The sequence below is a fragment of the Oryctolagus cuniculus genome, chromosome 14, assembly GCF_964237555.1.
Source record: "Oryctolagus cuniculus chromosome 14, mOryCun1.1, whole genome shotgun sequence".
NCBI classification, from domain to species: Eukaryota; Metazoa; Chordata; class Mammalia; order Lagomorpha; family Leporidae; genus Oryctolagus; species Oryctolagus cuniculus.
This window is the reverse complement of record NC_091445.1, coordinates 65941794-66068258: the sequence shown is the minus strand read 5'-3', so window position 1 is coordinate 66068258 and position 126465 is coordinate 65941794. Positions and strand designations below refer to the sequence as shown.

At 40.9% G+C, this 126465-nt stretch overlaps 2 protein-coding genes and 1 pseudogene across 13 annotated transcripts; all 3 read left to right on the top strand.

Annotated features, from left to right (window-relative positions):
* The first annotated feature begins 9641 nt into the window (after positions 1 to 9641).
* On the top strand, positions 9642 to 41674 carry PRKAA1 (protein kinase AMP-activated catalytic subunit alpha 1). Of its 6 annotated transcripts, XM_070056673.1 has the most exons (10): positions 9642 to 9796; positions 24838 to 24979; positions 27267 to 27360; positions 27797 to 27838; positions 31126 to 31270; positions 31814 to 31901; positions 35313 to 35537; positions 35995 to 36481; positions 36587 to 36713; positions 37997 to 41674. In XM_070056673.1, the coding sequence occupies exons 1-10, from the start codon at positions 9697 to 9699 to the stop codon at positions 38239 to 38241; spliced, it is 1695 nt and encodes a 564-aa protein (XP_069912774.1). In that variant the 5' UTR covers positions 9642 to 9696; the 3' UTR covers positions 38242 to 41674. The 6 variants fall into 6 exon arrangements, with proteins under 6 accessions (XP_069912774.1, XP_069912775.1, XP_051709741.1 ...); XM_070056674.1 differs by lacking the exon at positions 27797 to 27838; XM_051853781.2 differs by lacking the exons at positions 27267 to 27360; positions 27797 to 27838 and having other exon boundaries at positions 9664 to 9796.
* LOC138845186 (small ribosomal subunit protein uS8 pseudogene) lies at positions 19442 to 20079 on the top strand (annotated as a pseudogene).
* Positions 41675 to 44771: 3097 nt separating the features above from the next.
* TTC33 (tetratricopeptide repeat domain 33) lies at positions 44772 to 119996 on the top strand. 7 transcript variants are annotated; one of them, XM_051853785.2, is made up of 5 exons: positions 44772 to 44881; positions 51517 to 51738; positions 87692 to 87773; positions 89157 to 89288; positions 118938 to 119996. In XM_051853785.2, exons 2-5 carry the CDS (start codon positions 51518 to 51520, stop codon positions 119289 to 119291), a joined length of 789 nt encoding a protein of 262 aa, XP_051709745.1. In that variant the 5' UTR covers positions 44772 to 44881; position 51517; the 3' UTR covers positions 119292 to 119996. The 7 variants fall into 7 exon arrangements, with proteins under 7 accessions (XP_051709745.1, XP_008260371.1, XP_008260368.1 ...); XM_008262149.4 differs by lacking the exon at positions 44772 to 44881 and adding an exon at positions 44882 to 45060; XM_008262146.4 differs by lacking the exon at positions 44772 to 44881 and adding an exon at positions 44892 to 45187.
* Positions 119997 to 126465: the final 6469 nt, after the last annotated feature.

Sequence of the window (126465 nt, the reverse complement as noted above, 5' to 3'; positions counted from 1 at the left end):
TTACACACAGAGAGAAAGAGAGGCAGAGAGAGGTCTTCCATCTGCTGGTTCACTGCCCAATTGACCACAACGGGCAGAGCTGTGCCGATCCGAAACCAGGAGCCAGGAGCTTCTTCTGGGTTTTCCACGTAGGTGCAGGGGCCCAAAGACTTGGGCCATCTTCCACTGCTTTCCCAGGCCATAACAGAGAGCTGGATCAAAGGTGGAGTAGCCGGGTTTCGAACCTGCAACCATATGGGATGCCGGCGCTTCAGGCCAGGGTGTTAACCCGCTGAGCCACAGCACTGGCCCCTCCTAATTTATTTTTTATTGAAACCACTAAAGGTATGTAACTGCTCAGTTCTTCATAGAATTTTCTCATGAAACATACATTTAATGTAACTTTAAAAAAAAAAAAAACCATTTATTTATTTACTTGCAAGTCAGAGTTACACAGAGAGAGGAGAGGCAGAGAAGGAGAGGCACGGATCCGAAGCCAGGAGGCAGGAGCCTCTTCTGGGTCTCCCACGCAGGTGCAGGGGCCCAAGGACTTGGGCCATCTTCTACTGCTTTCCCAGGCCATAGCAGAGAGCCGGGTCAGAAGTGAAGCAGCCAGGACGGGACTCAAAGTGGCATCCATCTAGGATGCAGGCACTGCAGGTGGTGCCTTTACCAGCTATGCCACAGGGCCAGCCCCTTAACGTAACTTTTAATAAAGCTATTCCATTGTAATACAGCTTTAGGAAGTATAAAATATTTCTAAATATTTGAGAAAATATATTAGGGACCAATATTCCTCAATCTTTCAAATATTTCTTTTTTTTGTTTGTTTGAAATGCATTTAAATATGACAGAAAAGGTATGATTGGACATTATATACATACATGTTGTTAATGATAAGAACCCAGTTTGAGACTATGATTCCAATTATATAACACGCTGAAAAAGGCAAAACTACAGACAGGAAAACAAGAACATGTCAAGCACAGATTTTTTAGGGTAGTGAAGCTATGTTCTGTGGTACCTAATAATAGTGCATACATGACATTATACCATAGTGTTACATACATGTAAAAACCTACAGAACTTCGAATACAAAGAGTGAGTGAATCTTTTAAATTTTATTTAAGTTATACATGTTTCATTTATTTCATACATACAGATTTAAGAACACAGTGACACTTCCTCCCTACCCTTCCTCCCGCCCACACTCCAACCCTTCCTTCTCCTCCCTCTCACATTCCCATTCTTAATTTTTACAAAGATCAATTTTCAGTTTACTTATGATTGAGTACATCTTACGGAATGCAAATTTTAAAAAATCAATTTGGAGGATTTGGTGTGAGGCTCAAAATCAGCCCCAATATTACATGTTACTTTGACATCATAAAATTGAAAGGGCCCTGAATGGCCTAACCATATGTTTCCCCCAACTTTGCTCCCTTGTATAACTTTTTTTTTAGCCACATAACCCTCCTTATCAAAGGAACTATGCATAGTTGTGAAATCATTCAACCAACCAACCACATTCTCTATAGGAACGGGGGGCACCCAATACTGTTGATACCGTAGAGGCTGCCTTCTGCAGCCTCTAGTTTTTCATTCTATTTCTGTGTGCCATGGGTGGCCCTAAGTGGCACACAATGTGCTCCTTTCTCAGGCTGTGAGTCTGTGACTAACAGACTACCATTGATATCACTTGTCCTGTGTTACCCTAGGGCAGCGATGCTTCCCTCTCCAACAGGAAGAACAGGAAGTGATTAAAACACAAATTGAGGGATCTCAGGATGGGGTGCAGATTGTAGTAACATAATCTGTCAGTATTACACATGCAACAAACAACTTCACTGAAAAGAGTGGAGGGAAAAGGTGCTAAGGGAAAGTAGAATCCAAGGTCACCACTTGGAAATGACTACAATCTGTGAGATTAAAGGCAAATGGAGGCCGGCGCCGCGGCTCACTAGGCTAATCCTCCACCTAGCGGCGCCGGCACACCGGGTTCTAGTCCCGGTTGGGGCACCGGATTCTGTCCCGGTTGCCCCTCTTCCAGGCCAGCTCTCTGCTGTGGCCAGGGAGTGCAGTGGAGGATGGCCCAGGTGCTTGGGCCCTGCACCCCATGGGAGACCAGGAAAAGCACCTGGCTCCTGGCTCCTGCCATCGGATCAGCGCAGTGCGCCGGCCGCGGCGGCCATTGGAGGGTGAACCAACGGCAAAGGAAGACCTTTCTCTCTGTCTCTCTCACTGTTCACTCTGCCTGTCAAAAAAAAAAAAAAAAAAAAAAAAAAAAAAAAGGCAAATGGAGTTTCATAAAAGCACAGAACCATAGTTTATAAAATTGTTAACCACAAGTGTAAGAGTTAACACTTCCTACACTTCTTTTTCTTCTTCTTCTTTTTTTAAGATTCATTTATTGGGGCTGGTGCTGTGGCGCAGCAGGGTTAACACCCTGGCCTGCAGCACCAGCATCCCATATGGGCACAGGTTCAAGACCCGGCTGCTCCAATTCCAATGCAGATTCATGGGGCTGGTGCCATGGCTCACTTGGTTAATCCTCCGCCTGTGGCGCTGGCATCCCGTATGGGCACTGAGTTCTAGTCCCAGTTGCTCCTCTTACAGTTCAGCTCTCTGCTGTGGCCCGGGAGGGCAGTGGAGGATGGCCCAAGTGTTTGGGCCCCTGCACCCTCCTGGGAGACCAGAAGGAAGCACCTGACTCCTGGCTTTGGATCGACATAGCACTGGCCATAGCAGCCATTTGGGGGGTGAACCAATGGAAGGAAGACCTTTCTCTCTATCTCTCTCTCTCACTGTCTGTCAAATAAAAAAAAAAAAAGATTCATTCATTTATTTGAAAGGCAGAATTACAGAGAGGCAGAATTACAGAGAGGCAGATGCAGAGGCAGAGAAAAATCTTCCATCTGCTGTTTCACTCCCCAACAGCAGCAACATCCGGAGCTGAGCCAATTGGAAGACAGGAGTCAGGAGCTTCTTCTGGGTCTCTCATGTGGGCACAGGGACCCAAACTCTTGGGCCATCTCCTGCTGCTCTCCTAGGCACATTTGCAGGGAGCTGGATTGCAAGTGGAGCAGCCAGGACTCACACTGGTGCCAATATGGGATGCTGGTGCTGCAGGCTGTGGCTTTAATCCACTGCACCACAGTGCCAGCCTGTATGTGAAATTTTAAAAACCATCTTTTCCCCCTGTCTTATTTAGCTGCTAAAAAACCATGGATTTCATGGCTTATAAACAACAAAAATTTATTTCCTACAGTCCTGGAGGCTGGAAGTCTGAGATTAGCTTAAAGTATATGTGTGTTTATCATCTCTTCATATTACTAAAGTATAACTCAATAAATGCAATTCTGGATTGTTAAATTGTCTCTCTCTTTCTCTGATGGTCTCAAATGATCCAAGGATGCAATTTAAACTATCAACATATACTTTAGGTAACTATCTGAAGATGTTATTTGTCTTAACTGATAAAAAGAGGGTATCAAAGAATTTGGACTACTTGTTTTGGCAAATGAACATACTTTGTGCAGCTGATTGTGGACAGACCCAAATGCCTGATACTCAACTAGTCAATTAAGAGGTGGGAAGGGTTGATATCATTAACACTAAATAACACAGGACTGACCAACTCCATGCACTTTAAGTTGGCCAAAGGAGTCCTTGCAAACAGTCCCAACATTTTCCCTAGGAAATAGGTCTAAGCCTTTTTCTACAAGGGCAATTGAAGCTTAAACTTCATCATCATGAAGTGGTTGCAAATATCTTAACCTAAAATGATTTCAAACAAGGAAGTAGAAATAATTTACATTAGCTAAGAAGTGACAATTATCCAGAAACTAATTTCAACCACTCTAAATTCTTGGGGAGCTTCTAGTATAAACAGCTGCTGTTTGGTATTTCCCACAGGTTTGTATTGTTTCAATTTCTTCTTCAATTAATTGATGTAACTGGTCTGTACCTTGATCCCTTACAAACTGGGGAGGCCTTATCTATAATCATTGGCTGCTTCATCTGCCATCTGTTTGGTGAAGACAGCCAATCTGTATCCCTAGACTGACTTTTCTTTGGAATTATAGACCTGCATTGCTACTATCATCATGGATATCTTTACCTAAATATCTCTGAGATGCTTTAATGTGACAAAGAGGTTTGATTATTTCATTAAACTTCCATCCCTCCACAATCCCACTAGAAACCTAAGAGATAATTAAAATTCTTTCTTTTCCCTCTCTTTCCACAACCATCTCTATGCTTAATAACTCCACCTCCTCAACAGGTCTTGGGTTTTTCCTTCCTATGCATGCTGCCTGCCTCAGCTTCTTCACTAAGTGATTACAAGTCTCTTGTTTTACAACTGCTTCGGTGTTGCTCTTCTTCAATCTTTCCTCCAAACAAAAGTCCATTTTTATTTTTATTTATTTATTTTTAAAAGATTTATTTATTTGATTGATTGATTCATTAATTTATTTTTGGACAGGCAGAGTTAGAGAGACAGAGACAGAGACAAAGGTCTTCAATATCTGTTTGTTCACCTCCCAAGTGGCCGCTACGGCTGGTGTGCTGCGCTGATCCGAAGCCAGGAGCCAGGTGCTTCCTCCTGGTCTACCATGTGGGTGCAGGGCCCAAGCACTTGGGCAATCCTCCACTGCCTTCCTGGGCCACAGCAAAGAGCTGGACTGGAAGAGGAGCAACCGGGACAGAATCCGGTGCCACAACCGGAACTAGAACCCGGGGTGCCAGCTCCGCAGGCAGAGGATTAGCCAAGTGAGCCGTGGTGCCGGCCTAAAAAGATTTATTTATTTGAAAGTCAGAGTTAAAGAGAGTGAGAGGGAGAGACAGAGAGAGAAACCTGCTCTCCTCTGGTTCACTCCCCCAATGGCCACAACTGCCTGGACTGGACCAGGCCAAAACCAGAAGCCTGGAGCTTCTTCTAGGTCTCCCACTGGGTGCAGGGAGAACTTAGGCCATCCTCCTCTGCTTTCCCAGGCACATTATCAGGGAGCTAGATTGGAAATGGGGCAGCTTTATCTACTACATCGCAACACCAGCCCCAGATTCCAGCTTTTTGTTGATGTGAGGCAGTGTGTGATGGCTCAAGTGGCTGACTCCCTGTGACCCACATGGAAGACCCACATTGAGTTGCCAGCTCACCTCTATGCCTGGCCCACCCTGGGCTGCTGTGGGTATGGGGTAGGGATGGAGCAGCAGATGGAAAATCTGTGTTTTTGTGTCTCTGCCTTAAAAAAAATTACACAGGGATGTACAGGGAAATGTCTGTCCCTTGCACTTGACTCTTAGTCACAAGGTTTCCTTTCCAAAGCCACCCATTGATACCAATTTCTTGGGAAAAGAATGTATTTCTAAAAAGCATTTACTTCATATCTTTTCATGGCTTATCAGTCTCTACAAGATAAAAGACCAAACTGAAAAGCACCTATGGGGCCTTTCAGCATTTTGTTCCTGTTTGTCTCCCATTTTTTAACAAGCCCCTCTGGGCCAACACTCTGGTGCAACAGTTTAAGCTACTGTCTGCAGTGCTGGCATCTTGTATGGGCACCAGTCTGGGTCTTGATATATACCTCTCTGTCTCTCCTTTTTAAAAATTTTTAAAAAATTTTAAAAGATTTATTTATTTGAAAGGCAGAGTGACAGAGAGGCAGAGGCAGAGAGAGAGTGAGAGGTCTTCTATCCACTGGTTCACTCCCTAGTTGGCTGCAATGGCAGGAGCTGTGTCCATCTGAAGCCAGGAGCTTCTTCCCACGTGGGTGCTGAAGCCCAAGGACTTGGGCCATCTTCCATTGCTTTCCCAGGCCATAGCAGAGAGCTGGATCAGAAGTGGAGCAGCTAGGACTTGAATTGGCACCCATATGGGATGCACTGCAGACAGCGGCTACCCACTACTCCACAGCTCACTAGGCTAATCCTCCGCCTTGCGGTGCTGGCACACTGGGTTCTAGTCCCGGTCGGGGCGCCGGATTCTGTCCCGGTTGCTCCTCTTCCAGGTCAGCTCTCTGCTGTGGCCAGGGAGTGCAGTGGAGGATGGCCCAAGTGCTTGGGCCCTGCACCCCATGGGAGACCAGGATAAGTACCTGACTCCTGCCATCGGATCAGTGCGGTGCGCTGGCCGCAGCGCGTCAGCTGTGGCGGCCATTGGAGCGTGAACCAACGGCAAGAAAGAAGACCTTTCTCTCTGTCTCTCCTCACTATCCCACTATCCACTCTGCCTGTCCAAAAACAAACAAGCAAACAAACAAACAAAAACAGGTCCCTATACATCTAGAATCCATCCTCTGTAACCATTAGCTCTTCCCCAACCCAAGTAAGATTTACTTCTCCTGTGGTTTTTTCATATTCTCTTCTTCTACCTGGGATACCTTTCCCCATTTCTGCCTATTTCCCACACCACCCTTTTGCTTAAGTAGAAAATCTCTCTTAATATTCCTTTATTAACACACTCAAATCAAAGCCTTCACAGACCTCTACAGAGAAAGGTTACACCCTCCTCTCATGATGCTTTTTAGGACCATATATATATTTTTATTATAGCACCTGTTATATTGCTTTGTTTGCCACTGGAAGGCAGACACTGTGTTCCTTTGTTTAAGTCCCCAGTGTTTAGCAAGCTGTCTGATATATAGCTATTGTTTAATAAAGATAGATGTTAGTTATAAAGTAACTACAACTAGGCTAAGGAAATGTTAGGTTATATTAAGAACAGTATAATATACAGAATTTTTAGCCCTGGACATCATATGTAGAGACTGACATTGACAAAGTTTAATATCCACTTGATAGTCTAGAGTCTAATAACATTGTGATGACCCTGAGAAGAAAAGACCAACAGGAGAACATGCACTACAGAGCTAGAAAGGAGAGAGCTGACAATTAACTACCTTGTCCTCCACGAGACCAGAGGTTCCTAATCTTAGCGCTGAGTCACCCGGGTATGTCTTCATCAGGGCCGAGAGGTCCCATCACTTATCTGTACTAAAAAAAACTCACCCCCTAAAGGTGGTAAACAATTTACTTTTTTTTCCTTCTCTTAAACTAGAGTGGATTCAGGTTACTTCTATAATGTCACCCCTGCCCACCTATATTCCAATATACTATGGTGAGACAGAGATAGAATTACCACTGATAGGCTCAGAAACTGTGTGTAAGCCCCAGTTTACCTTATCTTTGCTCCCATCCTGGTTGGTTGAGAGGGTGGCTATTTAAAGAACGGTCACTAAAGACCCTGGCTTTTCACTTTTTTTAAAAAATGGAACTTGCCACAGTGTCTGATAGTAAACAAAACTGTGAAAGAAGAGAGAAGGTTTGGGGATGAATTCATGGGGGAAAATGAAAGGAAGAGACCAAAATTTAAAAAAGGAATGAAGGAAAAAAAAAAGCAAAGGAATACAGGAGACTTATTATTTTAGAAACTGTTAATTGGATTAAACATAAAAACAACAAAACCCCAAAATATCAGGCAGTTAATGCTGCTTAAACTGAGACTAAAGGAACTGGATAAGATGACCTCTAAAATTCCTACCCAATATTTGAATCTATGATTTGAGGCTTTTTATTTCCCCATCAATGCTTTTAAGTGGAAATGACATCTAATCACTATTTGTTAAATTGCATTATAATCTACAATAACATAAAGTAGAAACAAACTGATGTCCCTGCTTAAAAAAAATGTTTCCTTTTTGAATCTTCATGGTTTCACAAGGAGATTGGCAAACAGATTTGCCAGACTCAGGGTCAGTTTCCTCCTTTTCAAGAAGTTTAGTGGCTTAACTGACACAGAGCTGAGGTATCTTGTGATCTTTTTCTTTCATGTTAAATGAAATAGTAGAACTCTGCTGGGCTAAATTCTAGACATGATGCAAATTTAATGTAACTTAAGGTGTTATTACAGGGGCTGGCATTGTGGCAAAACAGGGTAAGTCACAACCTGTGATGCCAGCATCCCACATGAATGGTAATTTGAGTCCTGACTCTCCACTTCCAATCTATCTCCTGACTAATGTGCTTGGGAAACCAGGGGAAGGTGATCAAAGTGCTTGGACCCCTGCCACCCACATGAGACCCAGATGGAGTTCCAGGATCCTGGCTTTGGCCTGGGCAAGCTGTTGCCAGGGTTTGGGGAGTGAATCAGTAGATGGAAGATCTTCCTCTCTTTCCAGGTCTGCTAAGCTTAAAGGCAGGGATTTTCATTTCCCTTGCAATAGGATCTTTCGAACAAAACAGTCCTTAATACGTGCTACTTTGGTTTCTTAACAAAAAGAGGAGACAATCAGGACAGTTGGGTAACTTTCAGCTCATAACACTATTATTTAATTTCTCAATGAATTGATATACTGTCAGTAGGGCTAGTTTCTACCAAGAGAGTGACAATTACACTGCTTACAGACTCTCTACCCCAGCTTCAAAAGTGAAGAAAGTGCAGAGGGAAGCAGCAAGAGACAGTCCTGGCCCAAGGTCAACAGGCTAAACTTGGTGATGGCCTTCTTGCTGGCAGCATCTAGAGGCAGCCTGCACATATATTTTGGGAGCCAGAGAGAAAGCAAGTGGGAGATGGGAGAGTTTTAGAGGTAATTTATTTTTGTTGGAAAGGAAAATGATGACATTTCTTAGTTTTATACTTTCTTATACTCTTTTCATGAAGAGTCCAACTTTTTACCCATTGACACTGGTCCAAATGCTATGACACGGCAAAACCGAGAGCATATAAACTTTTTTTCTTTCTTTTTTGGATGACACATTTGACTTTGCCTACTGTTGGAGGCATGTGATAATTCTCCGTGGAATTCAGTAACAAACTTACTGAAAAATTATATTACAAATAAGCACACTTTACTTTCTCTGTGACATAGTATGGTTTCATCTACACAGACAATAAAGTTTTATTCCTTGCACATACAATAAATGGTCGATGTAACTGTAAACGTTATCGTCAGTCCCGTGATAGTGTGCATTTTACTGATAATCTAAACATAGTAATTCCTGTACAGCGAAAGGGCAGGGTAGCATCGCTTTCTGCCTGATAAGCATACAACCCCACAGGTGCCCAGCCTCCCTCTTCCTTAAGGAAAGCATCCAGGAGAAAACACCGACAAGCCTGCTTGAACTGCCCAATGGTAACTTATGGCTCACAGCGAAGTAAGAGCGATGCAGGGGAAAGTCCGAGAGGCAAATGAACACTCCCTGTGGCACCTGGACCCCGTCTGGGAAGGAAAGGTGATAATCAGGGAGGAGCCCCCTGCCATGGTTCAGTTCACGCTGCACAAGTAAAAGAGCCACGATCTGCACCACCCCAGAGGGCTTCCCAGGGCCCATCGCCCCTCCCCGGAATCTCAAGGAGAACGGCGCCCCCGCCCCGCACAGAAGCGGTTATCAGTGGCGCCCACTGCCCGAGAAAGGGCGGAGGGGCTACCGCCCTCCTGGACTACCCGGGAAGCTGGGCGGGTGCCGAGCCCGAAAGGATGCGGGGCGACCAAGGGGACTGGGGGGCCCCTGCCAGCGACCGCAGCCCGCCCCGCCCGGGGGAGCGGCGGCTCCAGGTGGCCAGGCCCGGGCGGCGCGCGCGGGGCGGCGGCTCGGCCCCGCAGCTGCTCGCCCGCGTCCCCACCCCCTCGCCGCCCGCCCGCCCCCGGCGCGGCCCTGCCCGCCCCCTCCGCCCCCTCCCGCGGCGCCGTGCGCAGACTCAGTGTCTGGAGGAAGATGGCGACAGCCGAGAAGCAGAAACACGACGGGCGGGTGAAGATCGGCCACTACATCCTGGGGGACACGCTGGGGGTCGGCACCTTCGGCAAAGTGAAGGGTGAGGACCCCAGGGGAAGGGTTTGGCCCCGGCCCGGGAGCCGCGGGACTCCCGCGTTTCGCACCTCTTCCTCCTCCCGGTCCTCCCTGTCCCTAGATTCCCGGGCTCGGCAGACCCTCTCCGGGCTCTGTTCGGAGCCGTGCCCGAAGCTACCGAGCGAAGTGGGCGCTGCTCCCTTTGCGGGTGGGAGTAGGGTGGGGACCAGTCGCCATGGCGACGGCGCTGCGGTCGGTGCGAGGGAGGAGATGCCGAGGTGCGAACTTTCCCAGGTGGCGGCGTCCGGAGCTGCCCCGCGCGCTAGGTCTGCAGCGTGGGGTCCCGGGGGTCTCGGCCAGGAGGCGGGGGAGGCGGCCTCCTGTCCGGCTGGTTGTGCTCTTGGCTCCACGCCAGCCCATCGCTTTCCTGGCGGTCCTCCGCCTTGTCCGTATTTCCGTCTTCAGCAGGCTAGGGAAAGCATAACGGCCCCTGCTGTTTCCTGAGCATGAGAGATGTTCTCCCAGTTGAGGTTGCTTTGAGTATAGCCTGAATAATTTTTTTTTTAAATCCATTTCGTCCGAAAAGATGACTGACCTTGTGTAAAGCAGTTAAGGGGAGCTGGTGCGACCCTTGGTTTACCTTACAAATGCAGACTCCCGACCTTCAGTGTTTCTGAATTACCGGTTTTGCAGTATCTGCATGCTGAACCTGGTAGGCTACTGTAGATGTTGCCTCTAGATAATATTTATTAATTAGTAGAGTTCGTTTCCTTTTATTTTGGGAAGATATTTATTTTTAATGTTTAGAAATTGATTTTTATTTACTTGGAAGACAGAGACAGACACATAGGTCTTCCATCTGGTGGTTCACGCTGCAAATACCCAAAATAGCTGAGGCTGGGGCCGGGCCAGGCAGAAGACAGGAGCTGGGAACTCAAGCAGGGTTTCCCTCTTGTGTGGCAAGGACCCAAATACCTGGGCCATCAGTTGCTGCCTCCCAGGGTGCACATGCACAGGAAACTGGAGTTGGAATTGGAACAAGAGACAAACCTAGAGACCTGGTGAGATGCAGGTGTTCTAAGTAGTGTCTTAACAAAACCCTGTCCACAATATATTTACATTTAATAAACAGATTAGTGCACACTGTTTAAACTTTTTTGTTAAGTGTGGAACTTAGTATCTCTCTCTTTTAAAGATTTATTTATTTATTTCAAAGAGTTACAGAGAGAGGTCTTTCATTCCCTGGTTAACTCCCCAATTGGCTGCAACGACCCGGGCTGTGCTGATCTGAAGCCAGGAGGCAGGAGCTTCTTCTGGGTCTCCCATGTGGGTGCAGAGGCCCAAGCACTTGGGCCATCTTGGACTGCTTTCCCAGGCCACAGCAGAGAGCTGCATTGGAAGTGGAGCAGCCGGGTCTCAAACCGGCACCCATGTGGGATGCTGGTGCTGCAGGCCAGAGTGTTAACCCCGCTGTGCCACAGTGCCAGCCCTGGAACTTCTTACCTTTATGAAAAGCATGAATATTCTGCAAGTAATAAACTTGCTCTCTAATCCAATCCTGATATAAAAAGTTTAAATTGCAAATTTTGTGAGGCATACATTCTTTTTCCTTACAAATATGACTTTGTTATTAGGGATGTGGAGGAAGTTTGGAACTGATAAGAATAATTATTGCATTGGCATTGGATAAATAAGAAGCCTTTGACTAGTATATACTAAGTTTTTGGTAAATATTTGATCTGGAAGAAAAGGTTTATGAAAGAGTATACAGTAAATTAACTGAGCCTTGTTCTGCCAGAGCTAAGTTAACATCCTCCCGGCCCCCCCTCCCCAATTTATTTATTTTCATTTTTTGAAAGTGAAAGATCTTGATCATCCATCCAATGATTCACTCCCTGAATGGCTACGACAGCCATGTCTGGGCCAAGCTGAAGCCAGGTGCCATAACTTAGTCTTTGTCTTCCATGTGAATAGCAGGGACCTGATATTTAGATCCATTACATGCTGCTTCCCAGGGTGTGCATTAGCCTGAGCTGGAATTGGAAAGGCAGCTGGGACTCAAACCAAGGCACTTGACATGGATGTGGGGCATCCCAAATAACGTCTTAGCTGATGAGCCAAGTGCGTGCCTCTGTTGCCGATTCTGAGCCATAGGTGTGGAATATTGTTGTATAACCCATGGGGATGGGCATTAACCAACAAGGTCAGTAGTATAATAAAGTAAGGAGCAAACTCCAATATGGAGTAGTAACAGCCATTAAGGTGGGTCTACATTAGGACAGTAACATGTTTCTGTTTTCTTGAAGTTTGTTTTTTTTTTTTTTCTGTGCTGTTTCTTGTTAGTGATTATAAACAGGTTTTTAGTTTGCCAGTAGTTGTAAGAAATGCTCAGTAATGTCTCTGAAATAGTGAAAGAGACTTTGTTGATGTCCTCACCCCTTTCTCAAAATTCTTTTTTGATTGGGATGTTCATCATTCTGCTAAAAAAGACCTGAACAGAGTCAAGTCTGTTTTCCTATTTGTTAATTGGCTTTTGGCACAGTAGATGGAGAAGGAATAGACATCTTCTGTTTTCTGGAGTTGATCTTTTGTGATGTGGCTGTGATGTGAATCTCTTCAGTGACTCTGCTGTTCCTTAAACTTCTCCCTGCAAATGTGCCTCTCATGAAGTGCCATAGTCTGTCCAATATAACAACCTCCCCAAATATAGAAGGACCAAAATGATAGCAAAAAGATCACAGATTTCATGGATATGGCTAAATATTTTTATAAGCATGTTAGTTGAGGGGCTGGCACTGTGACGTAGCTGGTTAAGCCACTGCCTGCAGTGTCAGCATCTCACATGGGTGCCAGTTTGAGCTGCTCTACTTCCAATCCAGTTCCCTGCTAATGCATCTGGGAAAACAAGAGGAAGATGGCCCAAGTGTTTGGGTCCCTTGCACCCATGTAGGAGACCCGGAAGTCTGGCCCAGCTCTAGCCTATGAGGCCATTTGGGGAGTGAACCAGTGGATAAAAGATCTCTCTTTCTCTGCCTCTCCCTCTCAGTTACTCTGCTTTTCAAATAAATAAATAAATCTTTTGAAAAAAGTTAGTTTATATATGTCATGATCTTTACCTAGTTAGTTTTTTTTAAGATATTAAACACTTGGGATACTTTTTGTCACAAGGAATAGAAAAATCCAACTCAGAGTAAGCACAACTATCTCTGGTTCTCTCAGAGCAAGGAAGGCTTGTGTACCTCTCTTGCTGGTTGGTCAGTGATACTATGTGCCATTTGACTTAGGCTTGTGTTCTTAAGCAGGCACTAGAAAGGGAGATAACATTACCTTTGGAAGATGATGGCCAACCCTTGGATGTGTATGTGTGTCATCTTCCAAAATACTTTTTTAGTGTAGGGGGGCAGGCAGGATAGGCACCTACACAGCAATAAGTATTGTTAGAGTTAAGATCAGAGAAAATTGGGATATAGATGCTTTATGAGTAGGCAAAACAGCCTGATTTTGACAAAAATTCTTTGCTATAACAGGATTAGCAATATAGTTAAGTCAAGACAATTTGGAATAGGTAGTTTTGAAATTAGTTATATTCATTGGTAAACTCAACATAGAAAAGGAATCTCATGGAATACGTAATATTGATAGGCAGAAAAACTCCCAGTATGATATTCCATGCTGATAGGAAATTTAATTTGGGAGAGAAGGTTGCTATAAATTCATAGTGATTTATTTTGTTTTCTGTTGCAAGCTAAAATATTTATTTGGTTGTTTGATGATAGCATTTTGGGAGGAAAGTTTAAACAAAAAACTATTAATTTGAGATTATACTTGAATTATGTTTTAAAAAAGATTTATTTAGGGGCCGGAATGGTGGTGCAGCATGTTAAACTGCTGCCTGCAATGCCAGCATCCTATATGGGCTACAATTCTAGTCCCAGTTGCTCTACTTCTGTTCCAGCTCCTGGCTAATGTGCCTGCGAAAGTAGTGGAGGATTGCCTCGAGGGCCACTTGTCATGCAGCTCGACAAGGCTAATGTGAAGTGTCAGAGGAATTCCACAGAACCATGATAGTCTTTTTAATATAATTTTTTGTTCGGTATCACTCAACATATATATTCAGTGCACACATTTAAGGGTCAGTACCACTCAATATATATATCATTAGTCCACAGATCATAACACATCTAGGAGTAAGACGATCTCTAAAAATATCCAGCAATAGTAATAAGTATGAAGCATAAAAAGCATAATCAATCTAAACACTCATGGCTAAGGGTGTATATGAATGCTGCATTCAGAGTCCAGAGTCCAAAGTCTTCGTTACCACTTGGAGAGCTGGATCTCAGAAGTCACTTACGGGCAGTGGTCGTGGAATGACTGGCACTCTGGGCAGTAGGCTCAGAGTTCCAAGTCGGATGGTGAGGTGAAGGGTTGGAGAGGTCACCGATGAGAAGTCCAGTCCGGTTCCAATGTCAGCTTCAGCAGCGGCTGGAACGTCCAGGCGAGGTTGGATCCAGTGGAGTAGTGAGCAGAGTTTCAGCCAGCAAAGACACAGGCAAAGTTTCAGCAGGATGTGGTGGATCTACTTGATCATCACTCGCATTGAGCCATGGTCCCTGAAGGGAAGCAGAGCAGTGGTGAGGCTAGCCTCTTTAGCCTCCTTCTAGAGTAGGTGGGCCGTGAGTGTGCTCTGGGGTGTCACCAATCACCGGCTCATCCTTTTTAGGTGTCACCAACCAGATGTTGGTGTTAGGGTGTGACCAATGGTGTGTTAAGTGTCTTCTGGGTGTGGCCAATCATGGTGCAGTAGTGTCGGTGAAGTAATGTTGTAGCCAGCTTTTATTTTATTTATTTATTTGACAGATTTAGACAGTGAGAGAGAGAGACAGAGAGAAAGGTCTTCCTTCCAGTGGTTCACCCCTGAAATGGCCACTATGGCCGGAGCTACGCCAATCCTAAGCCAGGAGCCACGTGCTTCCTCCTGGTCTCCCATGTGGATGCAGGGGCCCAAGCACTTGGGCCATCCTCCACTGCCCTCCCGGGCCACAGCAGAGAGCTGGACTGGAAGAGGAGCAACCGGGACTGGAACCCGGCGCCCATATGGATGCCTGTACCGAAGGCAGAGGATTAACCAAGTGAGCCATGGCGCCGGCTCCGGTTGGCTGCTTCTTATGATGTAATGTCCTCCTGTCCATATCAGGCTTCACCACCTGTGTCTGTTTCTGACAGATGGTCTGGGCAGTTCCTGGTGCTTAGTGGCCTTAGCTTAAGTAACTCCGTTTTTGTTCTGCTTAGTAGCATTAACTTAAGTAACTCCATTTTGGTTTTGCTTTTTCTCTTTCTTTTTGGGTTAGAGGTGCTCTGTAACTCTTGTGGGACTCCAGTGTGATTACCCACAACGATCACCCAGGTACTTGAGCCCCTGCAACCATGTGGGAGACCTGGAAGAAGCTCCTGGCTCCTGGCTTTGGCTTGGCCTGGCCCCAGCTATTTAGGGAATGAATCAGAAGATGGAAGACCAGGCACTGTATCTCTCCCTCTCTCTATATGTAGTTCTGCCTTTCAGATAAATAAATCTTAAAAGATTTTTTTATCTTAAAAGATTTATTTATCTGAAAGGCAGAGTTACAGGGAGCAAGAGAGAAAGATCTTCCTTCTGCTGGCTCACTCCCCAAAGGGCCACAACAACTGGGGCCAGGCCAGGCAGAAGCCAGGAGCCTGGAACTCCATCTGGATCTCCTATATGGGTGGCAGGAGCCCAAGCATTTGGGCCATCTTCTGCTGCTTTCCCAGGCACATTAAGGAGCTGGAGTGAACCAGATGAAAGAAGCTTTGAATATCCTCTCTGTCTCTCCTTCCTCTCTCTGTCACTCTGCCTTTCAAATACATATATAGATTGATACACAAATATTTCTTTCTTTTTTTTTTTTTTTTTTGACAGGCAGAGTGGACAGTGAGAGAGAGAGACAGAGAGAGAAAGGTCTTCCTTTGCCGTTGGTTCACCCTCCAATGGCCGCCGCTGCAGCCGGCGCACCGCGTTGATCCGATGGCAGGAGCCAGGATCCAGGTGCTTTTCCTGGTCTCCCATGGGGTGCAGGGCCCAAGCACCTGGGCCATCCTCCACTGCACTCCCTGGCCATAGCAGAGAGCTGGCCTGGAAGAGGGGCAACCGGGACAGAATCCGGCGCCCCGACCGGGACTAGAACCCGGTGTGCCGGCGCCGCAAGGTGGAGGATTAGCCTATTGAGCCACGGCGCCGGCCATACACAAATATTTCTTTAAAAAGGGGAAGAGGCAATTAAGTGTCCAAGTGTGAGTGCATATATATGTGGAGTGTGTGTCTCTTTAGAGGTTTACACAAACCTGCTTTAGTAGTTGTTCAGGGAAAAGTAGCAGGGAGACATTACACTGAATATCCTTTTTTGTTCTTGTTTGAGAGTCAGACAGGGTTCTTGTCTACAGGTTCACTCCCTAAATGACTGCCATAGTTGGGGCTGAGCTGGGTCCAAAGCTCAGAGCTGAAACACAATTCAGATCTCTTGTCTGGATGGCAGGAACCCATTTACTTGAGCCATCAATGCTGCATCCTAGTGACTGCATTGGTTGGAAGCTGGAACCAGAGCTAGGGCCTGAAATTACATCCATGTATTCCTGTGTGGTATATAGACATCTTAACCACTGGGCTAAACACATACTCCTCATATATTCTTTTGTACTTTTGTGTATTTGGTACATGCATTACGTATTCAAAATACCTAAAATTAAATCTGCAAAAAAAATCACATGAACATCATTATTACTGTATTATTTATGGGTTCTTATTTGTGTAGTAAAATCTATAGTGTGGGAAGCAAATTCCAAATTCAGGGTAGTGGTTACCTTTAGGGAGAGATGAAGAAGGAAGAAGGCGTCTATGTGTATCTGTAATGTTTTATTTCTTAAGCCGGTGGAAGTAATTGAGTGTTTGGTGGATGTTTTGGTATGTCTGACATGTTTTCTTTGAAAAAAAGTAGTTTAAATTTCCATCTGTAGCCTTTAAAACTATTCCTCTCCAGGATTAAGGTGTTTCCCTAATACTTTCAGCAGTGAAAGTTTTATTCTTGTAATTTAATAGTTAGGCCATTAGAATAACTTCAGTAGATATTTCTGTCTTTCTAGTATCTCTATCCTATTACAATCCTCTTTTTAAAAAGAAAAAAAAAGATCTATTTTATTTATTTGAAAGACAGAGTTAGAGGTAGAGCGAGAGAGAGAGAGAGAGGTCTTCCATCTGCTGGTTCACTCCCAAAATGACCACAAGAGCCAGAGCTGAGCTGATTTGAAGCCAGGATCCTGGAGCTTCTTTCGGGTCTCATGGGGTTGCAGGGGCTCATGGACTTGCGCCATCTTCTACTGCTTTCCCAGGCCATAGCACAAAACTGGATTGGAAGTAGAGCACCTGAGGCTCGAACCAGTGCCCACATGAGATACAGGTTCTGCAGGCAGGGGCTTTAACCCATTGTGCCACAGCACAGGCCCCTAAAATCCTCTCTTTCAAAGTCTAATATTGTTTCACTTCAGGATTATGTCTGAATAGAAGAGCATTTGTTACAATGTGTTATTATTAGATAAAGTTTCCTTTAGATTATAGTAGCATTTTTGTTAGTTAATACTTAGTTGACTAATATGCTATTTTTGTGGGACAGACATTGTGAATGCTTGTAATCACTGCTGTGTGTAGCCAGTAAGTCTTCCTTGGCCAAAATACCTTTTTCCATTTCATTCAAAAGCAACATATCAGTGCTGTTTTTTTTTTGTGTGTGTGTGTGTGTGTGTGAAATAGTAGCAGTGTGATGAGTGAAGTTTTTTTAAAAAGATTTTATTTATTTATTTGAGAGGTAGGGTTATAGACAGTGAGAGGAAAAGATGGAGAGAAAGGTCTTCCAACTACTGGTTCACTCCTCAAATGGCTGCAATGGCTGGAGGTGGGCCAATCTGAAGCAGGGAGCCACAAGCTTCTTTCAGGTCTCTCACCCTGGTGCAGGGGTGCAAGGACTTGGGCCATCTTTTACTGCTTTCCCAGGCCATGGCAGAAAACTGGATTGGAAGAGGAGCAGCTGGAACTAAAACCGGTGCCCATATGGGATGCCATTGTTGCAGGTGGACGTTTAGCCTACTAAGTAAAGTTTTGAACTTTGCAAAAGATTGAAATCCCTTAGTAATCTGTATTTCTTTTACTACATTCGTTAACTGTGGAAGTAGCAATGAGTTTGGCTGCAACCAAGTTTACTTAACAGAGAATCTGTAGCCTTGTTTTGAGAAAACAGTTCAAATTCTGGTATTGTACCCAGTACTTTTCCCCCTTCCACTGCAGAGAAATAGTAGGGTAGAGTGAATAGGTCAAAGACTTGGAGTCAGGGCCAATGTTGGTGTAGTAGGTTGGTTAAGCTGCTGCCTTAGATGCCAGCATCCCATATGGGCTCAGTTTCCAATGCTGGCTGCTCTACCTCCAATCCAGCTCCCTGCTAATGTGCCTGGGAAAGCAGTAGAAAATGACCCAAGTGGTTGGGCTCCTGCACCCATGTGGGAGACCTGGAAGAAGCTTTTGGCTTCTGGGTTTGGCCTGGTCTGCTCTGGCCGTCGTGGCCAATTGGAGAGTGACCAGCAGATGGAAGATCTCTGTTTCTTCTTTTCTCTTTCTGTAACTCTGACTTTCAAATAAATAAATAAAATCTTTGAGGAAAAAAAAAAAAGACTTGTAATTAGAAGACCTGTCCCAAGTTTGTCAAAATAGCTTTACTTTGACAAATTACATAGGTTCTTATAGCCGCAGTTTCTTTATCTGTAAAATAAGATGATACCTGCATCACAGATTTCTTATGAGACCTGAATGTAATATGGATGTTTCCTAAGCTGATACACTGTTTTAAAAAGTATTGCGCTATGGAAATTTTAATATTTTTAAAAGATTTATTTATTTGAAAGGCAGAGTTACAGAGAGAGAGGGAGAGAGAGATCTTCCATCTGCTGGTTCACTCCTCAGATGGCTATAATAGCCAGGGCTGTGCCAGGCTGAAGCTAGGAGCTTCTTCCGGGTCTCTTATGTGGTGCAGGGCCTACTTGGCTGTCCTCTGCTGCTTTTCCAGGCACATTAGCAGGAAGCTGGATTGGAAATGGAACAGCTGGGAGGTGAACCAGCACCCACATACAATGCAGGTAGAGGCTTAAACTGCTATGCCACAATTCTGTTCCCTGAAATTTTAATATTGAAGTATGTAGGTGAGTTAAAGGCAAATATATTTGTTCCCATAAGTAACAGATTATAATATGATAGCCTTAAATTACACAGATTTTGCTGGGATGAAGGAAGGAGGAGAATGGGTAAATTGGAGAGTCATCAGTCTTGGGACATTATTTCTAAACCTTGGAGGGAAAAGTTTGTGTCAGATTAAGATTGGGCTCTTTCAGGGCCGGCATTGTGGCACAGTAGGTTATCCTCTGCCTGCAGCACTGGCAGCGTCCCATATGGGCACCAGTTTGAGTCCCAGCTGCTTCTCTTCTGATCCAGCTCCCTGCTATGGTCTGAGAAAACAGTAGAAGATGGTCCAAGCGCTGGGGCCCCCGTACCTGCATGGGAGACCCAGGGGAAGCTCTTGGCTCCTGGCTCCAGCTCTGGCCATTGCGGCCATCTGGGGAGTAAACCAGCAGGTGAAAGACCTTTCTGTCTCTCCCACTCATTGTAACTCTCTCTCAAATAAGTAAATAAAATCTTAAAAAAAAAAAAAAAGATTGTGCTCTTCCCATTATATTTCTGTGCCATCATAATGATGTACATGAATATTCTGGCTGGTGGTCTTGAGAGCATCAACAATGCCAAAAGGAGAGGTGAGTTCCAGATTATTAGGCCATGCTTCAAAGTCATTGTCAAGTTTCTAACTGTGTTGGTGAAACATGGTTACATTGGTGAATTTGAAATCACTAGTGATCACAGAACTGAGAAAATTATGTGAACCTCACAGGTTAAATAAGTGTAGAGTGATCATCTTCAGGTTTGGTGGGCAACTTAAAGATCTGGAAAAATGGCAGAATGATCTGTTCTCATTCTGTCAGTTTGTTTTCACTATGCTGACAATTTCAGCTGACATGAACCAAGAAGAAGCAAAGATGAAACACACAGGAGAAAAAGTACTGTGATAAAAACATTTTCTTTTTTGAGAGGCAGAGTCAAATAAACAAAGTCTCCATCTGCTGACTTGCTCCCCAAATGTCTGCAACAACCAGGGCTGGAGCCAGGAGCTAGGAGTCAGGAATGCTATGCAGGTCTCCCATGAAGGTGACGGGAAGCCAGTTACTTGAGCCATTACTATTGACTTGCAGGGTCTGCATTGGGGGAAGCTTGAGTCAGGAGCTGGAGCTGGGAGTTGAACCTAAGCACTCTGATGTGGGTTACATGGATCTTAACTGATAGGCTAAATACCCGCTTTCTTGGGATTCTTTTTCTGGGGATGTAATATATACATACAAACAAAGTGCCTCAATGGGCCAAAAGAAAAGAGATTGAAGACTACTAAGTTGAACAAAGTTTGTGCTAGAACATAATACCGACTAGGATCAAGAAATCCTATACAGCTGAATGACTTCCAGGCTATCCTGTGTGAGAGCACAGGGTAATACTGATGCTCATACAAGCTGAACATTTGCTTGGTTCTCTGTCATCATGTTCCCCGGCCCGCGGGGTAATTATCTAGGACACAAGGAGGGCAGACCTGAATGGAGAGACAAACCAGACACAAGAAGGGAGATCAAGACAGTATTCTGATCAAGGTCCCACTTTATTGGAGACGGAGGCAGCTTATATAGTACAAGGCAAGGATTGTGGCAGTCGAGGGCAAGCAGGGGTCATTTTACAACATAGTCCGAAGGAATGGTTTTACAGGAGTTTTAAATCAACATCAGTTTGACAAGGGGAGTTACTGTGGGGTTTTACAGCCACCAAATACTCTTATAAGATACAAGAGGTCGTGAGGTCAGGGGGCACTGAAGCCAGAAGGCCAAGCGCCAACCGTATCAGTGATCTGTACAAATGGAGCTTTCTAGTGATTTGTAGTTGAAGGTTAATCTAAACAGAGGCCTATACAGGGAAACCAACACAGTGGCTCCCAACAATCATGTACAGTGTGTTCCATTTAAGTAATATGAATGTGTGTAGTACAGTTTAGAAAATGTTTTCCCAAAAGGTGAATTTAGTTAGCTTGTTAATTTAAATGGTATTTTAGGTAACTCACCTTTTTTCCAAAATATTTTATTTATTTGAAAGTAAGACTTACAGACACACACACAGATCTTCCATCCACTGGTTCACTCCCTGGGCCTGGGCCAGGTTGAAGCCAGGGATGTGGAGCGTCATCCACGTCTCCCATGTGGGTAGCAGGAGCACAAGCACTTGGGTCATCTGTTGCTTTCCCAGGCATGTTAGCAGGAAGCTGGATTGAAAGTAGAGCAGCTGGAACCTGAATTGGTGCCCATAAGGGATGACAGCATTACAGGCGGAGCTTAACCTGCTGCATCATGATGCTGGGGCACCATGAATTCACTTTTCAGCTGATAAAAATACTGTCTCAGTATGCTGGGGCTGCAGTAACAAAGTGCCTGGAAGGTGAATGACTTAATACAACAGAAAGTTATTCTCACATTCTGGAGGTCAGAAGGCTACATTGCCCTGAAGAAAGGCTCTAGTAGAGAATCTGATCTTTGCCTTTTCTAGCTCTGGTGGCTCCTGCTATTCCTTGGCTTGTGGTAGTATAATTTCTGTCTCTGTTCTGTCTTCAGATGGATGCCTTCTTTCTTTGTGTTTGAGTTCTCTCTTATTATTAAGAATTATTTATTTGAAAGAGTTACAGAGAGAGGTAGAGAGAGAGAGAGAGAGGGGTCTTTCATTCCACAGGCTCACTCTCCAAATGACTGCAACAACCAGATCTGAGCTGATCCGAAGCCAAGAGCCAGGAGCTTCTAATGGGTCTCCCACATGGGTGAGCCATTTTCCACTGCTTTCCCAGGCCATAGCAGAGAGCTGGATCAGAAGAGGAACAGCCAGGACTAGAACTGGCGCCCATATGGGATGCCGGCACTGCAGACTGGGGCTTTAACCCGCTGTGCCACAGTGCCGGCCTCTGTGTTCTCTCTTAAAGCACACTAGCCTTTACATATAGGGCCTACCCTAAATTCAAGATGATTTCATCTTGAGATCCTTAATTTTATCTGTAAGGACCTCATTTCACCCCATTTCCATGTAAGATAACATTCTGAGGTTCCAGGTTGACATGCATTTTGAGCAACACTCCTCAACCCATTATTGTGGTTAAATTTTATATATTTTTAGTTTTATGCTCCTTATTTTTCTCTTACATTTCATTTTTTTTAGTAACTTTTAAATTGGTTTGATAGACTATGTTAATAAAGTGTCATTGAAATTGACATGTGGCAGATTTTCAGTGACTGGATTCCTGTTCTGATACAGGAAAAGGATAGTTGTAGCAGAGCCTGACGTATAAATGCAGGTATTCCATAAGTATAAGTATTTCTTTTAAAGATTTATTTATTTGAAAGTCAGAGTTACACAGAGAGAGAAGAAGATGCAGAGAGAGAGGTCTTCCACCCAATGGTTCACTCCCCAGTTGGTCACAACGGCTGGAGCTGTGCTGATCCGAAGCCAGGAGCCAAGAGATTCTTCTGGGTCTCCCACATGGGTGCAGGGGCCCAAGGACTTGGGCCATCTTTTACTGCTTTCCCAGGCCACAACAGAGAGCTGGATCAGAAGTGGAGCAGCCGGGATTCAAACCGGTGCCCATATGGGATGCTGGCATTGCAGGAGGTGGGTTTACCCCGCTATACTACAGCATTGGCTCCAATAAGTAATTCTTAAAAAATGAATTTTTAGGGGGCTGGCATCATGCCGTAGTGGCTGAAGCCACTGTTTACAGTGCCAGCATGCAATATGGGTACTGGTTAGTGTCCCAGCTGCTCCACTTCTGATGCAGCTACCTGCTAATGGCCTGGGAAAGTAGTGGAGTATGGTCCTAGTACTTGATCTCTGCCATCCATGTGGGAGACACGGATGAAGCTCCTGGCTTTGGCCCAGTCGAGCCCTGGCTGTTGGCAGGCATCTGGGGAGTGAACCAGTAGATGGAAGATCTCTTTCTCTCCCTTTCTGTAACTCTTTCAAATAAATAAATCTTCATTTAAAAAAAAGAAAGAATTTTTAGAACAGTTTCTATTAGTTTCGGGGAATTGAGCCTATTCATCTCAAAACTACAGGACAATAAATTAGAAACTCTTCTGATATGTTTAACTTTTATTTCTGTTTTATTAATAGGATGTATACATTTGTATTCTAATATACAGTGTCTTCAGAACTACCTTTCTTGAAACATTTATCACATTTCACTAATTTTGAGTCAGACTTAGGTTGAAATTTTGGCTTTGCCACTCATTAGCTGTGTACCTTTGGGCAAGTTATATCATTTTGCTGAACTTCAATTTCCTGTAAAATGTTGCTAATACTCATCTTCAGGGCTGGTGAGAGAGCATGTTTGGATCCAAATTGGGTATGTCAGAAATACTAACTAGTGAGCTGTATACCTTAATTACATTATGTTTTATAGATCGACTACATTTTATATTGTAAAAATTATAATTTGTAAGTCAAATGACCTGTGTTTTTTTTCCCCCTCTAACTTTTCTATGATCAAAGAAGTATTCTTGTAGTTTTTACGTAATAGATAAAGTCACTGTCAGGGAGTGGTGCTATAAGTAAATACACATATGCCTAAGAATAATCAGTTGAACTTTAACTAAAGTCAGGAAATTGGTTGAACTTTGGAAGTTGGAAATCTCAGCAATGGTGGTGGTGGTAGAGCAGGTTGGTGAGAATGAAACTTGTGGGAATGGGAACTAGATGCATGAAAATGATGGTATTATTTATGTAGTACTTATATGTCTGCATAAAAGAATGCTTTAGAATCTAAAAGAGTGCAGATCAAAGAACTGAGATAAGACTGGCTGTTCAGATATTAAAGCAGATAATTCAGTTCTAGGAACAACAGAAAATCAATAACCCTAACTAGTAGTAGCTAGGGGCCAGTGCTGTGGTGTAGTGGGTGAAGCTGCTGCCTCTGACACCGGCATCCCTTATTGGCACTGGTTTAAGTACTGGCTGCTCCACTTCTGATCCAGCTTCCTGCTAATGTGCCTGGGAAAGCAGTGGAAGATGGCCCAAGTACTTGGGTCCCTGCACCTGTGTGGGAGACCCAGAAGAAGAAACTGGCTTCAGATCGGCCCAGCCTCAGCTGTTGTGGCCATTTGGGGAGTGAACCAGTGGATGGAAGGCTTCTCTCTTTGCTTCTGCCTCTCTGTAACTCGGCTTTCCAAATAAATAAATCTTTTAAAAAAATTAGTAGTAGCTAACATTTATTTATTGATCATTCACTGTGTGGCAGGCATTCTGGAAAGTGCCTTACAAACACTACTTCATGTATTCATCACAGTCACTGTTATGGAGTATGTGGTATTCTTATTTTTACAAATGAGTAAATAGAAGGTTAAAGTTTTTATACTTGCCAAGTCAAACATCTATTAAGTACCTTCAAACAGGATTAAACTAAAGTCTGTCATGATGGAGTTTTTTGGAATGATGGAACTGCTGTATATCCTAGTATAATGGTGGTTACATCAATTTCTACACCTGTTAAAGACTATAGAACTGTATATCCCCTTAGTAGTTCAATTTATATGTATGGTAATTTTAAAGTACAAAAATATATACAGCAAAAAGAAAGTCTCTTTTCTTTTTCTTTCTTGTCTTAGCCTTCTAGCTTTCCCTTCTATAAGAGATCACTTTTACCGTTTTCTTAGTATTTTTCATTCAGATTCATTCTGAAACATTTGAACATGCAGGGCAAATATTGGGCAGAAGAGAAAAGAACTTAAATCTGTTCACATATTTTCTGAGAATGCTAACCTTACTACTCTTAGAATAGATCTAAATATATTATTAGTCAAGCCTTATATTTATTAAAATTATTTCTCTTACAGTTGGCAAACATGAATTGACTGGGCATAAAGTTGCCGTGAAGATACTCAATCGACAGAAAATTCGAAGCCTGGATGTGGTAGGAAAAATCCGCAGAGAAATTCAGAACCTCAAGCTTTTCAGGCATCCTCATATAATTAAATTGTAAGCTTGTTCACATTAAACATGGTTCAGTCATCTTTTTATCACTTTTGTTAATCTACTTCATCTTCCTCTGAGAAATATTACTGATATTTCTGTTTCCTGAGGGTTTTGCAAAGTTTCTTCCTGCTCATGTATTTTTTCTAACCCTGTTTGGTCAGTTAAGCCTGTCTTTGTGTTTTGACCTTGTGCTTCTTAGCTATTATCCTTCTTATTCTTTCATCTTCTGGACAGATGTCCTTCTGACTGACAGTGTTCCATGCCCCTATTGCTATTGAACCAGCAATGATTTGCTAGTAAAAACAACCTAAATTTCCACATAATGTCACTTAGCCTCACTAATGACAATGCAGTGAAAAAGATTTCCCCTCATCCTATTTATATCTGATCATACATATAACAAAACTATAGGAATCTATTATTTGAAAAGGGCAGTAATCCAGTAACCCTTCTATTGTATTGCTACCAGTTGTAGCACCTACAGGTAATAAATTTACTATTCACTTCCTGCTTTGTTATGCAAGCTATAATTTGAAACCTCACAGCCTTTTCTAATGAACTGGATGACTCAAAATTTGTTTCACTGTCACCTCTTCTCATTTGTTGAGGTATATGTTATTTTTAAGGATTTGTTTATTTGAAAGGCAAAACAACAGAGATAGGAAGAAACAGTAAGAGAGAGAGAGAGAAAAAATCTTCTATCTGCTGGTTTACTGCCCAAATAGCTGCAAGAGTCAGGGTTGGTTCAGGCCATTGCCAGGAGCCTGGAACTCCATCCAGGTCTCTGACCTGGGGAGCAGGGGCCCAAGTACTTGGACCATCATCTGTAGCTTTCCTGGGCACATTAAAAGGGAGCTGGTTTGGAAGTGGAACAGCTGTTACTTGAACCCAAGCACTCCAATATAGGATGCCAGCATTGTAAGCAGCTGTTTAACTTGTTGCACCACAATGCTGGCATATATATATATATATATATATATATATATATATATATATAAAATTTATTTGAAAGGCAGAAAGAGAGAGGTCTCTCGTCCACTGGTTTACTCCCCAAATGGCTGCATTGGCTGGAGCTGGGCCAATCTGAAGCCAGGAGCAGGAGTTCCTTCGAGTCTCTCGTGGGTATGGGGCCCAAGGTCTTGGGCCATCTTCTACTGCTTTCCCAGGCCATAACAGAAAGCTGGATGGGAAGTGGAGCAGCTGGGACTTGAACCAGCACATATATGGAATTCCAGCACTGCAGGTGGCAGCTTTATCTGCTATGCCACAGTACGCTGGCCTCATGTTGAGATGGTATTAAGTAACATCTGTATGCTACTGTTCCCTAAATGTGTATATCCTGCTTTGAAACTTCTAAACTCTAGACTCACAAGCTCACTGCTGATTTTACAGCTCCATTTGGATGTATGTGAGGCATTTCAAACCCTATGTGGCCAAAGCTGAACTCTGTTACCCTCTTAAACCTGCTCTTCCCATAGTTTTCACCATCTCCATTAATAGCCAGTTACCAAGAGGAAAAACTTAGGAACCATCCTTAATTTCCCTATTTCTCCCACTTCCTACCATCTGTTCCATTTTATCCTTTAAAATATATCTAGGATTTGACTATTTCTGAGTTTCTTTATTTCCATCAAACTGGTCTGAACCATCTTAATTTCTCATGACTACTGCAGTAGCCTTCTGCTTCCACCTTTACCATCTCTTCAGTCAGTTCTTTATACTGCTGCCATTGTTATCCTTGTAACATGTCAGACCATGGGACTCCTCTGTTAGAAACCTTTAGTAGTTTTTCATCATGGCAAGTAGAGCTCTGTGGCCTTTGGCCTCCAGTTACACTTTTGTTTCCACATTGTATTTCTCTTTCCCAGCTTACTCCACTCTAGCCTCCTTACCATTCCTCAGATATGCCAAGTAGCTTCCACCTGAGGACCTTTGCACTTGCTGTTAACTCCTGCCTGGTTCCCTTTCCTAGAAATAGACATTGTTGGCTCCCTTACTTCCTCAGGCTTTGCCCAAATATTACTTTATTAGAGACCTTCCTTGAGCCCTCCATATAAAACAGTTTATTTCTCTTTATAGCAGGTTCTACCACCTGAGATATTGCCTATTTATTTAGTATCTGTTTCCTGGTGCCTAGAACTTGAACACCATGGGAGCAGAGAATCCATTTTGTTCCCTGCAGTTTTTCTAGCTTCTAGCATAATACCTGGTATATTACAAGTACTTAGCAGATATTTATTGAATGGATATACATGTTTTAATATTAGTAGATAATGTTTTCTCTCACCAGGTACCAGGTCATCAGTACACCATCTGATATTTTCATGGTGATGGAATATGTCTCAGGAGGAGAGCTATTTGATTATATCTGTAAAAATGGAAGGGTAAGCGGTTCTGATTTAATCCTGTGTATATTTTGTAACGCCCCTTATTCTTTACTAGCATCATGTCAGAAAGCAATTTTAATAGGTATATTTAATAACTCATTTCCTTGGGTATGTATTTGTTTAGTATCATAGACTATTTAGAGTTAGAAAGGGCCTTAAAGATTATCTTCCTAGAGTGCTTACATAGATGTGGTATAGAGCCTCACAGTTTATATACTTGCTCAAGCTCACTTTATTTATTAAAGAAAGAGTTGGATTGAGACCCTAGAACTCATAATCCTCACACTTAATGCTTTTGGAATATACAATTTTTAAAAATTGTGTCTTGAAGTATATAATTAATTCTTAGAAAATATATTATTGAATACTTAAAATCTAGACCTTGCTAGTCCACCCTAGCTACATTTAAATTGCATTCATTTTTTGGTTTCAGAAATCTGATGTACCTGGAGTAGTAACAGGCTTCATGAAGGAGGTAGGACCTAGACTTAAAGAATTTAGAGCTGGAAGGAACTTCAGAAGATATTTTGAATAATACTTTAAGTTAACCAGTATTTTCAAAAGCTGAACCCCGCCCCCTGCCCATACTTTTTTCATTCCTAGGTATGTGGTCTGCAAAATCCCCTTTCTGAAAGATTCATATCAGCACTGAGAAGACAATTTCTCTTACTCCCAATCTAAAGTTATTTATGTTACATCTTCATTTGTTCTACATAGCATTTTTAAAAAGATTTATTTTTTATTTGAATGGCATAGTTACAGAGAGAGAGAGATTTTCTACTGGTTCACTTGCCAAATGGCCTTTAAGGCTGGGCTAGCCAGGATGAAGCCAGACGCTAGAAACTTCATCCCATGTGGGTGCAGAGGTCCAAACCCTTGGTTCTTCCGCGGTACATAGCGTATTTTACTTTCACCAAAATCAAAGACATTAACTAAGTTAATTTTTCATTTTACTATTTCTTTTTTTAAGTTTTTTTTATTTGAAAGGCAGAGTGACAGAGAGAGAGGGAGAGAATCCAGTGGTTCACTTCCCAGATGACTGTAACATCCAGGGTTGGGCCAGGTCAGGGGCAAGAGCCAGGAACCCCATCCTAGTTTCCCACATGAATGGCAGAGAGATGGCACTGTGATATGGGATGCAGGCGTTCCAAGCAGTGACTTAACCTGCTGCTGAGTAACACCTGCCCCATGATTTTACTGTTTCTTTTTTTAGAAAAAGATTTATGTATTAATTTATTTGAAAGGCAGAGAGAGAGAGAGAAGAGAGACAGAGATAGAGATATCATCCATCTGCTGGTTTACTCCCCAGATGCCTTTAACAGCCAGGGATGAACCAGACTGAGGCCAGGAGCCTGGAACTCTATCTGGGTCTCCCATATGGGTGGCAGGGTCTCAGGTACTTGAGACATCATCCTCTGCTTTCCTAGGCACACTCCAAAGTAGAGCAGCTAGACTCACTGTACTCTGTCTGATACGGGATTGGGCATTCCAAGTGGTGGCCTAACCTGTAGTGCTGTAGTTCCTACCCTGATTTTGCTATTTCTTAGCATGGTTTGTTTCTATTTCTACTTCAGGCATTCTCCTTTAATTACTTCCCCCTCCCCCATGCTGCACCAGGCAGCTTTGCCTGGAAAAAAAACAAGCCCAAGTTGAATTAATGCCCTATTTTCATAACTTTTCCATTTTCATTCTGTGTCATTTTGTTTGACATTATAGGAATTTCTTCATTTTGTCTGCTGATTAACATTAAAATTTCAGCCATCATATTTTCTGTTTCAAAGATCTTTCTTGCTTTCTCTTTGTCTTCTGCATATAGCCCTTCAAGAGATGTTTGGTGATTTTTGTTGTCCACTTGTATTTAAGAATGAAGCACTAAATGCCAAGCTCCTGTTGGTAGAATTTACTGATTGTGAGGCCTTCCCATAGGTTGAATTGGTAGGTAGTGTTTCTTATATCTGATACTTGTTCCAGAAGAAACCTTCTAATCTTGACAGTATTATCAGCCTTGTGCCACTGCTCTAGGAGCTGAGTGAAGAGTGCACAGGTCTCACTAATCAGTGTGTTGACTTTCACTTAATCCCTGTGTTTTCCTCATGATGCCTCATCCTTGCCTTGGTTATCTTTGAGAACAGAGTTGTTCATCTTACTAGAGTATACCATAAATCTATTCTTCAGTAGGGATGATTACGTTTCTTACTTCAGTCAGTTCTGTATTCAGCCCACTCTCCCTTCTACCTTCAGAAGTTCCTGATATTTCCAGGGTCGGAGCCTTTGCAAGGTTCTTTGTACAGATGAATTTATTTCTTACTCATTTCCATTCCTGTAGGCTTAGGTTTCTTCTTTCTGTTGTTGCCTAAGTATTTATCACTGTTCCATCCAGTGTACAACTTGGCCAGTCCTCCTGATTACTGCTGTCTCTTCTCTTGCTCTTTTTGTCTTTATTTGCCTCTTGTATTGGTAGTGTCATTTTATTGATGTTTCAAGGAACGAAGACAAAAGATTCTATCTGCTGTGTCTAGCATGCACTGATTTTTCTCTTTCTTTATAGACATCTTTTCCTTTATCCTTTGTACTGTATTTGTAATGAATATAAAATTTTTCATTTTTGTAGCCTACCTAGGTATTTTACTTATATTCTGTTTAAGTGATTAAATTTTTCCTGTTTCATATTTTGAACAGATATTCTTTTTCATGAACCTACATTTCTTATAGAAATAAAAATATTTGATTGCTAAAATATTAGTTTTTTTTCCCCTAGAGTAAGGGTGCCCCATAGCACTTCAGTAGTATTTTAATTTTGCTTTGAAAACAAGTTACTGATTTTTTTCTCCCAGATCATCCATTCCCTTTAATGTGTGAAATTCTGGTTTTAGAATGCTAACTCATGACTTGTGTTAGAAGATTACATACTAGAGTCCCTTTGCCTAGAGAATTAATAGCTTACTTATTAAAATGACTTCTTGGGTGTAGGCATGTCCATTAGTTATTAGTTATGTTGAGAAAACATCATAAAAATATAGCTAGAGAAGTTCTTAAAGCATACTTTTAAAAAGGTAGTTGTGGCATCACATGCGATTTTTTCATTAAGCACCAAAGATAAATGTTTTTACATTTTATGATGAATTAAGGTTTTTCTTTGTTAAAATTAAAATGTCTTTAATTTCTTAGGACTATAATGTCATTGCTTGCTAACGTATTAATTGTGCTTAAATGTTTCCCCTCGTAGTCTAAAATAGTATCTCCCACCTCAGCATCACTCTCTATATTCTTACTTTGCTTTCATTTTCTACAAAGCACTATTACTCCTTGATGTTATGCTTATTTATTGTATATTTTTGTCAACTATATTAGGGTCTTTGTTTTTATCTATTGCTATATCATGTTTAAAACAGTGTGTAGTACAATGAAGGTGTCCAAAAATACTTCATATCTGTTATAGGAATGAAGGATTAAATATTTCCATATGGGCAAAAACATGCATAGTTTTAAATAAGAATTACAACTTTGAAGTTACTTTCCTCTATATTTCATGTTGTAATGCAGTCATAATGCCAATGAAAAATACCAGAAAGTTGAGTTACTGATTTGGGTTCCAGGATCTTCTTAGTATTTCTGTTTTGTACTGCATGTATCTACTTTGTATTTCAAAAATGTCTCATGAGTAAAATTCATTTGGAAGATTTCATACATTTTGACACTTTTATAGGTAGAAGTATTTATTTTGAGAGACACACCTTTAAGATACTTCTCTTCCTTTCTTAGCTGGATGAGAAAGAAAGTCGACGTTTGTTTCAACAAATCCTTTCTGGGGTGGATTATTGTCACAGGCATATGGTGGTCCATAGAGATTTGAAACCTGAAAATGTCCTGCTTGATGCACACATGAATGCAAAGATAGCTGATTTTGGTAAGGATATTTTTATAGTTTCATATGTTCATATTTTTCATGAACATACCTAGCATTTTCCAGATAACTTTTATGTTATGTAATTGATTATTCAGAAGTATTCTTTCTGTTTTGTTTATGAACATACGAAAATGAGCATTCTCTTTTCTTAGCTTTGTTTCTATAACTGGGTTTTAGGATAGTAGGTAAACAATTTAAGTTGGTAGTATTAGAGAACTTGTTTGAAAAGGGACTGTTATTTATGAAGGGAATGTAGCAACCTTAGTTCCTGTTTTTTGAGTCAGATATGGGGAACAAGGGAGGTGAGTGTGATGGAATTATTAAAAACTTGGAAGCTAGAAGGTGAACTTATATGAACAAAATTATATATTAAAAAATCAAATATTTAAGTATTAGAAAATCATCATTTCAGCTTAAGAAATATTATTTGACTCTTAAAAATGAATTTATTTTTCCTTTATAAATTCACTTTGTATTTAATGGGGTTTTGTTTTTATTTTTGCCCTTGGAAAATCCTGAGTAGCTAATTTTGTGCACTTTCAGGTCTTTCAAACATGATGTCAGATGGTGAATTTTTAAGAACAAGTTGTGGCTCACCCAACTATGCTGCACCAGAAGTAATTTCTGGAAGGTAGTATTTGACACTCTCCCACCCCTAATATATTTGTAATTGTCTTTTTCTCCTAGATTTTGTTAGTCTGTAGTGTCATATTTAATTCTAATGAAAGAAATATAAAGTTCATTATTTTCTTATCTGGGAGTATTTTTTCATTTTTTTAAAGGTTTATATGAGAGCAGAGTTACAGAGAGAGGGAAAGACAGAGACGTCTTCCATTTGCTGGTTCATTCTCCAGATGGCCTCAACATCTGGAGCTGGGCTGATCCGAAGCCAGGAGCCAAGAGTGTCTTCCCAGTCTCCCACATGTGTGCAGGGGCCCAAGCACTTGAGCCATCTTCAGCTGCTTTCCCAGGCCATTAGCAGGGAGCTGGATTGGAAGTTGAGCAGCCTGGACTTGAACTGGCATCCATATGGGAGGCAGAGGCTTAACCTACTATGCCACAGTGCTAGCCCCTGGGAGTATTATTTTTTTTTTAAATTTTTATTTATTTATTTGAGAGGTGGAGTTACAGAGAGAGGGAGAGACAGAGAGAAACATCTTCTATCTGCTGCTTCATTCCCCAGATGGCCTCAATGGCCAGAGCTGGGCCTGAATCAAAGCCAGGAGCCAGGAGGTTCTTCTAGGTCTCCCACCTGGGTTCAGGGGCTCAGGCACTTGGGCCATCTTCTACTGCTTTCCCAGGCTATAGCAGAGAGCTGTATTGGAAGCGGAGCAGCCAGGACTCGAACAAGTGCCTCAATGGGATGCTGGTACCACAAGTGCAGAGGCTTAGCCTGCTATACCACAGTTCTGGCTGCGGGAGTATTCTTTTTAAAAATAAAACATTGTAAGTGGATGAGAGTTAATGACTCCATTTATAGGGGAGATTGTTGGTTTGCCGCTCAACATTATGTTAAAGTAGGTGGATGAAAGTACTTTCATTTTTTCCCTAGCTGAGTTTTAAGTAGGTAAAATACTGAAAAGTTGAGTAACACAGAAGCACTCAGTAACTAGGAATGGTTTATTGTGTACTTAGATTAAAAGTATAATGTGTAGCTTTATTTTTTCAAGAGATGGCTTTAGGTTTTCTGATAAGAAAGAATCTTGGAGAATTGAACTGAAATACTGATAAAATCTTCAGACTTCATTTATGTTGAATCTTCATTCCCTAAATCTTTCAAGAAACCAATAATATAAGAATTTTATGCTGCCAACTTAGTAACCACCAGCATTGAGAACATGAAGATTTGAGCACAGCTTTTTTTTTTTCTCAAGATTTATTTATTTGAAAGGCAAAGTTACAGAGAGAGAGAGAGAGAGAGAGAGAAAGAGAGAAAGAGAGAAAGAGAGAAAGAGATAGCTTCCATATGCTGGTTCACTCCCTAAGTGGCTTCAATGGCCAGGGCTGAGCCAGGCCAAAGCCAGGAGCCAGGAGCTTCTTTCAGATCTCCCACATAGGTACAGGAACCTGAGGATTTGGGCCATCCTTTGCTGCTTTCCCAGGCACGTTAGCAAGGAGTGGGATTGGAAGTGGAGAAGCTGGAATTTGACCTGGAACCCATATGGGTTGCCCGCATTGCAGGCGGCGGCTTAACCTCATATGTCAGAATGCCAGCCTTGAGTGCAGCTTTTTAAGTAGTTTAGAAAACAAGAAAATTTAATTTTTCTCAGAATAACCTTTTGTTCTTCACTATATCACTGAAATTAAAAACACAGAAACTTGTTTGTTTACTAGCTTTTATAATTTTTAATAACTTTTCATCCAAATCACATTTCTTTCTTTATTTGATATTTTGATTAACTCAGTGCAGAAACACTAGCATTTTCTATTTTGATGAGCTTGCTTGCCTAGAGTATTCAAAAGAACTGGTATTTGTGTAAAGGCAAGAAGAATACCTAATTTTTAGATAAATCAAGTTTCATCATTAATATCTAGTGTCCACAATTCTTTTTATATTATATTTTTTGTGTCTTTCTTAATTCTTCTGGAAACAAAACAGTTTAGGTCCTGGATATTAGAGACTATGTGATTAAATAAATAAGAAAAAATGTGGTAGCAAAGACTGACTGATATCTAGTTTTCCCAGTTTGGATAAGGTTTTTCTTTGAAGAAACTTGTACTCTCAAAAATATATCTCTTGATCAGTTCAACAATCTCTTTTTGTTAATTCAATGAAATCCTTTCCCTGAAGCCAGACTTTGAATGCGGGATCTAACTAGTCTTTATCTTACGGCAGTTGGGGGTGATCGAACTAGTCTGCAGCTTAAGGCAAGTGTTTATGGTGTACTGCAAATTGATTAAAATCTTTCGTGAACCACTTGGCTTGGCTTTCTTCCACAGCCTCAGGCTCCTTTTACCTTGGTAGGGTGTCTCAGGTTAATGGGGAGAGTGAGCTCATAGTCCATCACTAAAGAACTTAATGTTTCCTCTAAAATGAAAAACACTGGTTTTGAATTCAATAATGATGTTTGTTCAGGGGTTGGCCCTATTGGTAGTATCCTTTGAGGGCCACAGTAAGATAGCAAGAACAGGGTTTTAGCCACATCTGCAATTTTTTTTTTTTTTAATTTACTTATTTGGAAGGCAGAGAGATAGAGGGAGTGAGAAGGTGAGTGGGACAGGATTTTTTTTTTTTTTTTTTTAAGATTTTATGTATTTGAAAGACAGAGTTACAGAGAGGTAGAGACAGAGAGAGGTCTTCCATCCGCTGGTTCACTCCCCAGATGGCTGCAATGGCTGGTGCTGAGCCAATCCAAAGCCAGGAGCCAGGAGCTCTTCCGGGTCTCCCATGTGGGTGCAGGGGCCCAAGGTCTTGGGCCATCTTCTACTGCTTTCCCAGGCCATAGCAGAGAGCTGGATTGGAAGAGGAGCAGCCGGGACTAGAACCGGCACCCATGTGGGATGCCAGTGTTTTAGGCCAGGGCTTTAACCCACTGTACCACAGCTCCAGCCCCGAGACATGTTTTCCATCCACTGGTTCACTCCCTAAATGGTCACAACAACCAGGGCTGGGCCATACTGAAGCCAGGAGCCAGAAACCAGGAACTCCATCTGGGTCTTCCATATGGGTGGCAGGGGCCCAAATATTTGGGTCATCCTCTGCTGCTTTCCTAGGCACATGAGCACAGAGGCGGATTGGAAGTTGAGCAGCTAGGACTCAAACTGGCATTCTGATATGGGATTCAGGCTTTGCAAGCAGCGGTTTGGCCTACTATGCACAACACCAGCTCAAGTCAGAGTCTGAAATTGACAAGACTTCTTGACTTTGTTTTCCCAGAAATAATATTTATAGAATTAAGACCTGAATGTAGCATGCAGCCATAGTTATAAAAACCATATTCTGATTGTTCTCTAAGAAATGTCCAAATTTTAATTTTTGACCACTTCAGTGACTCTTGAATCATTAATGACCATTTAATCCAGTTGGTACTTCTTGTTACAGATTGTATGCAGGCCCAGAAGTAGACATATGGAGCAGTGGTGTTATTCTCTATGCTTTATTATGTGGAACTCTTCCATTTGATGATGATCATGTGCCAACTCTTTTTAAGAAGATATGTGATGGGATCTTTTATACTCCTCAGTATTTAAATTCTTCGGTGATTAGCCTTCTGAAACACATGCTGCAGGTGGATCCCATGAAGAGGGCCACCATCAAAGATATCAGGTAGTAAAGCAACTTGGAAATTTTCTGATCTAACAGTATACTAGATGTAAGTTATGTGAAAGAAGAAGTTGCAGAACAGAATATACAGTGTAATCCTTGTTTTTTTAACATGTTACTAAATTCTTTTGTTAAGTCATATCCAATGTTATAAATTATACAGGGAAGCTACAAGGTTCTATTTCTGAGCTGGAAGTAAGCTGTTCTTTTCCATTGTCATTGGTTCCAAAGCTATAAATATAAATGTAGACATTTATTTTCTCACTGATACTTTCTCCCTCCTAAAATCAGAGGGAGCTTTCAGCATTCCTCTCAATATATTCAAAGTATTAAACTAGAAGAGGAAACTCCGTTTAAAAAAATTGGTAATGCCATAATATACCCTAAATTCCTCAAATTATTACTTTCAGTCTCAGATCTACTTAAAATTCTTCTCCTCAATCCTGCTGTTTTGTCTCAGGGAACATGAATGGTTTAAACAAGACCTTCCAAAATATCTCTTTCCTGAGGATCCGTCATATAGTTCAACCATGATTGATGATGAAGCCTTAAAAGAAGTCTGTGAAAAGTTTGAATGCTCAGAAGAAGAGGTTCTCAGCTGCCTTTATAACAGAAATCATCAGGACCCGCTGGCAGTTGCGTACCACCTCATAATAGATAACAGGAGAATAATGAATGAAGCCAAAGATTTCTACTTGGCAACAAGCCCACCTGATTCTTTTCTTGATGATCATCATTTAACTCGGCCCCATCCTGAAAGAGTACCATTTTTGGTTGCTGAAACACCAAGGGCACGCCATACCCTTGATGAATTAAATCCACAGAAATCCAAACACCAAGGTGTAAGGAAAGCAAAATGGCATTTGGGAATTAGAAGTCAAAGTCGACCAAATGATATCATGGCAGAAGTATGTAGAGCAATTAAACAATTAGATTATGAATGGAAGGTAAGAAAGAAAGAAACCTAATTGTTAACACACTTGGCAAACCTGTAGTCTATACAATGTTTTATAGAATTGACTTGACTTTGTTTTTTCTATACCAAATGCTAGGTTGTTAACCCCTATTATTTGCGTGTACGAAGAAAGAATCCTGTGACTAGCACATATTCCAAAATGAGTCTACAGTTATACCAAGTGGATAGTAGAACTTACTTACTGGATTTCCGTAGTATTGATGGTATGTAAATCACACAAAACCATGTAGATAATATATTAGACCTTATTACTTGGCTTTTGAACTTTCTTATTCCTACTAAGTCAATAGTAAAGGAATATAAAAATGAATTCTTGTGTCTTTGTGAATCTTTTTTTTTTTCTTTTTTGAGTCTTGTTATTCTTTTATCTTAAACTGTATTCTTTTAAAAATATTTTCAGGTAAAAATCTTAAAGTGATAGTTTTCTGCCAGATTTTTAAATTATTTTTGTGTAAGATAAAATTTTGTACTTAGAAATAAAATTTGACTTTGATATAAGTTTTTATTTGTTATTATTTTCAAAAGTACAAAGTTATTAGCAATTTTTTTATTGGCCAAATGATGTCAGTTATTAAGATATTGATGTCAATTAAGATAATGATGTCACCTTTGTTTGTGGAGGACTGCATGGAATTTATAGATGGGTTCACCTATGTATTGTTCTCTTCTTTATAAACTCAAAGATAGTACCTACAAATTATCAGAAAGACAGATTTGAGTTCTGATCTGCTGGCCACATCTATCTGTCAGCTTTATTTTTATGTCTAGATAGTGCTTATCTGCTAACACATACTAATCCAGCTTGATATATGGAATGAGTTTAATTTTTCTCAGTGTATTTGGAATAAAACAAATTCCAGTCTTAGGTTTATTAGCACCTGAGTTTACCAATTGACTGACTATTTACTATTTTTGTATTGTGTTCCTAAGTATAGCTTTTCTTTGATTTTATTGATTAGAATTGCTGTTTTATGAGATTGCCAATTGTGAGAACATAGAGAGTAAAAAGTACTGAGCTGTTAGGAGACTTGGGTTCCGGACTTCACCTTTCTGTTCATTTGTTACTTTAGCCAAAGCATTTAACTTTTTTGGGTTTATGTGTTAGCAAAATGAGTGGTTGGATGAGATGATTTCTAAGATAGCTTCCAAGTTTTAAGTGCATTGGTTATATGATTTTGAAACAGAAAGATTAATTTTTATTGTTAGAGCATGATGTTTATTAAAACCCAGGTTGTTAGTGCCCTAGAATTTTAATCTTTGTAAGGCTGCTAAGTAGTTATATACTGTATTCATCAAAAGAATACACATATATGCTACATATAAAAAAGGTGAATGGTTTAACATAGGCTCATGGCCTATATTTTAGGAGTTATTAAACATGTTCTTAATAGCTGGTTAGTAGTTTTAAAGAAGCAAATCTATACTGTTAAGAAACTTTGAGGGGAGGTCATTGATTATAATAAATTGAAATTTTTTTTTTACTCAGATGAAATTACAGAAGCCAAATCAGGGACAGCTACTCCACAGAGATCGGGATCAATTAGCAACTATCGACCTTGCCAACGGAATGATTCAGATGCCGAGGCTCAAGGAAAATCCTCAGAAGTTTCTCTTACCTCATCTGTGACCTCACTTGACTCTTCTACTGTTGACTTAACTCCAAGACCTGGGAGTCACACAATAGAGTTTTTTGAGATGTGTGCAAATCTAATCAAAATACTTGCACAGTGAATCTAAAACTTTGCTTATTTCTTTGATAGCAATAAGCATGCATAATAAATAACAGCCAAATGCTTCCATTTGCAATCAAGTTATACATAATTCTGAGGATTAGCCTTTTAGAATGCAATTTGCACAGGGATCGGAACATGATTAATAGTTTAAAGCCTAATGTGCAGAAATGAATTAAGATAATTTTGTTGTTTATTGTTCGTTAGGCATCTGGCATAATATACACACAGTGAATTATAGGTCTCAGGCTCACTTGATTTTTTGCTATTTTATATTTAGTGTACACAGGACTTTGCAGAATATTAATTTACCATAAAGGCCTTCATGTGTTATTACATGTTTATATGTTATATTTACTTCATAAGTTCATTCAATAAATATTTGCCTAAATTCCCAGAGACCATTATAGGTGATTTTGTTTAATGAGCCTAACTTCTTAAATAGCTAGTATCTTCCAGTAAGTAGTAACAATCTGGATAACTTCTTCCATATTTACCTTTTAAAATTCTGTACTATGTCATAAGTCATATCAGATATTAGACTCAATTTAAATTTTTTCTTTAGCTTGGTAAGTACAAAATTACAAAGAATTTATATATTCAGGTACTCTAGGCACTATGTTTAATCTTACAATTTGCCCTGCTATATTCTGTATATAAAGTGCTCTTTTTCTTTCAAGAGCTGGGTTGCATATACTGTAAATAAATAATGTTGTTTTTGCCAATTTCACAAATTCCTCTGGCTCGTTATGTCAGCCAGTATTGAATGTATGCAAAAATTTCTAGCCATTTGATTATGTAGCTTTGAAATTGATTGAATGCATAGAAAAATTATTTCTCATAAACTTTTAAATATTTTGATCTGGCTTTTGTCCCCCAATTTTAATATGACCATTTTAAAAAAATAGAAGCTGGAAGACTGTAGGGTGATCACATTTGTATCTGCCACTTAAATCGAACAGTTATTAATGTTTTGCCATATTTGCTTTCTTTATAGCTATATGAGAAGGCTTCAGAAAGTTTATGGAAAAAGGGAATTAGAGAATGTGAGTTTTGCATGAACTTTTTGAAGCTCCCTCATATATGTATAGTAACAAATAGGTATGCAAATCCATGTGTGTATTTATATACTTTTTTACCCTGAACCTTTGGGATGTTACACATTTATCACTTCTAAATACTTCAAGTATCTCCTAAAAATAATGACATTCTACTAAAAATCCATAAAACCATTAAACTTAGTAATTACTTAATGGCATCTAAAACTCAACCCATATTTATATTTCCCCGTTAGCCTTCCAGATTTCTTTTATAGCTTGGTATTTTAAGCCAGCGTCCAGCTAGTTTACACATTGCATTTGGTTATAGCTGTTTAGTAATATAGAACATTAATTGATACAAGGTAGAACAAATCAGTTCTAAATGGTCACATTTGTTTTAGGTTTTTAAAAATTTCTTTGAGAGGCAGAGACAGTAAGGCAGAGAATTTCAGTCTACAGGTTCAGTCTTCAAATGCCCTCAGTAGTGGGGTTGGTCAGGTGGAATCAGGAATTTAGTGTTTGTTTTCCCACATGGGTGCCAGGGAACCAACTATTTAAGCTATCACCCTCTGCCTCCCAGGTTCTTTATTAGCAGAAAAATGGAAAAGGAGCAGAGTGGGGATTTGAACTGGAGCACTCAGATATGGGATACGGGTGTCAACCACTAGGCCAGATGCCTGCCCTGTTTTTTTTTTTTTTAATTAGCATTATGCTGTTGATGTTTATTCTTCCTAAGATCTATGATTTACATTTATATTTTCTCTTATTCACTTAGTTTATAGCATCATATAACAGGTATAATTGATGACTAAAAGTTGCCTCAGATAAAAATGGTATCATGTGTATGCTAATAAAAATGTATATTTACCCGTATTTGCCTTATATTATTATTTAAACTTCAAGAAATTTATTCCTTTTTGATATTTATCAGTTCCCCATTGTAACAGAACTTTTTAAAGAATCATTGCGTTTTAGGATTTCTTCTGGGCAAGTAACCAGATACTAATGTACTCAAATATCATGTAACTTGTATAAGTGGTTATTGAAGTTATAAATTTGACTCCAGCATCTCTAAAATCATGCACTGAGTTCATAAGAGTATTCTTGCTTCTTTTTCTTCAGGGCTTGTTGTATTCGATTTTGAATTTGAAGTTAGTTAAACTGAAAGAAGTTCCATTTTAAATATGAGTTCAAAAATGTATTTATGACTTGTATGTAGCTCTGTTTTGGGGATATTGATATCACTTAGGCTCTCAAAATGCAGCATTATGTTCCTGATATTAACAACAGAAGACTGTATTTTTAAAGTTACAGAATTGTATATAGAACTAAGTAATGTCTGTAAGCTGTTGTGGGGAGGGTGGGTATATAAAGAGGAATGAGTTAAATAGGAACTTCTAAAAATTGTTAATTTTGTAAACTTTGCTTCTTTTATAAGTTATTGTGATTACTTTTAGTTACTGAGTTTTATTTTGAATATTTAAATATTGCACTTGTACAAATAGTATAAAAAATGCACAGACTATTGCAGTAAATTCTTTTTTAAGCTAGGATATTTGAAATGACAATGTTTGGTTAAGCGTGTCAAGATTGAAATAGAATTTTCACAAATTTATTGTAGTTTGCAAATTCTTACTAATTTTGAAGATGTAAAGGGAGTCAATGCAGATGATTTTTAATCTTTTTTATTTTTTCAGGCAATTTATATTTTTTGTGATTTTATGCAACCATATTTTTACTTTGTCTTGACAACTGAAAGATATATGAGGTTCTTGCCAGAAATGTACTGTATACATAGTTTTAAATATAACAGATTTTACTGATATGTAAAAATTTTGCCATTAAAATTGATTTCTCACTGAAAGGAACTTTTCTACCAGGTTGGGGCATATGGGAGCTTATATATCATATCTAATTTAAAATAATTTCACTGAAACAAATTCCATTGCTTTTATGTTGATTATATCATTTTCTTAAGATGCTTTTATACTTTTTCAGAGTTTTAGATAATTTTATACAAAATTCTTCCCACCCATCCTTACACTGCTCTTTTTGATCTTGCAGTAATACCATTTGCACTGATTAATGTTCTGTGGCCTGTGGCTAGATGAACCCCATGCATCTCTGTTCCCACTGGCCCCTTTGGAATGAAAAAAAAAAAAAAAGTGTGTTGTCTAAATCTTTTTTTCCTTAACTCTTTCCCCCATCTTCCCAACCACAACAGAAATCTCATTTTCATTGTGAGTTCTGACACGATGAATGAAGTTCCACATTCAACATAACTAAACTGTAAGAAGGGTAGAAATCAATCTTTGTGGTTTATGTTTTGATTGGAGTATACAATTTCAAGTACCTTGACTTAGATGGTATAATAAAGATGAACTTCATTTTTCATCTGTTATGTCTTTTTTACCTTCTGGAAAAATTATATGGGGGAAAAAAGCTTGCTCATGGCTGAATACATGTGTGTTTTCCTTAACAATGAACTTAGGTATAAAACACAGCACTTAGTCAAATTTTAGAATTTAAAGATTGTGATTTTTGTCTCAGCTGAATTAGTTTTGATTTCACCTAAGAATCAACCACCTAAAGGGAGTATTAAGGTAATCACAGTAAAATCCAAAGCAACTGCCATATATCAGTTAATATTGGATTTGGTTAGAATCACACTATTGTTAGAATTCAATTAGGACTAAATTTTGTATCCTTATGGCTTTGTTAGGGAGGGTTTGTGCTAGATTGCTGGCATTCTTTCCTTAAAGTAGCAAATGAAAACAGTACCAAAGAATGTTATGAATAGCATATAAAGTGAATATTTTAGGGAATTTTAACTAAATTGTTCTAGGCATCTATCCTGACTACAAAATTGTACAAGAAATTTGAAAAGTCAATATTTATTGGACTGTTGTATTTACTGTAAATAAACTTTTATTTATTGTAAATGCCAATAAAGTTAACTGTGATAAATTGAGGGTTTTTAGCAACTTGGAAGGTTATGATGTTGTCTAGAAAAAGAGGGCATAGTCAATGCTTTAAATAAATCAATAGGTGGGTGAATCAAGATCATGGACCAAAGTAATTAAATTAGAGAAATGGTGGTGAAGTGTAAAAATTTAGTGGGAGGTAGCCTTTACCAGAGTAATGTAGATAAAGGTTAAGTTACCTGGGAGATTTGGGAAAGACCCCTAGAAAGCGGCATAACCTCAAGCACCATTTGATTATTTACAAACTACATCCCCTCATGGCTAGTATGAACTAAGCACTATGTATGTAACCATAAAGTAGAATTATTCATAGGGAGTTAGATTTTTTTGATAGACTTTAATAGAGGTCACCACTAATCTTACCAGAAACTGAGGATTGGTAAACTGTTGAAGTCATGGCAAAGACAGTTTTTCCAAAATCATAATTTTTGCTTAAAATCTTGGTTGGCAACACTAACTTTCCTCCATTTCCTTTTCCGTTTCCTCCCCCGCCCCGCCCTTGTTCTTGCTCTTTCTTTCGTTTTATTTAAAACGTAGAGATAGATCTTTTGCTAGCTGGTTCATCCCCCAAACTGCTGCAATGGTCAGGGCTGTGCCAAGCTGAAGCCAAGAGCCAGGAGCTTCATCCAGGTCTCCCACGTAGGTGGCAGGGGCCCAAGTACTCCCATCTGCTGCTTTCCAAGGCACATTAGCAAAGAGCGGGATCAAAAGTGGAGCAGCTGGGACTTGAACAATTGTCCATATGGGATGCAGGCATTGCAGATGGTGGCTTAACTCACTATGCCACAAAGCTGGATACAACTTGTTTTTCTTGAAGTAACAAGCTCCTTTTGTAGATTTTCAAGAAAGGTCTCTTAAATGCACCAGGTTGAGAAGCCACTCTATCAGTTGTTCTTTTAAATAAAAGTTGTGTTCTGTGAGGAAAATATATATAAATCAGTTTATAATACTACTGTTTTTCCTTGACGCATCATAATTTCATTTGTAAAAGCCGAGTCCTCAATCAGAAGTTTCAATAAAAAATTTTACCGCATCAAATAGAAAAAAAATGATTTCTAAAGTTTCAAATTATTTATTTATTTTTTGACAGGCAGAGTGGATAGTGAGAGAGAGAGACAGAGAGAAAGGTCTTCCTTTGCCGTTGGTTCACCCTCCAATGGCCACCCGCGCTGATCGGATGGCAGGAGCCAGGTGCTTCTCCTGGTCTCCCATGGGGTGCAGGGCCCAAGCACTTCGGCCATCCTCCACTGCACTCCCTGGCCACAGCAGAGAGCAGGCCTGGAAGAAGGGCAACCAGGAAAGAACCCGGCGCCCCAACCGGGACTAGAACCCTGTGTGCCGGCGCCGCAAGGTGGAGGATTAGCCTATTGAGCCGTGGCGCCGGCCTTACATTATTTTTTAAAATGTATATTTACATCCACTTGGAAGAGTGGCAGAAATATCTTCCTTCCACTGGTTCACTCTCCAAATGCCCCCAACAAGCCAGGGCTGGGCCAGGCCAAAGCCAGGAACCAGGATCTGCATCTGGGTGTCCCCACGGGGGTGGCAGGGACCCAAGCACTTGAGCCACCACCTGCTGCCTGCCAGGGTGGGCATTAACAGGAAGCTGGAGAAGACGCCTCGCAGGGACTTGAAGCAGGCACCCCGATATACTGCATCAAGGACAGCACGTGTTTTCTCACTATGAGCTAGTCGTGGCCAACCAAGCACACAACGCCTGCTGTACGCTTTGGAGTCAGGACCCGGCGCTGAGCTGCCAGCGGTTTTAACCAACCATCGGTCAGTTCTCACCCTCAGCGCACAGGCATATCAACGAGGTGAAAAGGGCAAATGACGTCTTCATATTAGTATGTTCGTCGCCTCTGAGGATCAGGGTTTGCACTCGATTCTGACCGGCGCGGTGGGCGGCAAGGCTTTCTCATGCAGGGGCAGATTAGGTAACTATCTGGGGAAACCATTTGATTGCCAGAACTGGTGCGGGCGGCAGGCACGCCAGTGGCGCCTAGCGGGTAGACCCCAGGGCGCGCTGCCAGTCAGTCACCCTACACGACCCAGGGCAGCCCCCTCCCTCAGCCGAGGCTGGGAAAGCCCGGTCTCCCCAACGTGCTCCTCCTTGCGCAACACAGAGGTATCGGGAAACGGACACTCTTTTTCAGTCTCCTGAACACACACCTGAGCTACATTTGCCCACTTATTTTCGAGACATGATCCACACATACTTTCAGACAATAATTCTCCTTCTGGGCCCAACGTCGCTTCCACGGGAAGAACGTTTCAGTCACAGCCCTCCCGCCCCTCGCCCCTCAACATTCTTCCGTCGAGTTTTGCGTCTCCGTCCTCTGCCTGGCCAGTCTCCTCCGTTCCAGCGTCCACTTATTTTAGCGCAGGACCGCACGTGAGCCCTTTGCTCCTCAACATCTTTCCCCTGCCTCCCGCTTTACGATGCGCCGCGCCCCACAGCGCGGCTTGGGGGGAGCGTGTGGGCTGTCGTCTCTCGTCAGACGCCGCGGCACCATTTTCCCGCGCTCGCGCACTGCGGTCTCCCACGCGCCAGACGCTTCGAGCGGCTGCTAGAGGGCGCTCCGAGCCCAGCGGCTTTGACTACAAGTCCCAAAAGGTAATGCGGCGGGGGCGAGGCCGTAGTGGCTACTGGGACTTGTGGTGCTGGAGAAGGCTTTGGCGCATGAGGAAAGGCTTGCAGTTGTCGCTCTTATACCCTCTTCTCTCGGGTGTTTGGATGCCCCCTGGGTGGGCCCAACCCGTGTCTTAGGAAAACCAGGGAGGAAAGGCCGGCAGGTAGGCGGTCGGGCGTGGTGACTTCCGCTTCCGGGAGTCAAAGGGCAAGCGGAATGTAAACACTGGACCACGGGAGTGTGAGGCTAACCGGTGCGCGGTGGAAGCCGGACAACAGGAGGAAAGCGAGGCGAGTAGGTGTTGTGGGAAGGGAAAAAAAGAACGCCAGAAGTAAGAATTGAAACTTGACGGAAGTCTGACGTAGCCGGGACACCGAGGCTTGTCCCTAGGGACAGGAGCGCCTCGGGGGGTCGGGCCTGCGCCTGCACCGCCGCGCGGCGGACCGCGGGGCTTTGACCTTTCTTGAGCGGTGGGAGGAGTGAACAGAGCTGGCTTCCCACCCAGCGTGGACGGACCTGGGGCTGGGGGTCGGTCTGGCGATCTCGCAGGTGATGACCAGGGTAGCCCCTCTGAACTTTGCCATTAGGAACGTTTTGATTGTTGGCTAATGAAAGCAGAGTCGCTACTATTGGCTTCTCTCTTGCAACCTTGTCTGGACATTTTCTTTCATTCCCCACCTCTGAGTACATCTCGTTACCCTTCGGGGTGTGATTTCCTGGTCACGTTCCACCAGTGGCCTCTCTTCCCAGGTGCCGCATTCTCGCGAGCAGTTCAGACAAGGGTTCCCTGGCTTGCGGCGCGGAGGGGGGAAAATGTCACGCTGTCAGCAGTCAGTTACTGAGCGCCTGCTGTGGGGATCATTGTGCGAGACTTTAGAATACAACGTCCTAGCGCACTTTTATGGCATGCATTAAGTATTATTCTATGTAGAATGTTGAGTTTGGGCTGCTGGGTGTAGCATGAATCATCTGTGATTGTGACTTAGCCGTGGAGTTTCTTACTCTGGTGGAAAACTATCAAGTCCAGGATGTTGGCATCTTGCGTATTTGAATATAGATTTAGTAAACCTCCTTTATAAGTTTTTTTTTTTTAAAGTTTATTTTACTTATTTGAAAGCGTTACAGAGAGACGTAGAGTCAGAGAGAGAGAGAGGTCTTTCATCCTCTGGTTCACTCCCCAATTGGCTGCAACGGCCAGAGCTGAGCTGATCTGAAGCCAGGAGCCAGGAGCTCCCTCCGGGTGTCCCACGTGGGTGCAGGGGCCCAAGGACTTGGGCCATCTTCTACTGCTTTCCCAGGCCATAGCAGAGAGCTGGATCAGAGTGGAGCAGCCAGGACTCGAACATACCGGGTGCCAGCACTGCAGGCTGGGGCTTTAACCTGCTGCACCACAGTGCCAGCCCCACTTTACAAGTTTTAATTTCATGTTCAGATGGCCTTACAAGAACAGTAAACTTATACTATTAAATATACATATTTTATGAAAATGGCTTTATTGATATGTGATTCACACATAATGCAATTCATCCCTTTGAAATGTGTGTTGCTCAGAGTTATGCAACCATCAAAACAATAAATTTTAGAACATTTTTATCCATAAAAATCCAGTGACCATAGTCTTTCCCTATTTGTACTTGCCTTCTTCATTTAAAATATCTGAATCAACCTGGAGTGTTGAATTTTCCAAATTGGAAAGTGTTTTGCATATGTTCAATGACTTGCTCCTTCTTTAATACCGGCTAACTTTTAGTCTTAAAAACAGGTCCTTCATGAGCTTATGTGACCTCATAGCATTCTTTGTTTAATCTCTTGCAGCTTTGATTATGTACTGTGATTGACTGTACTCTGTGGTCTCCAGATACTTTGTTGTTTTAAAGAGTTATTTTACTTATTTGAAAGGTAGAGTGACATGGGGGGAGAGACAGAAAAAGAGATCTTTCATTCACTGATTCATTCCCCAAATGGCCACAGAAGCCAGGAGCCTGGACCTTTATTTGGGTCTTCTACGTGGGTGGCGTGAGTCCAAGTACTTGGCCCATTTCCCCCTGCGTTCCCAGGTGCATTAGCAGGGAACTGGATCTGAAGTGGAGCTTTCACGACTGTAACCAGGGCTCTGCTATGGCATGCCCGTGCCACAGGTGGTAGCCTAGCCGCCTGCGTCACCAGACACTTTTGAAGAAATACAAAACTGCTAATGGCCTCGGTAACAGCTTCAAGCTTTATGGACTCAGTAGGCCCTTGAGTCTGTTTGATATGTTTATTCATTTCTTACTACTGTTTCTTGTTTCTATGGTGATTATTTCATATCTTCTTCATTTTTCTCAAGTGCTTGGAAGCATTTGTGCTTTACTGTGAGAAGATGATTAGCCTCCAATTTCCTTGAGAAATATGAAGCAGGGTTCCCTTCACACCGCCTCATGCCTTTACTTTTCACTTGATTTTTTTTTTTAATTTTATTTATTTATTTTTAAACTTTTTTTTTATTTGACAGGTAGAGTTATAGATAGTGAGAGAGAGAAACAGAGAGAAAGGTCTTCCTTCCGTTAGTTCAGTCCCCTAATGGCCGCTACGGCCGGCGCTGCGCCAATCTGAAGCCAAGAGCTGGGTGCTCCCTCCCAGTCTCCCCTCCGCATGGGAGGGGACCCATGTGCAGGGACCCAAGCACTTGGGCCATCCTCCACTGCCTTCCCGGGCCACAGCAGAGAGCTGGACTGGAAGAGGAGCCACCGAGACTAGTACCCGGCGCCCCAACTGGGACTAGAACCTGGTGTGCCGGCATCGCAGGTGGAGGATTAGCCAAGTGAGCCGTGGCGCCGGCCACTTTTCACTTGATATTAACTCCTTTTCTCACCCCTCACTTTAAGGTGAAACTTTTCCATTAGTGTCAGTCTTCTTGTACCTTTATAATCTTATTCTGTCTTGAGAGTGCCAGCCTCTGATTTCTAGAGGATCTCAAGGGATTTGTAAGGGAGAATGACACAAAAACCTGAGACAGTAGTGTGTGTGAGACCTTTTCATACATAGTTCAGAACCACCATATTGGGCTTAACCTGTACCTGTCCTAGGCACTATTTTTTTTTTTTTTTAAAGATTTTACTTATTTATTTGAGAGGCAGAGTTACAGACAGAGAGGGAGAGACAAATCGAAATGTCTTCCACCTACTGCTTCACTCCCTAGCAACGTGATGTCTGCATCGGCCAGAGCTGGGAGGATCCGAAGCCAGGAGCAGGAGTTTTTTCCAGTCTCCACGTGAGTGCAGGGACCCAAGCACTTGGGTTCTTCCACTGCTTTCCCAGGCCATAAGCAGAGAGCTGGATTGGGAGAGGAGCAACCAGGACACGAACTGGTGTCCATTTGGGAGGCAGGCACCACAGGTGAAGGCTTAACCTACTGAAACACAGTGCCGGCCCCTAAGCAATTATATTTGTAATAAGGTTTGAGTTCAAAGACAGGGAAGGTCATGACAGTTTGAATGATCACATTTTCCTTTCTTCCATACTCTGTCCCCTGCTCCTAGTAATCACACACCTGACCAGTGATTTCTGATGTAATTTGCTTTCAGTAAATTCACCAGGTTTCTGTTAGTGTTAATAGGGTTCCCACACTACCTGGTGCCTCACATTGCTAATGTAGAAGCAAAGTTCCATTGGGAAACTTGAAGCCATAAAATTAAACCATCATTTTTATTTTATTTGTTTATTATTTATTTGAACAACAGAAAGAGACATAAAAAGAGCTTCCATCTGCTGATTCACTCCCTATATGCTGGCAACAGCCAAGGCTAAGCCAGTCAAAAGTCAGGAGCCCGAAACAACCTGGGATTCCCTCCTGGGTAACAGGGAACCAAGTACTTGGGCCGTTACCTGCTGCTCCCAGGGTATACATGAACAGGAAGCTGGAATTGGAAGCAGAGCTGAGGCTTGAACAGAAACGCTCTGATAATAATAGGATGCATGTATCTCATGTCTCATGGCCACCCTGTATCATTTGTGTTTTCTTTAGGGACAATTGTAAATATAAGATTTATTTTATCTTGATATCTTTTTTTTAAAAGATTTATTTATTTATTTGAAAGTCAGAGTTACACAGAGAGAGGAGAGGCAGAGGGAGAGAGAGGTCTTCCATCCACTGGTTCACTCTCCAATTGCCTGCAACAGCTGGACCTGTGCCGATCTAAAGCCAGGAGCCAAGAGCCTCTTCTAGGTCTCCCACGTGGGTGCAAGGGCCCAAGGCCATCTACTGCTTTCCCAGGTCATAGCAGAGAGCTGGGTCGGAAGTGGAGCACCTGGGACTAGAACTGGTGCCCACATGGCATGCCGGCAGTGCAGGTGGCAGGGACTTAACCCACTACACCACAGAGGCAGCCCCCAAGTATAGATTCTAATCCGTTACTTTGTTAGAGTTTTCTAAAAATACCTGCGCATAGGCATTGTGACACAGCAGGTTAAGCCAGCACTTGGCTATGCCAGGACACCATGTGGAGTGCCAATTCAAGGCTTGGCTGCACTGCTTCTGATGCAGCTTCCAGCTAATGTTCCTGGGAAGGCTGTGAAAGATGATCCAAGTACTTGAGTCCCTACCACCTATATTTCGGGAGATCAGGATGGAGTTACTGGCTCCTGGCTTGGGCCTGGCCCAGACCTGGGTCAGACCTGGGTCAGACCTGACTGTTGTGAGCATTTAGGGAGTAAACCAGTGGATAGAAGATCTCTGTTTATCTCTCTCTCTCTCTCTGTCACACTGCCTTTCAGATAAATACATAAATACTTTAAAAAGTGAATAAAAATACCTGCTGCTGTGGAAAGCATTTGGTTCATCTCTGTCAACCTGTATATTTGTTGATTGCTGTGGTTTTATTTGCCTTTCCTCATATTCATTAAGAATTTGGGCACCTGACTGGATTTTTTTTTGAATCTTTTTAGATTCTGGATATTAATCCTTTATCAGTTGTGACAAGGGTTCCAGTCACTGCTTCTCAAAGTGTCAATTTCACTTCTATGGATTTTCTTTAAATGCTCTATTAGTTATCACAGATCAGGGAAAACGTATGCTATTTGTCCCTTTGGGACTGACTTACTACACTAAGTATGAAGTTTTCCAGATTCATCCATTTTATTGTAAATGACCGGACTTCATTTTTTTTAAAACTCTGTGTAGTGTTCCATTGTGTACATATCCCATAGTTTTCTTTATCCAATCTTCAGTTGACAGACATTTACGTTGATTCCGTGTCTTAGGTATTTTGAATTGTAGTGCGATAAACATGGGGGTGCAGATAACCCTTTTATTTGCTGATTTCATTCCCCTTGGGTAAATTCCCAGGAGTGGGATGGCTAGGTCATATGGCAGGTCTACATTCAGATTTCTGAGGTATCTCCAAACTGTCTTCCATAGTGGCTTTTACACTGGGTCTCCCACATGGGTGCAGGGGCCCAAGCACTTGGGGCATCTTCACTGCTTTCCCAGGCACATTAGCAGAGGACTGGATCGGAAGTGGAACAGCTGGCATTTGAACTGGTGCCTTTATGGGATGCTGGTGTTGACAAGGAGTGGCTTAAACTGCTGCGCCATACTGCAAGCCCCTTCAAATCAGTCTTATTTCATCTGTATCTTTTCCTTCGCTGTACTCTCCATGCCTGCCGATTACTTTGGAATAATTTATAGGTATCATGTAATTTATTTTTATTTTTTTGACAGGCAGAGTTAGACAGTAAGAGAGAGAGAGTCAGAGAGAAAGGTCTTCCTTCCGTTAGATCACCCCCCAAATGGCTGCTACGGCTGGTGCACTGCGCTGATCTGAAGCCAGCAGCCAGGTGCTTCCTCCTGGTCTCCCATGCAGGTGCAGGACCCAAGGACTTGGGCCATCCTCCACTGCCCTCCCGGGCCACAGCAGAGAGCTGGACTGGAAGAGGACCAACTGGGACTAGAACCCAGAGTACCGGTGCCGCAGGCGGAGGATTAGCCTAGTGAGCCGCGGCGCCGGCTGGTATCATGTAATTTCAAATGGAATATTTCAGTATGTATTTCTTAAAGATGTTTTATTAAAATAAACAAAATCGCAGTACTATTCTGACAGAAAAAAGCAATGATTCCTTAATATCATCAAATACATAGTGTTCTCATTTCTCCTGTTTCCTGAGGTGTTTACTCCCTGTTGTTTTTTATTGAGTCAGAAGTAAAACAAGAGTCACACATGTTTGGTTAGTTTGTCTCTTAAGTCTCTTAATTGAAGAGTAAATTCTCATTTTTCTCCTAGCAGTTTATTTCTTAAAGAAACCAGTTTTATTTATCTTTAGTTTTGATTTCCTTCTCTCTACGTGTCTGATGCGTTACAGAGCATGCTTACTTCATTTCTTATCATCTGGTAGAGACCTGATCTAATTGAATGTTAATTTTCAGAAGAGTACTTCATGGGTTGGTGTGCCGCCCTCATGAGGTGGGGCAGAATGTCCAGTCATATTTCTCTGTGATGTTAGTAACTGTCAATGGTTATCGCCCAGATCTACCAGTTAGGGATTAAAAAATGCTGATATTCTTTTCCTTATTCACCTGTTGGTGGTCATATTTGTAGGAAAGTCCAAGTTTGAATTTTAAAGCTGCTGCTTTATATTTTTCCAGGATGGCATCCTTTGGGTGGAAGAGGAAAATTGGTGAGAAAGTCTCCAGGGTCACTTCCCAGCAGTTTGAAGCTGAAGCTGCTGATGAGAAGGATGTCCCTGAGAGTGATGAAGGGAATTGGCTTCACGCTGTTAAACGTCGGAAGGAAGTTCTCCTTGAAGGCTGTGCTGAGAAAAGTAAACAGCTGAAGGACGAAGGAGCGAATTTGGCTGAAAATAAAAGGTGTGTTTTTAGACTTTTCTTATGAACAACAGTTTATATTTTCTGGCTCACTGTCAGTAATGAGGTGAATAGTTAGGAATTCTATAAATTATGTTTCTAAAATCTAGCCTACATACTGAATTAATTAAAGTAATAAGGTATTTCTAGTCACCTAAAAATTCCTATGATCAGGAAGAAATGTCAACGCTTGTAAAATAGTTTTTAGCATAAAATAGTCTCTGCTTTGCATCATTATTCTGTTTAAAACAGGTAAATGCCTAGTGAAATGTAATCCAATTTACCATTAGTGGGAGGTAGTATAATCCTTGTGAACTTTGTCCTTATGCAATTATATGCTAGGTAGGCTAGGCATTTAGTGAATGGTTTTAAGGGCATACACATTAAAAAAAAAGTTTGGCAATCCTTTGTTATTTATTTATGTGAAAATGATTTTGTGCATAGATTTTGATAATAGCTCCCTTTATTCATTTCCTTCCCTTAACTAATAATCTCTCAATGCTTTTCCTATATGTTCTTGATTTTTTTTTAAAAGATTTATTTATTTATTTGAAAGTGAGAGTTACACAGAGGGAGAAGGAGAGGCAGAGAGAGAGAGAGAGAGAGAGGTCTTGTATCCGCTGATTCACTCCCCAGTTGGCCGCAACAGTCGGAGCTGATGCCGATCTGAAGCCAGGAGCCAGGAGTTTCCTCCGGGTCTCCCACGTGGGTGCAGGGGCCCAAGGACTTGGGCCATCTTCTGCTGCTTTCCCAGGCCATAGCCGAGAGCTTGATTGGAAGTGGAGCAGCTGGGACTCAAACTGGTGCACATAAGGGATACCGGGACTTCAGGTGGGGGCTTTACCCACTACACTACAGCACCGGCCCCTTTTCTTTCTTTCTCCCTCCTTCCCTCCTTCTCTCCCTTCTTCCTTCTCTTCTCTTCTCTCTTCTCCCTCCCTCTTCCCTCTTCCCTCTTCCCTCTTCCCTCTTCCCTCTTCCCTCTTCCCTCTTCCCTCTTCCCTCTTCCCTCTTCCCTCTTCCCTCTTCCCTCTTCCCTCTTCCCTCTTCCCTCTTCCCTCTTCTCTCTTCTCTCTTCTCTCTTCTCTCTTTTCTCTTTCAAAGGCACAGTTTACAAAGAGAGAGGGAGAGACAGAGAGATTTTTCAGCCTCTGGCTTACTCCCCAAATGGCCTCAACGGCCAGAGCTGGGCTGGTCAAAGCCAAGACCAAGAGCTTCTTTCAGGTCTCCCACGTGGATGGCAGGGGTCCAAGGACTTGGGCCATCCTTTGCTGCTTTCTCAGACACATTAGCAGGGAGCTGCATTGGAAGTGGAGCAACCAGGACTCAAGCTGGCACCCATATGGAATGCCTTTATCCATTACACCATAATGATGGCCCATCTTTTTCTTTTCCTCTTTTTCTTGCCTTTTTATTCCTTTCTTCTTCCTCTGCTTAGTTCTTTCAGAAGGACTGGAAATCATTTTTATATAAGTCAATGGGAAAAAGACAAATTGTTCAGTAAGTTGTATTCAGAAAATTGAATTACTGTATAGAAGAAAGTAAAACCGAGTTTATTTCTAGTTCCATATACAATGATGGATCTTAGATGGATTAAAATTTGAATATGAAAGGTAAAATGATCCAGTTAACAGAGGAAAATACATATGGTGGGGCCGGTGCTGTGGGTAGTGGGAAAAGCCTCTGCCTGCAGTGCTGGCATCCCATGTGAGCGCCGGTATGAGTCCCGGCTGCTCTACTTCCTTTCCAGCTCTCTGCTATGGCCTGGGAAAGCATTATAAGATGGCTGAAGTCTTTCGGCCCCTGCACCCATGTGGGAGACCCGGAAGAAGCTCCTGGCTCCTGGCTTCGGATCGGCGCATCTCTGGCCGTTGCAGCCAGTTGGGGAGTGAACCAGCTGATGGAAGACCTCTCTCTCTCTGCCTCTCCTTCTCTCTCTGTGTAACTCTGACTTTCAAGTAAATAAGTAAATCTTTTAAAAAAATACATGTGGTATTTTTATAGTCTATGGTAGAAAATTTTTTTTTAATTTGTTTATTTGAGGGGCAAGGAGACAGAGTTCCCAATACTGATTCACTCCCCAGTTACCAGCAATGGCTGGGAGCCAGGAACTCAATGCAAGTCTCCCACAAGAGTGGCAGGAACCCAATCACTTGAGCCAATACCACTTATTAGTGGCAAGTTAGAGTCAGGAATGGAGCGAGGTCTCAAATCTAGGCACTCTCATATGGGTTGAGGGCATTTTTTTTTTTTTTAAGATTTGTTTATTTGAAAGAATGACAGAGAGACATAAAACTTGTTTTTTAAGATTTATTTATTTATTTGAAAGGCAGAGTTTCAGAGAGGCAGAGGCAAAGAGAAAGAGAGAGAGAGAGAGGTGGGTCTTCCATCCCCTGGTTCACTTCCAGAATGGCTGCTATGGTCAGAGCTGTGTCGATTGGAAGCCAGGAGCCAGGAGCTTCTTTCGGGTCTCCCATGTGAATGTGGGGGCCCAGAGACTTGGGCCATCCTCTGCTGCTTTCCTAGGCACATTAACAAGGAGCTGGGTTGGAAGAGGAGCAGCCGGGAGTAGAACTGGCGCTCATATGAAAGTCTGGTGCTACAGACAGTGGCTTTATCCACTGTACCACTGCTTTGGCCCCAGTATGTGGGTATCTTAATTGACATCTTAATTGCTAGGACAACAGCTTGCTTTCTGAGCTTCCCTTTGTTTTAAAGAAATATTTATTTATTTATTTGCATTTATATGATAGACAAGGAGGGAAAGAGAGAGAGCGATCTCCTGTTTGCTGATTCATTGCCCATATGACCACAGTAGCCAGGAATGGGCCAGGCTGAAGCCAGGAGTGAAGGGAACTCAGTCTTTATTTCCCATATAGGTGGCGAGGACTCAACTATTTGAGATATTACCTGCTGCCTTCCATGGTGCACTTTGACAGGAAGCTGGAATTGGCAGAGGAGCTGGGACTCAGACCCAGGCAAACTGATATGAGATGAATGCCCATCCCAGGACTTTGTTTAATTAAAGAAACATTTCAAAACTGTATTAAAGTTGAAAGTGTGGTATAACCCTGTTATCCCTCTAGCTGGACTCAAAAATTCTTAATATTTCTTTTATCTTTTTCTCATATATATACCTATAATTATGTGTGTGTGTGTGTGTGTGTGTGTATGTATGAATATATTTTGGCTGATTTACATGAAAGTAAGTTGCAGACATCATGACAATGATACCTAATTCAGTATGCTTCTCCTAAGAATAAGGATATTTTGTTACCTGACATACCATTATCAAATTTGTGAAAATTAACAATTCCATAATATGCTCATATTTAGTTTTTTTTACTTTTACCCCAATGTCTTTTCTGTATGTGCATTTATACTTATTTATTTATGTATTTTAATTTTATTTGAGAGGCAGAGACAGAGACAGAGATCTTCCATGTGTAGGTTTACTCCCCTAATGCTTGCAACAACCAGGGCTGGACAAGGCCGAAGCCAGGAGACTAGAACTCAAGCCAGGTGTCCCATGTAAGGGGCAGGGGCACAAGAACTTTAGTCATCATTTGTTGCCTCCTCATATGCTCATTAGCAGGAAGCTGGAATCAAGAATGTCACCAGGACTCGAACCCAGAGAGAGGCAGAGAGAGGTCTTCTATCCGATGGTTCACTCCCCAGATGGCCGCAACAGCCAGAGCTGTGCTGATCCGAAGCCAGGAGCCAGAAGCTTCTTCCTGGTCTCCCATGCGGGTGCAGGGGCCCAAGGACTTGGGCCATCTTCTACTGCTTACCCAGGCCATAGCAGAGAGCTGGATTGGAAGAGGACAGCCGGGACTAGAACCAGCGCCCATATTGGATGCCAGCGCTTCAGGCCAGGGCGTTAACCCGTTGGGCCACAGTGCCAGCCCCTTCTTTTCTTTTTTTATTTATTTATTTGAGGTAAAATTACAGACAGAGAGAGGGAGAAAGGTCTTCCAACCACTGGTTCAGTCCCCAAATGGCCACAGTGCCAGAGCTGAACCATTTTGAAGCCAGGAGCCAAGAGCTTCTTCCAGGTCTCCCATATAGGCGCAGGGGCCCAAGCACTTAAGCCTTCTTCTGCTTTCCCAGGCCATAGCAGAAAGCTGGATCAGAAGAGGAGCATCCAGGACTAGGATTGGAGCCCATATGGGATGCTGTACCACAGGCAGAGGCTTAGCCCACCATGCCACAATGCCAGCCCTGATTAAAGAAAATTTCTAATGTATATTAAAGTTGAAAGTATGATAATCTTGTATCCCTCTGTTGATGCTGAAAAACTTTTTGTGTTAAGTTGGGCGATGCCAGAGCCAGGAGCCTGGAACTCCATCAAGACCTCACAAGGGGTTGGCAGGGGCCAAGGTACTTGGGCCATCTTCTGGAGCCTTCCCTACTGGAGTGAAATTGGAGCAGCCAGAACTCAAACTGGTGCTTAGGTGGGATGCCAACATCACAAGTGATGGTTTAACTTGCTGTACCACAACTCTGGCCTCTGCAAAACTCTTTTTTAAAATTTAAAAAAAAATTTTAATTTTTAAATTTTAATTTATATAAATTTGTTGTATTTCATATATACAGATTTAGAAACATAGTGATTTTTTTTTTTTTTTTTAGAAAAGATTTATTTGAAAGAGTTACACAGAGAGAGATGAGAGGCAGAGAGAGAGGGAGGTCTTCCATCCTCTGGTTCACTCCCCAATTGGCTGCAACAGCTGGAGCTGCGCCTATCTGAAGCCAGGAACCAGGAGCTTCTTTTAGGTCTCCCACATGGGTGCAGGGGCCCAAGGAGTTGGGCCATCTTCCATTGCTTTCCCAGGCCATAGCAGAGAGCTAGATCAGAAGTGGAGCAGCCAGGACTTGAACTGATGCCCATATGGGATGCTGGCACTGACAGGTGGTGGCTCTGCCCGCTGTGCCACTGTGCCAGCTCCCATAGTGATACTTTGCACCCTACCCTTCCTCCTATCCAGGCTCCAATACTACTTCTTCCTCTCTCTCCCATTCCCACTCTTAATTTTTTTTTTAACTTTTATTTAATGAATATAAATTTCCAAAGTACAGCTTATGGATTACAATGGCTTCCCCCCATAACTCCCCCCCCACCCGCAACCCTCCCATCTCCCGCTCCTTCTCCTCTTCCATTCACATCAAGATTCATTTTCAATTTTCTTTATATACAGAATATCAGTTTAGCATATATTAAGATTTCAACAGTTTGCACCCACATAGAAACACAAAGTGAAAAATACTGTTTGAGTACTAGTTATAGCATTAAATCACAATGTACAGCACATTAAGGACAGAGATCCTACATGAGGAGTAAGTGCACAGTGACTGCTGTTGTTGACTTAACAAATTGACACTCTTGTTTATGGCGTCAGTAATCACCCTAGGCTCTTGTGATGAGTTGCCAAGGCTATGGAAGCCTTTTGAGTTCACCGACTCTGATCATATTTAGACAAGGTCGTAGTCAAAGTGGAAGTTCTCTCCTCCCTTCACCCACTCTTAATTTTTACAAAGATCTACTTTGAGTTTACTTAATGGTCATTAAGTTAATCCTACATTAAGTAAAAAAGCTCAACTGATAGTATGAAGGAAGAAAAACACTGTTGCTCAACAGAAGAGACAAGGGCTGTAAACGATCATCAAATCTCAGAATGTCCATTTCACCCTAATACATTACATTTTAGGTAATCTATTCTTTCCCTTAGATAAGGGAAAACATATGGTATCTGTCTTTTTGGGACTGGTGTAGTTCACTAAGAATAATGATATTAAGTTGTGTCCATCTTATTGCAAAAGATAAGATTTCATTTTTTTTTTTTTTTACAGCTGAGTATTACCCCAAGTACCTCATAGTTTATATATGCCATAATTTCTTTACCCAGTTAACAGTTGATGGACATATGGTTGATTACATATCTTTGTGTGTGTGTTTTTATTTTTTTAAGATTTATTTATTTATTTGAAAGGCAGAATTACAGAGAGGCAGAGGTGGAGAGAGAGAGAGAGAGAGAGAGAAAGTCTTCCATTTGCTGGTTCACTCCCCAAATGGCCGAAACTGCCAGAGCTGGGCCAATCCTAAGCCAGGATCCAGGATCTTCTTCCAGGTCTCCCATGTGGGTTTAGGGGCCCAATGACTTGGGCAAACCTCTGTTGCTTTCCCAAGCCATTAGCAGGGAGCTGGATCAGAAGTGGAACATCCAGGACTCAAACCAGCACCCATATGGGATGCCAACACTGCAGGCAGCAGCTTTACCTGCTATGCCACAGCTCTATCCCCAATTTTATATCTTAGCTATTGTTAATTGAGCTGCAGTGACATGGGGGTAGAGATAACTCTTTCATATGCTAATTTCTTTTGGTTTGAGTAAATTGCGAGGAGTGGGATGGCTGGGTCATATGGTAGGTTTATATTCAGATTTCTGAATTATCTCTGTACTGTTTTCCATAATGGCTGGACCAGTTTACATTCCCACCAACAGTGGATTTTCTCCATATCCTCACCATCATTTGTTGTTTGTTGATTCTGTATGAGAGCCATTCTAATTGGAGTCAGGGGAAACTTTATTTTGGACTTGATTTGCATTTCCCTGATAGCTAGTGATCCTGATCATTTCTTGATGTGTCTGTTGGCCATTTGAATTTCCTCTCTTGAAAAATGTCTGTTTATGTCCTTTGCTCATTTCTTAACTGGATTGTTTGTTTTTTTTTTTTGTTGTTGAATTTCTTGATCTCTTTATAGATTCTAGATAATAACCCTTTATCAGTTGCATTGTTTGCAAATATTTAATCCCATTCTGTTGGTTGCTTCTTCACATAACTGAGTGGTTTCTTTTGTAGTGCAGAAGCTTCTCAGCTTGATCATAGAGATCTTGGATATACTTGATTGATTTCAAAGTATTTGATTCTTTTTGTAGCTATTACGAATGGGCTTGATCTTAAAAGTTCTTTCTCAGCCATGATGTTGTCTCTGTATACAAAGACAATTGGTTTTTCTTTGTTTATTCTGTATCCTGCCACTTTACCAAACTCTTTTATGATTTCCAGTAGTCTCTCAATGGAGTCTTTTGGATCCCCTATATATAGCATCATGTCATCTGCAAATAGGGATAGTTTTACTTCCTCCTTTCCAATTTATATCCCTTTGGTTTATTTTTCTTGCCTAATGGCTCTGGCTAAAACTTCCAGGACTATATTGAAATAGCATTGGTGAGAATGGGCATCCTTGTCTGGTGCCAGATCTTAGGGGGAATGCTTCTGGCTTTTCCTCATTCAATAGTATGCTGACCGTGTATTTGTCACAGATTGCCTTGATTGTTCCTTCTGTACCCAGTTTGCTTAAGGTTTTCATCCTGAAAAGATGTTGTATTTTTTTTTTAAGATTTATTTTATTTATTTGAAAGACAGAGTTACAGAGAGAGGTAGAGGCAGAAAGAGAGGTCCTCTATCTGCTGGTTCACTACCCAGATAGCTGCAACAGCCAGAGCTGTGCCAATCCAAAGCCAGGAGCCAGAAGCTTCCTCCAGGTCTCCCACATGGGTGCAGGGGCCCAAGGTCTTGGGCCATCTTCTACTGCTTTCCCAGGCCATAGCAGAGAGCTGGATCAGAAGAGGAGCAGCCAGGACTAGAACTGGCACCCATATGGGATGCCAGGGCTTTAACCCACTGCACCACAGCGCCCGCCCGTGATATTGTATTTTATCATTTTATCAAATGTATCTGTTGAGATAACCATACGGTTTTTGTTCTGCAGCTTATTAATGTGATGCATCACATTTATTGATTTGCAAATGTTGAACCATCCCTGTACACCAGGGATAACTCGCACATGGTCTGGGTGAATAATCTTTTTGATGTGTTGTTGGATTTGATTAATCAATAATTTGTCAAGGAATTTTGCATCTATGTTCATCAGGGAAATTGGTCTATAGTTCTCTTTCTCTGTTGTATCTTTTTCAGGTTTAAGAATGAATGTGATGCTGTCTTCATAGAAGGTGTTTGGGGGGATTCCCTCCCTTTCACTTGTTTTGAATAGCTTGAGAAGAATTGAAGTTAGTTCTTTAAATGTCTGGTAGAATTCAGCAGTGAAGCCATCAGTCCTGGTATTTTCTTTGTTGGGTGGGCCTTTTTACTGGTTCAATCTCTGATTTGGTTATTTGTCTGTTTAGGTTTTCTTTGTCTTCATGGCTCAATTTTGGTAGGTTGTTTACATCCAGAAAGCTATCCATTTCTTCTAGGTTTCCCAGTTTGTTGACATACAGCTCTTTGTAGTAATTCCTGATGATTTTTTATTTTTCTGATATATTTTGTTACATTTACTTTTTCATCTCTAATTTTATTGATTTGGGTCTTTTCCTCCTTTTTTTATTTTTGGTTAGTTGAGCCAGTGGTATATCAATTTTCCTTGGTTTTTAAAAAACTCTTAATTCCATTGATTTTTTTTTTTTTTTAAGATTTTGTTTATTTATTTGAGAAATAGAGTTAGCAGACAATGAGAGGAAGAGACAGAGAGAAAGGTCTTCCTTTCGTTGGTTCACTCCCCAAATGGCTGCAACGGCCAGAGCAGTGCCAATCCGGAGCCAGGAGCCAGGAGCTTCTTCCCGGTCTCCCACACCTGTGCAGGGGCCCAAGGACTTGGGTCATCTTCTACTGCTCTCCCAGGCCACAGCAGAGAGCTGGATCAGAAGAGGAGCAGCCGGGACTAGAACTGGTGCCCGTATGGGATGCTGGCGCCACAGGCGGAGGATTAACCTACTGTGCAATGGCGCCAGCCCCAATTCCACTGATCTTTTTTTCTGTGTTTTTGTTTTTAATTTTGTTTATTTCTTCTCTAAGTTTAATTATCTCTTCCCTCCTACTAATTTGTAGTTTGGCTTGTTGCTGTTTTTCTAAGTCCTTGGGATGCATTGATGGCTCATTTATTTGGTACCTACCAATTTTTCATAGAGGCACCAAGTGCTGTAAACTTCCCTCTTAACACTGTTTTTGCTATATCCCATAAGTTTTGAAGTGATGTCTTGTCATCTTAATTTGTTTCCAGAAATTTTTTGGTTTCTCTTTTGATTTTTTTCTATACCCACTGTTCTATCTCAGGTATTTCTTATAAACTGAGTAATGTGTGCAGATTTGATTTAAAGTCTCATCATTTTTGGCAAGAGTATGTGATAGGTGAAGTTTGTGCTTTATGTTGTATTGTATTGGAAGATAACTAACATTAGGTTGTTGTCTCTGTTAGTGTAGCTGTTGGAAAGATACTGTACCTGTGTCCTTCAGTTTGCTCCATTGAGAGCCAGATTTTCATAAAAATGTTATTTTATTGTTGCTCCCCCATTTGCGGAGGAACGACACCAGACCCTGCGCTGTTCTCTTTCCCCGGCCCTTCCCGGGTTTGCTGCTGCTCCCCCAACCCTGCCTCCGCGGAGGGGTGGCACCCCCGCTGCTTCCCCCGCTTCCGCGGAGGAGAGGCACACCACCAGCCGGCTCTCTCAGGGGTTCCTCAGATGTTCCTCCTGCATGTTGTCTCTCTCCTCCTTTATAGTCCTCTTCCACCAATCCCAGCTCTGCTGGCGTTCTCTCCCCACACGCTGAGCACGCTGCTCTCCTCCAATCAGGGGCAGGATCAGCTCCTGCAGCTTGTTAGTCGAATTGGTGAGGCAGCTGTGTGGAAGTTGTTTACTCCCTCTCAGCGCCATATGGTGGGAGATCAGATGCATAGAGTTAGTCTTAGCAGTTCCAGTAGTTTAGTCTAGTCTTGGTAATCTCAGTATTTATTTATCCAGTCTTAGTACTTATTTGTCTCCCGGGCGACGGGCCCTGCTCCCCACATTTTATTTTCTCAGATTTTATTTTATTTATTTGAATGGCAGAGGGTCAGAGAAAGGGATGGAGGGAGGGAGGGGGAGAGAGAGAGATATTAGAGACAGATATCTTCCACTTGCTGGTTCACTCCCCAAATGGCCACAGTAGCCTGTGGTGGTCAAGGTTGAATCCAGGAGTCTGGAACTCTGTCTGGGTCTCATGAGTGAGTCAGAGGTCTAGGTATTTGGGTCATCTTCTGCTGCCTTCCCAGGCGCATTAGCTGGATCAGAAGCAGAACGGCTCTTAGCACTCGGGACCTCCAGCACCCTAGTATGGGATGCAAGTATTGCAGGCTGCAGCTTAACACATTGTCACAATGCTGGCCCCTTCCTAAAAATTTTAAAACATTTATTGTTGAAGAAAATATATTAGGAAAATTGGTTTTCACAATATGAGAACTGTTGATTTATTTGCACTATTTATTTGATTTTTAGAAGATAGATCTATTACCAACAGTAGTATCTGAATGCGTCTTTGGTTGGGAAAGAATATTCTTCAGATGACCCATACATCTAAAAATCAGGCCTGTGTGCCTTTGACTGGTATCTTCCATGTGCAATTGAAGACTTTGAGAAATTAAAATAAAAGGAAGTAGTAAGTAAGAAACACCTTTTCTCTTTCTTTGTTTCCTCCCTCTCTCCCTCCTTCCTTCTACCATAAGATTCCTTATTAATGATTTTTGACATAAATGAGTCAAAACTGAATGACATACTACTTTTTAGGTTTGCTTTTATTTTTGATTCTTGTGTAACCTTTTATATTTAAAAAAAAAAAAAAGAAAAAAAGAAAATGGTCAGGGCCGGCGCTGTGGCTCACTAGGGTAATCCTCTGCCTGCGGCTCCAGCATCCCATATGGGCGCCGGGTTCTAGTCCCGGTTGATCCTCTTCCAGTCCAGCTCTCTGCTGTGACCCAGGAAGGCAGTGGAGGATGGCCCAAGTGCTTGGACCCCTGCACCCGCATGGGAGACCAGGAAGAAGCACCTGGCTCCTGGCTTCAGATGGGTGCAGCACCGGCTGCAGCGGCCATTTGGGGGGTGAACCAACAGAAGGAAGACCTTTCTCTCTGGCTCTCTTACTGTAACTCTACCAGTCAAAAAAAAAAAATGCTATTAAAAAAAAAAAACAAAATGGTGCTTAAACTACAGTATATTAGCATGTCAAATTGGGAATGTAAGGTGGAAAATAAGTAACAGTCAGGATCAATTAACATTTTAACTGTTAGATGGCTGGCGCCATAGCTCAGTAGGCTAATCCTCCGCCTGTGGCGCCGGCACACCGGGTTCTAGTCCTGGTTGGGGCGTTGAATTCTGTCCCGGTTGCTCCTCTTCCAGTCCAGCTCTCTGCTGTGGCCCGGGAGAAAAGTGGAGGATGGCCCAAGTCCTTGGGCCCTGCACCCGCATTGGAGACCAGGAGAAGCACCTGGCTCATGGCTTCGGATCAGTGCGGTGTGCTGGCCACAGCGCACCAGCCTCAGCGGCCATTGGAGGGTGAACCAAGGAAAAAGGAAGACCTTTCTCTCTGTCTTTCTCTCTCATTGTCCACTCTGCCTGACAAAAAAAAAAAAAAAAAAAAAAAAAGAAAACCAATTGTAAACTTTCCAGATTTATGAAATCACTTTCAGAACATCCATAAAACATCTTAGAAATTCCTGTAAATGCCTGTTAAAAGTTCATTAACTGTTGTTTTTGCCTTTTCTCCAGACCACACTAGTGTGTAGAAGGGAAAAGCTATTCCGTTATTGCCATGGGATTCTCTCTGAATTTCCTGCGGTAGAAGAGAGATATCAACATTGTAGATAAACAAAATAATTCTTGTTTCTGCCTGCAGGCCAAAACATTGAGTCACAGTACTCAAATCAGCTGCATTGAATGCTTTGAGTGGAGCACTTTGTGAGATGATTAAGTATTTTGTTCTTCAGCATTTGTTTTGAAGTAATGTATACACAGCTTTAGAAAATAACTGAACAGATTCTACCAAAGGAATCATGTAGAATTGAGTGGTTTGGCTTCTCTAAGTGTAATAAAAATAGAAATAATAGTTTAAAAATATCTGAAACTATTAAGCTTGATTGAAATTAATTAAGTTAAATAAATTAAAAAAATGACCATTCCATGCTCACCAAATCAACGTCACCTTTCTTAAATCACTCTCATTTAATTACATGTAGCCTCCTTGGACTTCCTTGCTTTGTGAATAAAGTTCTTATGCAATTTTGTGTTATGCCTCTGTCTGAAAAACTCTTTTCTCCTGTTTTGTGATGTTTTTCTTGTTATTTAGCTGTCTGCTGATATGTCATCTCAGTGAGCCCCTCTGTAACAAGGGGCACCTTTGTGCTTCCTCTTCTTCATATTAGCCTGTTTTTAATTTGCTTTTAGTATTTCTGCCTTTTTGAAATTACCCTATATATCAGTATACTTATATGTTGTTTCTTTTCTGTGTAAATGTAGAATCCAGGATGGTGAGGACTTTGTGAAACTTGTAATGTGTCATCAGCTCTTGGAATAACTTGTGGCACTTACTAGGTCCTCAATGTTTATGAAACTGTACTATTTAGCTGTATTGCAGCTCAATAATAATAAATAATAAAAATATTTTTATTTTATAATTTGCTGCATTGTATGTACCGAGTATGCATTTTTGAAAAAATATTTATTTATTTATTTGAAAGTCAAAGAGAGAGAGAAAGAGAGATCTTCCATCTGCTGTTGCACTCCCCAGATGGCCACAATGGCCAGGGCTGGGGCAGGCTGTTGCCAAGAGCCAGGAACTTCTTTCAGGTCTCTTATGTGGGTGGCAGGGGCCCAAACACCTGGGCCCATCTTCTGCTGCTTTTTTTCCCCCTAGATCATTAGCAGAGAGTTGGATCAGAAGTGGAGCAGCTGGGATATAGCCGGGTAGCTAGGAACTTCGATCAGGCTCTCCCATATGGGTGCAGGGGCCCAAGTGCTTGGGCCATTCTCTGCTGCTTTCCCAGACACATTAGTGGGGAGCTGGATCAGAAGTAGAGCAGCTGGACTCAAACAGGTTCCCATATGGGATGCTTAACCCACTGTGCCACAGCACCAGCCCCTGTATTTTGTTTCTTAGCCCAACCATAAAGGCCTTTGAAAATAGAATTTTCCTGTTGTACTTCTGTGTGACTATGTGGCATTTGAGAATAATTGCCCTATTCTGAATCTTATTCTTTTTCCATTATCCCATATTCCACAATTTTTCAGGCTCTTTTGTGTACAAAAGGCTTTCTTTCTATAATAGGAGCTAACGATATATACAGTATAGTGGGCCTTAGGGCTGGATAGCCTAGTTTTATCACAACTCAACCATTTACTAGCTTTGTAATATTAGTCAAATCATTTTACTTCTCTGTATTTAGCTTTCCTCTTGGAAAAAATACCTGACTGTAACATTGCTATGATGAAGAAATGAACTTACTTATATAACATACTTAACAGGGACTTAATACTTAGCATAGACCCAATAAATATTAGCTTTGGTTATTGCTAGTATCCTTAGTGTTACTGGTTTTTTTTTTTTTTTTTTTTTTTTTTTAAGATTTATTTGTTTATTTAAAAGAGTTACACAGAAAGAGGAGAGGCAGAGAGAGAGAATTCCTCCATCCGATGGTTCACTCCCCAGTTGGCTGCAATGGCTGGAGCTGTGCCAATCCGAAGCCAGGAGCCAGGAGCTTCTTCCGGGTCTCCCAGGTGGGTGCAGGGGCCCAAGGACTTGGCCATCTTCTACTGCTTTCCCAGGCCATAGCAGAGAGCTGGATAGGAAGTGGAGCAGCGGGAACTCCAAGCGGTGCCCATCTGGGATGCTGGCACTTCAGGCCAGGGCGTTAACCCGCTGCGCCACAGCATTGCCCCCATACTGTTACCGTTAATACATTATTATTACATTTCTAATTGTTCTGCCTCCTTGATTTGTTGTGTATCCTTTCACTTTTTTTTTTTTTTAAAGTCTATTTATTTGAAAGAGTTACAGAGAGAGGTAGAGCCAGAGAGAGAGAGGTCTTCCATCTGCTCATTCACTCCCTAAATGGCTGCTACGACTGGAGCTGGGCTTAGCCAAAGCCAGGAGCCAGGAGTTTTCTCCAGGTCTCCCATGTGAGCGCAAAGCCCCAAGCACTTGGACCATTCTCTGTTGCCTTCCCAGGCCATAGCAGGGAGCTGGATTGGAAGTGGAGCAGCCGGGACTTGAACTGGTGCCCATATGGGATGCTGGCACTGCAGGTCCGGGCTTATACCCACTGCACCACAGTGCCATTCCCATTCACTTTCAATGTTATTTGTTTCATGGGGTTTTGTGAGGCTAAAGTCCAATGATGGTTGTGAAAATACTTTAAAAATTAGATGTGGACTTTCACTTAGAACCGTGAGAGAGTATTTAGAACTAGACCTGGAAAACCCCAAACAACTGAAAAATTGGACAGAGGATATGAAACAATTGTTTTCAAATAATGGACAATAACTAGTACAAGACTGATTTTTAAGAGAAGGGACACAAATAAGCTCCCTATAAGCTCCCTTATTTTCTACCTGAGAGCCAGTTTCCAGGTTGTAAGCACATAGACGGGGAAACCAGACAGATCTCAGTGGTCTCATTGAGTTGAGGTGATGGAGATTGGATTTTGGAGAGTTGAAGGAAACTAGAAGTTGTAAGGACTACCAGAGAGGGCCCAGCGCTGCGGCGTAGTGGGTAAAGCTGCCACCTGCAGTGCCGGCATCCCATATGGGTACTGGTTCGAATCCTGGCTGCTCCACTTCTGATGCAGCTCTCTGCTATGGCGTAGGAAAGCAGTGGAAGATGGCCCAAGTCTTTGGGCCTGGAGGAAGCTCCTGGCTCCTGGCTCCTGGTTTTGGGTCAGTGTAGTGCTGGTTGGTGTGGCCAATTGGGGAGTGAACCAGCAGATGGAAGTCCTCTCTCTTTCTCTGTCTGCCTCTCCTTCTCTCTCTGTGTAACTCTGACTTTTAAATAAATAAATAAATCTTTAAAGAAAAAAAAAATACTACCAGAGAAGGAAGAGCTACTTAGAGAAAAGGTCTAAAGATCTTTATGAAGTCCCCTTGAGACTTTGTTGAATATTAGGCCAAGCAGCTGTGGAAGAGATTCTGTTAGTCTAGGCAAAATAACTGGGAAAGCGTAAGCTGAACAATTCTCAAGAGTTCATACATAGAGACGTATTCAAGTTTCAAATATCCAGACTGGAGTGTCTTTAGTGGTCACCAGGATGTTCAGTGGCGTCACCAGAGGGATTATGCCTCACTATTATGCACTATCCCTGGAGGGAAGGCTGTCAGAACTTGCCCTAACAGAGCTTAAAAAAGAATTTTTTGAAGTGTTCAAACATACAAAAGTGAACTACCTGCCAGAACAGATTCAAAAGTTTCCAGGCAGTAGTGTAACACTTAAAATGTTCAGCCTTCAATCAAAAGTTACTAGACTTGCCCATGTGACCCATAACAGGAAACTAGTTCGTCAGTGCAAATACTCAGAAATAGCATGTATGATGGAAGTAATAGACAATGAAGTTAACATGGTAACAAACTCTTTTCAAATATTCAAAGGGAAATATGAATGTAATAAAGGGGTGAAATCAAAGATAAAGAAAAAGAAGGGGCTGGTGCTGTGGCATAGCAGGTAAAAAACCACCGCCTGCAGTGCCAGAATCCCATATGGGTTCCCGTTTGAGTCCTGGCTGCTCCACTTCCGATCCAGCTCTCTGCTATGGCCTGGGAAAGCAGTAGAAGATGGCCCAAGTTCTTGGGCCTCTGCACCTGTGTGTGAAGACCTGGAGGAAGCTCCTGGCTCCTGGCTTCAGATCAGCCTACCTTTGGCCATTGTGGCCATTTGGGGAGTGAGCCAGAGGATGGAAGACCTCTCTCTCTCTCTCTCTGCCTCTCCTTCTCCTTCTGTGTAACTCTGACTTTCAAATAAATAAATAAATCTTAAGAAAAAGAAGAAGAAACATCTAAATATGAAAAATATAATATGTTCTTTATCGTGGCAGCTTTTACGAGTGCTTATATTTGTCAAAACTCATCAAACACTATGCTTTAAGTGGGTACATGTTTGTGGTATATACATTTTGTTCCAATAAATTGATTTACAAAAACCAAAGTTGAGTGCTTGTCAGATGTAAAACAATTCTGTGTTTGTTTCATGCAACTCTGTGCTTGTTTTGAATGTATTTTTGTTCTGAATTTGCTATTTTTAAAGTTAATTGTTAGAAGTTACAGTTCATATATCAGTAAAGTTATGGATCTGCAGATCGCAAATTCTGTGATCTGAACATTTTATCACCCTGTCTCAGTACCTCTTGTGCACCACGTGTGAGGCCGTGGCAGAAGTTACCAGGCTTAATGTAGGTGTAGAATGGGGCTTTTTGCAGTTGCATGTATTCACAAGTCTTGAGTTTGAATCCTATCTCTTCAACTTAACATCTCAAAGGATGTATAACACTTAACATTTTTAAACTTTAGATTCTTTTTGTATAGGAGTAAGTGAAAGAAAGTATAGACGAGTTTTGAATGGGTAGTAGTTCTTAGAATGGTAGACAGGAAGTCTTCCTCTGGATGAAATGCTAGAGAAAAGGGGAAGGAAGATTGGTGAAGAGGACCTGCTTCGGAGGATACATTCTTTGGCCCTTTTGTGATTTTCCTTTCTTTTGTTCCTCAACGCTTTATATTTTCTCATTCAGTTTTCTTGAGCACTTAGAGTTGTCTGAACACATGGAATGTAGCATGATCAAAATGTTTTGTCATTCCTCCTTGAAAGCAAGCTCAGTTCTTAGCGTCACAGAGTCTCCTTCAGCGCACTTTATCAGTAAGGACTGATAGCAACTTTTAGGAAAATATGATTAGCAACTGAGTTATTCTTAAATTCTGAATTTTTACCTTAGACTGTAAATAGTTCTTTGTAACAAAAACCTGGCTTACTCTCCTGCCTAACCTCTAAATAATCTTGGTTAAAGAGACAGAATAGTGAGTATAGTTAGTAAGAATGTGGATTATGAAGCCAGATTTCCTCAATTAAAACCCTAGCTTTATTGTTTCTCTTTTTATAAACCCTGGGCAGGTTATTAACTTGTCTGTTAGTTTCTGGTTTCCTCATATGTATAATGAAGATACAGATTTCATGAAATATTGAAGGGTTAAAGAACAAGTCCAACTAACAGATCACAGCATCCTGCCTGGGAAATAGTAAGCACTAAGTATTGTAGTAATAGTAGTAGTATTAGTTTTAATAGCAATAGTAAGCACTGGGTATTGTATTTTAGGAGTGTATGTTATTGGTACATGTCATGTAATATTAAATTTTTTCTTTTCATTATTTTGCTCAAATGTCTGTGTTTAGAATTATAACTTATCAGTATAAACCTAAAGAGTCACAGTGCAGTTCTCAATTTTGATAAATTGGTTTTTAAGATTTCAGCCACTAGATGGTGATATTTGATTATATAGCTAAAATTATATAGCTAAAATTTTTGTTAGAATCAGCGTCTGTATGTGTGAAGGAGGAAAATAATCATAATTTAACATGAATTTTATCTCTATCTAAAAAGCTTTACCAACCAAAGTGCATTTGAGAGTAGTATAGCTGTATGGTATACATTCTGCCGCTAGCCTGTATCAGTGTGTTTAATGACAATGATTTGCCTGTCTTTCAATCTGGCTGTACCTGTAACCATACTGTTTATCCTCATTCTGTGTAATGAAGTTACCTGCTGTTATCAAAGGCCTACTTCTTCTTTTCTTTTTAATATTTATTTATTTATTTGAAAGAGTTACACAGAGAGAAGGAAAGGCAGAAAGAGAGAGAGAAGTCTTCCACCCACTGTTTCACTCCCCAATTGACCTCAATGGCCAGATCTGTGCCAATCCGAAGCCAGGAGCCAGGAGCTTCTTCCGGGTCTCCCACATGGGCTTAGGGGTCCAAGGACTTGAGCCATCTTCTACTGCTTTTCCAGGCCATAGCAGAGAGCTGGATTGGAAATGGAGCAGCTGGGTCTTGACCTGGCGCTCAAATGGGCTGCTGGCACTGCAGGTGTCTGCTTAATCCACCATACCACATTGAAAGGCCCACTTCTTCACTGCTGTGCTAGACCCCTTGGCTTATTGCCCTCCTAGGAAACATTGTTTCTAAAAAGATCCCCTCTCACACTTGGATCATTTGTTCCTCTCTTTTCGTTCACACTGCATTTCCTTTTTACTTTTTTAAAGATTTATTTGTTTTATTTGAAAGAGAGAGAGAGGCAGAGGCACCTTCCATCCTCTGGTTCACTCCCTAAATGGTCGCAATGGCTAGCACTGGGCTAGGCCAAAGATAGGAGCTTCTGTGTCTCCCACGTGGAAACTTGGGCCGTCTTTTGCTGCTTTTCCCAGGCCATTAGCAGGTAGTTGGGTAGGAAATGGAGCAACCAAGACATTAACTGGCACCCATATGGGATACCGATGTCACAGGTAGCACCTTTACCTGCTGTGCCACAGTGCCGGCCTCTTCATGAACTTTTTGAAGACCCCCTTCAGTGTAGTCTTTTCGATTTTAAAGTTATGTAGTCTCTGGAGGCACCGGCTGCTGAAAGTGAGATGAGAGCAGACTGTGGTAACCTGTGCCACTGGTGATATTGCCTGAGGAAGAACCTTGTGAACCACACTGACTTTGAATCTGACTTGGAGCCTTCATGGGAGGCAGGGTACCAGCCTAATGCAGTGAAGGAAAAATGCTTTTCTTTTTCCCCATCCCCCAGCAAAGGCACCTGGTGACTGGCAGGGAGAAGACACTATCTTGATGCCAGTAGAGGCTGCAGTGGGTATTGCCCATGCTCGACCAGATTTTACCAGAGGGAAAATCCATGTTCCCTGTTGACTTTGAGTCTGGCTGGGAGGGTTGGCAGGGGTCTGGGCATGTTGGTGGATTGGAAGAATTAGTATCATCAAAATGTTCATACTACTGAAAGCAATTTACAGATTCAGTGTGATCCCAGTCAAAATACCAACAACATTCTTCTCAGATCTAGAAAAAAATGACATTAAAATTCATATGAAAACATGAGACCCTGAATAGCTAAAGCAATCTTTTTAAAAATATTTATTTATTTATAAGTCAGAATTATATATAGAGAGGGAAGGACAGAGACAGAGAGGGAGAGAGAAAGATCTTCTATTTGCTAGTTCACTTCCTAAAAGGCCATAGTGTCCAGGGCTGGGCCAGGCCAAAGCTAGAGGCCAGAAGCTTCTTCTGGGTCTTCCATATGGGTTCAGAGGCCCAAGCACTTGGACCATCGTCTGCAGCTTTTCTAGGCCATTAAGAGTGAGTTGAGTTGAAAGTGGATCAGCTGGGACTCAAACTAGTGCCGATAAGGGATGCTGGCATTGCATATAGCAGCTTAACCTTCTGCCCCACAGTGCTGGCCCCTAAAGCAATCTAAAACAACAAAAACAAAGCTAGAGGTGTCTGAATACCAAATTTTAAAACATACTACAAGGCAGTTATTAGCAAAACCACCTGGTACTGGCATGAAAATAGATATGTTAGACCAATGGAACAGAATAGAAACCCCAAGGCCAGCGCCGCGGCTCACTAGGCTAATCCTCCGCCTAGCGGCGCCGGCACACCGGGTTCTAGTCCCGGTCGGGGCGCCGGATTCTGTCCCGGTTGCCCCTCTTCCAGGCCAGCCCTCTGCTGTGGCCAGGGAGTGCAGTGGAGGATGGCCCAGGTGCTTGGGCCCTGCACCCCATGGGAGACCAGGAAAAGCACCTGGCTCCTGGCTCCTGCCATCAGATCAGCGCGGTGCGCCTGCCGCAGCGCGCCAGCCGCGGCGGCCATTGGAGGGTGAACCAACGGCAAAGGAAGACCTTTCTCTCTGTCTCTCTCTCTCACTGTCCACTCTGCCTGTAAAAAAAAAAAAAAAGAAACCCCAGAAATCAGTCTACGCATCTACAACCAACTAATGTTTGACAAAGTAGCTAAAATCAATCTCTGGAGAAAGGACAGTTTCTTCAACAATTGGGGTTGGAAAAATTGGATCTCCACATGTGTAAGTACGAAGCAAGACCCTACCTTACACTTTATACAAAAATCAGTTGAAAATGGAGCAGAGATATAAATCTATGACCCATTGCCATCAAATTACTAAAGGAGAACATTGGAGAAACTCTTCAAAAAAATTGGCATAGGCAAAAACTTCTTGGAAAAGGCCCCAGAAGAATAGGCAATAAAGGCAAAAATAGACAAATGGAATGACATCAAGCTAAGAAACTTCTGTACTGCAAAGGAAACACTCAAGAATGTGAAGAAGCAACTGACAGAATGGGAGAAAATATTTGCAAGCTATGCAGCTGATAAAGGATTAATATTCAGAACTTATAAATAGCTCAAGAAACTCAACAACAAAACACCCAACCCAGTTAAGTAATGGGCAAAGGACTTGAACAGGCATTTTTGAGAAGAAGAAATTTAAATGGCCAACAGACACATGAAAAAATGCTTAGGCTCACTAGCCGTCGGGGAAATGCAAATCAAAACCACAATGAGGTTTTACCTCACCCCAGTTAGAAATGGCTCTCATACAGAAATCAAAAAACAATAAATGCTGGTGAGGATGTAGGGAAAACGATACCCTACTCCACTGTTGGTGGGAATGTAAACTAATATAACCATTGTGGAAGACAGTATGGAGATAACTCAGAAATCTGAAAATAGATCTACCATATAACCCAGCCATCTCAGTCTTGGAAATGAAATTAAATCATATTATGTAAGAGTTCTGTCCCCATGTTTATTGCAGCTCAGTTCACAGTAACCAAGATATGGAATCAACCAAGGTATCCATCAACCGATGACTAGATAAAGAAAATGTGGTATATATAAACCATGTAGTACTACTAAGCCATAAAAAATTGAAATTGTCATTTGCAACAAAATGGGTATAACTGGAAACCATTATGAAATAAGTTAGTCTCAAAAAAAAACAAATATGTTTTCCCTGATCTGTGGTAACTAATAGAGTACAAAAAATGTAATGTAGATGAAATGGACATTTTGAGATTTGATTTTTGTTTACAGTCCTTGTTTCTAATGTTGAATTAGTGTTTTCTTCTTCCTAGTATTTGTTGAATTATTAACTCAGTAGAGGGTTGAGCTTATGAATATAAAATAAACAGAAAGTATGTTATTGTAAAAATGTAAAGAAAGAATGAGGAAAGGAAGAAGGGGACAGTGGGACCTTGGGTGGGAGTGAAGTAAGGGTGGGAAATAGCACTGTGCTCCTAAATCTGTGTTTATGAAATACATGGAATTTGTTCACCTTATATAAATAAAAAATTATTTAAAAAGTTATGTAGTTTTGGCATTCAATACTGTGTGTGTACTGCTGACTATCAAATATATGCCTGCAGTGCTGTGTTCCCGCCTGAACTACAATTTCTTAAATCGCCAATTCTTTTTTATTATTTATTTATTTTGACAGGTAGAGTTATAGACAGTGAGAGAGAGACACAAAGAAAGGTCTTCTTCTGTTGGTTCACTCCCCCCCAAATGGCCGATATGGCTGCACTGATCCGAAGCCAGGAGCCAGGTGCTTCTTCCTGGTCTCCCATGCGGGTACAGGCATCCAAGCACTTAGGCCATCCTGCACTGCCCTCCAGGGACACGGCAGAAAGCTGGACTGGAAGAGGAGCAACCGGGACTAGAACCCTGTGCTCATATGGGATAGCGGCACTGCAGGTGGAGGATTAACCAAGTGAGCCATGGCGCCGGCCCCGCCAATTCTTGCTTTATAGCTATTTGTACCTGTAATTAGTATCAAATTTAACATTCACAGAGAAGAATGCCTGACTTTTCTCCCAAACACCTGGTGCTTTCTAGTCTTTTCCATGTTAGTTAAAAGTATCATCATTTATCCAGTTACTTAAGCCCAAAAGCTACAAATCAACTCTGCTGGTTTGTGTGCCATTCTAGAGCTAATTAGCTCTACTTGCCTCAAACTCTATGCTTTAGGGATAGCTCACACTGTTTGTGTGACCATAAAGCTCTGGCTGCTGCAGTCACTGACCAGAAAGTTCCATTGTGTGATACTGAGTCCATCACACCTTGACACAGACCAGATTAGATGTGTAGAGGTTCTGAAGGGACTGGATCACACGACCAGAGGGTCAAAAGCATTGAGAAGCAGATTTTGACCAATGGTATGAGAGGGGGCTTGTAGGTAATCCTTTTTACTTCTTTCTCTCGAGTGGCCTGTTTCCATGACACAGTGATTTAATATGGTTTCTCTGAAGAAGTTCTAGAAGATCAGCAGTCATTTGTATTTGTGAAAGTGGCCTCGTATATGTTCTGTTTCCTTCCTGACCTCTTTCTCCTCAGGCTTGCTTCCCTGAGATGCTTTCACCCAATAAGGAATCAGGCAGTAAGCTTCGGTCACAGCCCACAATGAGAGCCATCCTGTATTTCTTTCCATTTTTCACTCCCCATATCCAATCCAAGTTGACTAGATTTTACTGTTTTATTATATTTTTTTATTATTTTTTTTGGCAGGTAGAGTTAGACAGTGAGAGAGAGAGAGAGAGAGAAAGGTCTTCCTTTTCCATTGGTTCACCCCCTAAATGGCCTCTACTGCCAGCGCCCTGCGCCGTTCCGAAGCCAGGAGCCAGGTGCTTCCTCCTGGTCTCCCATGCTGGTGCAGGACCCAAGCACCTGGGCCATCCTCCACTGCTTTCCCAGGCCACAGCAGAGAGCTGGACTGGAAGAGGAGCATCTGGGACAGAATCCAGCGTCACAACCGGGACTGGATCCCAGGGTGCCGGCGCTGCAGGTGGAGGATTAGCCTATGAGCCGTGGCGCTGGCCTGTTTCATTATATTTTAAAGCTCCTTTTCCCTGTGTTCTATTCTCACTGCTGGTATCCTAATCTATAGCTATCTCTTACCTTAATTACTCTGGTAGTCTCCTAACTGGTCTCCATGTGCAAATTTTTATACTTTGCTGGCATTTTTCCTTCCCTAGGCCTGATTGATCTTTAAAAAAATGTAAATCAATTCATATCTCTGTATTGCATAAGGCTGCAGATTCTCCATCACATCTATAATTAAATCCACATCTGTACCATGGCCTGTTGGGATCTCTGTGATCATGGCTTTGGCCCATCTCTCTGACCTGTCAGCTCCCTTTACGTTAGCCATCCTGGTTTTATTTCCTTTCCTCAAAATAGGGAGTGTTTGGACCTACATTCCTTTTGTCTGGAATGGGCTTTCTTAATATGTGGCTGACTGCTTTTTGTGATTCAAATATTAGCTCAGATGTCTTCCTGTAGAGACCTTTCCCAGCCACCCGTTCTAGAAAGCTGCTTGGTCCTTCTCCATCTCATCCCTCTTTTTTTTTTTTTTTTTTTTTTTTTTAATCGAGGCACTTATATTTTAACTTTGCTATCCTTAACTCCCTGTCTCCTTCACACATGCTTATACTGTAGAAAAGAAGATCTGCAAGAATAGTAGGGACCTTTTCTATTTTGTTGGATGCTGCATCTTAGTACCTGCAATGCTACTTGACCCAGAGGAGGTGCTCAGTAAATATTTATTAAATGACTAAGCTGTATTCTGTTTGATCCTATAGTGGATTAGACATCTAATTGGGAGCAAAGTATCTAAACACCTTAATATTTCTATCTGGTAAATGAGTATGCTATCTAACCTATTTGGCTTGGTCACCAGCTGTTCTTTACCTTAGTGTAAAGTATTATCTTACTCTGTCCTTGTGTAATCTCTAAAACTATTCAGTTTTTTTCCTTCCGTGTGCTATTTCAGTTGCTTGTTGTTAAAGTTGTCTTTAAACTGGCTGAATCAGACTTTGGTTATTTATTAACCACAGTGACTTAAAACCAAGTTTTTATCTTTTAATACTTCCTATCCAACAGCTGCAGTAGGGCTGTGTCTGTCCAGTCTGTTCCAAACTGTAAAAGTTACAACCATTGATTTATTAGGTGCCAGGTTTCCCAGGGTTCAAAAATGGAGGCACTAAGTGGTGCCACCCTTTATTTTTAGGCCAAGAGAAGTAAACACAAGAAAGAATTGAAAAATGAGAGGTGTGGAATTAAGTGGGCTGGTGATAATGAAGTAAACGCCCACCATTTCTTGCCTCACTTTAGGCAGTGTAAGATAGGTCATATGTTCCTTTAAATCTTTTTGTGCCTGGTAGGTAGCAAGGTACATTTCACCTAGTGATACCTCTGCTAGCAACAATGGTTATGTTTTCTTTTTTTAAAGATTTATTTATATTTGAAAGTCAGTTACACCTAGAGAGAAGTAGAGGCAGAGAGAGAGAGAGAAGGAGAGAAGAGAGAGAGAGAGAGAGAGAGAGAGGTCTTTCATCTGCTGGTTCACTCCCTAATTGGCCACAACAGCCGGAGCTGTGCCAGTCTGAACCCAGGAGCCAGGAGCTTCCTCTGGGTTTTCCACGTAGGTGCAGGGGCCCAAGGACTTGGGCCATCTTCCACTGCTTTCCCAGGTCATAGCAGAGAGCTGGATCAGAAGTGGAATAGCCAGGTTTTTATTTGGACAGGCAGAGTGGACAGTGAGATAGAGAGACAGAGAGAAAGGTCTTCCTTTGCCATTGGTTCACCCTCCAATGGCCACCATGGCTGGCGCGCTGCAGCCGGTACACCACGCTGATCCGATGGCAGGAGTCAGGTACTTATCCTAGTCTCCCATGGGGTGCAGGGCCCAAGGACTTGGGCCATCCTCCACTGCACTCCCTGGCCACAGCAGAGAGCTGGCCTGGAAGAGGGGCAACCGGGAAAGAATCTGGCGCCCCGACCGGGACTAGAATCCAGTGTGCTGGCGCCGCAAGGCGGAGGATTAGCCTAGTGAGCCTAGGCACTGGCTCGGAGTAGCCAGGTTTTGAATCAGTGCCCATATGGGATGCCGGCACTGCAGGTGGCTTTAGGCTTTACTCGCTATGACACAGCACTGACCCATTATTAAATCTTATAGAATTTACAACTACTACATTTGTTGAGAAATTGTAACTGGAAGGATTATTATGAAGGAGTAAATTGATTTTCTAAAGAATATAGAACATAATGTCCAGAATTTTTTGTGTTGTATTCGTAACAATATTTGGAAACACTGTTCAGTGAGGCTTGAAATCATCCACAGTGTGCCTAAAGAAGCACAGTTTCCTTTTGAGTAATATAGTTACTGCTTTTAGAGGTAGTATCATTAAAGCTCAGGAGAGAATAGCAGCCAACGGATTAGGCTTCTTTGCTGTTATCTGTACTTTTTTGTTATGAACGACATAGAGAATAGATACAAATAATCAGAATGGGTGTTAAATTATAGTAAGTATGTTGTGATGGGTACTTTTTTCTCCATTATCTGTTACTCGTGAGTCCATTTCTCATGTTTTCTTGAGATGCCCTGTATGGTGGGGTAGATTTTGTACTTTAGTAAATTATTGTATATAATTTGCTAATAATCCTTTAGTTAGGATTTTCACATTTCTCTTAATGGACAAGAAAGTCTTCAGTGATCACCACAATTGATTCTATTTTAGGACAAAAGTGTGCTAATTTTTTTGCCAGATTAAGTATGCTGAAATGTCTTTCAATTAATTACATTATAATTAATTACATTAATTATGGAGTTTAAAACTTTGGATTAAGCAGTGGCAGCCATTTTCTGGTCAGGGCCTGCTCTCTACTATCCCAGTTCATGACACAAAAACTGGACTACTCCTTGGTTCTGCCTTATTTCTTCTGAAATTATTGATGGCTGTTATACACTATTGTGTTATGTACTAGAGCTGCACATATGAACCTTAGTGAGCAATATATTCATCACACTGCGGACACTGAGCTTTTAGTTTTTAACAAACACAAATACAGAGTTTGAAATTGTTTTGTAGAGAAAAATTAGAAGAGACCATGAGTCAGTATTCACCAGAGTAATTTAGATAAGGGATCACAGACGGCTTCTCTGGGAAACAAGAAATTGAGTTAATTCAAGTGAGGGATGGGAGTACTATTTATTCTTTTGCCTTTTGCTTACTTTACGATTTTATAATGTGTTTATAACGGGTTGGGCATTTGGCCTGTTGATTACAATACTGCTGAATCCTGTACTGGAATATGTGAGTTCTAGTCGCAGCTCCTCTGTTGGTTCCAGCTTCTTGCTATTTTAGGCTCTGAGAGGAAGCAGATGATGCTCAAGTAGTTGGGTCCTGTCGCCCAGAACTGAGATCCAAACAGAGTTCCTGGATCCTAGCTTTGGCCTAGCCAAGCCTCAGCCCCAGCTATTGCAGGCATTTGAGGAGTAAACCAGTGGGTTGGAGAACTTTGTCTCTCTATTAAACATTTTTTAAAACATTTATTGAAAAGTAACATATTTGGCTGGCGCCGCGGTTCACTAGGCTAATCCTCTGCCTTGCGGCGCCAGCACACCAGGTTCTAGTCGCAGTCAGGGCGCCGGATTCTGTCCCTGATGCCCCTCTTCCAGGCCAGCTCTCTGCTGTGGCCAGGGAGTGCAGTGGAGGATGGCCCAAGTCCTTGAGCCCTGCACACGCATGGGAGACCAGGAGAAGCACCTGGCTCCTGGCTTTGGATCAGTGCGATGCGCTGGCCATAGCGTGCCGGCCGCGGCAGCCATTGGAGGGTGAACCAACGGCAAAAAGGAAGACCTTTCTCTCTGTCAAAAAAACCAAACATATTTATCAAGATAATTTTCTGGGGCTGCTGCTGTGGTGTAGCAGGTAAAGTCACCGCCTGCAGTGCCAGCATCCCATATGGGTACCAGTTTGAGTCCCAACTGCTCTACTTCTGATCCAGCTCTGTGCTATGACCTGGGAAAGCAGTGGAAGACAGCCCAAGTCCTTGGGCCCCTTCACCTGCATGGGTGACTTGGAAGAAGCTTCTGGCTCCTGGCTTTGGATTGACTCAGCTCTGACCGTTGCGGCCAATTGGGGAGTGAACCAACAGATGGAAATCCTGGCTCTCTCTCTGCCTCTCTTTCTCTCTCTGTGTAACTCTTTCAAATAAATAAATAAATAAATAAATCTTTTTTAAAAAATGGTTATTCATTTATCTATTGAGTGGCATACAGAAAGCAAGAGCTCCCTTCCTTTGGTTTACTCCCCAAATTCCAAAAGCAGCCGAGGGGTCAAAGCTGGGATCAGGGAATGCATTCTGGGGCTCTCACTGGGGTAGCAGGGACCCAACTAGTTGAACCAGTATTGCCACCTCCAGGGTCCACATTAGAAGGAAGCTGGAGTCAAGAGTCACAAAACTTGGATACACTGGTGTGGAATGCGAATGTCTCTACTGTCCTCTTTACTCTAAGCCCAACACCTGCTCCAGATAATATGGATTTTAATACTGAAGTAAATATCAGCTACTGATTTCCTGAAAAGGTAACTATATAGGCATACCTTTCAAGTGTGTTTTATTTATTAAAAGATTTATTTATTTATTTTAAAGAGCTACAGAGAGAGAGAGAGAGGGAAAGACAGAGATCTTCCATCAGTGATTCACTCCCCACATGGCTGCAACAGCCAGCACTTGGCCAGGCCGAAGCCAGGGACCAGAAGCTTCTTCTAGGTCTCCCACATAGGTATAGGGGCCCAAGCACTTAGCCTTCTTCTGCTGCTTTCCTAGGTGCATTGGTGGGGATCTGGATTGGAAGTGGAGCAGCTGGGAAATGAACTGGTACCCACATGGGATGCTGGAATTGCAGGTGGCAGCTGAACCTGCTATACCACGGCACTGGCCACAGCGATATTTCTTTTTGTGTTTGTTGGAAGATTTAAAGATGTGTTTATTTATTTGAAAGTCAGAATTAGAAAGAGGGAGAGACAGAGATGTTCAGACTGCTGGTTCACTCCCCAGATGGATGCAATAGCCAGGGCTGAGCCAGCTTGGAACCAGGAGCCAGGAGCTTCATCTAGGTCTCCCAGGTGGGTGGTGGGGGCTCAAACACTTGGGCCATCTTCCACTACTTTTCCCAGGCCATTAGGGAGCTAGGTTGACAGTGCAGCAACTGGGACATGAACCTGCAACCATATTGGATGCTGGCTTTGCAGGTTGCGGCCTTTACCTGCTACACCATAATGCCAGCTCTGATTACATTTCTTAAATACTGTACCTTGTTATTCTCAAATTCCATATTTGTAATTTACCTACTTGCTAATATTTATTTGTAACCCCCAGTCAATGCTCTTAGCACTTTTATGGTCACTAGTGAACTTGCACAGTATTGAAAAAATTTGAGTCACCTGATATGCATATTCCCAGCTGAGGTCAAACAAGATGATGTTCAGCTTTTTTGATTCAGCCTTTGTATTGTAAACAAGCGGTTTTTGTTATTTATTTTTTTGGTATGAAGTGCGATGTTTCCCATATTTCAGTGCTTTTTTGTTGATTTTGTTGTTTCAGATGGCCTGCAAATGTAGCACAAATGTGCTGTCTCATGCTCCTAAGCATGTAAAGGCTGTGATATGCCTTTTAGAGAAAATGTTTGTGTTAATAAGCTGCATTCAGGCATAAATTATAATGCTATTGGGTGTGAGTTTAATGTTAATACATCAACAATATATATTAAATGAGGTATCTTTTAACAGAAAAATATATAGAACAAGGTCATGTGGTGATCAATTGAATAGAAATGTTGTAACCAGAGTTCTTGTAGGAACTTAATCCAGAATTTCCCCTGGGAACAGTGATTAATTAACACAGTAGTCATGGTAACTGTAGAAAATAATTATTTTAACATAAAGAGAAATACCTGTATCTAGAATTAATAAGCCTTTGGATTCGATAGTGTTTTCATGTAGGTAACTTTTTATCATGAATCTAGATAATCAGAGCAAGTAATTAAAATTTACTTAAAAGCTGCAAGAAATTTAAAAATATCTTTTTTGTAAAGATAAAATTACATTCAGTGTACTTCATGTAACAGTTATTGTTTTATATTCTGCTCAGTATGTTAGGTTAGTAAACTAATGTCTTAGATCTTTTTTTACTCACTGAACATTATTTAGTTCCTTGTTAAGCATTGTTGCCACAAAGAAAATGTTAAATAAGCAGCTTTTATGAGTGAGATACAGGAATGATGTGTGGATATGGAGTAAAGCATATTGTTTTAGGGGCCGGTGCTGTGGCACAGCGAGTTAACGCCCTGTATGTACATTTAGAAAAATCTTTCTAAGGTTAGGTTGAAATTGAATTGGAGTCAGATAAGACAGGTCTCAGGAAGACTTGTTAATGGAATCTTTGATGATTCAAGCATTAAGCAGTAGCAATAACAGTGGGTTAAAGGTATGAATTAAAGAGATACAAAAGGAAATTGATGAATAGTGTGGCCTACAGGAGGGAAAGCTAGAATCTAGAATAACTGTAAGATTCTGTCTTAATGAGTTGGTGGTGCTTTTCTCTAAGCCAAGGGAAGATTGATTTAGAGTACAATATGATGATAAATTCAGTTTAGATATGTTGCATTTGAGAATGTGTCAGGCTTCTCTTGATCTTCTGTATCTTTCTAGTTATTTTTCATTTTCTTTGTTATTTACAGAAAATTTTTCTAAATGAGTTGTCAGCCTCCATTGTCCCCACTTCCTCACTTGTAGTTGACTCTTCGGTCTGATTTCTGTTGCTACCATCGGATGGATAGTGTTTCTACGGTGTCACTAGATGTCTGTAGGCGTTTGGTATAACTTGTCACTTTTTCTGTGCCAGAATTTTTCTCTTATATTGTTGTTTTTAATTATTATTTGTTTAAAGAGATCTTCCATCTTCTGGTTTACGTACAAAATGCCTGCCATAGCTGGGGTTGGCCAGGCTGAAGCCAGGAGCCTGGAACTCAGTTCAATTTTTTGTGTGGTTGACAAAGATCTGGCTACTCGAGCCAGTACCATTGCCTCAGGGATATAGCAGGAAGTTGGAACACAGGCACTCAATAATGGAATATACAGGCATCCCAAGCAGCATCTTAACTTCTCCTAATTTTTATGGAATCACATACATTACTGATTTTCCTCGTTCCTCTCTGTCTCTACTTCCTCAGTTGGTCCATCTTTTTCTGTTTGACATCTGAATTAAAAAAAAAAAAAAAACACTTCGATCCCGTTGGCTTTTCTCATCTCATATGTTCTCTCATATCTTACTCCATCTTGTAATGAATTTATTTTTAAAAAATTTAAGGAAAAGAAAAAGTTAGTGGAATATGCTTATTGTTTTAAAAACCAAATACTCTTGCAATAAAAAGAAAGGGAGTATACAGTAAAAAGAAAGTCTTGGCCTCACGCCTGTTCTGTGGTCTCTTAGTTTACTTTCTCATCAGTATTCACAGTTCTCTGGTCTTAATATCTTTTAAAAGAAAATCTTTATATTGATAAGCATATGGGGTCTATATGTTTTTAAACATCATAGATGGTAGTATTCTAAATATGTGTATAATTTTCATCCTTCCCTTTTTACTTAATATATCTTTAAAAAATGTATTTAGGGCCGGCGCCGCGGCTCAACAGGCTAATCCTCCGCCTTGCGGCGCAGGCACACCGGGTTCTAGTCCCGGTCGGGGCGCTGGATTCTGTCCCGGTTGCCCCTCTTCCAGGCCAGCTCTCTGCTGTGGCCTGGGAGTGCAGTGGAGGATGGCCCAAGTCCTTGGGCCCTGCACCCCATGGGAGACCAGGATAAGTACCTGGCTCCTGCCATCAGATCAGTGTGGTGCGCCGGTGCAGCGCGCCAGCCGTGGCGGCCATTGGAGGGTGAACCAACGGCAAAAGGAAGACCTTTCTCTCTGTCTCTCTCTCTCACTGTCCACTCTGCCTGTCAAAAAAAAAAAATGTATTTATTTGTTTGTTTATTTGAAAGTCAGAGTTCCAGAGAGACAGAGTGGGAGGGAGGGAGGGAGGGAGGGTTGGAGGAAGAAGAGAGGTGTCTTCTGTCCACTGGTTCATTCCCCAAATGGCAGCAACAGCTGGAGCTGGACCAAGTCGAAACCAGGATCTAGGAGCTTCTTCTGGGTCTCCCATGTGAGTTCAGGAGCCCAAATACTTGGGCTATCTTTCGCTGCTTTCCCAGGAACATTAACAGGGAACCGGATTGGAAATGAAGCAGCCAGGGTATGAACCTGTACCCACATGGGATGCTAGCACTGCGGGCAGCAGCTTAATCCACTGCACCACAGCCCTAGCCCGTATATAATGTATTTTAAAGATCACTTTGTATTGTTATTTATAGAACTGCTTTTAAAAATTTTAATGAATGTATAGTACATCTCTCATTATCCAAACTCCTATTATCTAAAATCAGCAACCTGGAAGGTTTGGATATAACAGAGTACTTGTATTTCGTTATATGATATATTATAATAATATAACCACCTGTCTTTGAGGAAGGCTATTTTCATCTTTAATTTTTATAAATGGTTCTACACTTGATCTTAAGTAAAAACTGGAGAGTGATAATTCTTTTTTTTTTAAACTTTTATTTAATAAATATAAATTTCCAAAGTACAGCTTATGGATTACTATGGCTTTTTTCCCTCCATAACTTCCCTCCCACCTGCAACCCTCCCCTCTCCTGCTCCTTCTCCTATTCCATGAGAAGTGATAATTCTTAAAATGATATAGTGAATGTCTTCAGATAGCTAAGAGTGCATGTGTATTAATTAGTCTATAAGAAAGATTTGTACAAATGAAATTTCTGGGTCAAACTGCATTTAACAATCATATTGAGGGGCAGGCATTTGGCATTGTGGTTAAGTTGGGATGCCTGTGTCCCATATCAGAGTACCTGGATACTAGTCCTGGTTCTGATCTCTATTTCACTTTCCTGCTACTGCATACTTTTGGCAGCCTGGGTGGCAGCCACTGATAACTCAGGTTGTTGAATCCTTTCCACTCACATGAGTGAACAAGATTTAGTTTCTGGTTCCTGGCTCTTGGCTTCTACCTGATCCAGCCCTGGGTTTGTAGGCATTTGGGGAGCAACTCAGCAGGTGAGAGCTCTCTTTCTCCCTTTTTGTCGTGTTTCTGCCTCTCAAAGAAATTTTAAAGTGTTTTTAAATCATATTTTGCTATATTCCCCTTTTTTGAGTTTACTTTTTTAAATAAGACTTGTGTTTTAAAGGTTTTATGTGTGTGTGTGTAAATGTATGTAAAAATGCATAATATGCTTAACACACACATGAAACATGCATATTGCTTTCCATTAAAATTGTTTTTTATAATGAAAAATTTCAAATAAACAGAAAAGTTGAACAATTAAACAGTGGACACCTGTACTCACCCTCTAGATTTAGCAATTGTTATAGTACATATACATAGTTTGCTTTATTTCTGTGTATTTTATGAAACATTTGGTAGAAAATTGTACACATCATGGATGCTGATCCCTGAAACTTTACTTATTTTATATCAATAAGGACATTTTCCTGTACAACCACAATATAATTAAAACATAAGACAATTAAAATTTATTCCCTAAAATAATCTAATAGCAAATATGTATTTAGTTTTGAAGTTGTCCATAAGTGTTTTGCAGCTTATATTTTAATGTTAAAATCCAATCAAGGCTCATGCATAGTTAATGATTGTTATGTGCTTATACTTCAGTTGAAAGCAGGGTCTACAAACTAGCTGGCTGAGCAAATCTGTCTGTTTTTGTAAAGTTTTGTTGAAACACAAACACACTCATATATGTTGTCTGTGGCTGCTTTCTTCTGTAGCTGCTGATTTTGGTAGTTGGAACATAGATGATCTGGCCCTCGAAACCTAAAATATTTTTTTATGGCCTTTGTAGAAGAAGTGTATGGCTCTCTGATTTAGAGCAAAAGCTATTTCATCTTTAAAAGTTTTGCCCATGGCATTGATTGCTCAGGTGATTTTCTTTCCTTTTTTTTTTTTTTTTAAACTTTGCATTTCTCTTTTAGATCCTAAATGCCCAACAATGTCTTAATCCAAACAAGAAAAAATTAAATAAAATAACAAGCTAAAGTAAACTGTACAAACCTTGATTAACAAATGCTGGAATATTATACACATAATAAAGTAGGTGCATGCTCAATTATCACATTCCCTCTATCAGAGAAGAAGCATTAAACCTTCATGTTATAAGTTTATTTACAAACATACTTATTATACTATGAGTTCAAGAGTTTGATCTAATTTTCAAAGAGATTAAACCTCTTGAAATGCTCTTTGTTATCTGTTAAGTGGATGACCTGAAACATCCTTTTTTCTTCATGGTGTTCTATGTAAGAATGTGCAGCAAATCCAAACCCAAAACACGAAGTCATCATCATTAGGAATCTCCACTTGTTTTTCACTGAAAATGGCAAATTGTCCCCTGGGTCCTTTTCATAGGGTCCTATGGACCACAGAGGTTGTGAACCTCAGAATTCTGTGTCCCAACATAGTGCTTTTGGAAGCTCTGTGAAAGGCATAGAGACCAAAGGAGAAAGAAATGATAGCACCCTATACCCACATGGGAGACCCGGAAGAAGCTTCTGGTTCCTGACTTTGAATCAGTTCAGCTCTGCCCGATGGTGGCCATTTGGGGAGTGAACTAGCAGATGGAAGATCTTTCTCTCTCTGTCTCTACCTCTCTCTGTATCTGTCTTTCAAATAAATAAAATAAATCTTAAGGAAAAAGAGTAGTTATATTAGGAATGAAGGGATTGGAGCCAATGCTGTGGCGCAGCAGGTTAAAGTCCTGGCCTGAAGCGCCGGCATCCCATATGGGTGCTGGTTCTAGTCCCGGCTGCTCCTCTTCCGATCAAGCTCTCTGCTATGGCCTGGGAAAGCAGTAGAAGATGGCCCAACTCCTTGGGCCCCTGCACTCACGTGAGAGACCTGGAAGAAGCTCCTGGCTCCTGGCTTTGGATTGGCTCAGCACCAGCCATTGCAGCCATCTGGGGAGTGAACCAGTGGATGGAAGACCTCTCTCTCTGTCTCTACCTCTCTCTGTAACTCTTTCAAATAAATAAAATAAATCTTTAAAAAAAAAGTAATGAGGGGATGAAGAGCTAGAAAAATTATGGATTTTTTTTTTTCTTTTTTGGGAGGTGGGTGTCACATACTTAACATCACTTTTCTAGCCTTGGCTCTTGCATAAAAGAAAAACCCAATCATGTCTAAATAAAATAAAAAAGATGAATGGTTATAGTTGTATCAAAAGGAAATTTCTGAAAATAGCCTAGTGTTGAGGAACCTGAAATGAAATCCTTAGGGATGAAGGCAGTGTCTGTGTTGTTAGATTGCTATCATCTGTACATCTGCTCTTTTCCTCTTTATTTTCTCAATATTTATGGAGTAACTTCTTCATCTGATGCTCTGTTCTATATGTGGGAATTTACTTCAGTAATAACATCTAAAAATTCTTACCCTTATATTCTAGTGGGAGAGATGGATAATAAACAGCAGAAATAAGTGTGTATAATTTTAGATAAGTATTAGGAGTCAAAGTAAGAAGGGAATTAGGATATATTGGAGGGTAGGTTAATGGAATTTTAGGTAAAGCAGCTAGGACAGACTTCTCTGAGAGGGTGACATTTGAATCACCAAAAGGAAGTGACAATACTTATTATGTGGTTGTCTAGGGAAAGTGCACTCTAGAGAAAGGAAACGCAGTACAAAGGCTTTAGGGCAGAAGGCTGTTTGGTGTATCTGAGGGATAGTAATGAGGCCAGTAGGGCTACAGCAGGAAGTTAAAGGGCCTGGCCAAAAGTAAAGGTAGAGCGAGAGAAAAGGGAGCCAGACCTGGTAGAACCTTGTAGATCATAGTGAAAACATTGGCTTTATTTATTTATTTTTATTTATTTTATTTGAAAGGCAGAGTTAGAGAGAAAGAGAGAAGAGACGGATCTTCCATCTGCTGGTTCACTCCCCAAATGGCCACAAGGGCCAGGGCTGGGCTAGGATGAAGCCAGGAGCTTCATCTGGGTCTCCCACATGGTACAGGGGCCCAAGCACTTGGGCCATCCTCCACTGCTTTTCCCAGGTACATTAGCAGGGAATTGGATCAGAAGGGGAGCAGCTGGGACTCAAAGTGGCACCCTTATGGGATGCCAGCGATGCAGGTGGCAGCTCAACATGTTATAAAACAACACTGGCCCCCCTGAGAACACTGATGTTTATTCTGAATGAGATAGAGAACTCTTGGAAGATTCTGCTGTCTGCAGGCTGCTTCTGCGCACCTCTGGCATATCGCTTTCCCTCTGTTACATAATTTCCATTTCTTTGCTGTTCAGTTCTCCACAGCTGACAGCAGCCCATCAGACTCCATATCTCCACCATTACTTCCCATTTTGGGAATCCTGGCTCCACAATTGCTTGAAAATGGCAAAATATTTCATAGAGAAATAAATTTTCAGTGAATGGAGCTCTTAGATATTTAATGTGTGACTTTTAAGAACATTGTTGGGGGCCGGCATTGTGATGTAGTAGGTTAAGCAATCTCTTGTGAAACCAGCATCTCCTTGGGGTAACAGTTTGAGTCCTGGCTGCTCCACTTCCGACCCAGTTTCCTGTTAATGGCCTGGGAAAGCAGCGGAAGATAGATCACATGTTTGGGCCCCTGCCACTTTTTTTTTTTTTCCTTTTGTTGTTCTTTTCTTCCGTCACTTTCATTTTTCCTGCTTTTAAAACATCACTGTCGGTTAATCCTCCACCCGCAGCACCGACATCCCACATGGGTGCCAGTTCAGTCCCGGCTGCTCCTCTTCTAGTCCAGCTCTCTGCTATGGCCCGGGAAGGCAGTGGAGGATGGCCCACGTGCTTGGGCCCTGTACCCGCGTGGGAGATGAGGAAGAAATACCTGGCTCCTGACTTCGGATGGGTGTAGTTCCAGCCGTAGTGGTCATTTGGGGAGTGAACCAACAGAAGGAAGACCTTTCTCTCTGTCTCTCTCTCACTGTCTATAACTCTACCTGTCAAATAAATTAAAAAAAAAAAAAGTCACTATCATCAGTCCCTGAATCAAAATTTTTTTGCTAAAGCAATTATTCCCTAGTAACTGATTTTTAAATTTGTTCATGTGTTCTCAAAGACTTACTAGAAAGATGACATTAATGTGACTTTAATAACCACAGGTATCGTGAGGCAATTCAGAAGTGGGATGAAGCACTCCAGTTAACCCCAAATGATGCTACCTTATATGAGATGAAATCACAGGTAATAATTATGAAGAGCTTATGTTATGAAATTTACTACATTTCTTGGTAAGCAGTGATGGACCAAAATAGCATTCCCTCTCATTTTCTTTTTCAAATATAATTTATTTGGGAAAAAATTCACTATAGTATTTATGGATTTGCCTTTTGCATCAAATTAGAAATTAATTTGTTTTCACAGTGTAGTTAACTTATTTTAAACTATGATAAAATATGAGCAGATGGATATCTTTTAAAAAGTCATTATTGATGATCTCTTAAATAAATGAAAAATGTCTGTTTTTCTTGTAAATTAGTTGTAATAGACTTAGCAATAAGTCTGTTTTCCTTAAAATGTTCATGGATTGGGTTCTGGATGAGATTTTTCTAAAAAATATATTAGGTCAGAATATATGTAGCTTATCAATAGTTTAAAAATAGCAATTATGCTTTAAAAATAAATTACTAAGGTTCTGTGGGACAGCCCATAAAGCAAACCCCCAAGCACCTCAGTTAGGTTAGCCAAGATCCTTCAAAGGTCTCCAACAGAGCATTCACCATATTTCTAGAAGGAAATTTTTATAATTCAGCTCGATCTGCATACTTAACAAATATTTCTCAGATGATAATATCCAATGTGGACATTCTTTTGATCAGCTTTGATTTTTAGTTTATCCAATAAATATCCAACTCAATTCACTGAATGAAGTGTTTTGGGGCTTATCATTGGGATGCTTTACATTTTCAGTTTTAAATAGTTACATAATAATAGCAGGATTTGTGGGGAACTGTATGATGATTTAGTTTGGAACTTGATGCTTTTATTACAAATCCTCTAAAATGTTAATGATCCCAAAGATTATAGACAAACTCCAGTCCTTTCTTATAGCCTATGGTAGAAGGCTCCGGAACTCTGGTTTTTCTGGTTTGTATGATTTGAAAAGTGCACTTGTGACAAGGCATATGGAATTTTAAATTATTTTTATAGCAGAAAGAAGTTACCTAGGCACAGGATGTCTGGTTGAACAAATTAATTTACCTAGTTTACCAGAAAGACCCAGTGTTCCCTATCAACTATATTGTAAACAGAGTAAATAAAAATGAGATTGGGAGTTGAAATAGCTCTGAGCTGCCATAGCTAGAAAATGACTGCTTGGTTTTAACCCTCTGGATGTAAGGTTCAATAACTGGAAAGGAAATGCTTTAACATCATTAGTTATTTCAGGAGTGAAGACGACTGTATTTTCTGATTCTCAATGACAGAGGAGGGGGTAAAAAAATGCACTGAAATGCTGTGTTTTCCAGACTAAAAACATATTTATAAAGAATAAAAGGTGGTTATTAGTCAGTACTTTGATAGTTTATGTATATTAATGACAGGTTTTTTCTTCTTTTTGGTTTATAGGTCCTAATGTCTCTTCATGAAATATTTCCAGCAGTACATGCGGCAGAAATGGCTGTCCAGTGCAATCCACATTCATGGGAGTCTTGGCAAACTTTGGGACGTGCTCAGCTTGGATTAGGAGAGATACTGCTGGTAACGAAATCAGATTATTATTTAAATTTTTGTCTACTGAAGCAAAAAATCAATAACCCCTCAACAAATTTATGCAAAAAATATATTACCTTTTAAAGGTATTAGTTCATAAGCACTGATCAAAATTATTACTGAACATCTTTTGTGATTATAAATGCTGGTTGTACCAGGGCCAAAATATCTTTTATTTACTTGACATCACAGAAATTTAAAAAACTTAATGCAAAACACTGTCTGATGTAGGTAAGCTATATTTGAATAGGTAATAAGCACCTTTTACCTTAGTTCTTTGGATCATTAAATAGACCACATTTTTTTTTTTTTTTTTTTTATCTTTTATTTAATGAATATAAATTTCCAAAGTACGTCTCATGGGTTACAATGGCTTTCCCCCCCATACCGTCCCTCCCACCCACCACCCTCCCCTTTCCCACTCCCTCTCCCCTTCCATTCACATCAAGATTCATTTTCGATTATCTTAGTATACAGAAGATCAGCTTATTATACCTTAAGTAAGGATTTCAACAGTTTGTTCCCACACAGAAACATAAAGTGAAAAATAATAGATGATTTTTTTTTAAATGATGATGAAATCAGATCAGACCTATTGTCATGTTTAATCCCAGTGAGAGTCAAGCTGGGAATTGATAGTTTCTTTTTTTTTTTTTTTTTTTTTTTAACAGAAGATCAGTTTAGTGTACATTAAGTAAAGATTTCAACAGTTTGCACCCCCATAGAAACACAAAGTGAAATATACTGTTTGAGTACTCGTTATAGCATTAAGCCTCAGTGTACAGCACATTAAGGACAGAGATCCTACATGAGGAGTAAGTGCACAGTGACTCCTGTTGTTGACTTTACAAATTGACACTCCTGTTTATGGCATCAGTAATCTCCCTATGCACCAGTCATGAGTTTCCAAGGCTATGGAAGCCCCTTGAGTTCTCCGACTCTTATCTTGTTTAGACAAGGTCATAGTCAAAGTGGAGGTTCTCTCCTCCCTTCAGAGAAAGGCACCTCCCTCTTTGAAGACCTGTTCTTTCCACTGGGATCTCACTCACAGAGATCTTTTTGCCAGAGTGTCTTGGCTTTCCATGCCTGAAATACTCTCATGGGCTTTTCAGCCAGATCCGAGTGCCTTTAGGGCTGATTCTGAGGCCAGAGTGCTATTTAGGACATCCGCCATTCTATGAGTCTGCTGAGTATCTCACTTCCCATGTTGGATCACTCTCCCCTTTATTTATTCTATCGGTTAGTGTAATAGACCACATTTTAAAGTGTAGTGTTATTGTAGTGGTAGATTTCGTAGTAGAAGGAAGAAAGTAGAATAAGGTAGAGTAATGGTGATAAATTTTTAGACTGAAAAGTTACCATGCTTAATTAGGGGAAAATATAGGAGCTTATGAAAAGGAAACACTCACTGTGTGAAGTTTACCATAAAGTGGTTTAAATGTGTCTCTCAGTTTGATCATACACCTTGTTGATAACAAAGGATAAATCGAAGGAATTAGTTGTGAGAATTGTCCTGTTTTTGTTTTGGCAGGGCTATATATACTGGATGGTTAACAAAATTTAACTTTTTAAAAAAATGTGGCTGGTGCTGCAGCTCAATAGGCTAATCCTCTGCCTGCGGCGCCGGCACACCGGGTTCTAGTCCCGGTTGGGGCGCTGGATTCTGTCCCGGCACCCCTTTTCCAGTCCAGCTCTCTGCTGTGGCCCAGGAGTGTAGTGGAGGATGGCCCAAGTGCTTGGGCCCTGCACCCACATGGGAGACCAGGAGAAGCACCTGGCTCCTGGCTTCAGATCAGCACGGTGTGCCGGCCGCAGCGCGCCAGCTGCAGCAGCCATTGGAGGGTGAACCAACAGAAAAGGATGACCTTTTTCTCTGTCTCTCTCTGTCTCACTGTCCACTCTGCCTGTCAAAAAAAAAAAAAAAAAAGTAAGTCTAACATAGGAATGCCAGTGTTTTCTTTTTCATTAAGTAAGTTAATAATTATTATTGTCCTAGTGTGATAGATAAGTGCTAATTTCTAGGGGAAAAGAAGACAATTCAAAGATTTAAAAATTTAAAATATTCACTTGTAAACTTAAAAAATTAGTTTTATCTGAGAAGTAGAGAAAGAGAGAGACAAAGAACAAACAAATGCTCCTATCTGCTGATTCTGTCTCCTGAATGCCTATTGCAGCAGGGATTTGGAGCTGGGATCCAGAAACTCAGTCCAGGTTCCCCATGTTGGGTGGCAGGGACACAACTACTTAAGCCATCACGTGCTGCCTCTCAGTTCATGCATTAGCTGGAAGCTGGAATTGGGGAGCTGGAATAAGTTGGGACTTAAATGTAGGCATTCTGATATGTTATTCGGGTGTCCTAACTAGTGACCTAACCACTGGGCCAAATATCCTCCCTTATAAATTTTTACTTTAATTAAGTACTTTAGATTTTGTTTGAGTTATGCTATATTGTCTTTTCTAATATTGAAGAGTATAATCAAATTATTAAATTATACTCTTTTAAAAATGCTACATGTTGGGGCTGGTGCTAAGGCATAGTAGGTTAAGCTTCTGCCTGTACTGTGGCTGCGGCATTCCTTATGGGCGCTGGTTTGAGTCCTAGCTGCTCAACTTCCATTCCAGCTCCCTGTTAATGTCCTGGGAAAGCAGTGAAAGATGGCCCAAGTGCTTGGGACCCTGCATCTAGAGAGGAGACCCAGTGAAAGCTCCTGCCTCTAGCCTGACCCAGTCCAGGCCACTGTGGCCTTTTGTGGAGTGAACCAGCAGATGGTAGACCTCTCTCTCTCTCTCTCTCTCCATCTCTGTCTCCTTTTGTCTGTAACTCTGCTTCTCAAATGAATAAATAAATCTTAAAAAAATGCTATACATTGAAACTTAAGTAGGAATTGAAAAGTAAGAATAGAGTGGATTTAAGAGCTTTTATTGTTCTATCATATAAAAATAATTTTTTTCTGTGGTAGGAACACTTAATATCAGGTCTGCCCCCTTAAATTTTTAAATTTATATAGGTATTGTTGACTAGGTACAATGTAGCACAGCAGAATTCTAGAACTTGTCTACTGTGCTTGATTGCTTCTTTTTTTTTTCTTTTAAGATTTATTTATTCATTTGAAAGGCAGAGTTGAGAGAGAGAGGGAGAGACAGAGAGAGATCTTCCATCCATTGGTTTATTCCCCAAATGGCCAGAACTGGGCTGATCTGAAGCCAGGAGCCAGGAGCTTCTTCCAGGTCTCCCACGTGGGTGTAAGAGCCCCAAGCACTTGGGCCAACCTTCGCTTTTTTCACAGGCTCATTAGCAGGGAGCTAGATCGAAGTGAAGCAGTCAAGGCTCATATGGGATGCTGGTACTGCAGATGGTGGTTAACCCACTGCACCACAGTGTCAAATCCAGCTTGATTGCTTCTTTATGCTGTTGATTAACAACTCCCTATTTCCTCCTATACCCTACTGCTGACAACAATAATTCCACCTTTTGATTCCATGAATTTGACTATTTAGGTACCTCGTATGAGTGTCCTTTTGTGACTGGCTTATTTCATCGAGTATAATGTTCTCGAGGTGTCACCCATGTTGTTGTATATTGCAGACTTTTCTTATTTCTTGAGGCTGAATGATAATCCCATTGTATTTATATATAGCACATTTTCTTGAAGCATTCATTGGACATTTAGATTGTTTCTGCATATTGTTGTGAATAGTGTTTCAGTGAATATGAAAGTGCTGGTATCTCTTTGAGATCCTGATTCTTTTGATAAATACCTGTAAATAAGATTACTGTATCGTATAGTAGTTATGTTTTTATTTTTACAGGCTCTTTCATGCTATGTCCATAGCAGCTGTCCCATTTTTCTATTTCTACCAATAGTGTACAAGAGTTCTGATTTTTTCACAACCTCGCTAACACATGTTATCTTCTGTTTTTATTAAATTTTGAATAATTTATTTATATAAAGGGAACAGATTTCATGTATTTCATATATGCAGTTCTAAGAACACCCTTCCTCTTTCCTCTCCTTGTTCCCACCTTCCCTTCCTTCCTTATTTTTAAAGTTTTGTGATGACATACTTTTAATTTACTTTATAATCACAAGCTTAATCTTCCAATAAATAAAGAATTTAACAAGTAGTAAGTAGAAAAACCACTATTCCTCGAGAGTATAGCCACAGGCTGTAAACAATAATCAAATCTCAAGATTTCAATTTCATATATATATATGTATATATAACCTTTTTGAAGTACTCTATATATTATTTACCACAAATCAGAAAAGAGATGGTTTTGTGGTTTTGACTTGCATTTCCCAATTGATTTAGTGCTATTGAGTATCATTTCATGTACCTGTTTCCCATTCATATTTTGTTTTTTTTGCTAGTAAGTTGTTGTAGAAGTTCCATATGTATCTTATAAGTTAAATCCTTGGATACATAATATGCAAATATTTTCTTAGTCTTTAAGGTTGCCTTTCACTCTGTTTATTGTTTCCTTTGCTGAGTGAAGGTTTTTATGATTTAGTCTTATTTGCCTATTTTTCATTTTATTGTCTGTGCCTTTCTTGTTATATCCATGAAATCACTGTCAAGACCAATGTCATGAAGCTTTTTTAATGTTTTCTTTAGAAGTTTTATACCTTTGGTTCTTATGTTTTAAGTTTGTAATCTGCTTTGGGTAGATTTTTATATATTGAGTAAGATGAGGGTCCAGTTTCATTCTTTAGTATGTGGATATCCAGCTTTCCCAACATCATTTGTTTTCCTGTTGATACTTGGAATTCTTGTTGATGATCAGTTGACCATGTATGAGAGGTCTTCCAAAAATTCATGGAAAATAGATGTGATGAAAAACTATGCATGAATTTCAGTTTTGTTGCACCAAAATAAATTTATCTTTTGATTCCATTTTCCATGAACTTTTTGAAGTACTTTGGTATGTGTGGATTAATTTACAGGCTTTCTATTCTTTTCTGTTGGTCTGTATACTATGTCTCGTACCAGTTACACACTGTTCTATTTATTGTAGCTGCAGCTTTATAATATGCATGAAATCAGGAAGTATGTGCTTCCAACTTTGTTCCTTTTCAAGGTTGATTGGCTTTTCAGGCTCTCTTGTGGTTGGTTCCGTGTGGATTGTGGAAATGTTTTGTGCAGTTGTATAAAAAATGCATTTAGAGTTTGATAGTGATTGTACTGAATCTTTAGATTGTGGATAGTGTAGATGTTTTAATGGTATTAAGTTATCCAGTCTGTGGAAAGACATTTGTTTATGTCTTCTTTAAATTCCAGCAATGTTCCATAATTTTCTTTTTTTTTTTTTTTAAATATTTATTTATTTGAAAGTCAGAGTTACACAGAGAGAGAAGGAGAGGCAGAGAGAGAGAAAGAGAAGTCTTCCACTGGTTCACTCTCCAATTGGCTGCAACGGCTGGAGCTGCACCAATCTGAAGCCAGGAGCCTCTTCCGGGTCTCCCACACAGGTGCAGGGGCCCTAGGACTTGGGCCATCTTCTACTGCTTTCCCAGGCCATAGCAGAGAGCTGGATCGGAAGTGGAGCAGCTGGGTCTCAAACTGACACCCATATGGGATGCTGGCACTGCAGGCGGTGGCTTAACCCGCTACACCACCTGCCGGTCCCCCCCCCCCCCTTTTTAAAAAGATTTATTTACATAATTTTCAATGTACAAGTGTTTTGTCTCTTTAGTTTTAGTCCTAAGTATTTCATTCTTTTTTTTATTTTAAAGATTTATTTTATTTATTTGAAAGAGTTACAGAGAGAGAGAGACAGATCTTCCATCTGCTGGTTCGCTCCCCAGATGGCTGTAATGGCTGGAGCGGAGCCTATCCGAAGGCAGGAGCCAGGAACGTCCTCTGGGTCTCCCATGTGGGTGCAGGGGCCCAAGGAATTGGGCCATCTTCTACTGCTATCCTAGGCCATAGCAGAGAGCTTGATCGGAAGAGGAGCAGCCGGGACTAGAACCAGCACCCATATGGGATGCCGGCGCTTCAGGCCAGGTTTTAACCCGTTGCGTTACAGCGCCAGCCCCAAGTATTTCATTCTTTTTGGTGCTATTGTAAAATACATTGTTGCTCTAATCTCCTTTTCAGTGTTTAATGTATAGAAACACAACTGTATTGTGTATGCTGCGATGTTATTGAATTCATTTATTTAACATTTTAAAAGGCTTTTTTTTTTTTTTTTGGAGTCTTTAGGACTCAGGGACATTATTACTTCTTGCTGAATTTCCCTTGCTTATAGTATAGTACAGTTTTGAGTAGAAATGGTGAGCATGAGCATTTTTGTCCTGTTCCTGATCATTTAGGAAAACTTTCAGTTTCAGTTTTTCATAAACAACTTTTTGATTCCATATTTATTTTTCAAATACTAAAAGCATTCTGTATTGTCTTTTTTTTTTTTTTTTTTTTTTGGACAGGCAGAGTGCACAGTGAGAGAGAGAGAGAGACAGAGAGAAAGGTCTTCCTTTGCCGTTGGTTCACCCTCCAATGGCCACCGCGGCCGGTGCGCTGCAGCCGGCGCACCGTGCTGATCTGATGGCAGGAGCCAGGTACTTCTCCTGGTCTCCCATGGGGTGCAGGGCCCAAGTACTTGGGCCATCCTCCACTGCACTCCCTGGCCACAGCAGAGAGCTGTCCTGGAAGAGGGGCAGGTGCGACAGAATCCGGTGCCCCAACCAGGACTAGAACCCGGTGTGCTGGCGCCACAAGGCGGAGGATTAGCCTAGTGAGCCGCGGTGCGGGCCCGCATTTTGTATTGTCTTAATATTGTTTCTGTTTTAGGTTTAACCTTTTTTTTTTTTTTTTTAAAGATTTATTTATTTGTTGGCTGGCGCCGTGGCTCACTAGGCTAATCCTCCGCCTAGCGGCGCCGGCACACCGGGTTCTAGTCCCGGTCGGGGCACCGGATTCTGTCCCGGTTGCCCCTCTTCCAGGCCAGCTCTCTGCTGTGGCCAGGGAGTGCAGTGGAGGATGGCCCAGGTGCTTGGGCCCTGCACCCCATGGGAGACCAGGAAAAGCACCTGGCTCCTGGCTCCTGCCATCGGATCAGCGCGGTGCGCCGGCCGCGGTGGCCATTGGAGGGTGAACCAACGGCAAAAAGAAGACCTTTCTCTCTGTCTCTCTCTCTCGCTGTCCACTCTGCCTGTCAAAAAAAAAAAAAAAAAAGATTTATTTATTTGAAAGGCAAAGTTACAGAGAGGCAGAGGCAGAAAGAGAGAGGTTTTCCATCCGTTGATTCACTCCTCTGATGGCTAGCTGTAATGGCTGGAGCTGCGCTGATCTGAAGTCAGGAGCCAGGAGCTTCTTTAGGATCCCGTGTGAGTGTGGCGGCCCAACTACTTGGGCCATCCTCTATTGCTTTCCCAGGCCATAACAGAGAGCTGGATCGCAAGTGGAGCAGCTAGGACTTGAATCAGTGCCCATATGGGATGCTGGCACTGCAAAAGGCAGCTTTATCCAGTATGCAACAATGCCGGCCCCTTAACAATTTTTTTTTTTTTTAGCATTTTGCCATGTTTGCTTCTCATGTAAATGTTATCATGACTTATATTATGTTGAGATACTTTTTTCCTTCTATTTCTAGTTTGTTGACTTTTTATCAAGACAGTATTAAATGTTGACAAATTATTTTTTCTGCATCAGTTGAGACAGGTAGAATTGTTATCCTTTATTCTGTTAATATGTGGTATCACATTAACTGGTTTTTCATCCTTGCATCCCAGGGACGTATCCTGCATGAACATATTGTGTAAATGTTTTAATGTGTTGTTGAGTTCAGCTTGCTAGGATTTGGTTGAGATTTCTTAAATCTGTGTCTATCAGGGATATAGTCCCTTAATTTTCTTATTGTGTCTTTTTCTACCTTTGATATCAGGATGATCTTGACCTAACAAAAAGAGCTTAAAAATGTTCTTTCCTTTCAGTTTTTTGGGAAGAATTTGAGAAGCATTGACATTAATGTTTTTTATAATTAATGGTGGTGTGGTGAAGTGGGGTAAGTCCCTGCTTGGGATTCCCACATTTCATATTGGATCGGCTGCTCCACTTATGATCCAGGGCTGTCTTCTTTTTTTTCTTTTTTTAAGATTTATTTTATTTGTATGAAAGATAGAGTTCCAGAGAGATGTACAGCCAGAGAGAGAGAGAGAGGTCTTCCATCCACTGGTTTACTCCCCAAATGACCACAACGGCCAGAATTGAGCTGATCTGAAACCAGGAGCCAGGAGCTTCTTCTGGATCTCCCACATGGGTGCAGGGGCCCAAGGACTTGAGTCATCTTGTACTGCTTTCCCAGGCCAGAGCAGAGAGCTGGATCGGAAGTGGGGCAGCTGAGACTTGAACCGGTGCCCATATGGGGTGCTTGTGTTGCAGGCTGGGGCTTTAACCTGCTGTGCCACATTGCTGGCAGGGCCATCTTCTGATGCTTTCACAGGCACATTAGCAGGGAGCTATATTGGAAGTGGGCCAGCCAGAACTTGAACCGTTGCCCATATGGGATGCTGGCATCACAGGCAGCAGCTTTATCCATGACACCATGGCGCCAGCCCCTATGATTTCATATTGGTGGATTGTATATTTCTACATATTTGCTCATTTTTTCTAGGTTGTATAGATTATTAGCAAATAATTGATCATAGTATTTTCTTCTGATTCTTTGCATTTCTGTGACTTCCATTGTAGTGTCTCCTTTTTTATTTCTGATATTATTTGAGTCTTCTCTTTTTTCTTAGTAAGTCTAGATAAAACATTCTCCAATTTGTTTTCTAAAAACTGACCCTTAGCTTTATTGATATATTTTCCTATTTTCCGTTTTGTTTATTTCTTCTCTGATCTTTATTATTTACTTCCTTCTGGTAACTTTGGGCTTAGTTTGTTTTTGTAGTTCCTTGGGATGTAAAACTAGGTTGAATTACTTGTTTTTTCCTTATGTGTTAACTTTCTTAGTACTGCTTTTGCTGCAGTGATTAATTGGTAGAGAAGAATTTACTATTGCCATTTTGTTAATTGTTATTTACTAGTCTTTTGTTTCCCCAGTCTGTCTTTTCCTCTCATCCTTCTCTGTATTTTGGTAATTTTTATATTGATATGCTTTGATTCTGTTTTCTTCTGTGTACTTCTGTAGGTGTTTTCTCTGTGGTTACTCTGGGATATATGTAAACTCTGTCTTTATAAAGCTGATAACAGTTTATTTAAGAGAGCTTGATTATGACAACTGAGTTTTTTTTTTTTCCCCAGAAACCTTTTGTTTTAGGTATACAAACTTCATACATTTCATAAGTACCACTCAGGAACATAGTGATTCTTCCCACTCTACCTGCCTTCCTACCTACACTCCCATCCTTCTTCCTCCTTCCTCTCCTGAACCCATTCCTATTTTTTATTAAGATCTATTTTCAATTAACTTTATACTTGTAAAATTAACTCTATACTAAGTAAACAGCTCAAAAAATAATCTGGAAAAAAAAACTGTTCCTAAACAGTCGAGACAAGGGTTGCTCAAAATCATCACATCTCAAAGTGTCAATTTCACTTCTGTAGATTACCTTTTAGGTACTGTATTTACCACAGATCAGGGAGAACATGTGGTATTTGTCCTTTTGGGACTGGCTTATTTTACTAAGTATAATATTTTCCAGTTGCATCCATTTTATTGCAAATGACACGATTTCATTTTTTCCACCACTGTGTAGTATTCTATGGTGTACATATCCCATACAAAACTCTTTTATGAATTCCAATAGCCTCTTAGTGGAGTCTTTTGGATCCTCCATATATAGAATCATGTAATATACAAATAGGGATAGTTTGGCTTCCTCCTCCCCAAGTTGTGTTTCTTTGATTTCCCTTTTTTTGCCTGATGGCTCTGGCTAAAACTTCCAGGACTATATTGAATAGCAATGGTGAGAGTGGATGTCCTTGTCTGGTTCTGGATCTCAGTGGGGATGCATCTAACTTTTCCCCATTCAATAGGATGCTATCCATGGGTTTGTCATAAATTGCCTTGACTATGTTGAGGAATGTTCCTTCTGTACCCAGTTTGCTCCAAGTTTTCATTATGAAATGATGCTGAATTTTACCAAATGCTGTCTCTGCATCTAATGAGATAATCGTATGTTTTTTGTTTTTCATTTTGTTAGTGTGATTTATCACATTGATTGATTTGCGAATGAATGTTGAACCATCCCTGAATACCAGAGATAACTCCCATGTGATCTGAGTGAATGATCTTTCTGATGTGTTGTTGGATTCAATTGGCTAGTATTTTGGTGAGAAATTTTATGTCTGTGTTCATCAGGGAAATTGGTCTGTGGTCCTCTTTCTCTGTTGCATCTTTTCCCGGTTTAGGAATTAAGGTGATGCTGGCTTCATAGAAAGAAGTTGAGAGGATTCTCTCCCTTTCAGATGTTTTGAATAACTTGAGAAGAATTAGAGTTAGTTTTTCTTTAAAAGTCTGGTAGAATTCAGCAGTGAAGCTGTCCAGTCCTGGGCTTTTCTTTGTTGGGCGGGTCTGTATTACTGATTCAATTTCTATCTTGGTTGTGGGTCTCTTTAGGTTTTCTATGTCTTTATGGTTCATTTTAGGTAAGTTTTATATATCCAGGAATCTACTTTCTAGGTTTCCCAGTTTGTTGGCATTACGGTTCTTTGTAGTAATTTCTGATAATTCTTTTTATTTCTGTGGTGTCTGTTGTTACATTTCCTTTTTCATCTTTAATTTTATTGATTTGGGGGTTCTTTTTTTTTTTAATTAGTTGGGTCAATGATTTGTATTTTTTTTTAAAAAACCAGCTCTTTGTTTTGCTGATTTTTTGTATTTTTTTGTTTCAATCTTGTTTGTTCTCTAATTTTAATTATTCCTTTTCTTCTATTAATTTTGAGTTTAGTTTACTATTGTTTTTCTAGGTCCTTGAGATGCATTGATAGCTCACTATTGGTGCCTTCCCAGTTTTTTGATGTAGGCTCTAATGGCTATAAACTTTCCTCTTAACACTGCTTTTGCTGTATCCCATATGTTTTGATATGCTGTATTTCTTCTTCATTCATTTCTAGAAATTTTTTATTTCTCTTTTGATATCTTGTATGACCCACTGTTCATTCAGAGGTATGTTGTTCAGTCTCCATGTGTCTGAATATGTTCGAGAGATTCATGAGTTGTTGATTTCCAGTTTAATTCCATTGTGGTCAGAGAAGATGCATGGTAGGACTTCAATTTTTTTGAATTTTCTGATACTTACTTTATGGCTTAGTATGTGATCTATCCTAGAGAAAGTTCCATGCACCGGTAAGAAGAATGTGTATTCTGCAACTGTATGATGAAAAGTTCTGTAGATATCCATTTGGCCTATAGTGTTGATTAACTATGTTTCCTTGCTGATTTTTTGTCTCATTGATCTGTTCATTGCTGAAAGTGGGGTATTGAAGTCCCCTATTACTATTGTATTATAGTTTATATCTTCCTTTAGATTCATTAAAATTTCTTTTAAATAGCCAGGTGCCCTGTAATTAGGTACATATACATTTATAATAGTCACATCTTCCTGTTGTGTTGATCTCTTAATCATTACATAGTGTTCTTCTTTGTCTCTTTTAGCAGTTTTTGTGTTAAAGTCTATTTTGTCTGATATTAGGATCGTCACACCAGCTCTTTTTTGGTTTCTATTAGCATGGAATATCCTTTTCCATCTTTTCACTTTCAGTCTGCCTGTATCTTTGTTGGTGAGATGTGTTTCTTGTAGGCAGCAAATAAATGGATTTTATTTTTTAATCCATTCAGCCAGTCTGTATCTTTTACCTGGAGAGTTGAGGCCATTTACACTATTGATAAGCAATGATGTGGCCCTGCCATTTTCCCATAAAAATTCCTGTTGTTGGAGGAGCCAAGATGGCGGAATAGTGAGGGCGCGCACTGATAGTCCAGGAAAAGATAGTTTAATAAAAGTGGAGTTACTGTAGTCTCAGGAAAAGGCTCGGCAAAAAATTACAGAGGAAACTCTTCCGGATCTAGTGGATGTGACACGGAGGAACTACGGGGAGAGCAAGGACGCCCACGGCGCGGAAGCCGAGGCACGGGAGCCGAGGCGTGGGAGCCGAGCCGTGGAAGCCGAGCCGCGGAGTCTGTACGCCAGTGCTGGAAGGGGAGGTGAGACAAAAGCCTCGGTAACCCGAGTCATTGGCAGGGAAAGGCAGAAAGAGCCTAGAGGGAATGAGGCTTGAAGCCCCACTGGGGAAAGTTCACCAGGCTGACTGGAAGAGAGAAAAAAAAAAAAAACGAATAAATAAGGGGAACTGGCACGGACACTAGCCTCTGTCTCCACGCAGCTTACAAAGCTGAGCAAGACAAAGAGCAGGCACCATTTTGGACATACTTAAGTGGCGCACGCCATCAGCCAAGCAGAAAAACCTGACTCTGGTGGGGAGAACTAGCTGGAGGTTAGAACCTAGTGAAAGTGTGGAGCTAACGAACTGAGACTGTGAAAATCTAAGGGTGGGTGAGAGAACTCATGGAGTACACAAACTCAGTAACCTTGGCAACCCGGTAAGAGACTGCTGAGAAATTTGAGACCACACTGAGGGCTGCATAGACACTTTGTGTGGTCCTTGGGGTAGAGCAAATACCAACAGGGGCCAGATTTCATACATCAGCTACCCTCAATTCCACTCAGCTGTGCGGAATTACTTCCCTTCTGAGTCAAAAAGAAAAAAAAAGAGCGAGCGAGAGAACACACTGAGTGAGTCACCTTTGGCACACCCTTAACCCTGAAGAACCAAACAGAGCTCTCTGGCCACACCCATCTCAGCCTCTAAGGATCCATCAAAAGCAGACAGTCCACTTAATCTAGAGTCATAGTATAACAAGAAAAAACACCACAGCGAAGAAACCAAAGAATATCTCTACAATGCCAAACAAACGCAGAAACTGAGGTAACAAGAACAAAGAAGACACTATGACGCCCCCAAATGATAAAGACACCCCAATTCAAGATTATGAAGATGACAAGATAGAAGAAGTGCAAGAAGTGGATCTCAAAAAATTGATAAGAACATTAAGAAGTTCTCAAAAACAAATGCTTGAACTACAGAAATCCTTACTGGACAGGATAGAAAATCTCTCTCGTGAAAATGAAATATTGAGGAGGAATCAAAATGAAATGAAGCAACTAGTAGAACATGAAACTGTGAAAGTGATGAGAAATCATAATGAAATGAAGAATTCAATAGATCAAATGACAAACACATTAGAGAGCCTTAAAAACAGAATGAGTGAAGCAGAAGAGAGAATATCAGATTTAGAAGACAGAGCACAGGAAAGGATACAGTCAAACCAAAGAAAAGAAGAGGAAATTAGAAATCTAAAAAATATTGTCGGGAATCTTCAGGATACTATTAAAAAAACCAACATTCGCATTCTAGGAGTTCCTGAAGGCATGGAGAGGGAGAAAGGATTAGAATGCCTTTTTAGTGAGATATTAGCAGAAAATTTCCCAGGTTTGGAGAAGGACAGAGACATCCTAGTACAGGAAGCTCATAGAACCCCTAGTAACCATGACCAAAAGAGATCTTCACCATGACACGTTGTAATTAAACTCACCACAGTGAAACAGAAAGAAAAGATCCTAAATGTGCAAGAGGGAAACGTCAGATTACTCTGAGGATCTCCAATCAGACTCACAGCAGACTTCTCATCAGAAACCCTACAGGCTAGAAGGGAATGGCAAGACATAGCCCAGGTACTAAGAGAGAAAAACTGCCATCCCAGAATATTATATCCTGCAAAGCTCTCATTTGTGAATGAAGGTTAAATATAGACCTTTCATAGCAAACAGAAATTGAAGGAATTTGTCGCCTATCGTCCAGCCCTGCAAAAGATGCTTAAAGATGTGTTACACACAGAAACACAGAAACACGGTCATCAATATGAAAGAAGGTAAAGGAAGGAAACCTCACAGCAAAAGATCACAGAAAGTTCAAAGCATATATTAGAAAATATCTTTGGCAAATGGCAGGGCAAAGTTACCACTTAACAATAGTCACATTGAACATTAATGGCCTGAACTGTCCAGTTAAAAGACACCGATTGGATGATTGGCTTAAGGAACAAAAACCCATCTATTTGCTGCTTACAAGAAACACATCTTTCCAACAAAAATGCATACAGACTGAAAGTGAAAGGCTGGAAAAAAATATACCATGCTAACAGAAATGAAAAAAGAGAAAAAGAGCGGGTGTAACCATCTTAACATCGGACAACATAAACTTTACCACAAAAACTGTTGAGACAAAGAGGGGCACTATATAATGATTAAAGGATCAATTCAACAGGAAGATATAATGATTATCAATGTATATGCACCTAATTACAGGGCACTGGTTTATTTAAAAGGTTTGTTAAGGGACTTAAAGGGAGACTTAGACCCCAATACAATAGTACTGGAGGACTTCAATACTCCACTCTCAGAAATAGACAGATCAAGAGGACAGAAGATCAACAAGGAGACAGTAAATTTAAACGACCCTATAGCCCAAGTGGATCTAACAGATATCTACAGAACTTTTCATCCTACACATAAAGCATTTGCATTCTTCTCTGCAGTACATGGAACCTTCTCTAGGACTGACCACATACTAGGCCATAAAGCTAGTCTCAGCAAATTCAAAAGAATTAGAATCATACCATGCAGCTTCTCAGACCACAGTGGAGTGAACATGGAAATTAGCAACTCAGGAATCCCTAGAGAGTATGCAAACACATGGAGATTGAACAACATGCTCCTGAATGAACACTGGGTCATAGAAGAAATCAAAAGAGAAATCAAAAACTTTCTGGAAGTAAATGAGGATAACAACACAACATATCAAAACTTATGGGATATGGTAAAAGCAGTGTTGAGAGGAAAGTTTATATCAATAGGTGCCTACATCAAGAAATTGGAAAGGCACCAAATAGATGAGCTTTCAATTCACCTCAAGGATCTAGAAAAACTGCAGGAAACCAGACCCAAATCTAGTAGAAGAAGAGAAATAATTAAAATCAGAGAAGAAATCAACAGGATTGATTACAAGAAAGCTGCCACGCGAAGAGCTGGTTTTTTGACAAAATGAATAAAATTGACACACCATTGACCCAACTAACTAAAAAAGGAAAAGAAAAGACGCAAATCAATAAAATCAGAGATGAAAAAGGAAACGTAACAACAGACACCACAGAAATATAAAGAATCATCAGAAATTACTACAAGGACTTGTATGCCAGCAAACAGGGAAATCTATCAGAAATGGATAGATTCCTGGACACATGCAACCTACCTAAATTGAACCAGGAAGACATAGAAAACCTAAATAGACCCATAACCGAGAAAGAAATTGAAACAGTAATAAAGGCCCTCCCAACAAAGAAAAGCCCAGGGCCAGATGGATTCACTGCTGAATTCTACCAGACATGTAAAGAAGAACTAACTCCAATTCTTCTCAAACTATTCAGAGCAATTGAAAAAGATGGAATCCCCCAAATTCTTTCTGTGAAGCCAGCATTACCTTAATCCCTAAGCCAGAGAAAGATGCAGCATTGAAAGAAAATTACAGACCAATATCCCTGATGAACATAGATGCAAAAATCCTCAACAAAATTCTTGCCAATAAATACAGCAACACATCAGAAAGATCATCCACCCAGACCAAGTGGGATTTATCCCTGGTATGCAGGGATGGTTCCAAGTTCACAAATCAATCAATGTGATACACCACATTAACAGACTGCAGAAGAAAAACCATATGATTATCTCAATAGACGTCGAGAAAGCATTTGATAAAATACAATACCCGTTCATGATGAAAACTCTAAGCAAATTGGGTATAGAAGGAACATTCCTCAATACAATCAAAGCAATTTATGAAAAACCCACGGCCAGCATCCTATTGAATGGGGAAAACTTGGAAGCATTTCTACTGAGATCTGGTACCAGACAGGGATGCCCACTCTCACCACTGCTATTCAACATAGTCCTGGAAGTCTTAGCCAGAGCCATAAGGTAAGAAAAAGAAATTAAAGAGATACAAATTGGGAAGGAAGAAGTCAAACTATCCCTCTTTGCAGATGATATGATAATTTACTTAGAGGATCCAAAGAACTCTACCAAGAGACTATTGGAACTCATAGAAGAGTTTGGCAAAGTAGCAGGATATAAAATCAATGCACAAAAATCAACAGCCTTTGTATACACAGGAAGTGCCACGGCTGAGAAAGAACTGCTAAGATCACTCCCATTCACAATAGCTACAAAACCAACCAAATACCTTGGAATAAACTTAACCAAGGATGTTAAAGATCTCTACAATGAGAGTTACAAAATCTTAAAGAAAGAAATAGAAGAGGATACCAAAAAATGGAAAAATCTTCCATGCTCATGGATTGGAAGAATCAACATCATCAAAATGTCCATTTTCCCAAAAGCAATTTATAGATTCAGTGCCATACCAATCAAGATACCAAAGACATTCTTCTCAGATCTGGAAAAAATGATGCTGAAATTCATAAGGAGACGCAGGAGACCTCGAATAGCTAAAGCAATCTTGTACAACAAAAACAAAGCCGGAGGCATCACAATACCAGATTTCAGGACATACTTCAGGGCAGTTGTAATCAAAACAGCATGGTACTGGTACAGAAACAGATGGATAGACCAATGGAACAGAATTGAAATACCAGAAGTCAACCCAAACATCTACAGCCAACTTATATTTGATCAAGGATCTAAAACCAATTCCTGGAGCAAGGACAGTCTATTCAATAAATGGTGCTGGGAAAACTGGATTTCCACATGCAGAAGCATGAAGCAAGACCCCTAACTTACACCTTACACAAAAATCCACTCAACGTGGATTAAATACCTAAATCTATGACCTGACATCATCAAATTATTAGAGAGCATTGGAAAAACCCTGCAAGATATTGGGACCGGCAAAGACTTCCTGGAAAAGACCCTGGAGGCACAGGCAGTCAAAGCCAAAGTTAACTATTGGGATTGCATCAAATGGAGAAGTTTCTGTGCTTCAAAAGAAACAGTCAGGAGAGTGAAGAGGCAACCGACAGAATAGGAAAAAATATTTGCAAACTATGCTACAGATAAAGGATTAATAACCAGAATCTACAAAGAGATCAAGAAACTGCACAACAAGAAACTAACAACCCACTTAAGAGATGGGCCAAGGACCTCAATAGACTTTTTTCCAAAGAGGAAATCCAAAAGGCCAACAGGCACATGAAAAAATGTTCAAGATCACTAGCAATCAGGGAAATGCAAATCAAGTCCAAAATAAATTTTCCCCTGACTCCAATTAGAATGGCTTACATTCAGAAATCTACCAACAACAGATGCTGGCGAAGATGTGGGGAAAAAGGGACACTAATCCACTGTTGGTGGGAATGTAAACTGGTAAAGCCACTATGGAAGTCAGTCTGGAGATTCCTCAGAAACCTGAATATAACCCTACCATTCAACCCAGCCATTCCACTCCTTGGAATTTACCTAAAGGAAATTAAATTGGCAAACAAACAAGCTTTCTGGACATTAATTTTTATTGCAGCTCAATTCATAATGGCTAAGACCTGGAATCAACCTAAATGCCCATTATCTATAGACTGGATAAAAAATTACGGGATATGTACTCTACAGAGTACTGTACAGCAGTCAAAAACAGTGAAATCCGGTCATTTGCAATAAGGTGGAGGAATCTGGAAAACATCATGCTGAGTGAAATAAGCCTGTCCCAAAAGGACAAATATCATATGTTCTCCCTGATCGGTGACAACTAACCGAGCACCAAAAAGGAAACCTGTTGAAGTGAAATGGACACTATGAGAAAAAGTGACTTGATCATCCCTTGCCCTGACTGTTGAAGAACAACTTAATACTTTATACCTCCTAGTATTTTTTTGTTTGTTCTACTTAATACTATTGGTTGAATTCTGTAATTAACACACAGTTATTCTTAAGTGTTGATACTTAACTGAAAAAATGATCCCTGTTAAATATAAGAGTTGGAACAGGAGAGGGAAGAGATGTACAATTTGGGACATGCTCAGACTGACTTGCCCCAAATGGTAGAGTTAGAAATGTGACAGGAGATTCCAATTCTATCCCATCAAGGTGGAATGTGCCAATGCCATCTCACTAGTCCAAGTGATCAATTTCTGTTCACAATTGATTATAATGATAGGACTAAGAGTAAAAGGGATCACATAAACAAGACTAGTGTCTGAAAATACTAACCTATAGAATAAAAAAGGGAGAGAACGATCCAACATGAGAAGCGGGATATACAGCAGACTCATAGAATGGTGGATGTCCTAAACAGCACTCTGGCCTCAGAATCAGCCCTTAAGGCATTCGGATCCAGCTGAAAAGCCCATGAGAGTATTTCAGGCATGGAAAGCCAAGACACTCTGGGGAAAAAAAAAAAAGGAAGACCTAAATGAAAGATCTCTGCGAGTGAGATCCCAGTGGAAAGAACAGGTCATCAAAGAAGGAGGTACCTTTCTCTGAAGGGAGGAGAGAACTTCCACTTTGACTATGACCTTGTCTAAATATGATCAGAGTCGGTGAACTCAAAAGGCTTCCATAGCCTTGGCAACTCATCACAAGAGCCTAGGGTGATTACTGATGCCATAAACAAGAGTGTCAATTTGTTAAGTCAACAACAGGAGTCACTGTGCACTTACTCCTCATGTAGGATCTGTGTCCTTAATGTGCTGTACATTGTGATTTAATGCTATAACTGGTACTCAAACAGTATTTTTCACTTTGTGTTTCTATGTGGGTGCAAACTGTTGAAATCTTTACTGAATATATACTAAACTGATATTCTGTGTATAAAGAGAATTGAAAATGAATCTTGATGTGAATGGAAGGGGAGAGAGCGGGAAAGGGGAGGGTTGTGGGTGGGAGGGAAGTTATGGGGGGGGGGGTTAGCTATTGTAATCCATAAGCTGTACTTTAGAAATTTATATTCATTAAATAAAAGTTGAAAAAATTCCTATTGTTGATTTTGGATTTTCTTTATACTATTACTGTGAGATTTTCCGCCTTCACCTTTTTTCATAGTGATGACCATGTTTCTGTGTGTAGTAAATCCTTTAGTAAGGCTGGACAGGTGGTGATGGATTCTTTCAATTTCTGTTTGTTATGGAAGGTCTTTATTTCATTTCCATTCATGAATGAGAGCTTTGTATAGTATTCTTGGTTGAGAGTTTTTTATTTTTTTCTTAAAACTTGGAATATATCTCGCCATTCTCTCCTAGGCTGTAGGGTTTTTGATGAGAAGTCAGCTCTGAGTCTAACCGGAGATCCTCTACATTATTCTGGCATTTCTGTGGTGTAGTTTTCAGAATCTTTTCTTTATGTATTATTGTGAAGAGTTTGACTACAATGTTGCATGATGAAGATATTATCTGGTCACGTCTATTAGGAGTTCTAAGTGCTTCTTGTACTTGGACTTCCCTTTCTTTCTCCAAATTAGGGTAGTTTTCCATTATTATTTCACTAAAAAGGCTTTCTAATCCTTTCCACGCCTTCAGGTATTCCTTAGACCCTATGTTGGATCATTGGATAGTATTCTGTAAATCTACAACAGTGTTTTTTAGCTTTTCTAATTTCTTCTTTTTTTTTGATCTTACTGTAAAATTTCCAGAGATTTGTCTTCTAATTCAGATATTTTTTCTTCTGCCTCACTGAGTCTGTTGTTAAGACTTCCCACTGCATTTTTTTTTTTTTAAGATTTATTTATTTGTTTGAAAGTTACAGTTACACAGAGAGGGAAGGAGAGGTTCACTCTCCACATGGCTGCAATGGCTGCAGCTGCACCAATCCAAAGCCAGGAGCCAGGAGCTTCCTCTGGGTCTTCCCACCCTGGTGCAAGGGTCCAAGGACTTGGGCCATCTTCTAGTGTTTTCCCAGGCCATAGCAGAGAGCTGAATGGTAGTGGAACAGCTGGGACTCGAACTGGCGCCCATATGGGATGGGGCAGCTTTACTCACTACACCACAGCACTGGCCCCTTCACTGCATTTTAAATTTGATCTATTGAATTCCTCCTTTCTAATACTTCATTTTGATTTCTCTTTGAAATCTCAATTTCATGAGAAAAAATTTCCTTCATGTCGTGTATGGATTTCTTTAATTCATGGATTTGCTTCTGGTTACTTCTTTTTTCTTTCTTTCTTTCTTTCTTTTTTTGACAGGCAGAGTTAGACAGTGAGAGAGAGAGAGAGACAGAGAGAAAGGTCTTCCTTTTCCGTTGGTTCACTCCCCAAATGGCTGCTAAGGCCAGCGCGTTGTGCCAATCCAAAGCCAGGAGCCAGGTGCTTCCTCCTGGTCTCCCATGAGGGTGCAGGGCCCAAGCACTTGGGCCATCCTCCACTGCCTTCCCGGGCCATAGCAGAGAGCTGGACTGGAAGAGGAGCAACCAGGACAGAATCCAGTGCCCCAACTGGGTCTAGAACCTGGGTGCCAGTGCCGTAGGCAGAGAGCTAGCAAAGTGAGCCATGGTGCTGGCCCTTCTGGTTACTTGTAAGTAATCCTATGATCAGTTTTTTGAATTCCATTTCTGGCATTTTTCTATTTCTTCATCTTCACATTCTAGTATTGAAGTGTTGTGTTGCATCATGTTGTCTTCTTTATTCTTGTTTCTTGAATTTCTGCATTTATTTTTACTCATTTTTAGAGATAATTGTTGGTTTTCTTTCCCCCCTGTGATGACTTATCTTTTAACTGTACCTCTGTGGCTTAGTGGAGTATCTGCTCTTTCACTGAGTACCCAGAGGCGTGTGTGGGGTATGGCCAGGGAGCTTTGTTCAGTGCTTTGGGATGAGCGGATTGTACAAGGTGTGGGGAGCAGCTCGGACTAGACTAAGTTACTGGAATTAAGACTTATTCTGTGCATCTGCTCTCCCACAATATGGCGCTGGGAGAGAAGAAAACAGCTTCTACACAGCTGCCTCCAGTTCAGCCAATAAACTGTAGGACTTGCTCCTGATTGGAGGAGAGCAGCGTACTCGGCGTGTGGGCAGCCGAGTTAGGATTGGCGGAGGAGGACTATAAAGGAGGAGAGAGACGGCATGCACCAGGAACATCTAAGGGGAACATCTAAGGGGAACATCTAAGGGAACACCTGTGCAGCCCCCGAGAGAGCCGGCCGGCGGTGTGCCGCTCCCCTGCGGAAGTGGGGAATGTGGCCAGGGGGAACTGCCCTTCCACGGAGGTGGAAGGGATAGTAGCCAACCCGGGAAGAACCAGCAGCAAACCCGGGGAGGGCCGAGCAGACGAAAGAACAGCGCAGGGTCCAGTGTCGTTCCTCCACGAAGAGGGGGAGCGACATAATGGTGCCGTGACTCGGATATGAAGCCTAGGCAGGGTTTAGTGTCGTTCCTCCACGAAGAGGGGGAGCGACACAAGGTGACACCCAAGTTAGGTGTGTAATCTCTCTCTCTCTCTCTCTCTCTTTTTTATCTGAGAGGATGGTCTGATAAGCCCTGTTGGTGTGGTCTCATGCTCACCTTATCTCTTCTGTGGAAACCTGTGCGTGGGCTCTAGCTCAAGTGGATACAGTATTCATCTGCGCTGCCACAAGATCCACACAAAGGATCCATGCAGCCCTCAGTATGAGCACAGATCTGGCAGCAATGAATCTAACCAGGAAATCAGGAGCCTTCAGTGTGTGGGGCCGCCCACAGTGATTGCTCAGAGACCCAGCCACTCTTTGTTCACTCCCATGCAGCCATAGTGTTTTCACAGTCAGTCCCATCACACAAGGCTCCCACAGTTGGGAGCACCCAGCCCCTGTCAGTTCTCCCAGCCAGACTCAGGTGTCTCCTTTCAGATGGTTGCTGGGCACGCAGATGCAAGGTGGTACAGCTGTTATGTATGTCCAAAATGGCGTCCACCCTCTCTCAGCTAGTTACAGGTCTTCGGTGTCAGGTGGTTGGGGAGAGAAATATACCCATCCTCCTTTTTCCCTCTAGGTTGGTAGGTACACTTTTCCCCATGGGGCTCCAAGCCAGACTAATGCCAGACTTTTCCCTCAGCTTTATCACTAGTGGCTTGGGCTGCTGCAGTCTGGTCTCACCTTACTCTCCAAAGGTGCTGAGGCTCTTGACTACTGGAGTCCTGAGTTGTCCACACCCTCTATGTAGATTCACAGTGTCTCTCTAATTTTCGTGGAGTTTTCTCTGCCGTTTTCTTCCTAACTCTTCCCTGAGACTGCACTCTCTTCACTTTTTTTTTTTTTTTAACTATCTTCCCCTGGACTAAAGCAATAAGCTCCCTCCCTATTCCACCATCTTCCCTCTTTGTTCTGGCTTTCTTTTCTTTTGCTGCTTTCAATATTCTCTCTTTTCTTGACATTTAATTTAATTATAATGCATCTTGTGTGAATCTCTTTGTGTTCATCCTACTAGTTTCTTAGATCTGAGTGTCCATTTTTTTTTTTTCAGATTTGAGAAGTTTTTAACTGTATATCTGACTGAAGAATCCTTCTAGTCTCTTCTTTTTGGTCTTTCTGAGACTCCCATAATATATAAATTGGTCCACTTTAAGGTGTCTGATAAATCCTTCATGCTTTCTTTGTACTTTCTCATTCTTTTCTCTTTTTGCTCTTGTTAAATAATTTCTAATAACCTGTTTTTCTGCTCATTGATCCTTTCTCCTGCTTGCTCTAGTATGCTGTTGAACTTCTCTAGTAAATTTTTAAGTTCATTTATATTCCTTTAGATTCATGAATTCTGTTTGGTAGTTTCATATATTTTCTGTATCTGTTGATGTTCTCACTATGTTCAGGCATTATTCTCTTGACTTGGTGAGTATTTTTTGGTGGTTATTTTTTTTAAAGATTTATTTTTTTATTTATTTGAAAGTCAGAGTTACACAGAGAGAGAGGAGAGGCCGAGAGAGAGGTCCTCCATCCGATGGTTCACTCCCCAGTTGGCCTTAATGGCTGGAGCTGCACCAGTCCGAAGCCAGGAGCCGAGAGCTTCCTCCAGGTCTCCCACGCAGGTGCAGGGCCTTTTGAGCCATCCTCCACCACCTTCCCAGGCCATAGCAGAGAGCTGGGTTGGAAGTGTAACAGCCGGGTCTTAAACCAGCACCTGTTGCTATGGATTCGTTCTGAGAGGAGGTGCGCAGTGGGGGCAACAGGCGTGGAGTCACCACATAGACACCAGGAGTCAGGTGAAAGCAGGCCAAAGGCGAACGGCCCACAAACTCATTTATTTCAGTTGGTAGAGCAGCTTATATAGCTGAGGCAGCCAATCTGGTCAATCCCTAACCAATCACTGCCTGTTGCTAGGCAGGCTCCTTTGCCAGGTGGGTTCTGAAGCCATTCCTGAGTAACTGATGCTCGCTTGCCAGTGGTCATCTTGGCACGGCCTTCTCATTCCACCATAGGCGCCCATATGAGATGCTGGCACTTCAGGCCAGGGCGTTAACTCACTGTGCCACAGCACTGATCCCTGGTGGTTATTTTGAATTCCTTGTCAGATAAACCATATATCTCCATTTAAAAAAAATTTTTTTTTTTGTATTTTTTGACAGGCAGAGTGGACAGTGAGAGAGAGAGAGACAGAGAGAAAGGTCTTCCTTTGCCGTTGGTTCACCCTCCAATGGTTGCCGCGGCTGGCGCACCGCGCTGATCCGATGGCAGGAGCCAGGTACTTATCCTGGTCTCCCATGGGGTGCAGGGCCCAAGGACTTGGGCCATCCTCCACTTCACTCCCTAGCCGCAGCAGAGAGCTGGCCTGGAAGAGGGGCAACCGGGACAGAATCCAGTGCCCCGACCGGGACTAGAACCCGGTGTGCCGGTGCCGCAAGGCGGAGGATTAGCCTAGTGAGCCATGGCACTGGCCCATATATCTCCATTTAAAAAAAGTTGTTTATTTATTTATTTGAAAGAGTTACAGAGAGGCAGAGGCAGAGAGAGAGCGAGCTCTTCAATCCACTGGTTCATTCACCAGATGGCCACAACGGCTGGAGCTGTGCCAGTCCCAAAGGGACAAATACCATCTATTCTCTCTGATCTGTGATAAGTAACAGAGCACCTAAAACAAAATCTTTAAATGAAATTGACAGTTTAACAAGGGATGACTTAAGCTGCCCTTGTCTTGACTGTCAAGGAACAGTTTCAGTTTTTTTTTTTTTTTTTCAGTTTTTTCTTCATACTATACTATACTGCTATACTAACAGAGTTAATCATTTATGTATAAAGTCAATTGAGGATTGATCCCAATAAAAAATGAGAGTGATTACAAGAGAGGGAGGAAAAAGTTTATAACTGTAAAGCTGTATAGTTCTGCATACATTCCTACAGACTTCCTTCTGAGGGTACAGTTTAAAAACTTGTCATGGGACCACATTCTCATTAAGCTGGGTGGTAAAAATGCCATCTTAAGTGTTAAAGTGATCATATGGATAGGATTAAGTGTTAAAGTGATCATATAAAAAGGATCAAGTGTCTGGTAATAATAATAAATAGAATTTAAAAGGAGTGAATGCTCCAACGTGGGAAGCAGTCCACCCAGAAGACTCACAGAATGACAATTGCTTTAAGTAACACTGTGACCTCAGAATCAGCCCCTAAGGCTTCCTGGTCTGGCCGAGAAGCCCATGAGAGTATTTCAGGCATGTAAAGTCAAGACATTGTGGCAAAAAATGTTTTACATTAAGGTTTTCTGTTAGTGAGACCCTGGTGGAAAGAAATGGCCATCAAAGAAAGATTGCTTTTCTCTAAAGAGAGGAGAGAACTTCCACTTTGCTTATGACCCTGTCTAAATACTGATGGAGTTTGTAGATTCAGAAGGCTTCCATAGCCTAAGCAGCTCATGTGAAGAGCCTTTGGTGATCACTGACATCATACATAATAGTGTTACTTGTTAAATTAACGACAGGAGTCATTGTGCACTAACTCCCTATGTAGAACCTCTGTCCTCAATGAGTTGCATTATGAGAGTTAACTGTAAAACTTGTTCTCAGTTTTTGTTGTATGTGTGTGTGTGTGCATGTGTGTGCAAATTGTTGAAATCTTTACTTAGAATAGAGTTGATCTTCTGTGTACAAAGTTAATTGAAAATGGATCTTAATGGAGAATGAGGCTGGGAAGGGGAGAGGGAGGAGGAAGTGGTTTGGGAGTATGGGTTGGAGGGAAGTCTGGTGGGGAGAATCACTATTTTTTTTCTTTTTTTAAACTTTTATTTAATGAATATAAATTTCTAAAGTACAGCTTATGGATTACAATGGCTAACCCCCCCAATAACTTCCCTCCCACCCACAACCCTCCCCTTTCCCGCTCTCTCCCCTTCCATTCACATCAAGATTCATTTTCAATTCTCTTTTTACACAGAATATCAGTTTAGTATATATTCAGTAAAGATTTCAACAGTTTGCACCCACATAGAAACACAAAGTGAAAAATACTGTTTGAGTACCAGTTATAGCATTAAATCACAATGTACAGCACATTAAGGACACAGATCCTACATGAGGAGTAAGTGCACAGTGACTCCTGTTGTTGACTTAACAAATTGACACTCTTGTTTATGGCATCAGTAATCACCCTAGGCTCTTGTGATGAGTTGCCAAGGCTATGGAAGCCTTTTGAGTTCACCGACTCTGATCATATTTAGACAAGGCCATGGTCAAAGTGGAAGTTCTCTCCTCCCTTCAGAGAAAGGTACCTCCTTCTTTGATGGCCCCGTACTTTCCACTGGGATCTCACTCATGGAGATCTTTCATTTAGGTCATTTTTTTTTTTCCCCAGAGTGTCTTGGCTTTCCATGCCTGAAATACTCTCATGGGCTTTTCAGCCAGATCCGCATGCCTTTAGGGCTGAGAGAATCACTATATTTCTAAAGTTGTACTTATGAAATTTGTATTCCTTAAAAAATTAACAAATAAATAAATTATCAAAGAGTATAAAACTCTAAGAAGAAAATGTAGGTGAAAATCTTTGTGACCTTCATTTCAGAAAAATTTTCTTAGATATGACACCTGAAGCACAAGCAACAAAAAGGAATATAGATAAGTTGGACATCAAAAAGAAACACTTTTACCTCAGAGGATACCATTAGGAAAGTAAAAATAAACTCGGAAAGCGGAAGAAAATTTTTACAAATCATATATTTGATAAAGCTCTTTTCTAGAATATATAAATACTCTTATAACTCAAAAACAGAAAGACAAATACTAAGTTTTTAAGTGGGGAAAGGATCTGGATAAATTTTTTTTCAATGAAGGTATACTTGTATTAACAGCTAATAAGCACCTTAAAAGATGCTAAGCAATCTTAGCATCAGGAAATACAAATCAAAACCACACTGAGCTACTACTTAACATCCATTAAGAAAACTGTCCTAAAAAAGCTGGTTGATTGAGAGTATTGCTGGTGGGAATGTAAATTGTTACAGCTACTTTAGAAGACAGTCTGGCAGTTCTTCAAAAAAATGAAGCATAGAGTTAGCATATGGACATAGCAATTCTGTTAGTTTATATCTAAGAGAAATGTGGATGCTTGTGTATACAAAAACTTGTATGTAAATGTTCATAATAGCACTGTAATGTCCAGGATGTGAAAACAACTGAAATTCCATCAACTGATAAGTGGATAAGCAAAATGTGGTACATCTATACATTTTTTATTCAGCAATGAAAAGAAATGAAGTATTGATACTTGTTACAGCATGGACGAACCTTGAAAACAATATTTGAAGTGAAATAAACCAGACACAAAATGCCGCTTGTTGTATGGTTTCATTTATATGATAGGTACAGAGTAGGCAGAGACAGAAAGATTGATTAATGGTTGCCTGGAGTTGGGGTCTTGGAGAATACTGATAGATGCAGAGTTTCCTTTTTGGGGTGATAAATTGTTCTGAATTTGGTTTTGGCAATGGCTGCATAGCTCTCTGAATATATTAAGCACCACTTAACTATATACATGGGTTTAAAATTTTAATGAATATGAGGGGTGGGTGTTTTGTGCAGTAGTTAAGATGCTACTTGGGACACCCACATCCTGCATTAAGTAACTAGGATTGAGTCCCTGACTATTCATCCAAGTTTAGCTTCTTGCTAAGATACACCCTTGTAGGCAGAAGGTGATGGCCCAAGTACTCAGGTCCCTGTCATCAACATGGGAGACTCAGATGAATTCCAGGCTCCTGGCTTTGGCCTGGCGCAGCTTCATCTGTGGCAGGCATGTGGGAAGTGAACCAGTAGATGAAGATCTTTTTCTTTCTGTCTGTCTCTCTGCTTTTCAAATAAAAATTAAAATAAATAATTAAAAAATCTAGTAAATACAATCATCATTTTAACATTTTGTTAGGCATTTAGTTGATACATTGAGGAAGTATTTATTTAATACTTCTTTTTATATTCCTAGAGCCATTTGTCTTAGATTATAAAGAACATTCAAGGCACAGTACCCTTATAGAGCTAAGCACATGATTTACGTGCTCAGTCACACATGCTGATTAATTTACTGATTTTTTAATCTTTGAATGAAATTAAGTCATCAAGATTTCATTATACTTTTGATGATTTGTTACATCCAATTAGAGATGAACTAAGTGAAAGATTGATAACTTTTTAAAATTTAACAAATATTACACAAAACTTCCAATGATTTCTTATTAGGTAAACATCACACTTTTTTTGGGCTGGAATTCTTGCTGCAATTAAAAAATTCATCTACTGGGTTAGATGTTTAACAGAGCAGTTAAAGAAGCCATTTGAAATACCTACATTTATTGGAGTGACTGAATTTGAGTCCTGCTTCTGGTTCCAATTCCAGTTTCTTCCTAATGCACACCCTTTGAGGCAGCGTGGGATGGCTCAAGGATTTGAGTCCCTGTCATCCATGTGGGAGACCTGAATTGAGTTCCTGACTCTTGATTTCTTTTCTTTTTTCTTTTTTCTTTTTTAAAGTCCATAGAGCATGGAGTTGAATCATAGGTTTATTTCAGTGAAGCAGTTTAGAAATCCATGCATAGTTTTTTCCTAATACACATTTTCTATGATTTTTTTTTTTTTTTTAGATTTATTTTATTTGAAAGATAGAGTTACAGAGAGAGGTAGAGACAGAGAGAGGTCTTCCATCCTCTGGTTCACTCCCCAGATGGCCACAACAGCTGGAGCTGCGCCTATCTGAAGCCAGGAGCCAGGAGCTTCTTCTAGGTCTCCCACATGGGTGTAGGGGCCCAAGCACTTGAGCCATCTTCTACTGCTGTCCCAGGCCATAGCAGAGAGCTGGATCGGAAAAGGAGCAGCCAGGACTAGAACTGGCGTCCATATGGGATGCTGGCGCTTTAGGCCAGGGCTTTAACCTGCTGCGCCACAGCGCCGGCCCCCTGACTCTTGGTTTCACCATGACCCGGCCATGCCTGTTGTGGGCATTTTAGGGAGTGAGCCTGTAGATGAAATATCTCTGTCTCTGTTTCTCTCTCTGTCTCTCAGTCTCTTTCTGTGTATCCATCTCTCTGCTTTTCAGATAAATAAACTAAAATGTAAAACTGCAACTACCCTTTTTCATTCACTGCTTCACATAGTTATTTCTGTATATCTATTTTTGATAATATCTGAAGGATATCTGAAGACTGTGAATTCAGTACATTGTGTGGGATCCTAAAACAGATCTGCTTGCATGAGGATCCTCTAGCCAGAGAGTGAGTATTCTCAGAGAGAATAACACACAGTAGATTTAGACTAGTAGTTCTCAACTGAAGGCAGTTTTGCCTCAGGTACATTTGTCAACATTTGGAGACATTTTGGGTTATCACAATGTGGGAAAGAGAACTGTATTGCATCTGGTGGGTATAGGTCAGGGATGTTGCTGAACCTCCCACAGTACAAGTAGTGGCTCCCTTCATTCCAGAAAGAGAATTACCCAGACCTCAATGTCAGTAGTGCTTACATTGTCTTTGATTCAGGCTGAACTGGAGCTCTTGTAAGGGCAATTTAACATAGTAAATAAGAACACTCTCGATCCATACAGTCTGAGTTTGCTTCCTAGCTCTGCTGCTTTCTAGCTCACACCTTTGCTAACCGATCTCTGTGCTTCTGTAAAATAGTACTGAAAACAGTAACCATGTCTACTTCATTGGATTATTATGAGGATGATTGAGTTAATACATGTCAGTCTATAGAATAGTGTCTAGAATGTAGTAAACCCCAATAAATATTCGCATTATTAAGATCTAAACTCTTGGCTTCAAAGTTATACATTCCTCATACTTTCCTGATAGTGGTTTTGCCTCGGAAATCCCCAGATTAATATATGTTCTGGTCTGTAAGAGCTAAGCAGTGTATTTACTTTTCTTTGAACTCTAATATCTATTCCTCCATTTGGTGGCTTTTAATCCATCAACACTTTGTCAGTGACTTTTTTTTGCACACTTCTGTAATGTTTGTTCCCACAATCATTATCTGCTGACTAGGTGAGGCCTGACTTTCTATCCTTTATATTCTATTGCATTAAAGTAATGCATTAGAATGTATACATATAGGTGTACACACACACACACACACACACACACAATTTTATTAAACCTGTTTGTTGTGAAACAAACAAAAACCTCTGACTTTTTTTTTTCTAGGCAATTCGAAGTTTTCAAGTAGCCCTTCATATCTATCCCATGAACCCTGAAATTTGGAAGGAAGACCTTTCTTGGGCAAGAACACTTCAGGAGCAACAGAAAGTAGCACAGAGTATCAAGAAAAGTGAAGCACCAGCTGAAGTGACACATTTTTCACCAAAGTCCATTCCTGACTATGACTTTGAAAGTGATGAGATTGTTGCTGTTTGTGCAGCTATTGCTGAGAAACAGAAGACAGTTTCAGCAAATAAAACCATGGTTATTGTGTCGGCTTCTGGGACCGTAGAGACTGTCACCAAGAAGGCAGATGGTGCTCCACCACCAGATGGATCTGTGTTTATCAAAGCCCGATGAAGCTGTATGTGTAGAGGAATTATTTGAATCTGTCTTTTTGATTGCCACATGAAGTTTAGACATAGGAACATTTGCTCTGGTGAAAGAGGACAGAACTCCTGCTTGTAAAATAAATTCTTCAGATGAGGCATGTAACAACTCAGTGGTAGAATTTTTCTATTGTGTTTGGAGTATGCTTTCATAAGTTATGATTTATACTTTCAAGATTAGAATTCTAAGTAATTTTTTTGATTAATAAACTTAATGGAAATGTATAAATGAACACATTTTAAAGACACAGCTTGAAAAGTGTGTTCATGATTAGTTAACTTGATGGTGAATGTTATTAAAATGCTGACTCATTGACTTGTTTTAGGATAAAGTGATTTCTTTCTGTCTTAGAAATAAACCATTGCTCTTCGATTTTTCTTGTTTCACTACTGTAAGTTTATCAGAAAGCTTGAGTATTTTTTGATAATAATTTTGATTCAAAGTTATCATTTTGTTCTATGTGGAATCTTTGAAAGTGTGGCTGAAAATGCATGCAGTTGTGTACATTCTCAACCTTTTCTGGTTTCTTTGAGTTCTGATTTGTGCTTCCATTTTCACTTTAAAGTTGTAACAATGGTAGTTTTCTCTTTCAGTATTTGATAAATGTATGAAGTATTGATAAATGTCAGAGTGATTTTTTTAATAAAAGTCTTGCAGTAGATGGGGTAATCCTTACCACAAGTGAGTCATTTTTAAAACAATGACATTATGTGCATGTGATTGAAATTATACTGCTTAATGATATCAATCAAAAAGCAATATTTTTTCAAAAACTCAAATAACTTTGAAAACACTTTTAGTCTCTAAAGCTCAACAAACCTTGAAAACCCTTATTTCTTGTTTCTGACTTTCCAACTGATGATTTAGAATTACTTTTCTAGTAACTTTTTTGGAACTAGTCAGTGAAATGAAAAGTAACTCGAAGTCTAAACAACTAACATATCTTTCTAGAAATAAAAATGTAGGAATGTTGCTATTAGAATACCAATTAGTGAAAAATTTTAGCAAAAAAATGCATAGAAACTGGATTGTGTTTTTTAGTTCTGTCCCATGAGTAGAAGGATACATTAAGTAGAGTTAATGTTAAGTGAAGGCCCAAACACTTTCATAAATCAAGAGTACCACTGCTAATATGAATCGCTTGTATGTCATATGTATTGTAGTAAAACTGTGTAGAACTATTGAATACTGTTACTTCTGACCCTCAGGAAGATATTAGTGTAAATTTAATTTTACTTTTTTTAGAAGTAAGATAAACTACTTTGTGTTGAGAAATCTTACCTAACACTGTTGAGCATATAAGTAATGGTCTTCTTTTCTATGAGGATGATTTTTGAAGATTTTTGTTTTTGTGAAATGCTTTTCTTCCCCGTCCTTCCATCCGTCCCTTCCTTTCTTCTTGCCTGTACTTCCTTCCTTTCTTTCTTTTTCCCGGAGTTGGAGAAATTGCACTTGCCTTAAAAATTATTTTAAGTTTTCCCCTAAGTCATATCATCAAAAGTTAAGTCTGGCTGGAGAGGTCAGTTTTAGAGTAATACAAAAATTTACTTTATTTAATAAGGAATATTCTCATGGGCATTGATAGATATCCATAGAAAGTACTCAATATTTGGTATGTTGTTTTGAGTAATGGATATTTGTTTATTTGTGGATATTTTTTCCCCTGTATTTTGTAAAGTTTTTTTTTTTAAGTTTTTTTATTTATTTGAAAGCAGAATTGCAGAGAGACAGAGGCAGAGAGAGAGAGAGAGGTCTTCCATCTGCTGGCTCACTTCCCAAATGGCTGCAAAGGCTGGAGGTGGGCTGATCTGAAGCCAGGAGCCAGGAGCTTCTTCCAGGTCTCCCACGCAGGTGCAGGGGCCCAAGCACTTGGGATCCTCTGATGCTTTCCCAGGCCACAGCAGAGAACTGGATCAGAAAAGGAGCAGCAGGACTTGAAACAGTGCCAATATGGGATGCCGGCATTGCAGGTGGTGGCTTTACCTGCTGTGCCACAGCACCGGCCCCTCCCCTGCATTTTGAAGATTTTTTTGTGTTGTAAGCTTTTGAGAATTACTTTAATTTACATAATTTCTTATGTGAGAGCAATATATATATATAAATAATCAAGAATAATAAATATGAGAGTAATATATGTAAAGCCCCTTGCAAGTGAAGTGCTTAGTACATACTTGCTATTTCTAGAAAAAGCTTGTATTAATTTGGAGATATTTTACCTCAGTTTCTTCTGATTTTTTTTAAAGATTTATTTATTTATTTGAAATTCAGAGTTGCAGAGAGAGAGAGAGAGAAAGAAGTCCTCAATCCAATGGTTGACTCCCTAAGTGGCCACAATGGCGGGAGCTGCGCCGACCCGAAGCCAGGAGCTTCCTCTGGGTCTCCCATTTGGGTGCAGGGGTCCAAAAATTTGGGCCATCTTCTATTGCTTTTCCCAGGCCATAGCAGAGAGCTGGATTGGAAGTGGAGCAGCTGGGTCCCAAACTGGTGCCCACATGGGATGCCAGCGCTTCAGACCAGGGTGTTAACCTGCTGTGGCCACAGCGCCGGCCCCTTTTCTGATACTAAGAAAGGAGAACTTCTTAATCCTACCTATCTAAAAGTGAGATGTTACTATTCCTGATACTAATAGAGCAGATGGTTATCAGTTGGAGATTTTTGTTGACATCAGGTTTATGCCTCAGGCTCAAAGGAGACAAGATCTAGGATGAAGTGCATATAGCCACTCTGTTAAAGAAGTTAGTGTTTCCTCATATTGATATTGCTAGGCCAGTTTAGTCTCATCCTTATATAAATATAAGACATAAAATAGTTTAGATGTAAGATGCAGGAGAAAAAGGAATAGTGAGTTACAGAGAAGAAAGCCAGCTCATTTCTCCAGGCTTCTTCAAAAGATGCTTGGTTTAGCTACCACTCTTCTATGTATTAAGAGAAGATCCACCTATTACTTTGCAAAGATGTGAATACTGATATATGAATCTGTAAAAAAGGTTGTTAATTGTCATAACACATCTTTTTGATTCTGAAGAAAAATAATTGATGTTAAGGATAGTGGTATAATGTTAAAATTCTAAAATGATACTGTTTAATGCTCAGACTATATTGGATATAATTTGGATATAATTTGTATTGTTTGAAAATTGTTGGAATAGACATTCATTAGTCAGAGTACTACATATGCCTGATCACTTGAGGATCACTTTCTAGAAAACAGACTGTTGGGTTATAAGAGTATTTATCAGAAATATGCTCGCAGATAGGACATAAAACGTCAAAAAGTTGTGCAAGATATATATATATATATATATCATAGAACTCAAATCTGCTGCAACTGAGACTTACATGAAAAATTTGATGTTAGTGGTTTAGGTATGAAAACCTTTTGAACTGATGTTATACATGAAAACTTAAAGGACTTTTTTATTTTCAAAGCTTTGTCTTAGAGTTTTCATGGTTTTAACTGAGTAGCATAATCTTTTCAATTTAAAAACTATGATTTTACATAATTCAAAAATTTGTTTCACTGCTTTTCTCAACAACTTATGAGTCATCTCTTTAAATTTCTTCACATTAGAAGCTCTTCTAAATTGATTGAGTTATGCTTTAATGACATACAGGTATCTAAATGAGTTGTGAGTTGACACAAGAACCATGGTTCCATAGTAATTATCTTCAGTGTGTATATTAAATGTGTTTTTTTCTGAGAGGTTATTATTAAGCTACTGTATTTTATAATTGATGGTATTTAGGATAGAGAAAGGAAGGTAGTTGTTTTTTGTAATTAATAATAAAATATGGAAATTTTAAAATAATTTACTTCCTTACTACAGTAAATTAAAACAAAATAAAGGAGCCAATTCCTAAAGTCATGTACCTTGGTCACTTGCAATTAAATATGGCTACATTGATGGAAGATAAAAGATGGCATGCCTGAATCTTTCTTTAATGTGTGTTAATGTAAACTTTCCTTGTTCTGTGTGACATGGTGAATGAAAGCTTGAGAAACATTAATCACTTTGGTGGGAGGGGAAAGGCTGGGGATGGCTTCCTAGTGAAATCGGAAAAGACTCCCTAAAATCTGCACTAAAAATGTGTCCCTTTAAGTTTCCCTAGAAATGCTACCTGGGGTGCCACATGTGCTACCGGAATTTGGGGTGCCATACGATTTCACCACAGGCTTATTATTAAATCCCCAATATTAATAAGCCCAAGAGCGTTCTTGCCTAATATTTAGAGAATTCTAAATATCTGCACAGATAAACGAGGCAGCATGGTACGTTTTAAGCTTTTATTTAGTGAGAAAGATATATAGGAGAGTGAGAGCTTTATTTAAGAGAGAGTGGTGAATAGGGGTTCATACCAAGCACCAGGAACCAGCCACGTGGATGAACATTTAGGCCAGGAAGCCTGGAGCACATGGCCTGGAGGCACAGGGCTACAGCCACCAGCCCCCTCCTGGCAAGAGTCCAGGGAAGAAGAGAGGGCCTGACACATTGTGCCCCAGGCTTTTAACCCACTTCCAAAGGGGAGTGGTTAATTAACCTGATTGGCTGGTTGGCACCTAGGTCTGGCCCGGTAGGGGGATGAGGTCACACAGGGGCGTGGCAAAGGCGTGGTCTTTCAGCTCACAAACCTAATCAATTTTAGCCTGTATGCCTGCCTACTTCACTAGGACTTGCAAGGGATTCTGGTCTCTCACTCCTACCTTTCCAAGAAAGAAGGTGGTTTATTAGGTTATACAACTGGGTGTGCCATATCTCATTTTCCTCCTTTCTTTGGATTTGTTACCTCTGTGGAGAGCCTGTGTGTGGTCTCTTGCCAGCTACTTGTGAATCTTGCTGTACAGGCTCTCTGCTGACGCTTGTGCAGCTCTGCCCATACCATGGTGAGCAGCTCCAATAGTGGGTTAAATATTAGATGACCATTGTTTGCACTAAATTATATCTTCTAACCTAGCCTATTTTTAGCAATATGGTTGATATAATCTGCCTGACTCTGAGTCTAACATGGTTTAAGAGTTTGGGGTGCAGGAGACAGGTTATAATTTTATGACTCCCTCCAACCTCACAAAAGTGTGAGTATATTTCAATGTAAATATGAAATACATTAAACACCAAATGGAATTAATTTCTAATTTTAGATTTTTTGTTATGGCAATTCTATTGAAAATGAATGATGTTAGTGAAGAGGCAATAGTGAAAATTTGTTCAGGATATTTAAAAGAGGTCTACTGATGGAGTTGTGATGCACCATAATATTGCCTCTAGATTTAATTGGAAAAATATAAAACAAATTATGATATCCCTTGTCCCCCATCAACTTTCTAAAATGGGCATAATTTAAATGTAGTCATGAACTGCTAACGTTTCAGACAGATTGCATATACAATGGTGGTTCCGTAAAGCTGTATGGATCAGTGGGATCATAGTCATCTTAGTTGTGTAGATAGTCTATGATCTTACAATAACTAAGTTGCCTAATGATGCTTTTCTCAGAATGTATGTGATGCATGACTGTTAACAATGCAGTAATTTTAAGTTTATAGTTTGGAGACATTTGACAAATGTGAACATCCACTTAACTAGCACTATCATCATGATACACTATACAGCTGTCACCGGGAAAGATGTCCAAAGATCTTTTTCAGTCAGTTCCCCTCCACCCGAATAGCCAACCCTATTCATTTACTTAACTGCTTTCTGTGAGCATAAATTAGTTATAATTTTCCTAGAATTTCAAATAAAAAGATCATATAATGTGTATTCTCATTCTGTCAGAATTTTTTTGCTTAACATGATGCTTTGAAAATTATCCACCTTATTGCTTTTATCAGTAATATGTTCTTTTTATTGCTGAATAATATTCTATTGTATGGATGTACCACAGTGTGTTTAGCTATTCATCTGTTGGTGGACATCTAGTTTGTTTTGATCTATTGAGTGCTGATCTATTATGAATAAAGCTGCTATGTACAGACATCACAAATCTCTTTGTGGACCTGTGTGTTCATATCTCTTGGTAAATACCTAAGGATGAATTAATTGAGTCATGATAAATACATGGTGTAACTTTAGAAGAAACCGCCAGACTTTCCCAAAGCATCTGTACCATTTTGTATTTATGTGTTAATATGTGTCAGCATCAATGTGTTAAAGAAGTTTCAGTTTTTCCACATCTTTGTCAGTGCCTGGTATCATTGGTCTTTTTAAATTTAACCTCTGTAGGAACTCCGTGTGGTTTCGGTATGCATTTCCCTAATTATGTTGAGCATCATTTCATTTAACATTTGTATATTTTCTTTTGGGAAGTACATGTTCAGATATTTTGCCCATTTTTATTTGGGTTATCTATTGAGTTGTAAGAATTTTTTCTTCTCACTGGGTAAATGTCCTTTATGAGATATATGTGCCTTGAGTATTTTTTCCCCATTTATATCTTATGCCCATGTTTTTTTTTTTGTTATACTCTTTATTTTTTAATCATCTTTAAAGTTAATTAAAATGCATATTCTCAAACTGTCTTGATAAATATTCTTATCAGTTAAATGAGTGAGGGTTGCAGAACTTCTATCTTTTAAAAAGTAATAGTTTTTAACTTTGGAGTCCAGTTTATAAATCTTTTTACTTTTGGGTGCTTGTTGTGTGCTGGAAAATATGTACTTATCCTTGAATTACAAAGATTTTCTTTGCTTTTTTTTTTTTTTTTTAGAAGTTTTGTAGTTTTAGCATTTATGATTGGTCTGGAATCCATGTCAAGTTAATTTTGGTGTATGGTATGAGGTAAAATTTGAGGTTCATTTTTAAAATTTTTAAGCATTTTTAAATGTTGTTATTCCAACAGTATTTGTTGAGAAACCTGTCCTTTTCTATTAAAATATCTTAGCATCAGCTGGCGCCATGGCTCAAAAGGCTAATCCTCTGCCTGCGGCGCCGGCACACCGGGTTCTAGTTCTGGTGGGGACGCCGGATTCTGGCCCGGTTGCCCCTCTTCCAGGCTAGCTCTCTGCTGTGGCCCGGGAGTACAGTGGAGGATGGCCCAAGTGCTTGGGCCCTGCACCCACATGGGAGACCAGGAGAAGCACCTGGCTCCTGGCTTCGGATCAGCGCGGTGCGCCGGCTGCAGTGTGCTGGCCGCAGCGGCCATTGAG

Excerpts from the sequence above, each read along its gene's own strand:
- TTC33 (XM_070056677.1), top strand. The coding sequence starts at position 48,083 with ATGTCTGCATCGGCCAGAGCTGGGAGGATCCGAAGCCAGGAGCAGGAG. Across the intron at positions 48,148-51,516 it reads GAGTTTTTTCCAGTCTCCAC|GATGGCATCCTTTGGGTGGA; the intron begins GTGAGTGCAGGG and ends ATATTTTTCCAG. Across the intron at positions 87,774-89,156 it reads TATATGAGATGAAATCACAG|GTCCTAATGTCTCTTCATGA; the intron begins GTAATAATTATG and ends TTTGGTTTATAG.
- PRKAA1 (XM_070056673.1), top strand. The coding sequence starts at position 9,697 with ATGGCGACAGCCGAGAAGCAGAAACACGACGGGCGGGTGAAGATCGGC. Across the intron at positions 31,902-35,312 it reads CCAGAAGTAATTTCTGGAAG|ATTGTATGCAGGCCCAGAAG; the intron begins GTAGTATTTGAC and ends TTCTTGTTACAG. Across the intron at positions 35,538-35,994 it reads GCCACCATCAAAGATATCAG|GGAACATGAATGGTTTAAAC; the intron begins GTAGTAAAGCAA and ends GTTTTGTCTCAG.